This window comes from Lithobates pipiens, unplaced genomic scaffold, assembly GCF_037356315.1.
Source record: "Lithobates pipiens isolate NorthernLeopardFrog02 unplaced genomic scaffold, aLitPip1_a1.2 Scaffold_22, whole genome shotgun sequence".
In the NCBI taxonomy this organism is placed as follows: Eukaryota; Metazoa; Chordata; class Amphibia; order Anura; family Ranidae; genus Lithobates; species Lithobates pipiens.
The window spans coordinates 88,749,892-88,894,070 of record NW_027507784.1 but is presented as its reverse complement, the minus strand read 5'-3'; the positions used below and the strand labels follow the sequence as shown (position 1 = coordinate 88,894,070).

General features: G+C 45.0%; 3 protein-coding genes across 5 annotated transcripts in view; 2 read left to right on the top strand and 1 right to left on the bottom strand.

Annotated features, from left to right (window-relative positions):
* The first annotated feature begins 30,321 nt into the window (after positions 1-30,321).
* ANKZF1 (ankyrin repeat and zinc finger peptidyl tRNA hydrolase 1) lies at positions 30,322-86,580 on the top strand. Of its 2 annotated transcripts, none has more exons than XM_077447857.1 (16): positions 30,322-30,403; positions 36,172-36,299; positions 39,667-39,761; positions 41,211-41,313; positions 41,412-41,599; positions 41,675-41,790; positions 43,586-43,739; positions 53,423-53,642; positions 56,475-56,561; positions 60,354-60,500; positions 62,551-62,670; positions 64,114-64,384; positions 66,088-66,199; positions 71,207-71,374; positions 82,463-82,536; positions 85,675-86,580. In XM_077447857.1, exons 1-16 carry the CDS (start codon positions 30,396-30,398, stop codon positions 85,799-85,801), a joined length of 2,118 nt encoding a protein of 705 aa, XP_077303983.1. In that variant the 5' UTR covers positions 30,322-30,395; the 3' UTR covers positions 85,802-86,580. The 2 variants fall into 2 exon arrangements, with proteins under 2 accessions (XP_077303983.1, XP_077303984.1); XM_077447858.1 differs by lacking the exon at positions 30,322-30,403 and adding an exon at positions 32,345-33,049.
* Positions 86,581-88,719: 2,139 nt separating this feature from the next.
* On the bottom strand, positions 88,720-134,373 carry GLB1L (galactosidase beta 1 like). Of its 2 annotated transcripts, XM_077447860.1 has the most exons (17): positions 134,355-134,373; positions 134,084-134,199; positions 128,787-128,956; positions 126,075-126,225; positions 124,528-124,588; positions 124,330-124,424; positions 113,348-113,528; positions 109,928-109,986; positions 106,282-106,403; positions 106,127-106,167; positions 104,452-104,570; positions 101,065-101,139; positions 96,344-96,433; positions 96,146-96,259; positions 91,278-91,409; positions 90,904-91,128; positions 88,720-89,377 (listed from the first exon to the last, which is right to left on the bottom strand). In XM_077447860.1, the coding sequence occupies exons 2-17, from the start codon at positions 134,132-134,134 to the stop codon at positions 89,174-89,176; spliced, it is 1,890 nt and encodes a 629-aa protein (XP_077303986.1). In that variant the 5' UTR covers positions 134,135-134,199; positions 134,355-134,373; the 3' UTR covers positions 88,720-89,173. The 2 variants fall into 2 exon arrangements, with proteins under 2 accessions (XP_077303986.1, XP_077303985.1); XM_077447859.1 differs by lacking the exon at positions 134,355-134,373 and having other exon boundaries at positions 134,084-134,348.
* Positions 134,374-138,380: 4,007 nt separating this feature from the next.
* Positions 138,381-144,179, top strand: part of STK16 (serine/threonine kinase 16) — a 46,119-nt gene continuing 40,320 nt past the window's right edge. The window contains exons 1-2 of the mRNA XM_077447856.1: positions 138,381-138,527; positions 140,433-140,542. Of these exons, the coding sequence (XP_077303982.1) occupies positions 140,457-140,542 (86 nt within the window). The 5' untranslated portion in view covers positions 138,381-138,527; positions 140,433-140,456. The remainder of the gene's footprint in view (positions 138,528-140,432; positions 140,543-144,179) is intronic.

Below are 144,179 nucleotides of genomic sequence, written 5' to 3'. Positions count from 1 at the left end.
CTGATTTTGCACTTTCCAGCTTTAGTAAATAAACCCCATTTTGTACTTAAAAGTGGGGTATACCTGTACCCAGTGAAGTGACTGGCCTCAAGTGATACACAGAGATGAAACAAAGCCTCCTACATAAATGCTACCTGTTTATCTGTTGTCTTCTCTTCTCTACATCTGTTTTAAAAGCTTTTATGAAAGTTAAAAAAGGGGGGTTGAGAGCTATAGTTACACTCTGCAGACCTCAGTGAGGAGAGTTCTGAGAGCTGATTGGAGGGAAGGGACACACCCCCTTCACACAGCACACAGGAACAGAGCTAAGGTTGTCAATCAGCTGGAGCTCCCTCCTCTGTCACCATTTTTCTCTTGGTGTCAGGAAAACTTGTCAGAAGTGATTCATGCTAATAACAGCAGAACAAAGTGAAAGCCAGAAATTACACTTAGTGCTCTTAACTGAGACAAGTACACACTATAGAGGAATATACTTTGTTCATATTTCATGTCTAAGGTTTGAAACCACTTTATTAAAGTTTTTGTAATTAATTGAACACCTTTACCGTTAGTAACAGCTGCAAGATTTTGCCATAAGAGACAGCGGTCCTACCTATACAGAAGAGGTGTCTGGCTGGAGGCCTTCACTTGTATAGCTGTCTACCCAGGGGCGGACTGACCATTCGGCCACTCTGGCACCGCCCGAGGGCCCCATGCCACTAGGGGGCCCCATCAGGGTTGCCAGCCTCAGTAAAACCAGGAACAGTATTTAAAAGCTGTGTTTTTTTTTTCTTTACATCTGTCTCTGAAATGTCCCTTACCGACATCCTTTTGGTCTAAAAATCCTGAGATTATAGCTGCCCCACCTCTCCAGTACCTTCTCAGCCAATAGAAACATGTCTGTGTATACTGTGTGTGTTTGCGTATACTGTGTGGCTCCATAATCTCCTATTGCCCGGGGGCCCCATGAGTTGTCAGTCCGCCCCTGTGTCTACCTATTAACATTGCATCTACTTAAGGGTGTTCTGGCCCCAACCCTCTCTCCCACAGTTCTTTTTAAGAGACAATAAATCTCTTTGCATTCAAGTAGTGTCTGGCACCCATCAATCCATCTTGCATTACACCCACCATGCCTTGTAACCCACTCTACACAGGGGGATGTCAGCTGCCCCTGACTCTGGAGGTCACCATTAGGCCTAGAGAGGCCCGGGGCTCTCTAGGCCTAATGGTGACCTCCAGAGTCAGGGGCAGCTGACATCCCCCTGTGTAGAGTGGGTTACAAGGCATGGTGGGTGTAATGCAAGATGGATTGATGGGTGCCAGACACTACTTGAATGCAAAGAGATTTATTGTCTCTTAAAAAGAACTGTGGGAGAGAGGGTTGGGGCCAGAACACCCTTAAGTAGATGCAATGTTAATAGGTAGACACAGGGGCGGACTGACAACTCATGGGGCCCCCGGGCAATAGGAGATTATGGAGCCACACAGTATACGCAAACACACACAGTATACACAGACATGTTTCTATTGGCTGAGAAGGTACTGGAGAGGTGGGGCAGCTATAATCTCAGGATTTTTAGACCAAAAGGATGTCGGTAAGGGACATTTCAGAGACAGATGTAAAGAAAAAAAAAACACAGCTTTTAAATACTGTTCCTGGTTTTACTGAGGCTGGCAACCCTGATGGGGCCCCCTAGTGGCATGGGGCCCTCGGGCGGTGCCAGAGTGGCCGAATGGTCAGTCCGCCCCTGGGTAGACAGCTATACAAGTGAAGGCCTCCAGCCAGACACCTCTTCTGTATAGGTAGGACCGCTGTCTCTTATGGCAAAATCTTGCAGCTGTTACTAACGGTAAAGGTGTTCAATTATCTGCAACACAAACAGTTCTCTTTACCCCACACTTACGGCGGGTCTTCGCTCAACGAGCTCCCAGTCTCTCTCATTAGACTTCAGATCTAATAGTCACTGGATCCCCTGAGCTCTTTTACTGTAGCGCTCAATATCTTCCTCATCTCGTGCGTCACCCCCGCTTCACCGCTGGGTCCCTGGCTCGGCACTCACAGACACTCCTCAAGCTTCACCCTCGCTGACACGTTAGGTCCCTGGCTTGGTACTTCACAAGCGTCACCTTTGCTGTCCCACTGGGTACCTGACTTGGCACTTGCTGATGCTTTCCCACTTCTTCACCGTCCCCAGTTGGCGAGAATTCTGCTCTGATACTGGCCTCAGCTTACTCACTGTGGTCTCCGGTAACAAGGTGGTTGGTCCCTTATTGGCGACAGCTTCCCCTTTACCTTCGACCACGACTGGTTCTCCGGCAGGCGGAACCATTACTTCTGGTTGGACTACAAGACCGTAGTCCTCCCAACCCTGAACTACTTCTGGATAGGCTCTCAGATAGCCTAGCAGTCAGATGTCTCCGGGATAGGCCTAAGGTTTCTGGCCTAGCAGCCCGAGGCAATACGACACACACCCACCCAGACAGCCATCCGGGTGGCACAGAACCCCGATCACCTGACTCCACCCAAATAAATAGGTTCTCCCAGCAGGCCAAGGGACCCAAGAAAATCCCTGCCTATTGGCTGAGACACCCCATTCCTTCCTAATCTGTCCTTGCAATGCCCTCACCTTATCTAATACCTCCAGATACCCGGCCATCTAGTGTCAGAAGAGAGAAGTGCAGCAATTCCAGAATTAGGGTGAAATCAATTGACCTCCTAACAATTGGCCAAGGCAACTATCATTTGGCAAATAAATTTAATAGCAACCCTACCTAAACATCAGGGTGCTACATCAACTTACTTTGTGAAGTATCCCATACATTTCCTTCATGGAATTCTGTGACACGTAGTCACTATTTCCTGGGAGTAGCACTGCTGTGTCACACATTTCACAGATCCCGCCTTCTGATCTACAGAGGAGCTGAGAGGAGGAGTTTCAAGAGGCGGAGTCAGTACAGGAATCTCTGTTTGCAGGCAGCAAGGTACCATGGGATATGTAGTCCTTAGAAATTGAGGAGGAGCTGGAAAGCATGCTGGGAATCCAGGAAGTTGTGGAAAGAGACGGCCAACAGACAGGCAGGGCTAACTTGAAAGGAGATTTTTCAAGTGATCTTATATTGGATTGCCAAATATAACCATTGTTTGTACTGTTATTACAATGGTGATGTTATTAAATGAATATGTTACGGTGTGACCATAGAACTCCTTTAACTGTAGATTTCTGATCAGTGCAGTGGAAGATGCAAGGACACTGGATTCCTGGTAGGATCAACAGGTATTTTGCTGTATTTGCATTGCAAATACATTGCTTGCATAGCCCTTGTCCTATCTAATGTCACCAGATACCCAGCCACCTAGTGACAGAAGAGAGAAGTGCAGCAATTCCGGAAAGGGTGAAATCAGTTGACCTCCTAACAATTGGCCAAGGCAACTATCACTTGGAAAATAAATTTAATAGCAACCCTACCTAAACATCAGGGTGCTACATCAACTTACTTTGTGAAGTTTCCCACACATTTCCTTCCAGGAATTCTGTGACACGTAGTCACTATTCCCTGTGAGTAGCACTGCTGTGTCACACATTTCACAGAGCCTGCCTTCTGATCTATAGAGGAGCCGAGAGGAGGAGTTTCAGGAGGCAGAGTTAGTGCAGGAATCACTGTTTGCAGGCAGCAAGGTACCATGGGATATGTAGTCCTTAGAAATTGAGGATTAGCTGGGAATCCAGAAAGCTGTGGAAAGAGACGGCCAGCAGACAGGCAGGGCTAACATGAATGGAGATTTTTCAAGTGATCTTATATTGGATTGCCAAATATAACCATTGTTTGTACTGTTATTACAATGTTGATGTTATAAAATGAATGTGTACTCCTTTAACTGTAGATTTCTGATCAGTGCAGTGGAAGATGCAAGGAGACCAGATTCCTGGCAGGATCAACAGCTATTTTGCTGTATTTGCAGAAAATTATGCAGCTGGCACATCTAAGGTCTGCTATACTGTAATATATTACATTTTTGTTCTTGGGTTTACCTTCAGAAAGGCCTCAATACAAGGGTGACCAGACGTCCCCTGTTTTCGGGGACAGTCCCCGGACTGAGGACACTGTCCACGGAGCATGTCTGTCCCTGGATTTGTCCCCGGATTCCAGGGCAGCTGCTGAGACAGAGAGGGGGGCGGTCTGCCCCAGGTAACATACACTGGGGGTGGGTCAGACCACATCTCCCGCTGTGTCAGCTTTAATTTGAATCACAGGGTGACCGCCATCACATAAAGTCCCACCTCCTAGTTAGGCTCCTTTGACAGACACCACACTTGTCCAAAGCCGGGACATGTGCTGTCTATCATAGGTAGGAGCCGATCCAGGAGGCAGGACTCGTGTGAGGGCGGGTGCCCGGCAATTCAAATTAAAGCTGACGCCGGCCTGTGTGATGATCCGGCCGGCTCTCCTCTCTGATCCCCTGCACAGGTGAGGCTGAATTCCTGGACACAGGTGAGGCTGCATTCCTGAGCACAGAGGAGGCTGCATGGATGGGCACAGATGAGGGTGCATTCCTGGGCACTGGTGAGCCTGTATAGATGGGCACTGGTGAGGCTGCATAGATGGGCACTCATGAGACTGCATTGCTGAGCATTGGTGAGGGTGCATTGCTGGGCACTGGTGAGGCTGCATAGATGGGCACTGGTGAGGCTGCATAGATGGCCACAGCTGAGCCCATTATTCTTTATGTAGCACACTGCTGAGCCCATTATTCTTTATGTAGTGCACTCCTGAGCCCTGCATTCTTTATGTAGCGCACTGTTGAGCCTGTTGTTCTTTATGTAGCGCACTGTTGAGCCGTTATTCTTTATGTAGCACACTCCTGAGCCCTGCATTCTTCATGTAGCACACTCCTGAGCCCTGCATTCTTTATGTAGTGCGCTCATGAGCCCGCATTCTTTATGAAGCACACTCCTGAGCCCTGCATTCTTTATGTAGCGCACTCCTGAGCCCTGCATTCTTTATTTAGCGCACTTCTGAGCCCTGCATTCTTTATGTAGCACACTCCTGAGCCCTGCATTCTTTATGTAGCACAATCCTGAGCCCTGCATTCTTTATGTAGCGCACTGTTGAGCCTGTTATTTTTTATGTAGCGCACTATTGAGCCGTTATTCTTTATGTAGCACACTCCTGAGCCCTGCATTCTTTATGTAGCGCACTCCTGAGCCCTGTATTCTTTATGTAGCGCACTCCTGAGCCCTGCATTCTTTATGTAGCACACTCCTGAGCCCTGCATTCTTTATGTAGCACACTCCTGAGCCCCGCATTCTTCATTTAGCACACTCCTGAGCCCTGCATTCTTTATGTAGCGCACTCCTGAGCCCTGCATTCTTTATGTAGCACATTCCTGAGCAATGCATTTCATTATGTAGCGCACTCCTGAGCCCTCCATTCTTTATGTAGCACACTCCTGAGCCCTGCATTCTTTATGTAGCACACTCCTCAGCCCTGCATTCTTTATGTAGTACACTCCCGAGCCCTGCATTCTTCATGTAGCACACTCCTGAGCCCTGCATTCTTTATGTAGTGCACTCTTGAGCCCTGCATGCTTTATGTAGCGCACTCCTGAGCCCTGCATTCTTTATGTAGCATGCTCCTTAACCTTGCATTCTTTATGTAGCATGCTCTTTAGCCCTGCATTCTTTATGCAACGCACTCCTGAACTTATTGCCAATAAAAAAAATATGTCCCCGGATTTAATTTAAAAAATCTGGTCACCTTACTCAATACTGACTCTAGGCTGTCCTGTGCCATCAATTATTACACTGATATGATATTTCTGTAATATGGGGAGGGGGGTTGAATCCTCTCTCCCCCTTCCACCATTCATTTGACAATAGCGGTGTGATCTCAGCGCCTTTGGTACGCAGAAATAATCCCGTTATTATTTGCCACCCCCCCCCCCCCCCCGCTGTCGCCCCTGTTTTGCTGTTCCTGGTAAATAATTCTCGGATGTCCCTTCTTCCACCTTCAGCCTCTAATTAAATATCCTCTGTGTAAATGAAACTAATCGCACAAAGTACATTTTCATTCCTCCTTTATTGATCGTTACCATCCCCGAGGGATCACCTGACCCCCCCCATCCCTCCCCAATTAATGGAATTAAATTCTTTGCTTGACCTCCCCTGTGCGGGCGCGTAGACTGCAGCGGTGGAGCTCAGAGAAGAAGGAAAACCTGGCAGTTCTTAAAGTACACCTGTCACCGCTCAATACATTGATGCCAAGGGGTTTGTAGTGAAATGTTTTCACCCACGATTCACAGAACTTTCACCCCGGATTCACACATTGTTCCAGTTCAATTGACCTCTTTGTGCCGAGGGCACCCAAATACGCGGCTTCTGGGCGAGCGAGCATTGGCGCAGAGTGGCTGCAAATTTGCGTGCAATAGTGCCAATAGAGCTGTGCCAAGAGTGCGTCTGCTAGCAGCTAACACAGAGCTTGCAATTGGGAGCGTTCTGATCATGTGACTGCTGTGACAGCCAATCACGGCGGTCACATGACCATAAGCCCCTTCTCCCGGCATTCTAAACCCTTTAAAGTGCCGACAGGCCCTGGTTCTAAGGGGTTAAAAAAACATGATTCCTGAAGCGTGCACATCTTGTGTGAAAAAATTATTGGGGCGATACACATTTATGCACAGCAGGAATGCAAGAATTAACATGCACATTACTGCAACACACATTATATGCGTTGATTTTATAGCATTTAAATAGCACCCTATGCATAGTGACACAACAGAGTGCATTGCACTGATTTTTGGGATAGTGTCAGAAGCCCATTGATTTCAATGGACCACCCTAATGTAGCGCATGTGACATGTGACATGACGCACCGCACTAATGTAAATGGGGGCCAGCACCAGAAACTCTGCCCGAGATGCTTTGTCCAATGGGGCGTCATTAAGGGGTCCTCAGGACGTCAAACGGCTGGGAGATCCTGGGTCGAGAATGGCTTTTCATGTGAATTCACTGGATTTTTCTTTACCTTGATTTGATCCAAATCTAATAAAGATACTACACTATTGGAGATCATTCTTGGCTCTTGGTGAGCTTTTTTTGTTGGAGCATATCAGAAGGTGCCATTGGAAGTAGGCTGCTGGATTGACTCCCGGGGGTAGACATGTGCAGAATGAAAAAGTTTGTTTCGTTTCGATTCGTTATTTACATAAATTTGTTTCGTTAAATTCGTTTAATCCGTTTTTTGGAATTCGTTTCTGTTATTCGAATCAATTCTTATGCAGTGCACACATGATCGAAATTTTGGTCAGAAAAAGCTCTGATGGTTTTCCCGACAGGATTTCGCTCAAGCTGTCCTGCATACACACGGGCACACCAAATTCCGACCGTCAAGAACGCGGTGACATACAACACGTACAACGGGACTAGAAAAAGGAAGTTTAATAGCCAGTAGCCAATAGCTTCCGTCTCGTAGTTGAATCTGAGCATACGTGAGTTTTTGCACATCGGAAATTGCATACACACAAACACATTTTCGGATAGGAGCGTTTTCCGACCGGAAAATTGAGAACATGCTCTCAATCTTTTGCTGGGACGAAATTCACATGTGTGCGGGAGCCACCGGTAACCGCACAGTCTAACTGAAGCAATGGCACGTATGTGCCGCTGCTTCAGTTTGCTCCAGTGCGCATGTGCCGATGATGTTGGCACATGCAAATACAGGTGATATCTCCTAAACCGTCCTTATATAAGCTTACCTGTATCAAAAAGTGTGTTGTAAGGGTTTAAAACCACTTTAATCTGAATAATATGTGATGGATCAGAACACAAAAGTCTATGTTGTTGAAGTAAAATTTTAAAAATATATACATAAAACTATTTTTCAGAAATAAAAAATTGATAATTGGCATGTGCGTATGTATTCACCCCCCTTTGTTATGAAGCCCATAAAAAGCTCTGCTGCAACCAATTACCTTCAGAAGTCACTTAATTAGTGAAATGATGTCCACCTGTGTGCAATCTAAGTGTCAGATGATCTGTCATTACATATACACACCTTTGTGAAAGGCCCCAGAGGCTGCAACACCTAAGCAAGAGGCACCACTAACCAAACACTACCATGAAGACCAAGGAACTCTCCAAACAAGTAAGGGACAATGTTGTTGAGAAGTACAAGTCAGGGTTAGGTTATAAAAAAATATCCAAATCTTTGATGATCCCTAGGAGCACCATCAAATCTATTATAACCAAATGGAAAGAACATGGCACACCAGAAAACCTGGCAAGAAACTGCCACACGCCAAAACTCACGGAGCGGGCAAGGAGGGCATTAATCAGAGAGGCAGCACAGAGACCTAAGGTAAACCTGGAGGAGCTGCAGAGTTCCACAGCAGAGACTGGAGTATCTGTACATAAGACGACAATAAGCCGTACGCTTCATAGTGTTGGGCTTTATGGCAGAGTGGCCAGAAGAAAGACATTACTTTCAGCAAAAAATAAAATGTCACATTTTGAGTTTGCGAAAAAGGCATGTGGGAGACTCCCAAAATGTATGGAGGAAGGTGCTCTGGTCTGATGAGACTAAAATTTAACTTTTTGGCCATCAAAGAAAACGCTATGTCTGGTGCAACCCCAACACATCACATCACCCAAAGAACACCATCTCCACTGTGAAACATGGTGGTGGCAGCATCATGCTGTGGGGATGTCTTTCAGCAGTCAGGACTGGGCAACTGGTCAGAGTTGAGGGAAAGACGGATGGTGCTAAATACAGGGATATTCTTGAGCAAAACCTGTACCATTCTGTGTGTGATTTGAGGCTAGGACGGAGGTTCACCTTCCAACAGGACAATGACCCCAAACACACTGCTAAAGCAACACTTGAGTGGTTTAAGGTGAAACATGTAGATGTGTTGGAATGGCCTAGTCAAAGCACAGACCTCAATCCAATAGATAATCTGTAATCAGATTTAAAGATTGCTGTTCACAAGAGCAAACCATCCAACTTGAAGGAGCTGAAGCAGTTTTGCAAGGAGGAATGGGCAAAAATCCCAGTGGTAAGATGTGGCAAGACTCATTGAGACATTATCCAAAGCGACTTGGAGCTGTGATAGCTGCAAAAGGCGGCTCTACAAAGTATTGACTTTGGGGGGGGGGGGGGGGGGGTGAATACTTTTGCAAGGCACTGTATATAAACTATTATTTTCAAAGAGAAAGCAATATAGACAGCGGCTGTATTTCTCTTAAATACCTCCTGTTAATTCATGTTTAGTCTCATTGTCCTTATTTGCTTTGTGGTGTCATGAAATAAATATAGACATGCCAACCTGCTAGCAGCCAGAGGGTTAACCGCCCTTCCACAATCATTATACAATGTTTCTCTGGCACCATGATCTCCCTCCTAATACATACACAAACCTAATAAATATAAAGAGTCCATTACTCACAGCCTCTCGGGCCCATTACCATGATTGGACTATCAGTAATGGCTGAGGACATATATCATGGCTATTTATTAAGGTAAATGTTGGAGAGATGTGTCTGAGCACTGCATCTAATTCACAGCCCTGCGCCTTCTGTAATGGACATTGTTCCCAGATTCATGAGGATCCATAGATGATACAAGTTCACCTATTCTCCTACGTGGTTCTCTTGGACGCTTATTCTTTCCCTGTTACAAGTAGGGTGACCACGTGTCCCGGATTGTCCGGGAAAGTCCCGCATCTTGGAGGTCTGTCCCAGGTCCCGGGCACCTTCATTCCGGGACACTGTATTGTCCTGGAATAATGTAGCCATTCACGATTCTGTGGCCATGTCTTTCTGTCTCCTCTTCCGGTGTCCTATCATATAGAGTCCCCCATTGGATAGTGTCTGCTGTGTACTGTGCTTGCGCAGTACACAGCACACACAGATTCCGAAAACAGCCGAAGAATCGCCGTGAGTCCAGGTTCTAGCCCCACCATCCAAGTGGACATGGAGTTGGAATATAAAAGAGCCGAGCGCAGCGAGGCCGAGACCGAAGCGTGGCGAGGGAAGGGAGCCTGCGAGGGGCCCTCTAATATCGCCGGCCCTATGTCCACTTGGATGGTGGGGCTACCACCTCGACTCACGGCGCAGGCGCCGTTCATCTTCGTAGATTTTCCGAAGCTTCCTCTGCTCCGTGCTGCGCATGCGCAGTGCGGGGCGGACAGTATCCGATGCCAGGACACTATATGGCAGAACACCGGCTCTCCCGCCCAACCAACGATTTCATCCTATCAGCACAGAGCAAGTGGACGGGATGAACTGGAGATCTGCGCAGACAGCGGGATTGGCGGAGTATTTTCGGGTAGTAGTAAGGTTGGATGGAGGTGTAGGCCGGGGATAGCGGTGCTGGCTCCCTGTCAGACACGCACTGCTCGTCTCTGGTGACTGAAATGGGGGTGGGGCGCTGCCTGTGTCTGTGTCCCCAAGTCCCTCCCCTGCTTCCCAGTCCTTGAGTCCCTCCTTCTCGGTGCTCGCTCACCCCCAGCTGCTCCCTCCCTGATCGTCTCCCCCAGCTCTGATCAAGGTCCCTCAGACTGTCCAGGCTGTCAGTGTCCAGGGCCCTCTACTCCTCCATTGAACCCTGTGTGGAAGCCCTCTATTCTTCCTGTACCTCCCATCTACCCTGCACCCCTCAACCCTCCACAGAACCCTGCCACCAACCCATAGTACTCTGCACCCCTCCACAGAACCCTGCCCCCAACTCATAGTACCCTGCACCCCTCCACAGAACCCTGCCCCCAACCCATAGTACCTTGCACCCCTCCACAGAACACTGCCCCCAAACCATAGTACCTTGCACCCTTCCACAGAACCCTGCCCCCCAACCCATAGTACCCTGCACTCCTCAACAGAACACTACCCCCAACCCATAGTACCCTGCACTCCTCCACTGAACCCTGCCCCCAACCCATAGTACCCTGCACCCCTTCACAGAACCCTGCCCCCAACCCATAGTACCCTGCACCCCTCCACAGAACCCTGCCCCCAACCCATAGTACCCTGCACCCCTCCACAGAACCCTGTCCCCAACCCATAGTACCCTGCACCCCTCCACAGAACCCTGTCCCCAACCCATAGTACCCTGCACCCCTCCACAGAACCTTGCCCCCAACCCATAGTACCCTGCACCTCTCCACAGAACCTTGCCCCAACCCATAGGGCTTTCACACTGGAGCGGTGCGCTTGAAGGACGGAAAAAAAACTCCTGCAAACAGCATCTTTGGAGCGGTGAAGGAGCGGTGTATTTGCAGCTCCTAAACCGCTCCTGCCCATTGAAATCAATGGGGCAGCGCGGCTATATCGCAGGCAAAGCGTCGCTGCAGTGCGTTTTAACCCTTTTTCGGCCGCTAACAGAGGTTAAAACCGCCTCGCTATTGGCCGAATAGCGCCTCTAAAAATGACTGCTAAAAAAAGCGGCGCTTTACCGCCGACGCACCTCCCGCCCCAACGTGAAAGGGGCCTTACACGGTGGGTGGTCGCTAAACAGTAAAACCTGATTGCATTACTGATGATGTACTCTACTTTATCCATAATGCTATTTATTGTGTTGGCTTGACTAGTTTTGTTTTGTTTACCCGGGAATTTATCTGGCCACTATCACTTTTCCTCGATTGGCTGGATGTGGTGTGCTGACCTGATTTCCCTTGGGGGGCATGTGACCCCGGGGTGGGGGGGGGACAGGGGGGCTGGTTGCCCCGGATCACGCCTTCTCCCCCCATTTGGAATCCGGCCGTGTCTCTGACAGTGCGCATGTACAGGATCCATTGCAGGGGAAGGGGAACTGACCTGGTGATGTCACACGCCAGGGGGGTATTTATTGTGTGACAGATAGGACTCCCCTCTGCTGTGATTGGTGTCAGGGGGGATGCTGGACCTTCACTCAGGTGGGTACATTTTGTGACCATTAGGTGCTCTCTGTATTTGACTATGTATGTGCCCTCCATTGTTTCTACTCCTTCTGTTACCTTTGTGGGAGGGAGTGACTTCCAAACCGCCAATCACTTCTGTCAGCCTGCTGTAACCAATGGCTGCTGTTTATTTCCCTTTGTTCATACCTACTTCCCTGTTGGGATCTGTAGTCCCTCTATGTAACTGAGACTATCCCTATGTAGTGGGTTGTGGTATATACCTGTATATGCTTGATGGTGACCTCGTCATTACTATGTTTATGGCTGGTTATATTTTTAGGACAATCATTGCATCTTTATGGCCTCATAGCCAGGCACTTCCTACACTTTGGGAACAATCACGGCGATTGATCCGCCCCTTCTGAGGGGGTCACCTGTTTTTACCCCCCTCCCTCACTTCATATTAGAAACCTAGAAAAGTAACGGCAGAAAAAGATTTATTCAGATACTTTTGCATCTGAGTAATCCCTGCTAGTTCAACTCACAAAGAGAAATGGAATGAGCTGATTGGACAATCGATTGGAGTTGCGTGCATCTGAAAGAACGACTTATGTTATGATTTAGAGATTCTGATGAATCCAACCCAAACACAATATGTAGGAATCATCTTATTTCACTTTTATACATTCCTGTATTTATTGCAATATGTTTACATTTCATATGTACTTCTTTTTTTTAATAATAATTAAAAATGTTAATGCAAAATAAAAATGAAATGGATCCGAATCAATTTTTGATTTATTCGGAATTGTTGTTACGTTATTTTTGATGCACGTTATTTCTAACATTAATAAAAGTCCCGAACTATCACATCATGTCCTCCGATTGAAACAAATGATTATGAATGCATTTGTTGTTTCATTCAAATTTGGATTTGTTGAGATTTGTTACTAATGAGATTCGGAGATTCTGATATATATTCGATTAACGAAAATTTGGTCCAAATTTAGATTCGTAACTAAATGAAAACGCACATGTCTAGACTGCATCATTGATGTCATTTTTTATTTTGTGACACTTGAAAAACCAAGAAACCAGCAGGATTATAGAGGAACTCCATTGTGGATTGCTTGTGTCATCTATGGTTAGAATGTTAAGGATTACTAATTATTATAATTAGTAGCTAGTCGCTTCCCCCGGGAACCATTAGGTCCCAGGTTGATTATTGCCTATACTCCTCTATGTGCCACCCGTAGTTATTAGGCTAATGAAAAGTGAGTGGGCAGGGCTGGGCATCTGTGATGGCTTTGCTCAGATACCTGTCCCTCTTCACTAATGTCTTCCCACCCTCCATTCACGGGGCTGAAAGCCGACACACTCCCAAATACATCTGTTACTGCTTTAACTACAATAGGCCGCTCATCCATCATTGTTACCAATTGCCTCTGTAGACACATTAACACCTATCAATACCAATAGAGGATCCTTCACATGAGAAGCCTGGCTGGCTGCCTCCCAGAGACCGCAGGCTCCATTTACATAGTGATTTTTAAATGTCTTAGAGGTCACTGTTGAGTGACTGAGGTCAATAGGGCAGGCCAAAATGTGGGACCTTCGGTCGTATTTCTCCCAGTTGTCCATTGGCCTAATTAGTCATATTTATGGCTAAATGGCTTCATGGGTTCCTCGGTCATAATAAAATGGTAAGCCTTGGCTGTCACTTTACTAGCTGCCAAAATTCCCATATTTCTCAGTACAAAACAAGCAGTACCCAACGGAGGCCTACATAGAGTATCTGCCACCCAGGCAGGCCATTTCTTTAACACCCTCCACCCCTTTTATGTAGCGAAATTATTTTAGGTAATCATTTTGAGATTAAACAAAAGTAATACTATTGATGGTTTAGAGGAGCAACCTGGAGTGCGCTTTTTTATGGTGATCTAGTATGATGATGGTGGGTGGTTAGTGAGACCGGGGCTCAGTAAACGCTTCAGTCTCGTATACCCGATCTGAATTTTCCAATGGGTGATAACAGGCTGTTGGCGGAAAATCTGACCGTGTGTACGGTCCATTGGACAATTGTTGTCAGGTTTTCCGCGGACAAATGTTGGATAGCAAGTTTTTAAAATTTACCGCAGACAAATGTCTGTTGTCGGATTTTCCGAGCGTGTGTACACAAGTCCATCGGACAAAAGTCCAAAGTACAAACACACATGCTCGGAAGCAAGGACGAGCCGGAAGCGGCCGGTCTTGTAAACTAGCGTTCGTAATGGAGAATTAACATTGGTGACGCGGCAAATTATGAAATCTGGAAATGCAGCGCACAATTCTCTTCTTATTTAATGGGATAATAATGAAGCTGCTTTGCTGGTGATACTGATAGAGTTATTGCAAACGAAGTTTCAAAGACTTTTTTTTCTAATGATATCAAGAATAATATTATTAAGTTTTTTGTTTTTGTTTTCTTTTATTTGGGCAAGTTACCACAACACCATTATCCGTAGTTTTTAAGATCAAAGATACCTATGATCAAATGTCCCTTGTCAATTTTACATTGTATTTTTTTAAATTTAACTGCCTACTCCCAAATTGTCTTTTTAAGTAAAACACACAGCCAAGTATTATTCTACACAATTTTTTTATTGTGCATTAAAAAAAGAATATAAAATTAGACATGATATCTGCCAATAGAACTTAACTAAAAAGTGCATTCTATGCATCTAAAAATATAGAAAATATACCAAATCAAAATATTATTCAACCAAAAAAATTATGTCAAAGCAATAACTCCAAGGGCAATAATAAATAACACGTCATCTCCTCCGATTCCGGAACATGGCTGGTTGACGAACGGCCGTTCAGAAACTGCAGAGAAACAGAACTGAAAAGCACGAAACACCACTCACCAAACTTCTACCAACACGAAATTAGCAGAAGAAGCCCAAAGGGTGGCACTACAGAGCTGAAAAACAACATAGTATGTCACCATGTTTGTATTTGTTGGCCGACAATTCCTTGCCGTTTGTATGCTAGACAAGTTAGGGCCAATGCCCTTCGGACAAGAGTCCATGGTTTTGTTGGCCAACAAACCAATCGTGTGTACAAGGCTTACCAAAACCATCCATGACCCAAGAGTAAAAAAAAGATTATACCAATTCAATAAATGTATATGAATAAAAAAAAATTGTGTTTGGTGGTCAATGAGAAGAAGGCTCTGCCATGAGTAGTCATGTATGTTGACAATGTGACGTGTGACGGCTATATAGACACACTCACATGCATGTGTGCTTGAGCTTTTAGGTGCACACCCTAATGCAATAAGCTGTGCACACCTATGAGCCAGGGTCTTAAATAGACTCTGTCTGATCCAAGATGGCTGCCAGGGTCACATGCTCTGTCATTATCCAAACAGATTGCTACCCCAGTGACACAGGTAACCATAGAGGAACCGTGTACTTCCTTCCTTCTTCTTCCTCTTCATTGTTCCTGTGGTTGAGCGCCATCTTCTTGGGAAAAAGCAGACTGCACCTGTCTACAAGTAGCAGGAAAAGGCACCCTAACAGTGAGGTCAGAAGGAGGAAAAATATAGAGGGGTTTGAAGTGCGCTAGGAGATCTAGAAGGGGCTTGAAGGCCTTTCATGGGGCTGGGTGTCATTGAGGGAATGGGGGTTCTGTATGAGGTTAGGGAACCCTGCAGTAGATGCGGTGGCCCTGTTGGAAATGATGCTTCTGGAAGAGGCTAAGGGCAACTGTGGGGGGCGGGATCTCTGGAGGTCTCTCCAGGGGACTACCTGAGAAGATCCAAGTCTCCTAGTGCTGCCTCTGGTGAGTGATATTACCTCCAGAACTATGCCGGTGTTCTGCCGAGAACACGGATAGTGTCCATCGGATAGTGTCCGCCCCGTACTCCGCAGGCTCAGCGCTTGAGCAGTACGGAGGACAAGGAGACGCCGTAAGTCTCCGAAGATGAATGGCGCCTGCGTACTTAATAGTACCTTGTGCCCTGAGTCCAGGTTCAAGCCCCACCATGCAAGTGGACATACGGTAGTTGATGTTAAACAGCACTTAGTAAGAGGGCCCCTCGCGGGCTTGCTTAGCTCACCGCGCTTCGGGCACGGCCTCGCTTCGCTCTCCAGTTTTTTATTCTAATGCCGCGTACACAAGGACGGAATTCCGGCCAGAAAAAGACCGATGAGAGCTTTTCATCGAAAAATGCGACTGCCTGTATGCTCCGGAATTTAGCTGTCCGAATTTCCGCCAGCCAAAAATTGATAGCATGTTCTCAATTTTCCCGACGGAAAAACGTTCTATCGGAAATTCCGATTGTGTGTATGCAATTCCGACACACCAAAAATCACGCATGGTCAGATTCAACTACGAGACAGAAGCTATTGGCTACTGGCTATTGAACTTCCTTTTTCTAGTCCCGTCATACGTCTTGTACGTCACCGCGTTATAAACGATCATAATTTGGTGTGACCGTGTGTAGGCAAGACAGCTTGAGCTAAATTTCATCGGAATTCCGTCGGGGAAACCATCAGAGCTTTTTCCGACGAGAATTCCGATCGTGTGTATGCGCCATTACTCTATGTCCACTTGGATGGGGGGGCTTGAACCACTTGGGGTTCATCTTCGGAGACCTTCTGCGTCTCCTTGTCCTCCGTATTGGGCAAGCACAGTACAGGTCGGACACTATCCGACGGGGGACAGTATTTGACAAGACACCGGCACCACAGGAGGTCAATCCACCCAACAGTGCCGAAGAGGCACCTTGTTAGTTGAAGACCCCCCTGGTACCCCATTGGTTCTTAAACCAGACGGTTTAGTGTATACACACACACAAGCCTATTTATATATATATATATATATATATATATATATATATTACAGTATTTGACAAACGTTCAATATTTGGAGGTGACCACATTCATACACATATTAAAGATAAATGAAAAGTTCAAAAATCCCCATCATGATAGAAACGAGAGGATTCTGGGAGGTGACTGCCTTGTCAATGCCACAGACAGATGCTGAAAGGGCACCGTGGGTTCACTGCCCTCCCACCGAGTTTTCATGTCACTTTATAGTGATGCAAATGCAGCAGATTAATGGCAAAGCCTTCCAAGTGCGTCCCACCGCCCACCACCAGCCATCTATCAGTGATGGGATGAGGAGCTGGAAATCAGGTCACACCCAAAGCTGCACGAGACAGGAAAGTGACAAATTGTGACAGATTGTGTTGTGCTGTAATGAGAAAATCAGTTCTGTGTAATCCTTCGGAACTGTTTAAATAAAGAGCGTGTATGTCTCTTTAAGTGTTTTCAATTAGCTATGAAGCTGGTTTCACATCTGTGCATTGCTGTAGCGTCCATTACAGCAAGTTATCACAATGCGCGGTGACGCGCGGTTGGCAATGCCATTCATATGAAAAGACACTGCAACGCACCACAGCGTGTTGTGTTGCACAAAAAAAATTTACACATCCAGGATATTTTTGTATTGTGGAGCAATACCACACATATGGTAACATACCCCAACCCACTGGAGCAGCATAAAGGGTACTTGCTGAGAACATATGCCATTGCTGTGCTCTTCATTAAAAATGCTAGTTGCCTGGCTGTCGTGCTGATCCAAAGGCTAATTTAGATTCACAGAGCTATGTAGAGCACCTTGGTGGCCCCTCCATAAAATCAATTATTATTATTATTTTTATTATACAGGATTTATAAAGTGCCAACGCAGCGCTTTACAATATAAAAGGGAGACAGTGCAGTAACAATAATGTAGCACCCTGATGTTTAGGCAATGTTGCTATTAAATTTATTTGCCAAGTGATAGTTGCCTTGGCCAATTGTTAGGGGGTCAATTGATTTCACCTTAAAGAGGAAGTAAACCCTGATGGGTTTACTTCCTCTTTGTCTCCCTGCAAAGGTAAAGCATAATGGACCACTATGCATCGCATAGTAGTCCATTATGTGTCACTTACCTGACACAGGAGCCATTAAAGTCACCGCTGTCCCCTGTAGTTCCGAGCGTCCATCTTCTTGGTGGGTCTCGCTGCTCCGGCACTGTGATTCGCCGGAGTAGCGATGAAGTCACTCCCACGCATGCGCACGGGAGCCGACACTCGCGGCATATCGCCGCGATCTGCAGCTTACCCAGTGTGCCTGTGCGCCGCTGTCTACGGCGCATGTGCCGTAGACAGCGGTGGCTGTCTTCAGGTAAATATCTCCTAAACCGTGTAGGTTTAGGAGATATTTCTTGGACCTACAGGTAAGCCTTAATCTAGGTTTACCTGTAGGTCAAAGTGGTTTGTAAGGGTTTACAACCACTTTAAAGGGGTTGTAAAGGTTCATTTTTTATTTTCTAAATAGGTTCCTTTAAGCTAGTGCATTGTTGGTTCACTTACCTTTTCCTTTGATTTCCCTTCTAAATGTTTTTTTTTTTCTTTGTTTTCTTTGTCTGAATTTATCACTTCCTGTTCCTCCTCAGCAAGCTGTTCAGTAAGCTGTTCTGGCTGACTAAACACCGCTCGGATGATGGTGTGAAGGTTACGGAGGAGAAACAGGAAGTGAGAAATTCAGACAAAGAAAAAAAACATTTAGAAGGGAAATCGAAGGAAAAGGTACGTGAACCAACAATGCACTAGCTTAACGTAACCTATTTAGAAAATAAAAAACAAAGCTTTACAACCCCTTTAATTCTGGAATTGCTGCACTTCTCTCTTCTGTCGCTAGGTGGCCGGGTATCTAGTGACATTAGATAAGACGAGGGCATTGCAAGGACAGATTAGGAATGAATAGGGTGTCTCAGCCATTGGGCAGGGATTTCCTTGGTCCCTTGGCCTGCTGGGAGAACCTATTTATTTGGGTGGTTAGGGGTCTGTGCCACCTGGACGGCTGTCTGGGTGGACGTGTGTCGTATTGCCCCGGGCTGCTAGGCCAGAATCCTAAGGCCTATCCCGGGGACATCTGGCTGTTAGGCTATCTGAGAACCTATCCAGAAGTAGTGCAGGGTTGGGACTGCGGCCTTGTAGTCCAACCAGATGTAATAGTTCCGCCGGCCGGGGGAACCAGTTGTGGTCAGAGGTGGATGGGAAACTGTTGCCACAAAGAGGCCCTCCACCCTACTACCAGAGACCATTGTGAGTAAGCTGAGGGCAATACCAGGGCAATACCAGAGCAGACTTCTTGCCAACCAGGGATGGTGTAGAAGTGGGAAAGTGCCAAGTCAGTGACCCAGAGGGACAGCAGAGGTGACGCTTGTGGCGTACCAAGCCAGGGACTTAGCGTATCAGCAAAGGTGAAGCTTAAAGAGTATCTGTGAGTGCCAAGCCAGGGACCCAGCAGTGAAGCGGGGGCGACACTTGAGGAAGATACTAAAAGCTACAGTGAAAGAGCTCAGGGAATCAAGTGACTATTGGATCGGGGGTCTAGTGAGAGAGACTGGGAGCTCGTTGAGTGAAGACCCAGAGTGAGCGAGTGTAGGGTAAGGAGAACTGTTCGTGTTGCAGATAGTTGAATACATTTACCGTTATTTACCGCTACAAGATTGTTGACATAGGAGACAGCGTCCTACCTATACAGAAGTGGTGTCCGGCTGGAGGCTTTCACCTGTATAGCTATCTACCCATAGAAGTCTGCTAATTATCTTTGCATCTACCTAAGGGTGTCCTGGCCCTAACCCTCTCTCCCACAGTTCTGTTTAAGAGACAATAAATCGCTTTGCATTTAAAAAGTGTCTGGCGCCCACCTGTTCATCTTGCATTACACCCACCATGCCTTCTAAGCCACTCCACACTGATGAATGTCAGCTGTCCCTAACTCTGGAGGTCACTATTGGGCTTCAGGGGCCCTGGGACTTTGCTACAATAAAATAAAATACAAGAGGGTTAAAAAGCGGCCTGCCCATAGGAGCTTGCAATCTAATAGGAAATTAAAATGGAAAGATTTTATTTAAAAATGTTATTAGCATGTTAAGGGAGGGGGAGCCAGGGAAGGCAAAATAGAAGCAGATGAGACAACAACTTTAAAGCAAAACTTCAGTCAAAAGGGGAAGTTCCGCTTGTTTGCACCGCCCCCCCCCCCCCCCTTCACTGACACATTTGGCACCATTTTTTGGGGAGCGGATACCTGGTTTTGACAGGTACCCAGTCCTGATTGGTGTGGTGATCTGAGTGAAAGTTACTCCCCTCCTTCCCCCACAGCCTTTTGAGACACATCACAGGTCCCAGAAAACTCCGGGACCATTCACAAAGTGCAGCGAGGCTCACGTATGCGCAGTAGGAAATCGGCTTCTCTGCCGGTTTCCCTTACTTAAAATGCCACCTGAGGCCAGCTGAAGAATCGGGTGAGGATATCGCTGGATCCCTGGACAGGTAAGTGTCCCTAATTAAAAGCTACTGCAACATTTTTTTGGGGGGAGACTGGAACTCCACTTTAAGCATTCGGCCTTATTCAGATGAGCGCTGGTACCCATACTCATACTCGGCCCCCAGCTGCGTGCAAACAGCCTATGGAAGTGGATGCAAACACAGCAGCTGCACAGGTACAGTTGCATGTCAAAATTTGACAGACGTGCAGGAGGAGGTGCATGGAACCAAAGAACTTGTCACAAATTTATGCCATTGGCCGCCCTATGTGATAGAAATAAAGTTACATAAAATAAACCCCCACCCTACACACAAAAGCATGCAGCTGGTGGAGCTACATATGAACACGACAACTGCACTACCCCTGTTATATATTACTATTGCATTAGTGAAATCAATTATTCTAGGACCATTATTCGCTAAACTGATGACCTGTAATGCCGCGTACACACGACCGGACTTTTCGAGGGACTAGGTCCAACGGACTTTCGGCAGAGTTCTGACGGAGTTCTGACGGACTTTCCGAACGAACGGACTTGACCACACACAATCACACCAAAGTCCGACGGATTAGAACGTGATGACGTACGACCGGACTAGAATAAGGAAGTTCATAGCCAGTAACCAATAGCTGCCCTAGCGTCGGTTTTTGTCCGTCGGACTAGCATACACACGAGCGGAATTCTCGGTAGGAACTGGGTCCGGCGGAGTTCCGGCGGAAAAATTTGAAACCTATTCCATTACTAAAGTCTGTCAGATTTTTGCAAATCAAAAGTCCGCTGCAGTGCACACACGATCGAATGGTCCGCCGGAATCGTTCCGTCGGACCTTTGATGACGAAAAGTCTGGTCGTGTGTACGCGGCATAAGAGCTTTTTAGGCTGTGTTCACACCGCTGCAAGGATTGGCTCACAACAGGAGTCTGGTGCGTCCCCCCGTTCACCAGTCCAGGTCCGATTTCAGGCTGAATTTTTGGCTGAATTCCGACCTGAAATGGACCAGAAGATGCACAGGACTGCTGTGCAATTCACACCGGAGCCGCTCTGGAGATGTGTGAGCCGGCTCCATAGAGAGCCGGTCACACTCTCCTGACATGCAAATTGGATGCAGAGAAATCCACATCCAATTCGTAACAGTGTGAACCCAGCCTAAAGCCTCACCTATTGATAATTTGTGGTACCAAAATTTGTCACCATTTCACAGGCACCTGCAATTTTAAGGTTTGACATGTTGGGTATCTATTTACTTGACAAAACCTCATCTTTTGTGTTTGTGTTGTGTTTGTGTGCCCCAAAATTTATCAATACAGGCGATCCCCGGGTTACAAACAAGATCAAAAATAAAAATAAATACTGCACTAAACCTAAATCTACATTAGTACAACAAAAAATTGCTGCAGCTCAGTTTTACAAGATACACATAAACACAATAAGATAACAAAAGAAAAAAGCCGCGCACATACATAAATATTGTAAATAAAATTAAATATAAACACCTATGAGTGATTAATTGATTGCAATCGTAGTGAAAAAAAGTTGATCTACCCCTCTAATACATCAAACATACCATAATTTATAAAAAGAATTCTAAATAACAAGTGTTAATAATGAAATTCGAAAAATCCCAGTGAAGTGATAAAAAAGTCCAATAAATGAAAAATAGTCCAGTGAAAACTTAATAAATACCTAAATGTCATAAGAATTCATGGAAAAATAAAAAATATTAGATTAATAGTAGCAATAAAAATAAAATGTAAAAAATATATATTAGTGATAATAATAAAAAATTGGTGATAATATGAGTGTAATAATAATGTAAAAATAAAAAATAAAATAAAAAATAAAAAATACAAAGTATTCAATCTTCTGTGCAACCAAAACACACCAAGAATCGTGACAACCACCACACAAAATATGCGATTTCATGCCCATAGTCAATCTCCACAGCACCTCCTCAGACCATGATCACAGTAGACTCCCTTATTGAATGAAACAGGCCGGGACCGTCAACAGCAGCACATGAAGCAGAAAGGCAGTACTCGGGATTCCAGGGAAATGGAAAGAAGACTCACCATAGCATAATTCCGTATAACAAATTTAATAAAAGTAAAGAAATACACTTACATAGAAAGCAGTAAAAACGCCCATAAAAATTGCCAGCCGGCATGCAATCGCCTGTCCAACCTACGCTGTATCGCGATGACGTCAGCATGTCTGCCACCAGACGTACGTTTCATCGTAAAAATACGTATTTGTGGGGACCTTATACAAACAAGATCAGGTCTGTAGGTTTGTTCTTAAGTTGAATCTGTTTTCAACTCGGAACAGGTACATTTTTTAAAGTGATTGTAAAGGTTTGCATTTTTTTTTTTTTAATAACAAACATATCATACTTACTGAAATGGATATTTGATGATAGGCAACTCCTATCCTCATATTGATTAGTGGTTCCAAATTAATAACTACTGCAGTAGGGAACAGACACAAAAGATACGCTCAGCATCTTTCAAAATAACCGTTCCCCTTTATTATGGCGCATGTGAAGGTTTTTATACACATGATTACGTAGGTATCACATTAATATTACAATTGTAAGTTTATGGTAACAAGGGGCGTTACATAGGCAGGCTAATTCTAATCAGGACTTGAAAGAATGCAAAACATGTACTGAAAACATTGTTAGTGCCGTGTGCACAGTGAGGGCATCGTGCAATACATATAAAATAGAATACAATTATATACAGAACCTACAAATTTCCATTAGACTTACCTCCACTGTGCAATTTGTTTTGCACAGAGTGACACCGAACAGCGAGTTCTGGGGTCCCTCGGCGGCTCTCGCGCATCCTCCTCTTATCAGATAACCACCTAGGACAGTGATGGTGAACCTTGGCACCCCAGATGTTTTGGAACTACATTTCCCATGATGTTCACGCACTGTGCAGTGTAGTGGAGCATCATGGGAAATGTAGTTCCAAAACATCTGGGGTGCCAAGGTTCACCATCACTGACCTAGGAGAAGTGCCCTCCCTTGCGTGCTATAATAAATATCCAATGTAAAGTAGTGAGTGTACAGCTTGTATAACAGTGTAAATTTGCTGTCCACTCAAAATAACTCAACACACAGCTATTAATGTCTAAACCGCTGCCAACAAAACAGTACACTCCTAAGTGAAAATGTCCAAATTGGGGCCAAAGTGTCAATTTTTTGTGGCCACCATTATTTTTCAGCACCTTCCATTTGAAGATGCCCCACAGATGCCCAATAGGGATTTGGTCTGGAGACATGCTTGGCAAGTCCATCACCTTTACCCTCAGCTTCTTTAGCAAGGCAGTGTTCATCTTGGAGATGTGTTTGGGGTCGTTATCATGTTGGAATACTGCCCTGTGGCCCAGTCTCTGGAGGGAGGGGATCATGCTCTGCTTCAGTATGTCACAGTACATGTTGGCATTCATGGTTCCCTCAATGATCTGTAGCCCCCCAGTGCCGGCAGCACTCATGCAGCCCCAGACCATGACACTCCCACCACCATGCTTGACTGTAGGCAAGACACACTTGTCTTTGTACTCCTCACCTGGTTGCCCCCACACACGCTTCACACCATCTGAACCAAATAAGTTTATCTTGGTCTCATCAGACCACAGTACATGGTTCCAGTAATCCATGTCCTTAGTCTGCTTGTCTTCAGCAAACTGTTTGCGGGCTTTATTGTGCATCATCTTTAGAAGAGGCTTCCTTCTGAGGTGACAGCCATGCAGACCAATTTGATGCAGTGTGCTGCGTATGGTCTGAGCACTGACAGGCTGACCCCCCCCCCCCCCCCCCACCCCTTCAACCTTTGCAGCAATGCTGACAGCACTCATATGTCTATTTCCCAAAGACAACCTCTGGATATGATGCTGAGCACGTGCACTCAACTTCTCTGGTCGACCATGGCAAAGCCTGTTCTGAGTGGAGCCTGTCCTGTTAAACCGCTGTATGGTCTTGGCCACCGTGCTGCAGCTCAGCTTCAGGGTCTTGGCAATCTTCTTATAGCCTAGGCCATGTTTATATTTTTCAGATCCTCAGAGAGTTCTTTGCCATAAAGTGGCATATTGTGCTTCTAGTGTTAACACCAAATTTAACACACCTGCTCCCCATTAACACCTGGCACCTTGTAACACCAATGGGCCACATGACACCGGGGAGGGAAAATGGCTAAATGGGCCCAATTTGGACATTTTCACTTAGGGGTATACTCACTTTTTATGCTACAAATGGGGTCAGTGGCGCTACCTATAATATGGGCATATATATATTAATTTATACCTTGAATGTTTCCACTAGAGTTTTTTTTTGTAGTAGTGTAACCTATTATAGGGGAGTTTGGAAATATCAAATGTGTAGTGATATTAAGGAAAAACTGTGTACGCAAAATATATGCGTGTGCTATAATATATGTTAGTGCATATGATATCCAAATATCCCAAAGATAATATATCAGTTCCAATAAAAACTGACCAGATAATCAGGGGATCAATCAATCATCAAATAAACTCAAGTGAAAATTTAACTAATATACAATATAACCAAGCTGTACAGTAACTAGCGTGCAAACGCACGTAAAAAATAGATAGAAATTAAAAATAATAATATTGTCCGTGACACCTTAATAGTGCTCAAAGAAGCAAGATTATCTAAAAAAATCTAATAAAAACAAGCTACTTTACAGACATACCTCATCTCTTAGGGAAGTGTGCAATTCAGATATTACCCAGTAAAACCCCTCAAACTGGATATTTGCTGGGAAATATACAAACATATTTATAAATGAGTACACCAGGTATATACATGTATACACAAACCATCAAAAAATCCATAAATTAGTTATAATACGATAAATACGATAAATAGAGCAAGCTTCAAGGTTTCACTATCCCGTATAAATTACAATTATCAAATCATATTTACATTCAGCAATCAATAAGCGCACACATATACGCTTCATACCAGGCAAGCTGCGCTGCAAATATGCTCTAATGCGATCTATCGAGAAGCTGTGCAATTCAGATATTACCCAGTAAAGCTCCCCAAAACTGGCTATTCAACTGGGAAATGTACAGCCATATACGTAAATAAACCAGGTATACACATGTATACACACAAGAACTAGAAAATAAAAGTTAATAGCTTAGTTGGAATAAAAAGATAAATATAAGCGTAATTGATAATATACCAAAGAGGAATGTATTCCATATGATATGTTCTGACTAGTGTCCCCCCTTCTTCTATGCAAGGATCCATAAGTGGTAAAATTGAATTATGGCCCTAATGAGGAAACCCACCATTCAGCCTCACATATTCCAATAGGCTGATATAGGGGGAAAAGAGAATGATACAGGGGTGCATAATCCATACACCACCTTATCTATAAACATGGTGGCAACAAAAATATGTAAAAAAAGAGCGTGTATATGTCTCCATTAGGGGTTATCCCCGGATATCCTCTAGGCCAGTGATGGCGAACCTTGGCACCCCAGATGTTTTGGAACTACATTTCCCATGATCCTCATGCACTCTGAAGTGTATTTGAGCATCATGGGAAATGTAGTTCCAAAACATCTGGGGTGCCAAGGTTCGCCATCACTGCTCTAGGCTATATATACTCTCATATACCCTGAAAGCCCCTTTTACAACACTACAAATGACAGAATAGATGAGCAAAATAAATTAAATAAAGCAAAACGGGGAGGGGGTGGAAGGGGGCGGTGTGCGGGAACTGGAAGGCTTTGTTCTAAAGTAAGTATTTCATAATGAGCTGGTATGCGATGCATACTAGCTCATTATGCCTTTGTCTTACAAAGTTTTTTTTTTTTCTTTCTATTTTTTTTTTCTTCAAGAGTTTACAACCTCTTTAACCACTTGCCGACCGCTGCATGTACATTTACGTCGGTAGAATGGCGCGGCTGGGCAAATGGGCGTACAGGTACGCCCCTTTGAATTTGTCGCCATGACCCTGCCGCAAGCTCCGTGAGATGAATTGCGGGTACCGCAGACTCAATGTCTGCAGGGATTGTCTCACGGAGCTGAAGAACGGGGAAATGCTAATGTAAATAAGCATCTCCCCATTCTGCCTAGTGACACTGTCACTGATCAATAGCTCTCTGTAATCGGGAGCTATGATCAGTGATGTGCCACACGTAACCCCGCCCCTCCCCCCCACAGTTAGAATCACTCCCTAGGACACACTTAACCCCTTCTTAGTCAGCTAGTGGTTAACCCCTTCACTGCCAGTGTAATTTTTACAGTAATCAGTGCAATTTTAGCACTGATTGCTGTAAAAATTACAATGGTCCCAAAAATGTGTTAAAAATGTCTGATGTGTCCGTCATAATGTCGCAGTCATGATATAAATCGCAGATCGCCGCCATTACTAGTGAAAAAGAAATTATTAATAAAAATGCCATAAAACGAACCCCTATTTTGTAGACGCTATAACTTTCGCGCAAACCAATCAATAAATGCTTATTGCGATTTTTTTTACCAAAAATATGTAGAAGAATACGTATCGGCTTAACCACTTGCTTACTGGGCACTTAAACCCCCCTCAGTCCCAGACCAATTTTCAGCTTTCAGCGCTGATGCACTTTGAATGACAATTGCGCGGGCATACAACACTGTACCCAAATGAAATTTTTATCATTTTTTTCCCACAAATAGAGCTTTCTTTTGGTGGTATTTAGTTACAGCTCGGAGTTTTATTTTTTGCTAAACAAACAAAAAAAGATGCAAAAAATAAAAAAATAAAAATCATGTTTTAATAGTTTGTTATAAAATTTTGCAAACGGGTCATTTTTCTCCTTCATTGAAGTGCGCTGATAAGGCGGCACTGATAGGCTGCATTGGTGGGCACTAATGGGCTGCATTGGTGGGCACTGATAGGCTGCATTGGTGGGCACTGATAGGCTGCACTGGTGGGCACTGATAGGCATAGTTAAGGCGGCACTAATAGGCACAGATAAGGCGGCACCGATGGGCACAGATAAGGCGGCACTGATGGGCAAAGATGGGCACAGATAAGATGGCACGGATGGGTGGCACGGATAAGTGGCTCGGATGGGTGGTACGGATGGGCACTGAAAGGTACCACAGATAGATGGGACTGATGGGCACTGATAGGTGGCACTGATAGGTGGCTCTGATAGGTGGCACTGCTGGGCACTGATGGGCGGCACTGCTGGGCACTGATGGGCGGCACTGCTGGGCACTGATGGGCGGCACTGGGGTGCAGCACCTTTGAGGCAGATTGGGTGGCACTGTGGGTGGCACTGTGGGTGGCACTGTGGGTGGCACTGTGGGGTGGCACTGTGGGGTGGCACTGTGGGTGGCACTGTGGGCATTATGGGCACAGACGGGGGGCACTTACTTTTACTTTGTTAAACTTCAGGATGGCACTGCGGGAGGCAGGTGGGCACTGGCAGGTGGCATGTGGTGACTTTCATTGCTGGCCGTGATCGGGACTGATGTCCCGATCACGGCCGCCGGTGATCGGCTTTTTTTTTTTCTCCTCGCGCTGTCAGCGCGAGGAGGAATAATAGCCGATTACCGGCTCCGTTCTATCACATGATCAGCTGTCATTGGCTGACAGCTGATCACGTGATAAGGGGTCGGGATCGACCCCTTACACGGATCGGTGATCAGGCGAGTCTCACGGACTCGCCGAACACAGAGCGCGCCGCGCGCGCCCCTCAGGGGGCGCGCAGGCCGCTCGTAACCGGGACGACGTCAATAGACGTAGTCCCGGAAATCTAGGTCCGCGCTAATGCCGTCATTCGGCAATAGCGCGGTACCCAAGTGGTTAAACTGAGGAAAAAATTTTTTTTTTTTGATATTTTTGGGGGATATTTATTATAGCAAAAAGTAAAAAAGAATGTGTTTTTTCAAAATTGTCGCTCTATTTTTGTTTATAGCGCAAAAAAATAAAAACTGCAGAGGTGATCAAATACCACCAAAAGAAAGCTCTATTTGTGGGGGAAAAAAGTTATGCAGAACAGTTTTATTGGCTGCATGCAGCTCCCCCATGTGGCCACATGCTAACTTGTCAGTGAAGATGCTGGACCTTGTCAGTGTGCAGGGAATCTGCTGCCGGGGACACACAGGGAGGACTGAATAGCTGCCAAGTGTTGCAGAGGGTTTCAATTTAATTGCAAGAAATAACAGTTGATTTGTTGGCTGTCACTGTGATCATGCAGTGGTCAGTAAGTATCTGGATCTACTCATCAGTAGGGATGAGCTCAGGCGTGTTTGCACACCCCACGTGCAGAGCCCGCCAGGAAGTCGGCGCAGCGCTGCGCTAATCACAGGCAGTGAGACATTTCCCTATCTCTGCAGCCGCGCATCGGGGCAACGTCTCACTGCCTGTGATTAGCGCAGCGCTGCGCCGACTTCCTGGCGGGCTCTGCACGTGGGGTGTGCAAACACGCCTGAGCTCATCCCTACTGATGAGTAGATCCAGATACTTACTGACCACTGCATGATCACAGTGACAGCCAACAAATCAAACACGCCGGAGCTCATCCTTAAGCCTTGTACACACGGTCGGAGAATCCGTCGGAATGTGTCCTATCGGACCGTGTCGTCGGATAATCCGACTGTGTGTGGTATGCATCGGACTGATTCCGTCCGAATCTCCGTCGGACCCAATTTTCCAACATGTTGGAAATATTTCCCGACCAACTGGGCCGGTCGGACCTAATCCGATCATGTGTAGAGCATTTTGATCGGACCAAGTGCCACGCATGCTCAGATCAAATTCCTACATCAAAGCTATTGGCTACTAGCCTGAACGTAGTCCCATCGTAACGAAATTACGTCATCACGTTCTGAAAGATCGGATTTTTCGCCAACTTTGTCCAACCGTGTGTATGCAACAGTTTCGGACAAGATCTGACGGACAAAATCCGACGGATTTGGTTGGCAAAATCTCCGACCGTGTGTACAAGGGCTAACTCATCAGTATGACTGCAGCGTATGTGACCAATATCTGTGAAAGCTGCATTTATTGCACAGCAAGTAGGCCAATCACATGCCCTTTTGTGGCCAATAGAAACGCAGCTATATTGTCAGTGAAGTTTGTTGAAACCTAACCATGTGGGTTCACCTGAGTAACCACTTGCTGACCTAACTGGCATCATGACTGATGTATAATACTGGGGTTATAGCTGCAGTGAGATGCCATAACCCCGTTGTTTTCTGGTGGTTCTCTGGCTTACCTGGCTGATCGTGAAGGCCGAGAACAGATCCGACGCTGGCAGTGTCTGGTCACAGAGATGAACAGAGTAAAGGTGTTCACGGCCAATGTAAACAAGGCCATTTTATTTTTATTTTTTAAGCATTAGATCAATGTTTTTTTTATTTTCTCAATCTAAAAATCTACAACGCTGTTTGGCCCCTCCTCTGTCCCCCTGCAGCCTTCTGAGGCACACACAGAATAATGTGGGACCATTCACAAAGCGCAGTGCTCCCTTCAGTCAAGATGCCGGCACCTGCCCCCGGAGCCAATTGGAGAATCAGCTTGGGTGCTGACATCACTGGATCCTTGGACAGGTAAGTGTCTCTAATTAAACGTCAGCAGCTACAGTATTTGCTAGTAGGACCAGTAGGGCCAATAGGAGAAAGGAGCGGAGCCTCACGCATGCTCGCCTGCGTGAATCCGTAAGGCTACACTGCTGGGTACCCTTACCTGCAATGGCGGCGGCAGCACCCAACAGCTGATGAAAACGTAAGCTGCCGTGCCAACATCGCTGGACTCCAGGACAGGTAATCCTATTATTAAAAGCCAGAAGCTGCAGTACGTGTAGCTGCTGGCTTTTAATTTTTAATTTTTTTGGGCAAAACACTGCTTTAATAAATTGGGAGGCATGCTAATCTGAGGAAACACCGGTGTCACATTCGGCTACTTATCACATTTGGCCACCCGCTGGACTGCGCGTGTGCGACGCCGCTGTGGACAGTGGAGCTACAGCCATTCATTGTTTGTTACAATAAAGTTCAATAAAAAAAAAAGAGTGGAGTGGAGGCCACATGCTTCCTGTTAAACATAGAGCTCCACTTTGCAGCCAGACCTCCTTGTGAAAGGCTGGGCGGAAGTGAGGTCATATGCGGAAGTAAAGGGACGGCTGGATCTCACGTGAGCAGCATGGAGGGGTGAGAGTGCCTGTCATGTCTCTCTGCTGTATTATGTTATTTATATATTGTGTGCTCCTCATCTACAATACAGGAGGATTGGGAGGGGCGGGGTCTTCTGTAGGGTTGTGAGATGGGACCTGCCATATGCTACACAGGGAGAGGGAGAATGTTCATTGTTCTCTATTCTCTATTGAAGTGTAGCTGACATGACACAACCCCTCCTTCTGGAATACTAGTTGGCTGCTGATCCTCCTGCTTCAGTGCTGTTTTACCTGGAACAGTTATGACAGATGGAATCAGAACTCTATGTACATACATGTTCTATGTCTGTGGCTCAGAAATCACCGCAGCCAATGGATCAGTACCACAGCCAGGGAGCAGTCCGAACCCACCTGAACTATCCCACCAAGAAGCTGTCAAAGACGACAGCCAATCACAAGTGCCAGAGGCATTCCCTGGCCCACAGCTAGAGATGGGCTCGGGCGTGTTTGAAAACCCACTTGCCCGATCCCGCCGGAAGGCTGACACTGTACACCTCTAATCACAGGCACTGAGACTAGGGTTGCCACCTGTCCGGGGATTCAACCGGACTGTTCGGGTTTGGAATCATGTGTCCAGGTTTCAGCCTGAAACCCGGCCACATTATTCAGACCAGACTGGCCTCCCAGCAGGGCTGCTGGCTGCATGTGTCTAAATCGAGAGTGTCTGTTACTCTTTCACGCTGCCCAAAGCCAGCACTAACAATTCCCCTCCACACACAGACAGGAGAGGAGAGAGGGCTCGATCTGCTCCTTTTCCTCCCGCCCCTACCCCTCTGTGTCTGCCCATGCTCCTCAGAAAAAAAGTGGGGGTTGGAAATTTGAAGTTAAGCATCTGGATGAGAGGTGCTGACTGCCAAGGGATGAGTGAGCTCACCATCCATCCCTGTCTGTGACTGCCTCTGAGAACACTAAGGTAAATCGGGGTTCTCAGAGCACCCCTTCCATCAGAGTTCCCCTTTAAAGCAGAGGCCACAGTGTTCCCCCGTATGTCAGTTTTCAGTGTTCCCCCTTAAATCAGGGTTTCCAGAGCATCCCTTATGTTACATTAGATCCCATAAATCAGAGTCTGCAGAGTTCTCCCTTACAGTGAAAGGGAACTCTGTGAGTTCAGATGTAAAAGGGGAACTCTGTGGATTTAGATTTAAAGGGGACTCATGATTAGAAATGTTAATTGCAAAATATATGTATAGTTTTATACCATAAAATAAATTGCTATGTGACGCTAAAGTGTTCGGGTTTGACTTGAAGGAAAGGTGGCAACTCTACCTAGTCTCAGGGTTGCCACCTTTCCTTCAAGTCAAACCCGAACACTTTAGCGGCACACAGCAATTTTTTTTCCTGATCTGTGGACCAGGAAATGTGTCACTGCCTGTGATTAGAGGTGTACGGTGGTCCCCTGGTGGGATCGGGCACGAGGGATTTTCGAACATCCCCCAAGCCCATTCCTACCCACAGTTACACATCCACTCACCGGCCACTTTATTGGGTACACCTATTCAATTGCTTGGTAACACAAATTTCTAATCAGTCAATCACATGGCAGCAAGGATTCGCTCTGGCGTGTTGGCAACCCCCCATGTACCCCTAGCCCGCCAGGAAGCAGACACTGCGCAGCTGCAGAGACCGGGAAATGTCTCACTGCCTGTGATTAGCGCTACATAGTGTTGGCTTCCTGGTGGGATTGCCAACACGCCAGAACCCATCCTTACATGGCAGCAACTCAATGCATTTAAGCAACTAAACGTGGTGAAGACAACTTGCTGAAATTCAAACCAAGCATCAGAATGGGGAAGAAATGGGATTTAAGTGACTTTGAATGTGGCATGGTTGGCGTTGCCAGACGGGCTGGTCTCAGTATTTCAAAAACTTGCTGATCTACTGGAATTTTCACGCACAACCATCCCTCGGGTTTACAGAGAATGGTCCGAAAAAGAGAAAATATCCAGTGAGCGACAGTTGTGTGGAAGTAAATGCCATGTTGATGTCAAAGAAGACTGAGCAGACTGGTTCCAGATGATAGAAAGCCAACAGTAACTCAAATAACCACTCGTTACATCCAAGGTATGCAGAATACCATCTCTGAATGCACAACACATCGAACCTTGAAGCAGATGTACTACAGCAGCAGAAGCTGTCAGCTAAGGAAAGGAAACTGAGGCTACAATTCGCACAGGATCACTAAAATTGGACAATAGAAGATTGGAAAAACGTTAGTACCAATTGAGCATCATTTAAACCCCACGGCCTCCCTGAGTATTGTTGCTGACCATGTCCATCCCTTCATGACTACAATGTCCCCATCTTCTGATTGCTCCTTCCAGTAGGATAATGCACCATGTCACAAAGCTCCAATCATCTCACCACTGGACAATGAGGTCCCTGTCCTCCAATGGCCTCCACACTTACCAGATCTCATCCGATAGAGCACCTTTGGGATGTGGTGGAATGGGAGATTGACATCATGGATGTGCAGCCGACAAATCTGCAGCAACTGTGTGATGCTATCATGTCACTATGGAGCGAAATCTCTGAGGAATATTTCCAACAGCTTGTTGAGTCTGTGCCACGAAGAATGAAGGGGGTCCAACCCGGTACTAGCAAGGTGTACCTAATAACGTGCCCGGTGAGTGAATACACACCCCTTGCAAATGCAGGACTGTGGAGCGGGGATGCCCCTTATGATTGGTTGTTGGCAGCTTCTTGGTGGGATAGCTCAGGTGGGTTTGGACTGACACTCATCCCTATCAGGCAAATGTACTGATCTTATGCAGCTTAGAACATTCATAAAGCGGATCTTCACTACCCCCTTCCTATTTTCCTCCCTCCCCCTCTTATCTTTATAGTCAGTGTATGCACCAAAATATTCTGGCATGCCTGGAGATCCAGCAATGGGGGGAGATCCCCCCTATTCAAGCGCAGTACACCCAATCTTGCGCAGCTGTAACTCCATAGCTCCCAACTGTCCCTGATTTTGCGGGACTGTAACCTGATTTTGAGCGATTTCCCTCTTTCCTCCTCATTTGTCCCCCTTTTTTGTGGATATGTCCCCTTTAAGGGGCGTGGCAGGGGGGCTTGTCCTATACCCACATACGTTTGCTAGTAGGTGTCCCTCATTCCCATCTCAAAATGTTTATGAGGTATGTACCTCTGATGGTCTTGGGGGTGACAACTGTCTCTTTTGGGTTATGCAGCCACCACAGGATGACACACATGCTCTGTAGATTACGTTGCAGCCTCCTGAGATCCATGACATGGGTATCCCAGAACACTTCAGGCACTGCAAACATGCCCCAACCCCCCCGTAAAATAATGAATGTGAGAGGGGAGGCAGGAGGTGAATGGATGGGGGAAAGTTGATGAAGAGGGTAAAAAGGCAATTATTTTTTTTTGTTCACTTTGGATAGTGTAAGGCTGCTTTCACACTGAGACGCTTTACAGGCTCTACACTGCTAAAAATAGCACCTGTAAAGCGCCCCTCCTCTCACTCCAGTGTGAAAGCTCGAGTGCATTCACACTGGAGCAGTGCGCTGGCAGGACGCCCAAAAAAGTCCTGCAAGCCACATCTTTGAGGCGCTGTAGGAGCGGTGTATACACCACTGCTAAAGTGCCTCTGCCCAATTAAATCAATGGGAAGCGCTGCTTTTAACCCCTTTCCTACCATTAGCGGGGGTTAAAATCGCCCCGTTAGTGGCTAGAAAGGGCCGCAAAAACAACGGGAAAGCACCGCTAAAAATAACAGCACTTTACCGCCAACGCCCCAGTGCCAAAGTAGCCAAAGGGAGTGTTAAAACCGCTATCAATTTTTTTTTCTTCTTCCCATCTGTGTCTCATTAGGGAAATTTCTCTTCACTTCCTATTGACTCAACAAGAAGTGAGAGAATATCTTTCAAATATAAGGAAAATCCTTTCTTAAGCCCCATACACACGGTCGGACTTGTACAAACTTTTCCGTGGACTTTTGTACAAAGTGTGTTGTCCACAAGTTTGTATTGCATACACACGGTCGGACTTTTTGACAACAAACACGAACGTAATGACGTCACAACGTACTGACGCCGCTTCAAAAGAGGACGTTCAATGACTCCAGCGCCACCTTTGGTCAACTTCTGTATTGTAGTCTGATCGTTTGCAATGGTTCTGAGCATGCGTGTTTGTACCTTGTACAAAAGTCCGATGCTTTTGCGTACACACGGTAGGACTTTGCTCCATCGGACTTTTGTTGCCAGAAAGTTTGTCCGTTCGCACAGCCAACAAAAGTCCGATGAAAACAGAAAAAGTTTGTCCGATGGAGCGTACACACAGTCGGATGTTGCTCCAAAACAGCTAATTTGCATGTTTGTTGTCAAAAAGTCCGACCGTGTGTACGGGCCTTTAGTGGTCTCCGGAACTGGTGTCCCCATTGGAAGTTTTCGCCTCTCTACCTGTTTTGGGGGCAACTCAAAATTGTTCCCGGTGATATTGGTGACCGGAACAGTTTGCGAGAGTGAACTTCCCTAACGGGGACACAGACGGCGACTAAAACCTGACAGGGCATTCAAAGCTACCCGATTCTATCCAAATCTATTAAAAAGTTTTGCTTTTATTTACTTTATTAACCATTTCCTGACCGCCCACCACACATATACTGTGGCAGGGCGGCCGGCTGCACAAAACCAACGACGTACCTCTACGGCGGTCCATGCACTAGATACAGTGGGTGCGCGCACCGCGGGAGCTCATCCGCAGGTCTGGCAAACTCGATGTCCGCCGGTCTCCCGCGATCATGGTGAAGAGAGGCAGAATGTAAACGAGGCGGATCCCCGTTCTGACAGGGAAGAGGGAGAGATCAGATGTTCCTAGTGATCAGGAACAGAGATTAATCTCTCTACTCCCAGTCAGTCCGGTCCCCCTGACAGTTAGCATCTCCCAAGGGAACACTTAACCCCTTTGATCACCCCTAGTGTTAACCCGTTCCCTGCCAGTGACATTTATACAGTGACCCGTGCATTTGTATAGCCCTGATCACTGTATTGGTGTCACTGGTCACCAAAAAGTGTCACTTGGGGTGAGATTTGTTCAGTACAATGTTGCAGTCCCTCTAAAAATCACTGATCCCCGCCAAAAACATAAAAAAAGAAAAAAAAAAAAAAAAAAGGTCCCTAAATCTTTCCCCTATTTTGTAGCTGCCATAACTTTTGCACACACCGATCAATATACACTTATTGCGAATAATTTTTTTTACCAAAAATATGAAGCAGAATACTTATTGGTCTAATCTGATGAATACATTTGTTTTGTGTGTATGTATGTGTGTGTGTGTGTATATATATATATATATATATATACACAAAACAAATTTATTCATACATTTTTATTGTTTCTGCTATAATATAGAAAAAAAATTATATATATATATATATATATATATAAAATGTGTGTGTGTATATAGAATTTTTTTATTATTCTATATATTTTTTTGATATGTATTATAGCAGAAAGTAAGAAAAATATTTGTTTTTATTTTTCAAAATTTTCATATTTTTATTCCCAAAATTGTCAGTCTTTTTAGTTAATAGCACAAATAATAAAAACCAAAGAGGTAATCAAAAAATGGGGGGGGGGGGGAAAGGGCATTTTGGGTACAGCGTCGCACAACCGCACAAAAATGGCCTGGTCATGAAGGGGGTAAATCCTTCCCGGGGCTGAAGTGGTTAATTGATGACATGCTTTCTTCTTCTTACGCTCTTCTCTTAACAACGTTGGCAGGTCCCCCGGATCACAGACCTTGTGCCTCTTTGACCTGAACCCAGAAAGTGATTTGTTCTCAGAACTTTTCCTGAATAATAATAAAAATGCAAAAGAGGGATTTGCAGAAGATAAACAGAAACTCCCAGGTAAGAATCTACACTCTGCTTTATAATTCTCTGCGTCTCAATAGGGAGAGAGGCTGAAAACCAGGGACAGACCTGTGTATGGCGGTAACTGAAAAAAGAACTGTCTGTGTTAGCAAGAACTATACTGTTCAAGGTATCTGTTTTTTTGCATTCGATAGAATGAATAGCAGGAAAAAACAACAACTTTTTCTTACAGTCTACAGGACAGTCTGGTGAAAATGCAGATCCTTTCTTTTCTCTTCTGGCGGAGAGAAGCTCACCCCCCCCCCCCCCTCCAGACTGAGCAGCACTTATGTAATGCCGGGAACGGCGGTGAAGACCTTAAATCTGCTTATATTTTGTCTTCTCTGCATCCTAATTCCCCTGATATGCTAATGAAATAAAAAAAAAAAAAAACTATTAACCTTTTTAATACATTATTTTGGACCCAGTGATGTCATTGCTGGGTTTCTGTGCTTCTCTATGCAAAGCAGGCAGATTATGGCTGGTAGAAGGGGCTGTACATGGCTTCCTGAAAGTGTCACAGCCCCCCTGCCTCAGTACGCCTCTCAAGAACCCTAAGGCTGCATTCACACCTGAGCGCCTCAAAGTCGTGCGTTTTTTACAGCGATTTTGTTAAGGTCACCAATGTAAAAAGGCAGAAAAACACCTGTAATCTGCCCCAAAGAAGCTCATGTTCTCCTTTTTTTTTTTTTTTTTTTTTGAGCTGAGGGCATTTTTTAGGCTTTTTGCTTCAGATGAAAAAATGCTTGGATGTGAACAGGTGCCATTGAAATGAATGGGATTTTGCTTGTTGGGTGTTTTTCAGATGTTATTTTATATGCGTTTTACGAGCTTTTTCATGAGCTGAAAACCCTCAGGTGTGAATGCAGCCCTAGACCTTATGCAAGCAGTGGGCTGGCTCTTGGGTGGAGTTATGCAAATGTCAAGATGCCTTGATGGGTGGATTTTGGATCTGGAGAAGTGGGAGTTCCCAGGCGGGCTGCTTTTGATGGATACCGCCCTAGGTAACGCCCACATAAGAGGCTAAAGCCTCGTACGCACGATCGGACTTTCGGCAGGGAATTGTGTGATGACAGGCTGTTTGTCTAAAATCTGACCGTCGGTACGCTCCATCGGACGATTGTTGTCCAACTTTCGGCCAACAAATGTTGGATGGCAGGCAAGTAAACGGTCTGTTGTCAGATTTTCTGATGGTCTGTACACAAGTCTGTCACACAAAAGTTCAAAGTACAAACATGCATGCTCGGAATTAATGCTCATCAAACACGACATTAGCAGAAGGTGCCCAACGTGTGGCGCTCAAGAGCTGAAATTCCACATAGTAAGTCACTACGTTCGTGTTTGTTGGCCGACAACTGTGTGCCATTAGTATGCAAGACGAAATCCAGGCACACGCCCTTCGGACAAATAGTCTGACGCTCTGTTGGCCAACAATCCGATCGAGTGTAGGAGGCTTTAGACCCTTTTCACACTGAGGCGGTTTTCAGCCACTTTAGCGCTGGAAATTGCCTCTGCTAAGCGCCTGAAAACCGCCTCCCATTCATTCAAGTGTGACTTTTCACATTGGGGCGGTGCGCTTGCGGGACATTCTGAAAAGTCCTGCAAGCAGCATCTTTGAGGCAGTTTGGGAGCACTGTATACAGCGCTCCCAAAACGCCCTTCCCGTCGGAATGAATGGGCAGCGCTTCCAAAGCGCCGCAAAATGGGAGCTTTTAACCCCTCCTTTGGGGTTAAAAGTGACCCGCTAGCGGCTGAAAAGCACAATTAAAACAGAAATAAAGCGCTACTAAAGCAAGTGGCGCTTTACCGCTAATGCAAAGCCGCCCCAGTGTGAAAGGACTCTAAGGCTGACCATAGATTATACCATTTTCTTGTACGATTTTCTATTCGATTTACCAAAACCATCTAATATGAGGTCACAGCACAGCACTTTCCATTTGAATGCAACCAGGCAGGCCCTCGCACTACATAGTTGAAGGTAAATCTAAAGAAAATAGAATAAGAAAAGTGTATAATGCATGGCCTGTTTAAGTCTCCATGATTGAAAAAACTTAAAGCCATTGATCGAAAGTGGTGGGCCTAAGACAGTCAGGTTAGGGGAGGAAAGGGCTAGAAGATGCTGGACCTCCTCCTGCCAGGATATGAAGCAGGTTCTATCTGATATGCAACATCTTCTACCGCACATTGTGAGAAGCTCACAGTGTGCAGGGAAATCAGAGTAAGCCATTTCAGTCCAGGAGAGGAGTCTGTACAACTGTGCAAGACTGAAGGGAAGGCCGGAGGTCAGCTCAAAGTTATGTCATGTCTTGCATACCTAGTTTTTTTTTTTTTTTTTTTTTTTTTTTTTTTTACAACATGTACCATTGGGCGACTATGTGGCAGATGAGGTTTAAGGTTGATAAATGTAAAGTTATGCACTTGGGGGCTAAGAATATGCATGCATCATACATTCTAGGGGGAGTACAACTGGAGGGGATCCGTAGTGGAGAAGGATCTGGGAGTTTTGGTAGATCAGAAGCTCAATAATAGCATGCAATGCCAAGCTGCGGTTTCCAAAGCGAGCAAAGTCCTTGTATTAGGAGAGGTATGGACTCCAGAGAGAGAGATATAATTTTGCCCCCCTGTACAATTCATTAGTAAGACCTCATCTGGAATATGCAGTTCAGTTTTGGGCACCAGTTCTCAAAAAGGATATCGGGGAACTGGAGAAAGTGTAGAGAAGGGCAACCAAACTGATAAGAGGCATGGAGGAACTCAGCTATGAGGAAAGATTAGAGGAACTGAATTTATTCCCTCTTTATAAGAGGAGATTAAGGGGGGGGGGGATATGATTAACATGTACAAATATATAAGGGGTCCATATAGTGAACTTGGTGTTGAGTTATTCACTTTACGCTCATCACAGAGGACAAGGGGGCACTCTTTACGTCTAGAGGAAAAGAGATTTCATCTCCAAATACGGAAAGGTTTCTTCACAGTAAGAGCTGTGTAATGTGGAAAAATGTGGAATAGACTCCCTGCAGAGGTGGTTCTGGCCAGCTCAGTGGATTGCTTTTAAGAAGGGCCTGGATTATTTCCTAAATGTACATAATATAACTGGGTACTGACATTTATATGTAAAGTTGATCCGGGGAAAATCTGATTTGCCTCTCGGGGATAAGGAAGGAATTTTTTCCACTGCCTTAGCAAATTGGATTATGCTCTTCTGGGGTTTTTCTCTGGATCAACTGTGGGTATAAAATTGGGTATATGGGATTGTATGATATTATTATATTCTTATTTTTCTTGTGGTTGAACTAGATGGACTTGTGTCTTTTTTCAACCTGACTCACTATGTAACTATGTAGTTATCATTTTCTTTTAGAAAATTCTGAAAGCAGAGGGTCCAGCATCCTGGAAATTTCAAATCGGATGAGCTGCACTACTTGTCAGTCCACGTTTGACAGCAGAGAGGAACAGGTAACTGTTATTGGGATTCCTTTCAGACACGTGTATGGCTCTGTGTTTAATTCCTTTCTCTAGAGAGCTGTTTGATACAGTTGAGCTCAACTATCACCCTAGAAGAGGCGCTCAACTATCACCCTAGAAGAGGTGCCCAACTATCACCCCATCTAGAAGAGGCGTACTCTGCTGCCTATCCAATTCGATTTTTATTTTTTTTCCCTCTCCATACTGAATGATAATTTTCCTACTCTACAAGTGGTCCGGCCACAACCTGGAGTATGCTGTCCAGTTCTGGGCTCCAGTCCTCAGGAAGGATGCGCTGGAACTGGAGTTCAGAGAATGGGCAACAAAGTTAATAAAAGGAATGAACGATCTCAGCTATGAGGAACGACTACAAGCATTAAACTCCTTCTCTCTGGACAAGAGATGATTGAGAGGGGATATAAAAGCGGTGTGCAGATACTGTACCCTGGCATAGAGAAAAATCTTTTCAGTGGGAGGGAGTTTAACCATGATAGTTCATTGAGAACTACAACCCGACAGCCGCAAAGGTTGTCGGGGCTTGTAGTTCACTCATACACAGAGCTCTGCGAATGAATGATGTAGCAGTGTGGATGGAGACTCGCCTGGCCTTGCTGGTTTCAAAAAGTGACAGTTAGTACAGGGAACATCTCCCCGTACTGCTGTCACGGGCAGAGGACAACGAGGAGCCACTGCAGCAGTGAGAACATGTTACAGTGGTGATCTGGTGCAGCTGTGCATAGTAACCAATCGACTTCCAGGTTTTATTGACAAAGCTTAATTGAACAAGCTGAATGAAGTTAGACGCTGATTAGTTACTGTGCACAGCTGCACCAGATTCATGTGCACCGGTTTTAGTAAATCTCCCCCTATAGCTTTGCATTGTAATAAAAAGCTGGAACGCACAAGCATTTTACAGCAGTGCAAAGTCTTGGTATCTAATGAGCAAATATCACTGCGCCCGTATTCATATAAATTTACAAACGATACATAGGATTGAGATTTGTACACACTGAAAAGATTATTTCCATCAAGCTCAACTCTTTTACATGCGTATTTAAAAGACTATGGAGGAAATTTTATCAAAACGGGAGCAGACATAATCTGGAGGAACTGTCCATGGCAAACAATCAGCTTCTATCCTTCGCTTGTTTCGTTAAACTTTGAAAATAATAGAAACTGGTTGCCATGTACAACTGCCCCAGATTCTGTCTGTTCACATTTCAAATTGTATTTTCCCCCCAAAAAGGGAAAGTGCCGCTTGTTTGCATCCCCCACATGTAAAGCACACTGCAATATTGTTGTTCTGTACTAGGTGTATTGTACTCTCTAAGTGAACTGTGTGCCTTTTATGGTTCTTTGTATGTTTGTCATCTCTTTATTTTTGAGATAAAAACTTTTCTGTTAAAAATAAATTCCTCTCTGTATATTTCCTTTTTAAAGAAAGAGCATTACACTTTGGACTGGCATCGCTTTAATCTGAAACGGAGAATCAAGGGGGCAGGCGTTCTGAGCGAGGAAGACTTCCAGAACAAGACGCAGGAAGGTGAGAGGAATGACGGACATGACAAGGGGCAGGTGGATGGGATACAGGTAAAAGGTAACAAGGAGTGTGGCAAGAAATCTGATTTTGCTCTCTTGCAGGGGACGTGTCCAGTATTTCTGGCTCGGATTCGGAGAGCTCAGATGAAGAGGATTCAAGAACGTCCCTCGAGTCCAGTTTAGAGTCCTCTCTGGACTTGGGTCATCCAAACCGCTCCCAAAGGGTCCTGTTCAGAAATGGTCAGGGGAAACTGCTGTCAGTGTACCGCTGTGTACTGGGGGTAACAAAGGTAAATTCACAATGACTGCCGCACATGGACAGCTAAACACTATTCGGTTATTAAAGGCAATCTGTGTAATTTCAGGACATGGAAGTGAGCCCAGAACAACTACTGAGCTGTGTAAAGTGTCTGCAGGACCAACCAACAGTGGTGATTCTTATGGCTGGAGGAGGACATTTTGCTGGCACAGTATTTAAGGGGTAAGGATATCTATACACACTTTCTTTCCCCTCATTGTATTGCCTTTTAAAGTGGCAGAAAGTATAATTTAATTGTATTTTTGCCAAAATATGTATCACCACCCACGCCAAGGGTCCTCATGTCTGGCTAGTCTTACATGGCTGAATATGTGCAGTTAAAGCGGAGTTCCACTCAAAAGTGGAACTTCTGCTTTAAAGAGGAAGTAAACCCTTATGGGTTTACTTCCTCTTTGTTTCCCTGCAAAGGCAAAGCCTAATGGGCTACTGTGCATTGCATAGTAGCCCATTATGTATCACTTACCTGACACAGGATCCTGCGATGCCCCCGATTTTTCCTCACCGGCTGGAAGCGTCCATCTTTCTTTTGGGGTCACGGACTCCGGCTCTGTGACTGGCCAGAGTCGCGTGACATCACTCCCGCATGTGCGCCGCCAGTCACGGCATGTAGTTTAATGAAAACGGTACGCCGTGACCCTTCTAAAGTGCGCGTGCACCGAGTACATGGGCGCATGCGAGGAAGGACTCCTTGCACGGGGAGTTGTAAATATCTCCCAAACCATGTAGGTTTAGGAGATATTTGCACCACCTACAGGTAAGCCTTAATCTAGTCTTACCTGTAGGTTAAAGTGTGTTGTAAGGGTTTACAACCACTTTAAGGACTCCTTACCCCCTCACATACCACATTTCACAGCCGGGTACCCACTCTTATGATGCTGGCAGCAGAGAGAACCGAGGGTTCGGGCGGCTGCATCGCTGGACCGTGGGGCAAGTGAGTGTGTTTTGTTAAATGTCAGCAGCTACACTGAACAGAACTCCGCATTAAGTTGCATACGAACAGTTGTATCTTGGCTGGATTAGTAGGGACCGGCTGAGATTCGAACCATGTATGGCCAGATTGATTGTACCCAAGTTGATCAATCAATCAACTTTGGTACAACCAGCACTTTGGATATTTTATGTGATTATTGCCAGTGGCTATAGTTGCCAGCAATAATCACTGTGTGTTCTGCCAGCTGTGATGGCCCCCCTGCTGGTGAGAACACAATAGCTTAGCGAGAGGGATTCCCCCCTATCAACACTGATTGATTGTGTTGATGGGGGAATTGATCAGTTTTCTTTCCTGCAACCCATCTATGGCCGGCTTTATTTTGCTGCATTCAGAGGGGATTAAATGCCACCTCTGGACACAATAACACTCTCATACAAACTGGATGATTGCCTGCAGCCAAAACCCAGCAGAAATGCCGACCCTGGATGCACACTAGGTGCGTCCAGGGTCAGTATTCACATGTAACCACTTGGATGAGTGGATACATGCAAACAGCACCAGTGATTTGAACTATACCAGGGTTATGCAATTAGCGGACCTCCAGCTGTTGCAGAACTACAAGTCCCATGAGGCATAGCAAGACTGACAGCCACAAGCATGGCACCCAGAGGCAGAGGCATGATGGGACTTTAGGTTTGCAATAGCTGGATGTCCGCTAATTGCATATCCCTGAACTATACCATTCATTTAACAGGTGGGCCGGTATGTATTAAAAACGTTTCACTTTCTTCCCACCATAGCACAGTGTTGCACTATACACCAGCAATTCTGTATGTGAATCTGCTCCGCCCTCTCAGGTTGTAATGTGAGGCCAGCTTTGGTTAGATGTGCCTATATTGTTCTCCCTTCCTTCTTCTTTCTTCTTCTTCTTCTTCTTTTTTTTTTTTTTTTTTTTTTTTTTTTTTTTTATTAATCACCTTGTGGTTTTTTTTTTTTTTTTTTTTTTTTTGTCTTGCTATTATACAGGAAGGAGGTGTTCAAACACAAGACCTTCCATCGGTACACAGTGCGAGCAAAAAGGGGAACTTCTCAATCTCTGCATGATTCCCAGAACCGCAGTCACATGGCCAAGTCTGCCGGGGCATCTCTGAGACGATACAACCAGGCTGCACTAATGGCGGTGAGGAGTATACTTTGTGCAGGTGTGATACAATTTACAAGGTTATGTTAAAAGGTTATTCCCTCCCTAGCTCCCTATATGTCTTGGATGCTACAACATTGAGCTCTCCCTGCCGTAATTCCCGACTTTGGTCCTTTCCCTCTGGCAGTTTTGGTTGTTCCGGCCCACCCTTGTGTGCCCAGATCCTCCTGTGACATTCCTCAGAGTATTAAAAAAATAAAGAAACAATCCAGCAGGGGTAGTGGGAGCATCTGAAAATGGGCAAAGCCGCTGTGCAGGGATTTCACCAATACTGTCCCCAAGAAATAGAAGAAACTTTAACTTTACAGCTTCTACCAAATGCTGAAATATCAGTTTTGTCTCAATTGGCCCTTTTAATGCTGAACTCCAACCATTTTTTTATTTTTTTTAATGGCATGCATTAAAAAAAAAACAAAAAAAACTCACCTTTTTATTTTGATGCTGTCCACTTAAAAAAAAAAAAAAAAAAAAAATAAGACCTTTGGTCAACTTCTGTATTGTAGGTAGAGGGGGTGTGGCTTGAAGATGGCGGAGTAGGAGACACACGCTCGTACAGGCTCCTGCCCTCCACCAGGTCCCGCAGGAATGCTACGGACACAGCACAGCGCGCCTAGTCCTCCCCACTCTCTCTAAACAAGGCGGTACAGAGAGCGTATGATGCTACGGACATAGGCTATCGATCCCCCCTCTTCAAACAGCGTGTTCTAGCAAGGGACACAGAGCAAGTATAGCAAGTTACACAAAGCAGGCGTTTACCCAGGGGATGAGGAAGAAGGAGAAGGGGGGACAAAAGCCGAAGGAACAGCCGGAGATAGAACGCTTCTTTCCCCATACGAGAGCGGCGGTATCCAGGAAACAATCAGCGGGACCACGTGACTCAATGGGAGGTGGAGACAAGTCGAGAGAGGGTGCTTCGGCGTCCTCCGGAATAGAAACGAACGAGTTGCAGGAACGAAGAAGATCTACGCCCCAGCTACAGACGGGTAAGACGAAGGGACCACAGAGAGAGGAGGTGAGGGAGGAAAATGAGAGCCCCCAGGAATACCAGGGAGATGCACAGCTACCTATGGGAAATCCAGAACTTAGAGCGCTGTTTCAAGCGCTTCCCACACGTGCAGATATTGAAACAATGGTGTCTAGGTTTGAGGATACACTCAGACGGGAGATGAAGTTGGTTCAAACCGAAGTGCAGCACCTATCAGACAGGCTACTAAGGGAGGAAGATCAGAGGGTATCCCTGGAGAAGCGCGTACACCAGCTGGAGCAGGTACAGACTTTACATGTTCTATGTGTTTCTAATATGCAGTTGCAAATAGAGGAAATGGAAGATCGCAGTCGCCGTCAGAATCTGAGATTCAGGGGGATCCCTGAGACAGTAGGTCGGGACGCACTGCAGCTTACGGTACAAACTATCTGTCAACAATTGCAAGCTCTTGCTCTCCCCCAGGATTGGGAGTTTGAGAGAGTGCACAGAGCCCTAGGACCCCCGTCAACAAATATAAATAGACCGAGAGATGTTATATGCAAGTTCTTGCGTTTCTCCCAGAAAGAGTTAATAAGTCGCAAAGCATGGGAGGCAGGTGATATAGAGCATGATGGAGCAAAGGTGAAAGTACTGCCCGACTTATCTCGGGCTACCCTGCAGCGAAGGGCAATGATGCGCCCACTCTTGGACAGAATTAAACATACAGGAGGGGCATATAAGTGGGGATACCCTATAGCGTTGACTGTAAGAAAAGATGCGATGACTTTTAGTCTGCGACACCCGGCAGAACTCCCGGATCTGTTCTCCTTTTTAGGAACAGAAGCCCTAGAGGTTCCGAACTGGCTCCAATCAATAACAGGACCCCTGAAAAAACAAAGACCTTTCGAAGGGGGGATGGACTTAAACCCCCAGAGAAGAGGAGAAACTAGATAGCAATTTTCAGCGGAACAATTGGGTGGGGGGGGGGGGGGGTGGGGGTGAGACTTTGTCTGGGTCCAACTTTTTTGGATTCTTTTTGAAAAATATTTACCCCTGATTGGCACCCCCTCTCTTCTCAGAAGAACGGATTGGAGGTTCCCCTCCCCCTTTTCTCTTTTTTTTTTTTTTTTTTTTTTTTGGGGTTTCCTCAGGGTCTCCCCTGTCCCCTGAAGGATAATTGGTTGAGGGTCCCCTCCTTTTTTTGTCCCCCCCTTTTTTTTTTTTTTTTCTCTCTTCAGAAGGGGAGGGAGGGGGGGGGTTAGATGTGAATGGGAAGATAGAGGTTGGGAAATTTTCCCTTTTTTTCTTTGCTGTTGTTTTGTAGTTGCACATTAGGTTTCTCTCTGGTTGGATGGGGTAAAGAAAGGCATAGGTTTTTTTTTTTATTTTGATAAATGTCTTTTTTTGGTGTGTAGAGAAGAAAGAGAAGTTTGGCGGAAACACCCAAAGGGGTGCTCTCCGCCTACTCCTCTCTAAAGGAGTTAATAGGAGGGGGGGGGAAATATTCAGTATAAATATATAAAATATAAAATAGAAAATATAATTTCACTTAATTATTATTATTATTTTTTTTTTTTCTTACAGTCTTTCTATGAGAACACACAAGAACACATTGGGGTAGTACTAGGAGTAATGATGGGTAGATTGGCACTAATGAGTAAAGATGATACGCAAATCTGTGAAGCGCTTCGTATTTTCTGATTGAGGGGGGGGTAAAGGTATAAAATTTATAAAGGGGGGTAGGGCAAGGGAAGAGGGGGGGAAGAGGAGAAAAAGGGGAAAAGGAAATATAATATGGATATGTATGAATTATATAAATATGTATATATGATAATTTGTATAAGGCATGAATGAGGTTAACCCCTTCAGAAAACTCCTCCATTAAATTCCAACCTATCGCAGAAGGATCTAAGAACTCCCTTTTTTCCTCTTTTTGGTTTTTTTTTTTTTCTCTCCTTTTTCTCTCTCTCTTTTCGTCTCTTTTTTTTGGTGCTCCCAGGGGCTTGGGTATTTAGTTATTATACTGTTGGTTATATTGTCTATGAGAAAAGAAAAATGAAACACAAGAAAAGATAAGGTAACAACACAAGTAGGACAGGAGGAATGGGGAAGGGTAAGAAAGTAGGGGTAAGGGGGGGAGGGGTAGGGGAAAGGGGGGAAGAAAGGGAAAGAAAAAAAAGGGTAAAGAGAAAGGGGAAATAATTTGGGCACTTATTAAAGTGGGAGGATAGTGGTGTGTAAGAGAAATAGTGGGAGGAGGGGGGAAGAGGAGGGGGGGAGTAGTAAAGTAGAAGATAGCGAGGGGGGGGAGGAGGTACGGGGTAAAGGCACTTTAATTCACACTGTCACTGTGAGGGTGAAGTGGGTAGGTTAGGTAGGTGGGGTAGGTATATAGGATGGGGAAGACCCTGTGGAGTAACTAAATAGAAGGAATAGGAGTTAGAGGTAATAAGAGGAGTGAAGTTAATGAAAGAGAAGTAGTGAGAAGGAAGTAAAACTCTAGGGGGAAAGGGAAGGGAGGGGGGGAGGGAGAGGGAAGAGAAGGGAAGGTCGGAGGGGAGGTTTGGGGGAGGGGAGGGGCGGTGGAGAGAGAGGAAAGGGAGGTCAGGAAACGAGAAGAGGGAAGGGGAAAGATGGGAAGAGGAGGAGGGGAAGAAGAGAGGAGGAAGGAAGGAGAGAGAAAAAGGGGGAAAGGGACTAGAGGAATAGAAGAGAGAGGAGGAGGAAGGATGGGGATGAGAGAATAGGGGACTACGATAGTAAAGGACGGGAATGCCTCCTAATATGGAAATAAAAAGTGCTGTGTAGCTGAAGAAAGTTAAGGGGTTGAGAAAGAGGGGGACGGGAGGGAGGGTATAGGAGCAGAGCACTCTGGCCGATTCAAGTCAACCCCCCAAATAGGTCTGCACCCACGCGAACCGTATAATTGGAGGTTCAGAACGGGGGTGCCTCCCCTAGGGGTTGATAGGAAAGGAGGGGGGTTAGATTCAGATTAGAAAAGATCGGGGTTTTTTCTTCTTTTTTTTTTTTTTTTTTTTTTTTTTTTTTTTTGCACACTACTGCCTTCTTATATCCTTTTGAAAGATGGAGGAGATAAGGGTAACTTCCATAAATGCAAAAGGATTAAATGTACCGGAGAAACGAAAGATACTCCTTAATGAACTAAAACGATCCAATACGGACGTGGCGTTCATACAAGAAACACACTTCAAAAGGAGTGACCTTCCGTATCTCCAGAATAGATTTTTCCCATGTGTATACCATGTACATAATCAAGTATCGAAGTCGAAGGGAGTGTCCATCTTAATTTCGAACCGAATACCCTGGGCTCTCCTGGATATGCGGAAAGATGTAGATGGACGCTTCCTTTTTATAAAGGGACAAATAGGGGGGGTAAAAGTAACGTTAGCTACTATTTATGCGCCAAATGTACATCAGGATAATTTTATAAATAAAACTCTGACAAAATTAATGGAATTTGCAGAAGGAAAAGTGATCTTAGGTGGAGATTTGAATATACCATTAAACCCTAGGGAAGACACATCAACGGGAGTCTCATCAGTCCCTAAGGGGGTCAGGGGGAAGATAATGCGGAAGTTGCAAGAGATGCATCTAGTGGATGTATGGAGGCTGCTACACGAAGGAGAGAGAGATTATACATTTTTTTCAAATCCACATCAACTCTACTCCCGCATCGATCTCTTTCTGATACCCCATTATTTACTGCCAGCAGTACAGAAAGTAGAGATAGGAAATATAACGTGGTCAGATCACGCACCAGTGACACTACAGATATCCATGTCATGCCCGGCCCTATCCAAGGGGCGCCAATGGCGGTTAAACAAAAGTCTGTTGCAGATTCCCGAAATACGGGAAGATGTAGGGAAAGAAATGGAAATGTACTTCCAGATAAATGACGCCCAGGGGAGTGATCCGGGCATGATATGGGAGGCACATAAGGCGGTAATGAGAGGAGTGCTGATTAAACATGGCTCTCGATTAAAGAAAATAAGAGAAGAACAGATGGTAAAATTAGCAGATGAAATTCAGAAGTTGGAGACTCTCCACAAGAATATACAAACTACATCTATAGGAAATGAGTTGGCACATCTGAGGAGACAGTTGACCGATCTCCTCCGATGTAAAGCGAAGGCGGCAATACAGTTTGGTAGGAAAATTACGTATGAACTAGGGGATAAGTGCAGCAAAGCATTAGCAGGGAAACTTAAAGAAAAGGGGAAGATGGTTTATGTCCCTCATATTAAAGGGGAAAATGGACGTCTGATCTCCCGTCCCAGTGAGATAGCTGAAAGATTTGGAGAATACTATTCTGGGCTATACAATTTATCACTACCCCGAGTACCCCAGGCTAAAATGGAGGAGTATCTATCAGCAGCAGGCCTATGTAGGCTCTCTTCCATGGAACGTAGTAGACTGGAAGCCCCTATAACGACAGAGGAGTTAAATGCAGTAATGAAAACAGTTAAACAAGGGAAAGCACCGGGGCCCGATGGATTTTCAATCCAGTACTACAAGAGTTTCCTCCCAATCTTAGGTTCGCATATGCTAAAGGCCTTTAATGCAATTGGCCAAGCTGCGACCCTCCCACAGGATGCACTTAGAGCACATATCTCGGTAATCCCAAAGGAAGGGAAGGACCCTGCGGACTGTGGGAGTTACCGACCTATCTCATTGTTAAACTGTGATCTGAAGCTTTTCACCGAACTGTTGTCTTCTCGCCTCCAACCATTATTAAATCAACTGGTACATCGAGACCAAGTAGGGTTTATCCCTACTAGGGAGGCGAGAGACAACACTGTTAAGGTACTCAACCTGGTCCACTATGCCAATCAAACTAGAACGCCCTCTATTTTTTTAAGTACAGACGCTGAAAAAGCATTTGATAGGGTGAACTGGAGGTTTATGTTCGAAGTATTGAGGCATATGGGACTAGGTGAGCATATGATAAGGTGGATATCTGGAATATACTCCTCTCCGCAGGCCGTGGTTAAAGTCAATGGGGTACTCTCAGAACCGATTAAAATCTCAAATGGGACACGGCAGGGGTGCCCACTTTCCCCTATGCTGTTCGCTCTCTCGATAGAACCGTTATTGAATAAAATTAGGCTAAACGCAGATATTAAAGGTCTACAAGTTGGAGATAGGAGCTATAAAATCTCTGCTTATGCAGATGATCTGCTGTTCTCTCTGGTTAGTCCACATATCTCACTGCCAAATTTAATGAAGGAAATAGATGAGTATGGTGCAGTGGCAAATTTTAAAATCAATTATTCAAAGTCAGAGGCGATGGGGGTAGCCCTCCCCTGGGAAAAACAACAAATGTTACAACCCAACTTTAAATTTAAATGGGTAGGGACAGCCCTGAAATACCTGGGCACACAGATCCCAGTAAAAATAGAAGAGACATTTAAGTTGAATTTCCCCCCGCTTCTTAAGGCAGTTAAAATATTGTTAGAGAAATGGCAACAGGGACGTCATTCATGGTTTGGCCGCTGCAACTCTATTAAAATGAGTATCCTGCCAAAATTTTTATATCTACTACAGGCCCTACCAATAGAAATCCCATCTGCTTTTTTTCGTGAAATAGACACAGTGTTTACGAAATTTATTTGGGCAGGTAAACGACCGAGGATCAGTAGAAGCCGGATGACTATGCTAAAAAGAGATGGAGGCTTAGCAGTACCAGATTTACTTAAATACTATAAGGCAGTGCATATTGGGAGGATTATCGACTGGTGCCGACATACAGAATTTAAGATTTGGATAGAACTAGAACAAGAAATGTGTATAGTACCTCTCCGAAGAGCGATTTGGTGCTATACAAATCTACCAGACTCTATGAAAAAGCATCCGCTTATAGGCCCAACATTACAAATAGGATTTAGAATTAGTCAGAACCCTAAATTCTCGTCAGCGCATTCCCCATTAGTTCCGGTGCTAGGTAACCCCAGTTTTAAACCAGGAATGGAGAGGAGAGACTTTAAGAACCTGCGGGAAAAGGGGTATATGCAGGTATCACATTTTCTACAATCTAATGCCTGGCCAACAGTGACTACTTTGACTCAACAAGGGGGCCAATTTGAAGTGAAGGTGTGGCAGGCAATGCAGCTTCGGCACTTTTTTGAGTCATTAGGTCCAGCAATAAACTATAAACAAGATCTAACTAGATTTGAAATATACTGTGAAGAGAAGGAACCTCTGTCTCGAACGATATCAAAGATATATACATTGCTTATAGCCCCCCCAGATAATTATGAGATGCCATGCTTTGTAAAGTGGGAAAGGGACTTGGATAGGACATTCTCATTAGATCAACGTCAGAGGATGATATACCTCTCGTTAAACACATCAATCTGTACTGGAATTCAGGAATTGAATTACAAACTGTTGACGAGGTGGTATTATACCCCATCGAAGCTCCAGAGGTTTTCCCCTGGAGCATCAGATCAATGTTGGAGGTGCAACGGGGGACGGGGGACTTTACTACATATTTTCTGGACATGTCCCAGGATCAAACAGTATTGGAAAGACGTGCAAAAAATTATGCAAAAATTTACAGAATATCCAATAACGGAGGACCCGGCTTTTTTCTTGTTGCACCTCTCACATATCCCAATAAGAAAATATAAGGGCTCGGTATTGTGTCACATGGTTAATGAGGCTAAGGGTTGCATTGCTCGTTCCTGGAAAGACTCTAAACCACCAACAATAACAATGTGGTTAAATAAAGTGAGGAAGGTGGGGGCTGTGGAAGATTTAATATACTCGGCCCAAGACAGAAGCGAGCAATATGCTAGGATATGGGCGGGATGGAATATTTTCCTCTCTTCAGAAGAGGGAAAGAAACTGCTGGGGAATAGGGAAAGATAAGGAGATCACCATGTAGTGGGAATAAGTAAATCATATGGGCTGGAAGCAGAAGGGGTGTTCTTTTTTATTTTTTTTTTTTTTTCCGGAGGGTGGGAGGGAAGGGGGGGAAAAAAAAAACTAAAATAAAAGGAGGGAAAGTGGAATACGTAAAAACAGTAGAGATAAATAAGAAATGGGCTCTCAGTTATGTAAACCAGGGAAATTGTATTTTTGGTAGAGATTAAAAGGGACTGAGCACCGACGAATGTTTGTATGTATTTATGAAAATGTATGTAACTGGACTATGTAACCTCCTTGAAGTTTAAATAAAGAATATAAAAAAAAATAAATAAATAAATAAACTCCTCTTCTAGGTTGAATGAAGGCCAATGTCATTCAACTCACCTCCTGGAAGTCCAAGCTGTCATGGGCCCGCCCCCTGGAGGGAAGGTATCCCCTCAGCCTTGGATCACGGTGCTGCAGCACATAGCGTGGCTATGAGCAGCATTTTGTGTCACAGTAAGGACCGGCCACGCTACAGCTGGCGCAGAAGATGAAGAACTTGTGATGTCACCGCACTGACCAGAAGTCACCTGAAATTAAAGCAATACTCCAGGAATTGCACACAAAAAAAGTGAGTGATATGCTCATCAAGTCTAGTTGTAGAGGAATCTGCTCTAACACGGGTCTCACTTCTCAATGCAGCAGTACTGCGAACAGTCCCCTGAAACTCCTTCTCTGAGGTGTTGCGCCTGGGGGTTGCACGCTGACCTCCTCTCATACAATGCAGGACCAATAGCCCTGTGTTGTACATGAGGATACCAAGGCTTGCCCAACTGGGTGTCATAGAGAAGAGTGCTGGAGCCTGTTTGAGCAAGGAATAAGGTAAGTACTACATCTTGTTCTACCATCCATAGACTTAATGAGCATTTACCCTTTTAGTCTTGGGGTTGCAAGAGTCTTTTCTTGTATCATTTGTGGAGTTCAGCTTTAAGGTGGTAGTAAAGTCAGCGTCGTGAATAGTTGCTGACAGGCAGAGTATGTATCGGTCTCTTCTGTCATACAGACTTCCTCCTGCCGCATGCGCAGCTCAGTCAACATTTACGGCCCCCTGTGCTGTTGCTATGTGACTCCTGGTTGCATGCGCGGGAGTGATGTCATCGCGACCCAGTCATTCAAGCGACTGAGGGCGCAGAAACCAGAAGAATGGCCGAGTGAAGATGGAAGCACCTAGAACCAGCCGGATCAATTGCAACAGAGCTGGAGGGCTCGGCTTTGACAGGTAAGTGTGCTGTAACATACTAGTATGCTGAGCATACTAGTACATTATAGCATAACCCACCTAGGGACCCCAAAAAGAAAGTGCAAGTAAAGTCTGCTGTAGTTTCTTAAGGTACTGTGTATATATATATATATATATATATATATATCTATCTGGAGAATTAAAAAATAAAAAAAGGGCTTTTTTTTAATTTTTTTTTTTTTCTCTAAGCCCTTGTTCACACTGGAGCAACTTTGTCATGCAATTTCACCTGTCAAATCGCATGACCAGTCACACGCTATTGTCAGAAATGGCCCTGTTCAAATCACTGACTTTGCAAAGAATGAGGGCTCAACGCTCCCCCAGTAAGATATTTTACAAAAGATCTACAGTATGAAAACAATATCTTTTATATTAAAATTCTTTTGTTTAACCCAGTTATCACAATTGCCATTCTTTTCTTACCTCATACTATAATCTAGAGAGCCATAGCGGGATTTCTCATAATTCAGTGATGATTTATGTCAGCAATGGTTGTTCAGTACATTATTTTGTTTTCTTCACCAGGACATAAACCAATTGTTGCAGAGTTGGACAGAACACATTGCTGAGGCTCGTGGAATCTTCCTGCGTGCTCCACGCTCTGATAAGACTCTTTTCTTGGGGCGGAACTCCCCAATCCCAAAGAAGGACCCACGGGTTCATGGCATTCCCTTCAGCACTAGGAGAGCCACCTTCCGAGAGGTGCAGCGTGTACACTCACAGCTCTTTACTCTGCAGGTACACGGTAAGTGCAAGGGGAAGAGATAACTAGACATCATTTATTATGCAGAGATTGCCTACTGAATAGAGGATAGGGCGAGGAAGCATGAGAGGTCCTTTGTGTGTGTGTGTGTATTAGAGCTGCACGCTTAATTGTTAAAAAATCGCAATCTCGATTCTACCCTCTCACGATCTCTATGCAGAATTACCAGATTCATTCACTTAACAAGTGTAGAGAGTTCTATGCTCACTCAGCTGGCAAAAGAAAAAAAAAAACAGGCAGTCTGCCAAGTTTTTCATAATTCTCAGTACTAGTAGAGAACTAGAAACATTGTAACTTTTCTTCCTTAGATGAAAGGGATGACCTTAGGTGTGTAATTGAAGGAAGTTTACCCACTTAAAGTCTAAAGCTTTTTCTGACACTAGTTTCTTATAAAGTAAAAAAAAAAAAATATATATATATATATATATATATATTGTAAGGGATCTTCCCGGGGTAGGGTGTGTTTGGACACAGTTCACAGCAGACTTGGAATTTATAAAGCAGATCTTGGCGTTTATTCGTGGTACAAACAGTCCAGCAAACAAAATATACAGCAACACCGTGCTTTCTAAGTACAACAAAAATAAAAGACCTAGCCCGGCTGGGCGCTTACTAACAGGTTCTGCTCACCTATCTGACACTTACAAACACAGCGTCTTTCGCCTGGATGTCGCAGGGTGAGTTTTAGCTCCAGCAGTGGCTGTGCTTGCAGCTTCCTTCAACACACAGATTGTTCATCCCCTGGCTGAGAGCCATCACCTGCAGACCCTACAGAGCCTTTAGCTTCCCAGGCTAATTAGGATCAAAGCTCACCTGATCCCAAACCCAGAACTGGATCGGGGGATGTGGAATGACAGGTCCCTCTACCAAACCTACCTGCCATTCCATATAAACCCAGGCCCAGCAAAATTAAATAACAATTCAGCAGCATATCGCTGCTGAGAAACTGATCCATCCTGGATTTTACCATCTCACACTGTGTAGCAACCTAGGTGAGATGTACACCCCCTCGATCACTTCTCCAGTGACATGTCTACAATATATATATATATATATATATATATATATATATATATATATATATATATATATATATATATATATATATAAATTTCTTAGCATAGATCCTAGGGAATAAAATGGCAATTGTTGACATTTTTTTGTCACACAGTATTTATGCAGCGGTCTTTCCAATGCAATTTTTGTGGAAAAAATACACTTCAATTAATAAAAAAAAAAAAAAAAAACTAAACAGTAAAGTTAGCCCAATTTTTTTTTTTTGTATAATGTGAAAGATGTTACGCTTCAAGAATCGTGATCTTTATTCTAAGCAAATATATTGTGATTCTCATTTTAGCCAGAATCATGCAGCTCGTGTGTGTATATAATATATATAATGTGTGTGCGTTCCTGATTATTCTGCCATGGCAGATGTGCCTGGCTCTTTCTCAATTACTATTAGGCATTGGTTCATTTTTGATGAAGTTGATACATTTGCTACAATCTTGTGCAACCTTTTTAGCAATTGCCTACAACTGACCTGATGAGAAACCAGTTTAATTGGTTCCCAGTTAGCAGGATCAGGCATCCTAGCTATTAGGCTCGGTTCACACAGGGGCAACACGACTTTTGGAGGCAACTTGGACGTGACGTGACTTGACGTGACGTGACTTGGACGCGACTTACAACACTACTCCAGGCCAGGCGACTTGCCGTGGCCAATCAGAGAATGAGCTCTCAGGGGGGAACTCCTTTTGAGAGCTGATAATTCTCTGAGACTCGCCTCTGTATAGACAGAGATCCGACTTGGAGGCGACCTCCATTGAAATCAATGGGTACCAGTCGTCTACAAGTCGGATTGAAGTAGTACAGGAACCTTTTCTGAAGTCGGAGCGACTTCAGTAGCGTGCATTAAGACGGCTCTCATTCACTTACATTGATTTCTACATGTTGTGCGACCTGAGGTGACTTGAAGTCGGATCTGAGTCGCCCCTGTGTGAACCGGCACTTAGTAAAGACTGTGATTTGAGAGCCAGCAGCTGTGCAAAGTGTTGACTCTGGTCTCCCGAAGGGTGGCACAGGGCACCTTTCTGGGGAACGTTGATAAACAGATTGCGAGCAAGAAGTATTTAGTCTAGTGGCAGTCGCTTTATCCTCCTCCTCCCCATTCCCGTTTTTTTTTTTTTTTTTTGTTTTTTTTTTTTGCAAGATTAAATAAGGATTAACTATATCATCTAGTCACAAGATATTTGTGTGCTTCATATCATTTTAAAAGAGTTGAAAAGTGTCATGTTTTTTCTCCTTAATGCATTCTATGCATTAAGGTGAAAAATCTTCTGTGCTGCAGCTGCCCCCCCCCCCCCTCATAGTCCCCCCCCCCTTTTTCTTACCTGAAACCGATTTGTTCCAGCGAAAAGCACAAGCCCAGCAGCTTCAGCGTTGTCTCTATCCATATTAGATAGATAGCAGCGGGAGCCATTGGCCCCCGCTGCTGTCAATCAAATCCAGGGGGCGGGGCTGGGGCTGAGTCCTGCTGTCTATGCCGATGGACGCAGCAGCACTCAGGAGCGTGCCCGCACACGTGTGTCCCCATGGAATGCAGCTCCCCATGGGGGTACCCAATGAAGAGGAGAGGCCAGGAGTGCCGCCGGGGGGGACCCCAGAAAAAGCGGATCGGGGCCGCTCCTGTGCAAAACCCTTGCACAGAAGAGGTAAGTATAACATGTTTGTTTTAGAAAAAAAAACAAAAAAATCTTTAAAATCACTTTAAGTATCGCAATGTGTTATCACGCCTTTTATACTCTTTGTGCACAGACAGGGAAATACCAATCGTTGGAATACGGGAGAAACCTGTCAGATCCAGAAAACCGAAATGGACAGAAAACCAGGAGGAGACAACCGGTAATAACGGCAGTGATACATTTTAACGGCATGGTATATTACAGCTCTTGTTTTATCCAGTACAATTATAAGATCACGTTACATTCTAAAAATACATCTATTAAAAAAACAAATCCAGAAACTTTAATGTGGAAAGTTGTTGTTTTTTTTTTTTTTTTTTAAGATTTTTCCCACCGTCCAAAAAAATTGCTGTTGTAAACCAAGAAAAACTTGTCACAAGTCACTCTTGCTAATAGCAGAGGGTCAAAGTAGGGGATAGAAATGACAGGGGTTGATTTACTAAAGACAAAGAGACTGTGCATTTTGCAAAGTGCAGTTGCTCCAGAGCTTATTACATTTAGGTAAATATTCACTTTGCAGCAAATACTAAATCACATGCAAGTGAAAAAACAGCATTTTTGTTTGCATGTGATTGGATGATGGAAGTCAGCAGAGCTTCTTTTCATTGACTAAGCTCTGGAGCAACTGCACTTGAAGAGTGCACAGTCTATTTGCCTTTAGTAAATCAACCCTTTAGTGCTCTTAATTGACACAAGTGCACACTACAGAGGGATATGCTTTGTTCATATTGCACGTCTGAGGTTTACAACCACTTTAATACATAATTAAATGCATTTTAAAGGATAAGTTCACCTTTTGTAAAAAATAATAAATGCACATCTTTTTTGCAGGTAAAAAAATGTGCATGTATTATTTTACCAGGAGCCTGCAAAGCATTGCACCCATGATCAGCAGATTGCAGGTGCATTGCAGGACTCCTGCAGACTGTTGGTGTAAGCTGTCTGTTTGTAACTCATACGGGCAAGCAGTTACATAATGGCAGGAACTCAACACGATCCTGGTAGTTTAGAACCAACAACCACAAAGGATGTCAGTACTTGTAGTTCTCCCATTCCCACAGAACTTTGTGAATGAATGATGTGGCCGGGCGAGAAGATCATGTTTTTTTATTGTGATAGCGAGTTCGGGGAGAAAATCCCCATCACAAGACGCGGTTGGCCAGACAGCGGCTGCAGCAGTGGGAACATGTTGAATGTTCTACCCTAAAAAACATCTGGAACATGCTCCCCAAGGTGAACTATCCTTTAAATACAGGCAGTGTAGGCACCTGAATGTGACCTAGTATCGGCCTCTGTACAGCAGAACTGGAGTGTGGGATGAGGGAGACAATTTATTAATCTCCTGATCAGAACTTGATGAGTTCATCACAGTGCTGCTTCTCCTTTCACTGTCTAGTCACAGATTGAGGGTGAGTCTAGGATGATCTGAGCTCAAACAAATTTGCAAATACATGTGTAAGCTGCAGCAGCCACGTCACAGCACCCTGGTATATTACAGTCCTAACTCAATAATTTTGAGAGTCACCTGAGTTGGAGCACTTGTATAATAATGGATAGATTAAGGCCAGGTATGCCTGGAGGAAGCCCTTCTTTCCTTAAAGGAATAGGGAGGTAATGGACACTCTGCAATAACACAATGGGAGCGAAGGCATACAGTGTGTCTGGACTCTCAAATTGATAGTGTTGGAACTGCGCTACATTGGGGTGCCATAACATAGCCGCTGCAGCTCATGCAATTATTTCTAAATGTGTGCAAACTAAACCCCTTGGTTTTTAAGGTGAAGTGTTATGCCCTGTACACACTAGCGGATTTTCCATTGGAAAAAACTTGGATGGTTTTTCCGAGGGAATTCCGCTCAAGCTGTCTTGCATACACACGGTCACACAAATGTTCTCTGAACTTTCGACCGTCAAGAACGCGGTGATGTACAACACTACGACGAGCCGAGGAAATGAAGTTCAATGCTTCCGAGCATGCGTCGAATTGTTTCCGAGCATGCGTAGGAATTTTGCATATCGGAAAGCTCACATTGGACTTTTGCTGGGGGAATTTCCGATCGTGTGTACGGAGCATTAGACAAGGTCAATTCGGTTTGTTGCAGGCTGGCTGGTAAGTGAGCTGGGAATTTTTTTTTTTTTTTTTTTTTTGACATGCGTCACTCTTCCAAATGCTCCCTGCCTTCCCTACCAATGTGCTATTGCTGGATGTCCAGTCCCTATACCCTTTTAAGGAGTGGTGAGCTCCCTCCAGGCATACCTGCCCTTTAATATATGCATTATTATATATGTACTCCAACTTACTCTCAAAATGATAGAACTGCAGTACACTGGGGTGCCATGACGTGGCCACTACAGCTTACGCATATATTTGCAAACATGTGCAACTAAATCCCTTTTTAATGTGAACTGTTAGACGAGACAATTTGGTTTGTTGCAGGCTGGCTGGTAAGTGAGCTGAGAATTTTTGTAGTTTTTTTTTTTTTTTACTATGTAGTCTAGCAGTACAGTCTCATCAGGAACCCTCCGCACCCTGTGATTGGACAGTAAGTAGCTGCACATTGATAAAGTCATCCTTTTCGCTCTCCTGTAATGCCCCCGTACACACGGTCGGATTTTCCGACGGAAAATGTTCAATGTGAGCTTGTTGGAAATTCCGATCGTGTGTACACAATTCCGATGCACAAAGTTCCACGCAGTCTCGGAATCGAGCAGAAGAAAACTGGCTATTGAAATTCATTTTACTCGGCTCGTCGTACGTGTTGTACGTCACCGTGTTCTTGACGTTCGGAATTTCTGACAAGATTTGCGTAACCGTGTGTATGCAAGACAAGTTTGAGCCAACGTCCGTCTGAAAAAATCCCATGGATTTTGTTGTCGGAATGTCCGATCGTGTGTAAGGGGCATTAGAATGTTCACTGATTTAAGCTAGCAATAGATGGATTGAAAATCATCTAGTTCAGCAAGGACCAGCCAAATTTTCTATTCATCTCCAGCTGTCCATCCTCTTATGATGGAAATTTTTAATTTTATCGGCTGCAGCTCCGGTCTGTATTTTGACCGCGGAGGAGTCACCACTATCAGAATACAATATTACAGCGCGGAGGATTCTTCCATCCACCCCACTTCTGTGAATGGGAGATTCCAATTTTATTTTTATTTTTTTTCAGATCAGCCCACTGGATGATCAAAAAATAAACTGTCACCGTATGGCCAGTCTTAGAATGACAATATCACATGGAGCAATAGGTTCCTGGTTGTCTGAGTGTGTTCTGCAGAGGGTTACAGGAAACTGGTTTTAGGTCAGAATCAGCTACTTGTGTTATATGCAAAAACGCACATCACTTTTGTGTGGTCACTAAGATGGGGATGAGAAGAATCTCTGCAACAGAGACCAGACAACAATAAAAGCACTTTATTTAGTAGAATGGGGTAAGGTTCAAGCCTCTGTCAAGTTTGTATTAATGTGTTCCCATTAAGGACATTCTTTCCCACTTCCTGTGTGGTCATCAGAACAGGAAGTAAGGGCAGATCTCCCCTTAAAGAGACACAGACTGCATCAGAAACTGACAGGAATTCTATCCTTTCATCCATTAAAAAAAAACAAAAAAAACTCGAACATGAAATGACTGTTAAAGTAATGTACTGTATTTGTCATAATGTATAATTAACCACTTCAGCCCCGGAAGCATTTACCCCCTTTCTGACCAGAACACTTTTTTGCGATTCAGCACTGCGTCACTTTAACTGATCGAGCCCGCGGGCCTGCTCACAGAGCTCGCGGCAGGCGCACGTGCACATCGGGAAATTAAAAGTAACGTACGGGTATGTTACTTTGCCCAGCCGTGCCATTCTGCCGAAGTATATGTGCTGACAGCAGTCGGCAAGTGGTTAACATGTAGTCCTCCTTTTTTTTATACTCATTATGATGCTCTGTGCTATATGTTATCATTAGATGCTCCCGAGCAGTCGGAAGAAGATGATGATCCGGTGCTGGATGAATATGTGGAAGAAGAGGTGACCATCAGCACGCTGGATCTCAGAGAATACGAGGTGCAGCCGAAAAGAAAAAGGAAAAAGAAGAAGAAAAACGACCCCTCAGGTGACTGATTGCCACTCGGAGAAAATACCACAAACCTTCTGTTATGTCCCCTTAGTAAATGTTCCATAATGTGCTGCCTCGCATCTCCACACCCTATAAATCCAGGAGATGAATATTTAGGTGTATGAGCCTCAGTGGTCACATGCCTGATGAAGGGGACCTGTGAGGCTCCGAAACTTCGCTTTCGTAGCTATGATGTGATGGCTGAATAAAGCTTTGGGCCTGTTCTGGAGGTCCTTGATGTGCTGGTGATGTACTTCTCACTTTGCATGTCTTCGGTTTCCTGCCGGTGGTCACTGCAACACCCACTTGCTTTTACAGCCACCTTCAGGAACGTGGTGCGTTGGGAATATTGTGCTTGAGCTCCAGTAGTGTCTTTGCTGTCTAGAAGGGCTGGAGACCTCATTTTTCTCTACCGCCATCTAGTGATAGAGAAATAAGCTGTAATACTTACCTTAACCCTCCTATTGATGCATTGGACTCTTGCCATCTCCACATACACTGCAGGACTGCTGGTCCTGAATTGTATGTGACATCAGAGTGCAACCAACAGATTTTTTCTGTTGCCTGGAGTGGTGCTTTAAATAATTCAACTAGGTCTTGTCCATCTCCCAGCCTATGACTGGTCAGTGAAAAGAGAAGCAGCAGACTGATGAGCTCATCTCTGTCGCTCTGCCCTCTCTCTGTCATGTTTCTTGTTGACACATGAGCACTGCCGCACACCTAATTTGCTCTTTGTGCCACTCATTCCTCTTCCAGTCTGAACTTTGCTGTACAGGGACTTGCAAGAGGCTGATACCAGGTCAATGTAGGGTACTTACACAGCTTGTATTTTAACAAGTATATGTAATGATATATTAATAAATGCAGAGCTGCATAAAAATGTGTATATTTCTACCGGGGGTTCAATTAGCAGCAAATATATAGATGTGTATTGTATCACGTTCTCTGCAATTGATAACTAGATCTATAATTGCCTTTCTGTTGTCAGTGAGTTTTCACAGTGTTACAATATGTAGAGTTTAATGGAACAGAACTAAAATTCCCCCTTGTTATAGCCAAAAGCAAAAAAGATGAAATGGGTAGTAATAAGGGCCATAAAAATATTCACATGAATCAAACAGTATATATGTGTGTGTGTGTGTGTGTGTATATATATATATATATATATATATATATATATATATATGTATATATATATGTATATGTGTGTGTGTATATATGTATATATATAATTTTTTTTTTTTTTTTTTTGCAAAAAAGTTTTTTTCTTTCCAATAATTTTTATTGAAACTTCAGCAAAGGTAAAAAAAACAACCGACACATAGACAACAAATACTACACATAGTTTGCACACCGCAGTACAACATTTCTTAACAAGATGACATGGCATTTATTCCGTAAGAACTACTTCACACAGCCCCCAGCTAGCTACCTCCAGCCCGTGTTACTTCTTCAGGGTGCAGTTTAGAAGTTTACTCATAAATGACATTGCATTACTACACATGGCTGAATGGGTCTTAAAAAAAGAGGGGGTGAGGGGGGGGGGTGTTTGGGAAGAGAGAATGCATAAAGAAAGCCATTGTTTTCCATGTGCCATGTTAACACCACAACACTGGTATCATTGTGTGTCATTTCTATGCAGAAAAAAAAAACTTGCTTGATATCATTTTGTGGTGTGTACAAGCCATATAGAAAACAACCGTTTTTTTTTTCTTTGTGGTCTTGCAGATAATTCATGTTGCAAATTTCTGTGCAGAAAAAAAATTCACATGACTGCAATGTTCTGGTGTGAACAGGGCACATAGAAAACAATGGCTTTCTTTGTGTCCTTGCAGAGGCCTACATAATAATAAATACACATGTCTTTGCACATGGTGTGAATAAGACCAAAATATTCTATGCAAGACAAATCTGTAAAAAAAAAATTCCATCATTGTGTTTGTTTGTTTTTTGCATGCATGATGTGAACAAGGCCAACATAGCATGTTAATTGTAGTATACAAAATCTATGTAATGGTGCTAACATATAATGTGCTTTCTCCCATAGAGTCTGCGGCTGCTCAGGATGGGGGTGGATTAGGGTCTATATCTCAGGAGCAAACTGAAAATTCCACTGATAATTACGAAGAGTTGACCAGTCAGGAGCCACTACGATCGGCATTGGAAGGTAAGAACATAAAACTTCCTAATGAGACCCGAAAATTAAAAGATCAGTACATGTTGGTCATACATGCAGGCGGAGCCCCAAACAGCTGTGCCAGTTTCAAATATAACATTTTTTGTGGGGGTGAAGAACCACTGCATGCTGTCGGCAGTGGGGGGGGGGGGGGGGTGCTTGTGCTTGGCACAATGGTACATGTTACACTCCAATATGAGTGTAACATAATATAGTTGTCAAACTTGATGGCACCACACCACATGACACTGTGTCCTCCTGTTTTGTAGTGACATACAGTAAAACATGCATTACTGCACTGGTGTGAGTAGGTCTGAAAGCGGAATTCCGGGAATTTAGTTCTTTCTGTAAAAATAATGGAACACTATGAGTTTAGTCCAGCAAGGTGCATGACACCTGGGCTTAGCTCTATTATTTATATCAGTATTAGTACCGAAAGACAGCTACTGCGGATACTCCGGAGTTCTTTTATTTATTTATTTTTCTTGCGCCAATCAACAAAAAAAAGACCCACAATTTTGACAAAAGAAAACGATCACAGACATGTGTACACTGAAAGAAAATGTAGATAGTAGTTAAAACTACATACTTTACATATTCTAGTAAAATACATATTACTCTAGTATTCTACTATACTCACAGGGGCCTTTCAGGATGAATTGGCAAAGTCTTTGTATGAATGTGTCAGTCAATGTCCGTCCTCCTAGAGGGTTTGTGTACAGGAGATTTGTATTTCTTTATCCAAGGCCGCATTTCCAACTTACTTTTAAGAATCAGTTTCTTAGAATACTTTCAGAAAGATCATGTACAGATGTGCGCAGGTGATCACGGACATGTGTGTGCAGATGATCATTGGGACTTATGATTTTACTGTTACATATGTGGGGGACAGGTGTTTTTACTGTGTGGGACGTGTTTTGGGGACGTGTGTTAACTTTGTGTGTTTACATTGTGTGGTGAGACTAGGTTGGTGATCGGTGAGTAAAAAGCTGTAAAAAAACAGCACATACTCACTGATCACCAGCCGGCTGCAGAGATCCACTCTCCTCTCCTCACCGACGACTTCTGTGTGAGGAGAGGAGAGCCGATCGCCTAGCCACCAGCTCTGTAATTACATCACATGACGGCTGTGATTGGACATGACCATCATGGGATCAGGAGGGCCAATCACAGAGCCCTCCTGCCGATCTGAGATGCGCCGTGTCCGAGTGATATGAGCGCATCGGGATCACGCCGATGCGCGGGATCCCTCTCCTTCTGTAGGACGTTCCTGAACATCCACTCAGGAGAGAATGTCCACCCGGGCCGTATATATACAGTGGCCGGGTGGGAAGTAGTTAAAAAGGACTTTGCATTCTCATTACAGCAGCCTTTAAAGCTGGCAATAGCCGAGTCTAATTGGTTTCTATATGCATGCTGTTGTGTTTACACAAGGTGATGAGCTGAGCAGGGTGCGGAATGCCTTGTTCACCTGCTGCAAGACGGGAGATTCTGAGACCGCTAAACGGATCCTGCAGGATCTCACCCCTGACTTTTCCTCTTCCTCGCCCCCTCTGACCAGATCTCCAGCCTGTGAGGTGGTGAGCAGACTGGTGAACGAGCGTCTTCCATTGGAGCAGCGCACACTCCTACACGTAGCTGGGGCAGCAGGACACGGAGAAGTGGCTTGTCTGCTTATGAATGCTGGCTGGGACCCGGCCCTCAGGTAACATCTCATGGCCACCCTCAGAATTATTTATTAAATCTGTTTGGTGCATTTAGTAAACTAGTGCAAAAGTAGAAACCTATAAAAAAATAAAAATTCCCATCTTATACTTGTTTACCTTTTAAAGTGGACCTTTCCGTTAAATTCACATCAGTATGCATCTCTGTATGCTGATGGGAAATCATCTAACACTCATTATTTAAAGCTCAGGGCAGATAAAAAAAAAAATCCTTCCTGGCTGTGAGGCTGTGCTTGATTTGTCTAAAGCTGGCCATAGAATGTTCAAATCTTGGCTAGTTCAGCAGAGACTGGCCCAAATTCAAACCATGTATGGGCAGGCAGATTGTATGAAAGCTGATCGATCCATTGACTTGGGTACAACCATCCTGTCAGATTTTTCATGCGATTATTGCCAGCGACTATATAGCCACTAGCAATAATCGCTGTGTGCCCCCCCCCCCCCCCCCCCCCCTGCTGGGAGAACACAATAGCTCAGTGGGAGGAATTCCCCCATCAACACTGACTGTTTGTTTTTTTTGTTTTTTTGTTTTGTTTTTTTCTGTGGCATCTTTCGCCGGGGGCAAAAACTGTTTTTCTTTCCTGATCCTCTGCTCCCCCAAAGTCCCAACTGTCCCCCACTAACCGAATGTCAGATGACATCGGCCGACTCAATCCAAAACTGTCTGACATTTGGTCCGTGTGCATGGCAGGCAGTCCGACAGAAGCTGGCCATTCGCCGACCTATGTCAAATGTGCATGCTGGAAAAGCAGCAGCTGACTGGAGTGTTCTGGCGGGGGGCGTCCCCTGTCACAACACAATAGAACAGCAGGGGAGAGTGTTGTACTAACATCAGATTATTAGTACAGTGACTCAGACCAGAGCTGTCAGATGTTTTTCGTTCAACCCACTGTTTATTGGAGTCATGATAGGCCTTTTTCAGAAATGGCTTATAGGCAGACATAGGAGATAGTTGGACAGATTGGGGTAAGGAGTTCCAGAGGATTCAAGGGGCTCTGGGAGGAGTCCCAGAGGTAAGCATGAGAGAAGGTGAAAGGGAGCTAAAGAGCAGAAGGTCTTTGGAGGAGCAGAGAGGACAGTTTGGTTGGTATTTTGAGACTAAGTTAGGCTGCTTTCACACTGGGGCGGTATTCAGGCGTTACAGCGCTAAAAATAGCGCCTGTGTAACGCCTGAAAAAAACCGGCCCCTTTAACTCCAGTGTGAAAGCCGGAGGGCTTTCACACTGGAGCGATGCACTGGCAGGACGGTGAAAAAAGTCCTGCTAGCCGCATCTTTGCAGCGGTGAAGGAGCGGTGTATTCACCGCTCCTATACCGCTCCTACCCATTGAAATCAATGGGACACCGCGGCAATACCGCCGGCAAAGCGCCGCTACAGCGCCGCTTTGCGGGCGGGTTTAACCCCTTTTCGGCCGCTAGCGGGGGTTAAAACACCCCGCTAGCGCCCGCACACCGCCGCTAGAACGACGGTAAAGCGCCGCTAAAAATAGCGGCGCTTTACCGCCGACGCTGCTCCCGCCCCAGTGTGAAAGCAGCCTTAGTGATGTAGCTCAGGGCAGAGTTGTGGAAGTCTTTGTGGGTTTCTGTTAACTTACAAAGGATTATAATGACTATTTTCAGCATTGCAATAATTTTGTCTGTCGTATTTTTATTGCCAGTGATCTATTTGTAATTGTTTCTTCTAGGGACTCTGCCGCACAGACGCCATATTCCTTGTGTGCTGATAAACGCACCAGGAACGCCTTCCGCAAATATCGGGAGGATAACCCAGACAAATACAACTACAGCAAATCTCAGGTGTGTGTCAGAGTATTTGTAAAGTGTTTCCCTGTCTTCTCAGCGTGATTGGGGGGGGGTCACAGCTGGGAAATTGAAATAAATTTTTTTAGATATAAGTTTTTATTTATTTATTTTGCCTCCAAGTGTCTTTGCTGCTCTGTCAGGTTTTTTTTTTTTTTTTTTTTTTTTATCAAGTATAAACTTTATTGAGCATAATATTCAATACGGAGCTTACATATATTAAACAGGGTGCAACAGGCACCTAACAACGGAGAAAAAAGTCTGACATCTCACATCTACAGCTGAGATGGTCCCAGTCATTGTCATTTGCTTCTAACCATAGCATTTCAGGTTCATAACAGGTGTAGGTAATAGTTGGGTTTGGGAACTCACCGCGCCAACATGGCGGAGAACAGAGGCAGCATCATGTAGTGTAGTTGGTGTATCCTACTGTCCGAGGGAGAGTGGAAGGTCAGGGACATAAAGTGTGGCCTATGCCCAGTTTCCAGAAGGGGGACTCCTCCTAGTCTACACAGGTAGAGGAATCGTCTACATATCTGTCACAGATTTTATTGTACTTGCCTGGGCATCCTCGGTGGAGGTATAAGACTTTTTTATATGGGAGGTTGATGCTCACTGCCCTTTTCCATTGCTGGATAGTAGGGGAGGCAGCTCTGAGCCACAGTTGGGCTATCTGCATACGAACTGTGAAAAGGGTTTCCTGTAAAAAAAAAAGGTGGTTAAGTATTTCTCTTCCTCCTGGAATGGGGAGGAGGCCAAGTATATACTGGCGTGGGCAGAGTGACAGGGGGGAACCCTTGCGGTCGTGTAGGAATTTTTTTGATTTGTGTCCAGTATTGCTGAAGGGGTGGGCAGGACCATATTAGGGGGTAGAAAGTGCTGTCAGGATTGCCACACCTGGGGCAGGCTGAGCCGGCATTCAGCTTATATTTTGAGAGGCGTGAAGGGGTGATGCATGATCTGTGAAGGATGTAGAGGTGCGTGAGCCAGTCTGATAGTTTAGTGGACACTTTTTTACCGGACTCTAGTATTTCCCCCCATTCATCATCTTCCAGTTCTCCCAGGTCGGGGGAAATTGAAAGGAATTGAGTTTCTTGGGATCCCTTCCCAGGACCATGTCTGCCAGGGTTACTGTCTCCAGCCTGGGAATAAAGGCACTGAACTGAGATTGGAGGGAATGTCGTACCTGAAGGTGTAACGTAAAAGCATATGATTGAGGAGGGCGAACTCTTTGAGGGCTTGAAATGATCTCATCGTGCTAGCTGATATGACCTGGGAAAGGTATATGATGCTTTTGGCAATCCATGTGTTGTGGTCAGGGATAGTCATCAGTTCAGGTAGTTGGGGGTTGTCCCAGAGTGGTGTGTGAGCATGTGGGGGGGGGGGGGGGGGGAGCTTCAGTAGTGTCCAGCACCAGTTGCCAGATTTTGCAGTGATGGGTCAACATATGTCGTCTGTCACCTAGGCGGGGGAGACCCTGATGATTACAAAAAAGTATCTGGAAAGGGTGACCACCACAGGTAGCTTCATTCAACTGAATCGAAAGCCTTAGCAGCAACTAGACCAACCACCACCCGGGAGCAACGTTGTCATGAGTGGCTTGGAGATTCATGAAGAGTCTCCGGAGGTTGAATGCAGTATTGTTATTCAGCATGAATCCAGTTTGGTCGGCTTGTATGAGTATCACTTTATTGAGTCTTAGGACGAGGATCTTTGCCAGGATTTTGACATCTAATTGTAAGAGAGAAATGGGGCGGTACGATGGGTGGGTCTGTTAGTCTAGAGTGTAAGCGTAACTGGACAGAGTTGGAGGTCAATGGGTCTGCCAAGAAAACCTGCTCAAGAGAGCTTAGTTTTTCCTCTGCTTGATGTAGGATAAGCTTAGAGGAGGCCTTGTGTCTATTTCTGCATATGGAAAGTATCATGAGGACATGCAGTTTGAATGCCTCCCACACTATCCCCACTGAAGCTGACCCCGCATTGGATTGGAAATAATGGGTCCATTCTCGTTGGATACTCTCCAAGTCCGTGAGGACGTTGAGCCAAAACAGGTTCAGCCTCCAGATGCGGATCGAAGGAGTGGAGGGCAGGTGTAGGGTAGCCCAGTATGTTGAGTGGTCTGAGAGGATCCTGACACCGAATCCCACATCAAGGAGGTCCAGGATCAGAGTGGGGGGACAGCATAATTATATCTATGTGAGACATTGCGGCTTGTGAGGGAGGGAAGCAGGAATAGGCGGTAGTGTTAGGGTACTTATGCCTCTGTCATGGCGAATTCCAGAAGGACCCTGCCAAACCTAGTAGAAGTGGGTTGGGTTGATGTTGGGGTGGGCGAATGGAGCCTGTCAAGGAGAGGGTTGATGACCATGTTAAAGTCCCCTAACCATATGGCGGGCACTTTGGGGTGCTGGGTCATGAATGTCACTCCCTCCCTCAGAGCTGTAAACTGAAATGGTGGGGGGATGTAAAATGCTAAGAGCAGAACCTCAAATCCACCAAAGGTGGCGTGAAGGAAGAGGAACCAGCCCTGTTGATCCAACTGTAGGCTATGGAGTTTGAACTGTACCAACTTGGCAATGAGGATAGCAACACCTCTAGAGGCATTGGTGTAGGGGGCCTGGTAAACCGACCCCACCCAAGGCTTCTTGAGTGCCATCTGCATTTGACCCTTATGAGTCTCTACTAGAACAGAAACATCTGCACGCATGGCTTTGAGGTGGGAGAGGACAGCCAATCGCTTAAGTTTGGCTCTCAGTCCCTGCACATTCCACGTTACTATCTTAAGGGACGCCATAGTCATGATAGTACTGACTGGGAATACAGTCGGATCAACAAGGGGCGGCCTGTGTCCACTCCCACACATAATATAATTTCTGTATACAGTATCATATTGTGGAATAAGGGTCCCGGTGTTTGGTATATGATGGCGCTCTGCGAGTGGGACATAAAGGGCAGCATAGAAGTCACGACAAGCCAGCAGGGCATCGTGATGGTGAGGAGGCGACCAGGGGAAAACAGCAGCAGATAATCAGACTTGTATAGCAGTGTAAGACATGTCAGATAATACAATGAGCAAGTAAACAGTAACATCAAAAAAATAACTTTGCAGCTCTGGACCAGCGTGGCAGTTCAAACTTGTGACAGCTCTCCACTGCTATGGGGGTTGCTGCTGGCCAGCGAAACAAAACTTGATGTAGCAGTGATTTGCATCTGCGTTGATGAGAGTGGGGGGAAAGTGCATGGGGAATGGAGGTCCAGATGCATTCTCGCCTGTCCCTGGGGGCGAACAAAAGTTCGGAAATGCACAACGGTGCTATGTGGGATAGCATATGGATCAGGGATATGCAATTAGCGGACCTCCAGATGTTGCAAAACTACAAGTCCCCCATAATGCTCTGCCTCTGGGTGTCATGCTTGTGGCTGTCAAAGTCTTGCTATGCCTCGTGGGACTTGTAGTTCTGCAACAGCTGGAGATCTGCTAATTGCATATCCCTGATATAGATGCTAAGGGGGTGCAGGTACATTGTTCGAGAGTGGCTGCATGGATGCGTTTGGGGGACAGTGCCTATCAGGGGGACTGGGGTGAAGATGGTGGTGTCCTGTAATGGTGGGATGTCATCTTCTACTTGCCCGACCCTGCACTCCGTTTCGGTCACCCTCTCCCTCAGCTTATGGATGTCCTGACGGATGAGGGAAATGTCCACTTTGACCTCCTCTATTTTGGACGTGAGGGTCGTCTGGCATAAGGAGAAGGCATTGAGGATGCGGTAGTGTCTCCGAAGGGTGGACCTTCCTCCCCCGAGGCAGGCGCGGCACCATCTTCCTCCGCTGTGTCTCGTTTGTCATTTCGGTATTGATTAAGTTTCGCCAAAGCTCATGGTTATCTTTTTATGTTAGGTCTGGTATGGATTTTGAGGGGAACCCCCATGCCCAAATTTTGTACAGTAGTGGCATGGGGTCCCCCTAAAATCCATGCCAGACCCTTGTCCGAGCATGCAGCCTAGCAGGCCAAAAAGGGGGGGGGGTGAGCAAGCGGGCCCCCCCTCCTGAACCCTACCAGGCCACATGCCCTCAACATGGGGTGGAAGGGGTGTGCTTGGAGCAATGGCCTCTTTCCCATAACCCTGGCCAGTGGTTGGGGGGGTCTGCAGGCAGGGGGCTTATCAGAATCTGGGGCCCGCAGAGCAGATCCTGCCCCCCCCCAAAACACGTGAATGAGTATGAGGTAGTACCTCTACTCTACCCATTTACTAAAAAAGTGAGTCAAGACCCAAACAAGTTTTTGACAATTCCTTTATTAAAAATTGAAAACAATATCCCAGGTGTACATCCATCAACCATGATGCCCACTGCCACCGCCAGACCCGGAAAAATAAATAAATAAGGGTCTGGTATAGATTTGGGGGGGGGGCAACGCCATTTTTTTCCCGGGCCCCTTAACCAGCCAATGTTAAAGATACCTGTGGCCGCCAGCTCCTAAAATTTGCATCTGTACAGCTGCATAGGAAATTCGCAGTGAAAACAGAGGGGAAATTCCCACTGGACATACCGTATGTGAAGGTAGCCTTAGAGTAGGGAATGGTAAAGACTCTGTCCAGTTGGGGAGATTTTTCCTTTACTTCCTGTCCCAGAAGCACAATGAGATCTAAGAGGCGATATCACCAAAGTATGCATTAGATCATTTCTCTTCACCTCCTGTTCTTGTGACAACTCACACGTTTCAGATTTTTCATCACTTCACCAGGACCAATCATCGAGAGGGTGACACTACTTAGTTGGTACACACACTGCAATAAAAAGGGTCTATCCTTCTGTATTCTATAACAATATTCTACAAAAAAAAGCGTTGGCTTTACATACGCTTTAATGACCCAGCTGGTCTCCTTACCCCCATCATTTTCGGTAGCAGGGCAGAAGGGTTTTTTCCCTCCAGTTTATTTTGACTCTTTTAGCCCTTCAATAATACGTGTCCTTGAACATTTTTTTTTTTTTTGGTGGACTCAGATCCCAGGACCCATATCAGAGGAGGCGGAGGCTCGCCGGGCTGAAAAGAAGAAAGCTCAGAAATCCCAGAGAAAGCAGAAGGAGAAGGAGGAGAAGGAAGAGAGGCTGAGGAGGGAGGCCGAGGAGGCTGAGAAGAAAAGATTTGCAGCAATGAGTGACCGGGAGAAGGTGAGACCTTTCAGAGTTGATTTTCACTGATTCTTTTTCATCGTTCCATCTTAAAGGGTCATACACACGATCAGATTTCCGTCAGACAAATCCGTGAAATTTTGTGCAAAGGGCGTTGGCCGTGAACTTGTTCTGCATACAGACGGCAGAACTTTTTCAGCCAACATTCACAAAACGACATGGTTTTTCTGCTCTTTAGCACCACCCTTTGGGAAACTTCCGTTTAATGTTGTCTTATGGTTAGCATTACTTCTGAGCATGCATGTTTGTACCTTGGATTTTATTCCGATGGACTTGTGTACACACAATGGGATAATCCAATGGCACACATTTGTTGGAAAATTTGAGAACATGACCATCTGACATTTGTTGTCGGAAACTCCGACAACAATTGTCTGATGGAGCATAGAAACAGTCGGATTATCCGACAAACTAATACAAAGGAAAAACACCGTGCTAATTAAATAGTTAATTCGCAAAACAGCGAAACTGCAATATTCCTGTGACACACAGCCAAGCTGCTAGCACACAAACAAACCAAGTTTAAACTAAAATGTATAAATAAGTGCAGCGCTTAAAGACACCTATATCAAATAAGTTAAAGTATGCATTTAAAAGTGAAAAAACAAATGATATTGACAGAAAAGTCCACTAAAATCCAAAAGAGGTATAGACAGTCTCAGTCAATCTCCATGGACCTCAAAGTGGTATGTCTGGGACTTCTGAAGTTGTCAGATGGCATTCATAGAAGAATAACTCGCAACCTTCTCAGACCTCAGAACCTCTTGAGAACAGATAGTAAGAAGATTAAAGAAGGTAGGTACTCTTACCAGATGAGTTGAACACATCCACCTTATAGTAGTGTGTCATACAAGCTTATGGGGGGGGGGGGGGCTCCAACAGCACACCCTGATGCAACCAGCCGGATGGTGTTTCACCTCGGAATTCCTTGAAGTCTCCAGTTGGAAGAGGTAGATGAAGTTTCTGAGCCGTGGATCACTATAAGACTTGGCACCAGAAATCTCATAAGGATTCACCATAGGGGGGACAAAGCATAAAAAACGCCTCGCAGGGTGAAATACAACCAATGATGTTTTTTTGAAAATATTTAAATTAAACTAGAACTAATAGTACATAAAAATCACGTGATACATAAGAAATTAGCAATATGGGGAGCAGAAAAATGCAGGCCCTATGCGTTTCGACTTCTAAGTCGTCTACAGGGGCATCTTGTTTTTATGTATCACGTGATTTTTATGGACTATTAGTTCTATTTTAATTTGAATATTTTCAATAAACCATCATTATTTGTATTTCACCATGTGAGGCGTTTTTTATGCTTTGTCCCCCCTATGGGGAATCCTTATGAGATTTCTGGTGCCAAGTCTTATAGCGATCCACGGCTCGGAAACTTCATCTACCTCTTCCAACTGGAGACTACAAGGAATTCCGAGGTGAAACGCCATCCGGCTGGTTGCATCAGGGTGTGCTGTTGGAGCCCCCCATAAGCTCGTATGACACACTACTATAAGGTGGATGTGTCCAACTCATCTGGTTAGAGTACCTACCTTCTTTAATCTTCTTACAATCTGTTCTCAAGAGGTTCTGAGGTCTGAGAAGGTTGCGAGTTATTTTTCTATGAATGCCATCTGACAACTTCAGAAGTCCCAGACATACCACTTTGAGGTCCATGGAGATTGACTTTGAGACTGTCTATACCTCTTTTGGATTTTAGTGGACTTTTCTGTCAATATCATTTGTTTTTTCACTTTAAATGCATACTTTCACTTATTTGATATAGGTGTCTTTAAGCGCTGCACTTACTTATACATTTTGGATTATCCGACAAAAACCCTGCCATCACACAATTTATTGTCGGAAAATCCGATCGTGTGTGAATGAATGAATGAAATACTTGTATAGCGCACAATGCGAACTGAATCGCCTCTAGGCGCTGTGGCGAGCTTTGATCATCTGCTAAAAGAGGAAGGTCTTGAGTTTTTTCCTAAAAGCCAGGTGATTTTCTTCCTGGCGGATGTTGATTGGTAGAGCATTCCATAGCCGAGGCCCTTGGACAGCGAATCTCCGATCACCCTTGGATTTATACCGGGCTTTGGGCACGAGGAGGAGGTTTTTGTTGGCTGATCGAAGACTGTGGTTTGGTGTGTAATGATTGAATGTATGTGTGTACAGGGCCTTTAGAATAGGGTAAGCATTTTGAACATCAAAACTGTTTTGATGTTTTGCAATGGAATCCTTTGTCTGTGCTGTTTTAAAGTGATTGTAAAGGCTGAAGGTTTTTTACCTTCATGCATTTTATGCTTGAAGGTAAAAACCTTCAGTATGCTGTTCAGCACTCCCCCCATACTTGCCCGATCCTGATCCAGTGATGTGCAGGAGAGCAACTGCTGTCTGGGGGGGGTCTGCCTCCTCATAGGCTGGAACACAACAGCAGGAGCCATTGGCTCCCATGGTTGTTAGTCACAGCCAGAGAGAAGGAAGCAAAAGGCAGAGCTGAGTCCGGTTCTGTGTGTCCTATGGCTGCTCAGAGTGGGGCTTGGGAGTAAGCAATCAAGTGGCTTGCTCTGGGGGCACTGTTCAAAGAGGAGGAGCCAGGAGCATTGGCAGGGGACCCGTGAGGAGGAGCTTCTGGGCAAAATCATTACGCAGTGCAGGTAAGTATAACATGTTTGTTATTTAAAAAAATTTATAAAAATCCTGCCTTTTTAATATCACTTTTACATCACACCAAATGGTGGAAGAGTCTAAGTTGCTTAAATTATTTATAATATGATACCATTAAACAGCCAAAGGAGGTCATAATTGTAGATGTGTTTATTTTTTTTAATGCATTCCCTGCATTAACCCTTTCATGACTAAGCCTATTTTTGGCATTTGGTGTTTACAAGTTAAAATCCATGTTTTTTGCTAGAAAATTACTTGGAACCCCCAAACATTATATATATTTTTTTAGCAGAGACTCTAGAGAATAAAACAGCGATTGTTGCAATATTTTACATGGTATTTGCGCAGCGGTGTTTTAAACGCAACTTTTTGGGAAAAGGGACACTCATGAATTTAAAGAAAACGAAACAGTAAAATTAGCCAAATTTTTTTGCATAATGTGAAAGATAACGTTACGCCGAGTAAATAGATACCAAACATGTCACACTTTATAATTGCACGCACTCGAGGATTGACGACAAAGTACGGTACCTAAAAATCTCAATAGGCGACGCTTTAATTTTTTTTTACGGTTAGCGTTACAGAGGAGGTCTAGTGCTAGAATTATTGCTCTCGCTCTGACGATCGCGGCGATACCTCACATGTGCGATTTGAACACCGTTTACATATGCGAGCGCGACTTCCGTATGCGTTTTCTTTGCTTCGCGGGGATGGCGGGCGCTTTAAAAAAAATTATTTTATTTTTTATTTTATTCATTTGAAAATGAATAAATTGTTTTAAAAAATAAATAAAAATTTGATCACTTTTATTGCTGTCACAAGGAATGTAAACATCCCTTGTGACAGTAATAGGTGGTGACAGGTACTCTTTATGGAGGGATTGGGGGTCTACAAGACCCCCCACCCCTCCTTTACACTTTAAAGTATTCAGATCGCAGATGGTGATTCTGAATACCGTATATCTTTTTAAAACCGGCGCCATTGGCAGCCGAGTAAACGGGAAATTACGTCACTTCCGTGTTTACTATGAGGAGACTGGAACGCTTACGGCTTCGTTCCAGTTCCTCCCCAGCAGCCGGAGGCGTCGGATTGCGAATCGGGAGCACCGGTAACGGCGGCGGGAGGGGGGGACGTCTTTTAGCCGCTTCGGTTGTTATGGCTGGAAAGCCAATCGCCCGCTGTAAAAAAACGGTACCAGGATGATGCCTGCAGGTGCGGGCATCATCCCGGTATATCCCCCGGAAGACGAGTACGCACATCTGCGTACGCTCGGCGGGAATGGGGTTAAAGTGGTGTTGCACATAAAAAAAAAAAAAAAAATCATCAAAATTCCTAAAAAAAATAATTTTTTTTTTAAACTTACCTCTAAATGCCTGTTGCTAGGGGGTCCCTCGTAGTCTGCTTCCTTCAGTGCCTGGGCTGGTGACATCACTTCCCCTCTGTGCAGGAAGGGCTCAGCTCTGCCTCCTCCCTCCTGTCAGTCATCATGCGCAGAGGGTGCCCACAGTTAGAATGCCGGCGCCACCGAGCTGAGGGGGGAACTAGCGGGGCTTCGTTCCCCCGCATCGCTGGACCCTGGGACAGGAAAGTGTCTGATTTATTAAAAGACAGCAGCTGCGGGGGCGTGGCCTGGAGCGGCATGAGATAGGACGCATGTGAGCTGAGCTCCGCCGGCCGCATATCCTTAACATCTATCCTGAGACGCAGATTGCTTTTTTTTTCTCCGCTCTGATCGCTCCGCTGACCGGACTACCGCGGGGCACATGTCGCCGAAGAAGCGGAACAGCGCAGCGGCCGCCAGACTGTCACAATTCAGGCATGAAGGACCAGGCCCCGCAGACCAAGATGGCGCCGCCATACAGGGGGAGGAGGACACGCGGAGCGCAGACACGAACAGGCTCCTCGATGCCATTACGGCCTGCCAGGAAGCGGTAACGAACTGCCAGACTAACCTCACAGCCAGGATTGAGGAGGTAAAGGTAGATATATCGCTGGTTCGGCAAGACTTCCAGAAGCTTAGGGAGAGGGTCACTGAAGTTGAAACCCGCTTGAGTAATGTAGAAGACTCCCTCCCCCCCCTGCAGATCTCCTCAGAGGCCATGCAGCACCAAGTACATCAAATCCTTCAGAAGCAGGATGACATTGAGAACAGGATTCGCAGATGTAACCTGCGTTTCATAGGCCTACCTGAGGGGGTGGAGGGCAGAGACCCCCCAACTTATTTGGAAAAGTTACTTGTCGATACATATGGAAGGGACTCATTCTCCCCCATGTTCACGGTGGAACGCGCACACAGGCTGTCAGGCAAGCCTCCCCCCCCGGGGGTGCCTCCCCGCACTTTTATTGCTAAATTCCTAAATTTTAGGGATAGAGACACCATTCTTCGGCTCGGCAGGGAGAAGGGGAATATCCCTTTTGAAAACAAAACCGTAGCAGTTTTCCCTGATTTCTCCTCTGAAGTTCAGAAAAAACGCAAAAGTTTTATGGAAGTGAAAAGACGCCTGCGCATCAAGAATATAAAGTATGCCATGTTATTTCCTGCTCGTTTGCGTGTGGAAGGCGCGGACCGGGCCCACTTTTTTGAGGATCCTGAGACAGTGCTATCGTGGCTGGAGCGCCGGGATGCTGGCAGATGAGTATATGTGCACAGCTGAAAATGCACCCCCTTTTTTTTTTTTTTTCTCCCACCTACACACTTCTGACTGTATTTGTTTCCCTGGATTGGGGCCGTGTCTATCCACCTTCTTACTACCTATGCCATGGCCTGTCAGTTCTTTTTACTAGACACACTATTTCCAGACCTATAATGTTGTGATGCTGACTGTATCCGTTTTGTTTCATGCGACTTAACATTCTCATTGGCGCGCACGCATGGCTGGACCGGACGTGTTGTGATGGGGCCCCTGTCCGCCTAAACACACCTTTCACAGGATAATACTGCTGCCTAAGAGAATGGGGGCAGGGCCCCCCACCCCGTATGGGCTGGAACTCCTGACTTTGATCTGGTGTCCTATGCAGGATGGTATTGGGGCGGTTTTAGTTGCCTTGCCTGACGGCTTGGATGGAAGAAGACCCTGGCTTCCTGCGGAGCCCTGTGTTATCTCACTGTGTACTAAGGCTACCCTTATCAATGTCTGTGTTGAAACTTTAACTTTGGTTCTTTTACTACTTATTATAGAAATGTATTTTTCTGCGCCCTCCTGGCCGGCGGAGGGGACCAACTAACCAGCAAGCTCACTATGCTCTGTGAGCACAGTCCTATAGTGTCACATGATACAGCGAAGTTTCGCCCAAAGTTTTACTGTGCACCTCTCGGAGTGGAATGACCAGCATAACGCCCTGTTTTTCCCTTCTTTTGTTTCTATGGGTGATTCCCAGTTGCGGTGTTGTTCCTTTCCGAGTTGGACATTGTTTATGCCCTGTTGGCAGTTTGGGGTCAATGCCCGCACTAATTGGGGCCAGTGCAGGGCGGGGAGGGGGGATGTATGGTTTTTATGGGATAAACGAGTTTTTTTTGAGTTTTACTATGATTGTCTTCTATGGTACAATGTATGTCTGGCAGGGGGGGTGGGGCCCTCCTTTATTCCGGGGGGGCGGGTCTTGGTTGCTCTGTCCTTGTGGGTTGATCTGTCTCCTGGAGTCTCACCGTTGATTGATAAGCACCCATGGCCGCACTGAAATTTCTTACATGGAACGTGAGGGGATTGGGGGACCCTATTAAACGGTCAACTGTTTTCGGGCAGCTCAAAAAGATGAAAGCAGATGTGGTGGCCTTAGTGGAAACACATGCTGAGGGTTCTATGCTTAGGGCGTTCCGACGTCCTTGGATAGGCTGGGGATACCATTCTGTTCATACCACCCACTCCCGGGTTGTCTCCCTTCTGATAGCTAAACACACACACTTTGAGCTCCAGGATTCGGTCATTGACCCCTTGGGTAGATTTGTATTTCTTAAGGCAAAACTGCATGGGGATATGTTTCTTATAATGGCTTTTTATGTGCCCCCACCATTCCAGTTTGGTGTGCTGTCTGAGGGATTTAATTATATGGCTCTTCACCCCGCTGCCTCCGTGGTGTGGATGGGGAACTTTAATAATGTGTTAGACAGGTCCCTGGATAGGATGGCGGACCCCTCTCGAGGCACCCCGAGCCCCTCTCTGACCAGATTTGCCAGACTTCTCCGCGATTTCCACCTGATGGACTCGTGGCGAACTAAGCATCCAACACAACGCGTTTTCACATGTTTCTCTGCTACTCATCACTCTATGTCCCGTATAGACCTTATACTCTTCTCTACATCCCTCCTGTCTAGACTTGCTGACGTGGGCCTACACCCCAGATCGCTCTCTGACCACTGCCCCTACTGGGCGACGCTCTCCATACGGCATACCCACCCCCTGACGACTTGGCGCCTTAAGCCCTTCTGGCTAACTCTCCTTCCTGACGATGGGGACCTTGAATCGGGATGGCAGGCTTTTTTTGAGACTAATGAGGGCTCGGCCAGACCGTATGTAGTTTGGGAGGCTTTTAAACTTCATGCTAGAATGACCTTGCAGGCCCAAATTAACCGGGTAAAGCGATCTTCTGCTGCTAATGTAGCTGAGGCAACACATGCTCTTCAGACAATTGAACAGGATTTTATGCGTGACCCTTCGGCAGAAAAGGCAGATAGTCTTAGGCTATGCTCTAGAACACTTGACCTATTGCTCTATGAAAAATCTAAACAGAAGCAGTTCTTTCTCAGGCAGAGGTCGTTTGAGCATGGTGAGCGAGCGGGGAGGCTATTGGCTTATTTAGTTCATGGCGAGGAGAGACCTCCTGTGGTGATCTCCCTCCGCTCGCCACAGGGTGCACTTGAGACTGATCCTATACGGGTCACGCAGATGTTTCGCGACTTCTTTATCTCTCTGTACACCTCTACTGCCTTGGCCGATCCCTCCCTGATGGAATCTTTCTTGAATGGACTGCAGTTTCCCCAATTGACTGAGGAACAGGTCTCTGGGTTGGAGGCACCTCTGACTCGGGACGAAATAATTTCAGCTATTGCTACATTCCCGTCGTCCAAGGCCCCGGGCTCAGATGGCTTACCGATAGAATTTTACTCTACTTACATAGAATTACTGGCCCCTAAGCTGCTAGCAATCTATGAGTCCATATTTCAGCACGCCGAACTTCCAATGTCTATGACGGAGGCGACTATTGTGTTAATCCCTAAACCTGGAAAGGACCCGCACCTCCCGGAATCTTATCGCCCTATTTCCCTCTTGCAGGTAGATGTTAAGATACTTGCTAAGATTCTTGCCATCCGACTCAATAAAGTAATCCTCTCGCTGATCCATGCGGATCAAGCGGGATTCATGCCCAGTAGAAACACGTCGTTTAACCTCCGCAGACTGTTTATCAATCTCCAGACCCCCCATGACGATCCTGGTTCTAGGATAATAGTCGCCTTGGACACCGCCAAGGCTTTTGATTCTGTTGAGTGGGGATATCTATGGACTTGTTTGGCTCGGTACGGTATAGGGCCTAAATTTATTAGGTGGATCCAACTGCTTTATCAGAACCCGGTGGCAAAGGTCTTGGCGAATGGATGGCCCTCGGGGCAGTTTCCTCTGTCTAGAGGGACTAGACAGGGGTGCCCCCTGTCGCCCTTGCTATATGCTTTGGCGGCGGAGCCATTGGCTATCGCAATCCGTGACCACGTGGGCATAGTGGGTTTGTGTAGGGGTGGGATGGTGGAGAAGATCAGCACTTATGCTGATGATACCCTACTGTACCTGAACGACTCGACTCAATCACTCCCCCTTGCTTTGACACTGATAGAGGACTTTGGCAAGTTTTCGGGTCTTAAAATTAACTGGGACAAGTCACAGATTTTGCCCCTGGACAGTTTCCCGCCCCCCAGAGACAGAGCTCTGCTTCCTTTGCAGAGGGTGGACACGCTTAAGTATCTTGGCATTATGACTTCCAGATCCCCGTCAGATTATATTAAACTTAACATAACTCCTTTGCTTGACCTGATTAAACAAAAGACGCAGCTTTGGGCACGCCTTCCCTTGGGGGTCATGGGGCGTACAAATCTGATCAAGATGGTTCTCCTTCGTAAAATTTTGTACATGCTTTGGCACTCCCCCGTCTATCTGGCTCTTAAACATTTTAAGGTGATAGAGGCCCTCTTGAAACCCTTTGTGTGGGGTAACAGTAGGCACAAACTAGCATGGCAAAAGTTACACCTACCCACTGACCTAGCGGGACTGGCAATGCCGGACTTTAATATCTATTATATAGCTTCTCAGTTGTCGCAAATGTTCCATATAGATAAAACAGACAAAGACAGGTTTTTGCACTTCTTGTGCCCGTCATGGATCGGGCCTACCTCAGACCCGATGGTGGCGATTGTTGGGGGGCCGGGGGGGGGGGAGTCTGCCACATCTCTTCTTTACCATTACAGGAGGGTGTGGCGAATTGCCTCTCTGAAGTTGTGCCTTCCGTCCCTGCATGAATACACCCCCATATGGCATAATTGGTGCCTTCCAGAATTCAGACGGATAGTGGATAGTGGATTATGGTGCGGGAAGGGCATGTTTTACATGTCTCACATGCTTACTGATGGCAAGCTGAAACCCTTCTCTGCCCTACAGGCAGAATACGGGCTCCCGAATCACTTTTATTACAGATATTTGCAGATTCGACATGCCTACCATGCCCAATTCCCCATGGGTGACCCATCTGTACCCCCTAATCCATTGATGGTGGCAATTAAAAACCCAGACCCCAAAAAATTAATTTCACAATTTTACGCTATGTTATCACTCCCTTCCATGACTGTAGCTGCTTTCTCCCTTAAGAATCGGTGGGTGGGGGAGTTGGGGCCTATCACCGATGATGAATGGAGTGATGCGCTGGAAACCTGTAAATTAGTTTCGCCCAAACTTTCTGACAGGTTAACTCAAATTTTTATAACGCACAAAGCGTACCTCACGCCGCTTACGGTCTCCAGGTACAGGCGCGCGTGCCCTGGCACTTGCCCTATGTGTGCGTGTGCGTCTGGCACCTTTTTTCATCTTCTCTGGGAATGTCCTAAAATTCAAGCGTATTGGTCTCAGGTGGTGAGGTTTCTCCATGATACGATGGGCTCCCCAATTACATTTCAGCCGAAGCTGTGTCTCTTGGGTATTTTCCCAGACACGGCTGTGAACAAATACACTAAAATATTTTTACATGAAACCCTATTCTCTGCTAGGAAAATGATTGCTAGAGTTTGGATGAGATCTGACCCTCCCACGGTCTCCCAATGGATTGGGGACATCAATGGTGTCTTGCCTTTTAAGAAACTTATATACCTCCACAGGGGATGCCCTTCCAAATATGAGAAGATCTGGGACAGGTGGCTTAAAAACCCTGCAACATGCATAACTTAATCTGCCCCTTGCGGAGTACTGTTTGGTACTATTTGATGAGACTTAGCAGAAGCGTTGAGTATGGGCGGGTGGGGACGGGAAGGGGAAGGGGAGGGGTGGGTGGATTTCTGGAGGAGATGATCTGGATCCGGTAACCATTCCATACCATGTACTGACTTGACGATCTATGTGAAACGCGTATATACATTGTGTGTGATGAGTGTACCTGTGCACATTATATGATTCAATGTAGACCGCATTTGTTTTTCTGTATGTACCGTACCTCCTTTTTTTTCAATAAAAAGAACTCATGTTTATAAAAGACAGCAGCTGCAGTATTTGTAGCTGCTGACTTTTAATTTTTATTTTTTTTAAGGGGAACTCCTCTTTAAGGTAAAAATGTCCTGGTAATTATATCGCAGCCAGCTTGATATGGGGGCACTTGCAAAAGAGGAGCGGCCCCTTAGTGCCTCCTCTGGGGACCCCACCAGTGCGCCCGCTCCTCTTTTGCAAGTGCCCCCATATCAAGCTGGCTGCGATATAATTACCAGGACATTTTATATATAATTATTTTTTTTGTTTCGTAAAAATAATCTTACCTTTTTATAACCAATTTTAGTGGATTTTTTAACCAGGCTGAATTGTGTTAAATGCAGCTACTAATATTGGGGAAACATTCATGAATATCTTACAAGTTAAGAAATCGAAAATAAATCAGTCTGGTGATTCCTAGCCCTGATGAAGGGGGAAGCGTGTTGGCCCCCAAAACGCATTAGTGGCTTTGATTATATTGTGAATTGTTAATGACTTGAACTCTTGCATCATTTAGTTTGGTGCTTTTGGTTGTCTTTTTGAATCACATGACTATCTACTGAAGGGGATTCTTGCTTCGTTGAATGATTTGTTCTGTTCTATTGAAATAATATGTATTAAAGGTCCAGAACTTCTAGGATTTGTCTTTTTGGAGTTTTCAGTCTTTGACATCCTTCTGTTTTCTTTACAGAGAGCTCTGGCTGCAGAACGTAGATTGGCTGCTCAGCTCAGCCTGAGCAAAGAGACCGCTGGGGGTTATGGGAGGTAAGGATTGTTGACACCTAGCTGAGACTATAAGAGGAGGGGTTCTAGCTTGAGCCCGGGTTCACACTGTAGCGATGCGGGAACCAGCGTGATTCCAGCGCCGGTTCCCACATCACATCTCTCCCACAGGCAGTTCACACTGCCCTCTGCAAACTGCTGCGGGTGTCAATACATTGTAAATGACACCCCCTGATCGATTCACAGATCGCAGTGCGAACTGTGTATTCGGACAGACATCGGATTGCATGGATGAGAACACCCATGCCATCCGATTCCAGTGCAGGGGGAAATAAAGTCCCTGCACCTTCCTTCCTTCCTTCTTTTTTTTTTTCCTGCAAATCCAATGCAAGTTCAACCATAAAACTGTATGGCTCTCATCGCATAAACATTGCATGTAATTGGCACCTGCGTTGTGGCTGCAAATCACATGCGATGTCTGTGATCGCTATAGTGTGAACCTGTGCTGATTTGCGTATCATTTTATTGACGCATGCTATCATTTTTTTTTTTTTACTTTTTTCTATGTATTGTTTGTAATTATATGTACATGGAGGCAGCCATCTTTGCTCCTCCTTTACCCCTGGCTCTTTCCTGCTGTGTAGTGCTAGTTTCTCGTTACCGCTCATTGTCACAATACAAATCTATCAAGTCTGCTGACTCAGTGAATAACCCCCAGAGAGTCCTTTATTTTCAAAGATTGGGTGTGCAAAATCTGGTGCAGCTCTGCATAGAAACCAATCAGCTTCCAAGCTTTATTGTTAAAGCTTAAAGGGGTTGTAAAGGTTTGTTTTTTATTTTCTAAATGGGTTCCTTTAAGCTAGTGCATTGTTGGTTCACTTACCTTTTCCTTCTAAAATGTTTTTTTTTTCTTTTTTTTTTCTTTGTCTGAATTTCTCACTTCCTGTTCCTCCTCAGTAAGCTGTTCTGGCTGACTAAACACCGCTCGGATGATGGTGTGAAGTTTACTGAGGAGAAACAGAAAGTGAAAAATTCAGACAAAGAAACATTTAGAAGGGAAATTGAAGGAAAAGGTAAGTGAACCAACAATGCACTAGCTTAAAGGAACCTATTTAAAAAATAAAAAACAAAGCTTTACAACACCTTTAATTGAAGAAGCTGAAGTTAGAAGGTGATTGGCTACCATGCACATCTGCACCAGATTTTGCACTCTTCTTTTTGTGTGCTCCATTTTTAGTTGGGCTGCATTCACACTTCAGTGTTTGAATCTGCCTGCGATTTGAAAGCGTCGATGTGTGAATGGCAAATCGCGGGACTCGCATTTGAGATGGCATTAATTTGAATAACCCCCTCAAATCGCAGTGCGGGTCTGCCACGAGATAAATTGTGCTGCAATCATGGTGACCCGCATTGCGGGAAGCATGCCACCCCAAAAGTAGCACCTGAACTTTTTTTTTGGGAGACATGCTTCCTGCGATTGCAGCAAGATTTATCGCGCGACAGTCGTGGCAGACCCGCACCATGATATGAGTTGTCATTGAAATGAATGGCATCTCAAATGCGAGTCCCGCGATTTGTCATTCTGCCCATCATTCAAAATGCTGACATGTGAATGCAGCCTAAATCTCCATCATCGGTGCTTCTGATATCTTATGTCAACCATTCTGCAACAATTGTAGTTTTAGATTCTCCATCAGCAAGATCTCTCTCTGCCATAATTCTGATTTTGTTCCTGCACACCTGGGAGATTTGCGTGTTCTCTTCAACCTTTCTGTTCCTGCTCCTCCTGTTACATTCTCCATAATATATAAATATTAAAACTAAAGAACGAAATCCCACAGGGAGAGTAAGAGCCCCTCATAATGACCACAGTAAGTGTGCAGACCAGTGAACCCAACAATCCGTAGCTCCCCACCAAATTCTCGGAAAAATATAAGAAACTGTCCAGATGTTTAAACTCTTCAGCATCTGTCAAAAATTGAAACCTCATTATTTTGGTGGACCGATCCTCTTGTGTTAGAATACAGAAACCCAGAGGAGCGATTGCAGAAAAAGACGCAAATGGTCCATTCAGCCTGCTGCTTCTTTTTTTTCTTTTGCTGGGATAGACTAAAGCCCCACACACACTATCAAATTTTCTGCAGATTTTTTTTCTTCCTTCAGATTTACCAAAACCATGTAGTGCAAGGGCCTGCCTGATTGCATACACATTGAAACACTTAAGGTTTGACCTCATATTATATGGTTTTGGTAAATCTGAAGGAAAAAATCAGCAGAAGTGTGTATGGGGCTTTTGGTTATGTCAAACCTCTTTTATTGAAGCACATATGCTGCCTTATGGAAGGTCCTTATTCGTGGGGCCACATATATGTTTTTCCTGAAAGTGTGCTGCACAGACTGAGCTGTCACAGTTACGGAGTCTCCTACTAATGATCAGGAGCTGGGTGGGCCGTTCCTGATCACTGTGATTAGCTATCAGTGATCAGTCGCTGTATAACCTGCCCTGGTGTGTTGTGTTTTTTTTTTTTTTTCTTTATTATTATTTATTTTATTTTTCCTCCTGTTGAATGAAGAAAAAGATACATTGTATACTTACAATGTATCATATAATGTGCCTTTTATCTTTTTTCCCTTACTAGAGAAGAAAAATGTAAACAGATAAAGATAAAATAGCTAAATGAAGGTTTCATCTAGGTTAGTGTCAAAGGTCATACTCAAAACCAGGGTCAGTGTATTTTAGATGGGTTTAAAAAAAAAAAAAAAAAAAAAGCATTTTTTACTTTACTGTTGGTGTTCATATGTTTTACGTAGGATAATGCAGGTTTTTGTAGGATATTGTAGGTAGGGTGTTGATTCTGGGCCCTACTACAGGTAAAAACAACAAACCTGTGTTTTAAGGTTTGCTTTATTGTACCTTTTTGTCCTTTTTTTTTTTTTTCTTCAACAGAATATACTACCACTTTAATTGCTGAGTGAACACGGAAATGTGAAATCTTTATCTACAGTTCATAGTATTAACAGAATATGAATTTCATGAGTACCTTTTACCACTGTACTTGTCTCTGAGAATTCAGTTCTGCGATGTTCTATAATGGTTTTTATGGTATCACACTAGGATATACATTCTAGCTTCCAGCATGCACCTGACCTTTTGATTTATTTTTATTTTTTTCTTTGCAGGAGATGCTGGCTATGCGGAGAGTCTCTTTTAGGAAAAGTGCCTTTTGAATACCTCGATTTCTCCTTCTGTTCTACTCGCTGTTTACAGGAACATCGCCGGAGCCAGTCCAGCAAATCTCAGAAGTAACTACTCGTCATCTACCAAGGAGAGATGGTGTGTCCATGAACTGTGAGATACAACACAGGATCACTGCTGCAGCCAGTACTTACCTCATCCCTAAAGATGGATCTTGTTAGGACCATCAACAGAGGACCCAAAGTCTTTATACAGTTCATAATTTGTATATTGCCCAACAACTGTAGGAGATTTTAGTGCTCAGACCAATCAAAATAACTGCTTATGAATTTTATGAAGGAACTCTATTATGAGAAATCCTCTAGGCACGGCTTGTATTAAGAACACAGCAACTCTTTCCAATAGAAAAGAAAAACTCTTAATAAGGACCCTGTAAACATACATGTACATATACACATACATAGAAATTGGATCCCTGTGTGGTCACTCCTCCTCATGTCATTACTACTATGCTGAAGGAGTCTTCCATTCCTGGATTCAAATCACGGGGGCAGGTACAACAAGATTTTCTAAGTAAAAAAAAAAAAAAAAAAAAAAATCAATGAATAAGAATATTGGAAGTGCTGTCAGCTTAAGAAACAAAGATTTCCTTTTATATCAGACCTCTGGAGCACTCGAGGAACTTTGTGACCTTCCCGTGCTAATAGCGATGTCCTGAAAGTAAGAGTATGGGTGCACAGTGCCATGTGGGGGACCACAAGAGAAGTCCTGGCACTGCAGGGGTTCCAAATGCCTGGACTTTGAGACCGTTGAATTTCTACGTGTAGAATTTCTTGTTATCCATCACAATTTTAGCCAACAGCAGCTACTGAATAAATATTTATTACATATTTTGAGAGATTTTATTTTTTTTATCCTTTACTGAGCTATCGGATGATCCTACTAAAGCCACTTAGGGTGACATCCTTCTGTGGTTGTTACCTTGTGGGCAATATGGATTTCCACCAAAATATTATTTTGGAGGATTAGTTGAGCTTTGGCACGCTTTTTTTGTTAAATTAAACATGCTGTGAAAAACCGCCATCCCCCCCCATGCACCTACCTTTTTTTTTTTTATCACCACTAATGGAGCATAAAGTGGAATCCCTCTGAACGCTAGGCTAAGGACGGTCTACCCACCGCCCATATCTGAGACACCTACCCAAAGGTATGGGGCATTTTCTTGTCTTTTAGCAGCTCAACGAAGCACGGTGGACAAATGCAAGGGGAAGTATGTGCAGCTGAGGAACATTTTCAAAAAAAGAGAAAGAAAAAGAAAAATGCGATGCCTGTACAAAAAACAGCTCCCACTGCAAATTCTCGCCCTATCTCCACCATTGTACCCCACAGACTCGCCAATCTGGGATCTAGCACTGATTCTTTTCTAGGGCTAAATTATTCCAGCGCTTTAGGAACCCACCCCCTGGGGTTAAATGATCAAACACACCACAGGATCATGGAAGATCGCTGCAGGGATTGGTGCAGTGTCATTATGCAGTGCCATTTTCTGCAAAATGAATGTAATCTGCCTAAAATAACCTGTGATGTAGCCAGACAGAAGACACATGAAAGAATGATATACCAAAAAAAAAGAGGGAGCTCGAAATTGGTGGTGGGGGGACTGGGGGAACTGGAGTTGGGTTTTAAGTAAACCTGTTGCTGTACCATATATAGTTTTTATTTTTGCAATTACCGCACACACAAAAATAAGTTGGTTTTAAATTCAATAATAAGCATTAAATTTTAAATCAAACTAGTTTAAGGAACTGAATTTTTCTTTCTGTGTTCTTCCTTTCACAGCAGCACTTATAATGCACAAGGAAAGCCCTGAGAGGCTGGGTTCACATTGCAGCGGTGATGAGAATCGGATGTGATTCCCACCGCACTGCAGTGCAAATCACATCCGATCTCTGTGCGATGCGAGTTCAGCCATACAGATATTATGGCATCGCATTCCGGCCCAAACTCACACATGGCTCTTTTTTTGGTCCGCAGCAGAATCCGATCGCATGGGTGTTCACACCATGCGATCCGATTCCTGTCAGAGTTTGCAGATTGCACTGCGATATGCAAACTGATCTGGGGGTGTCATTAACGTTTCACTGACACTCCCAGCCGTTCGCCTAGGGCAGTGTGAACTGCCCCCGGGAGGCATGCGATGCGGGAAAACGCAGCGGATTCGCAGCGTTCCTGCATCGTTGCAATGTGAACCCAGCTGCAATGCACTTGTGCTGACTGAGGGGACGACAGAACAGAGTGATTACCTTATTAGAATGCTGCTGCTCCACACTGGGCAGATTCTTTGTTTTGTTTTTTAATGAGTGATCCTGACCAACTTATACTGGTGCTGCATTTGAGGTCCAGATTGAAGTCTATTTGGTCTGGGTACTGGGATTACTAAACTGACTGCACAGATTTACAAAATCCTGTGGCAGATAAATCGGTTGATTTGCCAGCTTGCCTTAAGTTTAGCTTTATTCTTTGGCTACAGCCATTAAATATTGGTATTGTACTTGCAGATCAACTTTTTTTTTTTTTAAATGTATTCTTTCCAACTCAGTACATATACATACAAGCTTGTCATATTTGATTTGTGCCGTGTGTGGATTTAGTGTTGTTGGTGTCCTATTTATTAGTTTGTCATTATCAGCCCTTTTCTTCTGCATAAAAATGTAAGCTTATTCAGACACCAGTTTGTGACACCCCCACAAAGGCAGAACATACAGACTCCATTCATAATGAATTGGGGGGGGGGGGGGGGGGGGAGAGAGAGAGAGAATCAAAACCAAGACCCCAGTGGATAACCAGCATGTTGCCATGTATATGTACTGCATAAATAATCTTGTGGAAGCCCCCCACCCTAACAATAGGCAGCTGGAATGTTAGTCTTATGGTGAACATATATGTACATTAAAAGCTGTTGCTCAATACAGCTGGGGATCACAAGATTTACAAGTTCTTTAAGGATACAATATCTGCCTTACACAGAGTCGTTTAGAATATAATTAATTTTATTATTTACATGATCATTGCCCGCCATTAGCAGAGATGGTTGTTGGCACTGTGCACCTCTGGGTCAAATCTGATCAACCTGTGGCCTTTAAACTCTTAGCAAACAAGTCCTAGCAATACCAAAGCTGCAGCCTGTTTGGACTTGTAGTCCTCTGGATCCCAGAGGACCACAGCTTGCCCATTTCTGGTTCTACCAGGCTTAACACTTTTTGATTATGAACCAGAAACTTTTTATATCTTATAACCGAATTGGCAGAACAGCATAGACCATCCCAGGATATTTCTTTCCCTGGCCACAGATCTTGGCTGTCCAACTATGAACAAAAACGCCTTGAAGCAAGGGTTCAGACTTTGATGTGACGTTATAATAAAATTATATTTTGTGCTGTTGAAGATTGACGATGAACCTCAGTAGATGGGAATGGCAGAATCTCATCTTCCTGGTAAAGTGCCGTTCAGGATGGGTCGGTCCAGAAAGATGGCCGTGGGCCAGTCTGGAGCATGTTCTAGTTCCAGTATGGTGATGCGATTCGGTTGCGACAGGCTCAGAATATTGCTGGGTACATACAGGGTAATCTGTGGCCCTCGAGCAGGCCAGTATCTCCCAATGTTGAAGCCGTTTATCCAAACCTGGCCCTGCAGGAAAAATAATAAGCCAATGAGAATACAACATACAAACAATAAGTGGATTTCTAGCATGGGCATAACAATAGATAACGGTACCATGATTGGCCTTGTAGTAAATTGGACATAGAAAACAAGCTTAAAGCGGGAGTCCACCGGGACTCCGCGTGTTTTTTTTTTTTTTAAAAGCCAGCAGCTACAAATACTGCAGCTGCTGACTTTTAAATAGTGACACTTACCTGTCCAGCGCGCCCGCGATGTCGGCACCCGAAGCCGATCGCTCGCTCGTCTGTCAGGTCCTGCCGCCGCCATCTTGGGTATGGGAATCAGGAAATGGAGCCTTTCGGCTTCATTTCCCGGTTCCCTACTGCGCATGCGCGAGCCGCGCGGCGCAATCAGGACGGTCCCCGCTGCCTCTGGGAGCTGTGTGTTTCCCAGCAGGCAGCGGGGCACTTGCTGAAGGGGGCGGGCGCTTGCGGAAAGGGGCGTAACGTACGCCCCTTTCCGCAGAGAGCTAGCCCGGAAGTGGGTGCAGTTACCTGGATTATCCAGGTAACTGCACCCCCCTCCCCCCTGAAAGGTGCCGATTGTGGCGCCGGAGGGGGGGGGGGGGGATTCCGATGAGCGGAGGTCCATTTTAGGGTGGACCTCCGCTTTAAACCCCTTAACTGCATAGTGCGTTAAGATGCATTGTAGTGCATCGCTTTACTAAAAGTGGTCCCCTTTTTTTGCGTTTTGGCACGTTTTGACAACCCAATCACATTAAAGCAAATCTTTCACTAAATTTCACATCAGAATGCAGCTCTGCCTAATTATGTGAAATCGCCCAACTGTCCTTTGTTTAACAAAATATTTTTTCTTTTTTTTTTTTTACCTTTTTGTGTGTTCCAAATTTCTGGCGTGCCCAGGGCCTCACAGATATCCCCGAGGATGCCTACAGCACCAGTACCTTCCATGGAGATCTCATTCCTAAACTGAGATCTTGCAAATCTTTAGGAACAAGACTCTTTTTGGAGTCTATTGCATGTGCAAGATGAACCACATCATGTGCTACATCTTTGGCATGTACCTACATCTAAACATCCCCGCACAACAAAAAAAAAAAAAGCTTGCACTGATTTCATCTATGCAGCTCGTCAAGATGTTGAAGTGCTTTACTGTGTATCGCTGTGAGCATCGGGTGTCGTTTGGAATGAATGGCACCACATCACACAAGCATGCATAATGTTCATTGACATAACATGCAAATTGCTGCAAAGCAACAGTGTGAATCTGCTCTGTTATGTCAGACTTGAAAAATATACAGGGCCATCATATGCATACTAATTCTCTGCTGAGGGTGAACTGTAAGTTGTACTTTTACTACATTTTTCGTTTTTTTTTTTTGCGCTATGCTCTATGTTTTGTCTTTGGATATGGAAAATTAATAGAATTTTCTATGCTGCACAGTTCTCTTTCCCTAAACCGCAGGAGTGATCTACAGTATATTTAGCAAAAAGATCATATTTCTGATCAGAGGCTGTTTTTTTTTTTTTCACCTTTGTCCATTTGGGAAGTTTTAGGAACGTGTCCCCCACTGCACTGATTTGAAACGTTCCGCTGTAGAAGGTCGGACCACTTCTGTTCTGCAAATTTGCATTCATCCAAATGTGATTATCTGAGACGTGCGGCCAGCCTGCTGCGATCGGGCCATCTATATCGAGCGAGTACACCACCCAATGTCTGAGGATGTCTCCCCCCAGAGTCAGGTTTCCCACCAAACCCTAGAACGAAAAAATAAAAAAAATAAAAATAAACGTTGATGCGCCATAAAAAATACATGGACTGCTATCCACACACGGCTATTAAAAAGGACAATAAATGTGCTTCCTTTTCAGTCGAGTGTTCAGGAAAGTGATGTCATTCTCTTTACCTTGAATTCATTCACATCTGCCCCAAAATTGATCCTCCCCATATTTTCCACCAGAACATCCAGCCACTCTCCTGCAATCCCCGTCACATTAACATCCCTGAGGCTGTCTCTCTCCAGTACACCACAGAATCGCTATGAAAAGAAAAGTGAATACAAGTTTACATGAGAAATCTGGGCAATAAAAAATAAACTATTTTCCATCTTGCTGGTGCAAATAAACAGGGTTATGTTCTCTTACTGCTTGCTCATTGGTCTACACAGCAAACCTTATGTATGGGGCAGTTGCATATCCCCTATTGGCTCTAATCCTCTACTAGGCACTAGCTAATCTAGTTTACATTAGTGACTAAAGACACTTCTTAGATCTGGTTTTTACTACTTAACTGACCGCTCCAATATCATGCAATCACAAACACAGGATACATAGTGCTCTCCGTTTTAAAATGTATTAAAATAACCCTGCTAAAAAGACACTTGCAGGTTAATTGAATAAAACTTGCATATATACAATTCAAATGCATCCAGTTGCTCACTACTGCGGCTGTGTGACATCACAGGCTCGGCCCCTCACCTACATTAGGAGGGGAGGAGCCAAGCCTGTGACATCACGGAGCCACGGTGGTGAGCGAGCGCACGCATTTAAATTGTATATATTTGAGTTATATTCCATTATCTTGTAAGTATCTATTTTAGCAGGGTTTTTTTTAATACATTTTAAAACGGAGAGCACTATGTAGCCTGTGTTTGTGATTGCGTGATGTTGGAGCGGTATCCCTAAAAGTGGAAGAGAGTTAAAGGAGCGGCGAACTGTGTAAGAGAGATCAATTCTTTACCCACTGGAATCACTCTGGAGGTTGTTGACGCTAGAGAGGGCTGACGTTGAACAGCTGATCGATTGTGGATGTGGGAGATCGTAGAAGAGGGGGAGTAAAGATTTATATCCGAGTCTGCCTGACTCATTGTTGATGTGAGCAGGTATAACTGGTGATGGTGTGCACAACCAAGCATTGTCTATAGAGCAGCACGATGGTGAATGATATCAACGGATGTTCACAGCAATCAAGAAGTCGCACACATCTATTCACTTCTGAACTTTATTTAATGGGGGATTGTGATGACCGTATTGTGTTATTGATGCACGTTTGCACATCTTATTGATACTAGATTTACTTTATCATGATAGTAGCGCTGCAGATATATACATTTACTTTTTTGTATAGTGGGGTGAATTCACTAATGCCGCGTACACACGATCGGATTTTTTGTGGGAAAAATCTTGGATGTTTTTTTTCCGACGGAATGCCGCTCAAGCTTGGTTTGCATACACACGGTCACACAAAAGTTCTCTGAACTTTCGACTGCCAAGAACACGGTGAAATGCAACACTAGAACGAGCCAAGAAAATGAAGTTCAATGCTTCCGAGCATAGGTAGGAATTTTGCACGTCGGAATTGCTACAGACGATCGGAATTTCTGATCAGAATAAACAAAACACCTATACTCACCTAGGTGAAAGCGGCATCAATCCAATGCTGTATCTTTCCCTCGTCAGCTCAAAGACTGAGAATGGGGTGATCATAGACCACTGATCACTCGGTTCTCAGGCTTCAGTGAGCAGAGAGTCGGGGACTAACTGCTCTGCCTCTCCAGAATTTAATGGAGCACTGGGCTGTGGAGGGGCCGGGAGAAGCTGCCTCAGGTTCTCAGGAGCTTGCTGGGAGAGCTACCAGTCCAGGCATCTGGGTGGATCCTTACCATATAGTCCGAACCTTTTCAGAGCTTGGACCGACTGTCATGTCAGTCAATAGCGGCCCTTATGTCGCCGTTAGCTGAAAAAGGGGTCACAGGAGTGCAGTTTCCCCAGAAGTACAGCCAACATAACTTTTGGCTATACTTCTCCTTTTTATTGCTAGTGATACTTCAATCAGGAGCGGAGGATGGATTGTTTGGCTTTGGCCAGTGGGAGTAGAAAATGCCCAAACATCAATGAGAGTAAACAATGGCCCATCATTGCTTTTAGTGGGAGGAATAGTGCCCCATCATTGGTGTCAGTGGGAGAAATGGTTAAGGATAATTTGTGTCAGTGGAAGGAATAGTGCCATAAAGGCAGGCAAAGGGCCACAGTTTGGAGACCACTGGTATAGTGCATTGGAGTGTGTTTCACAATGTATGGCACCACAAAGCACTGCAGGCATACCCTAAAATTGAATGTATATCTAAAGCCAAATTTATTTTTTCATTTTCAAGAGATAATCTCTCCAAAATCCCCTCAAACAGTTTTCACTGGAACTGTTCTGATGACTCCAAATAATTGTGGATTTCCCATCACATTCTGTCCCACTGGATCAGGGGGGTCTCTAAACTTTAAACAAAGTACCAGTTTACAGTCTTTTACAAGAGGGCCGGACTGTGGCCATTGGGAAAAATTGTCCTGGCGTCAATGGAAATGCCCCGTTGTTGAGGTCAGTAACAGGAATTATCCCTCATTGTTGGTGTCAGTGGGAGGAATAGTGTCTTGCATCTGTAAGAAGAAAAGTGTCCCAAGGGCCTGATAAAAGCAGGCATAGGGCCGCAGTTTGGAGACTGCATTAGATAATGCTAAATCAAAAAAATGCATCTCACACAGAGTGGTGCTGTGGATACACAGAAATACAACAAGTGCCACGTCCCAATTAATATTTTACAAAAAAGACAAAAGGTGGGGCTTCTGGACTTTTTAGGCACCATGTATACAATAACAATCATAGAATAAAGATAAAAAAAACATTTTATTAAGAACATATTATTTTCTCATTGTACTAGACAACAGAGATTGCTAAAAGAGCATCTAATCACAGCAGGACCATAATATATATATAATATCCTCCATAATATACAGACTATACTGCCATTTCACCTTTTCACTTTTGAAAATAGATAGTAAACATTTAATACATAATCTTCAGAAATATGATTATTCTACTTGCGGTATTAAGTGTACTGCTTGAGAAGGAGAAAGCTCTACATGTTTCGCGTGTTTTAACACGCTTCTTCTGGAGCGAGAGGTTTGTGTGACTAGTAAACAAAGAAACAAAAAAATTATTATTAATCATACAAAAATATTAGATTATACAACATCATATCCCTAACAGAATAGGAACTAAACAACATAAGTCAACATGTGATGTAATGCAGATTAATAAAAGGAATGGGGATCACACTGTCAAAACCAGGGGGAGGGCAGCAGCGTATATATAGGTCACCATGGGGACATGTAAAACATAATAACTAGATTTCAATAGTAACAAGAGGTAAAAAAAGACAAAAAAACTCACTCAAAAAAAGTGGGTTCAAAACGAGGGACCCCAAAAGGCTGGTTCCCAATCCTATAGAAGACTGCTGCAGTTTCAATGTTCAAGTGGTTGATAGCACCTAAACGCACGCATCAATGCCTCCAGTTCAGGGGAAAGGTTTTTTTATTTTATCTTGTTTTACTTTTTGGTCACGATATCCTAAGCGTAAGAGAGCCACCAATTATTTAGTAGGTTACAAGGGCAATCATAATAGAAAAAAATATGCTATATTAGGAGCACTCACCACACCATAAAGTATGGCCTCTCCTGCAAACATCTAGTGTTTGTAAGTCTGAAATCAGGAGACTGTATAAATCAGTAGTTGTCTCAAACCGTGTGGAACATCCGATTCAGACAAGAAAGTTTCCCTGTGTAGTTGCACCAGAGCCAGATAATCTGTAACAGTGGTGTAATAAGGTTAAAAACTTGGAGGCTCTCTCCAGGTATTAAAGAAAAAAATAGAGATGTGGCCAGATTCTTACCTCTGCAGTCCTCTAAAGGTTTCAGCCTAGTGTTTGTTTCCCAGATCAGCTGTGCAAAGTAAGTGCAGAGCATGCTGGTTAATAAACTGTTTTAATTATCTCATCATTCCACAGCTGTGCCGAGCTTTTCACAAGGCTTGCTGGTAAGAATACATGCCCCACCTTGTGGTCAACAATCGAATCTCATTCGACGTGACGTCATTCAAGTCGGCCGAATGGACACTCCCCCTGGTTTTGACAGTGTGATCCCCATTCCTGTTATTAAAGTGGGGTACCCCTTAAAAAAAAAAAAAATTAAAAGTCAGCAGCTACAAATACTGCAGCTGCTGGCTTTTAATAATCGGACACTTACCTGCCCCAGGGTCCAGCGATGCGGGGGAACGAAGCCCCCCCCTCGTTCTCCGCTCGCGGCGCCGTCATGCATACTGTGGGCACCCGGCTGTGGCTTCACAGCCGGGCAACCACTGTGCATGCGCGAGCGGCGCGGGGCACCGTGATACGCCGTACAGTCACCTGGGACACGTGACAGGTCCCAGATGAATGTGCGGCGCAAGGGGAAGTGATGTCACCAGCCCGGGCAATGAAGAAGGCAGACTACGAGGGACCCCCTAGCAACCGGTATTTAGAGGTGAGTAAAAAAATTTTTTTTTTGCCAATTATTTTTTTTTTATTTTTTTTATTAATTTTAAGCAGCTTTTCATTTTTTGGTGGCAACACCACTTTAATCTGCATTACATCATATGTTGACTTATGTTGTTTAGTTCCTATTCTGTTAGGGATATGATGTTGTATAATCTAATATTTTTGTATGATTAATTAACCACTTGAGACCCGCGCTATAGCCGAATGGCGGCTACAGCGCGGATCTCCTTTGCCGGGACTACGTCTATTGACGTCGGACCAATGTAAGTATGCAATAAATGTCATACCTGGCATCCAACTTTAAAATGTACTGGTAAGCACCAGTACAGATATAAAATTATCTGTTATTTCACTTAAAATGTTCTGTAGCATTGATCTATAAATACATTTTAACACAGTGACGACTTATTACCCCTCCAACTGAAATGTACGCTCGGTCATGGACGCCATTAACTTGCGATGAGAGAGGCGTGAGGATCGGTATGTCTGAGGGTAGGCTGGTCCTATACCATACAAATCCAAAAACCTGAGACAGGACAGAGGACACATTTAGTTGAGTTTAGCTAAGATTATTTATTATATATACACTCAGCAGAAATGCAGACCTTACCTGTTTCATATCCTCAAAGGTAATTGGGTATTGGGTCACAAAGGGGTCACCTCTTGAGAAAACCTCTAAAAGATCCACAAGATCACCAATCTGTGTATAGAAAAAGACCAATAAGGATACCAGTGTAAAAAAAACAACAACATAGCCATACGCGATTACTAGAAGAAAACTCAACTGGATGAGAAAATGCATCAGATTTCATTAAATAATTAACATTTGTTGGGTGATAGTAGACCACCACAGAAGAACGATATGTACTATATTTTCCAATCTTTATTATAGGGTCAAGAGATTAATCAATAGGCTTTGACATTCTGAAAAATGACAAAACTGAGCCCGGTTTTAAAAGATAATTCTACCATTCTCTCCAAGAAAGTGCCCTTCCTAAAGGATAGAGTAGCCCCAAGCCTGGTAGAGAAACCTAAACAACCCAGACTGTTTAAAGGGCTGTGAGGCTTATTCCCTTGTAGAAGATGTGGGATGTGAAAATGCACTAGTTCTAACACATCTGGGGCCTCTTCTTTAAACTTCAAGTCACTGTGCATTCTTATATTATTTGTGAATTTATAACTTACTCCACACAGAATCTTGTTTATTTACTGCAGTGCCCTTGTGCCCTGCAGTACATTGGAAGGACTGCAAGAGCACATTGCAAATGTTAACAAGGAGCTCAAGGGTCAAAGCCTTTCTAGGTATTATGCCCTAGTGCATAAGGACCCTGAAAAATCTTAAAGCAGAGTTCCACCCAAAAGTGGAACTTCTGCTTTAAGCACTCCTCGCCCCCTTACATGCCACATTTGCATGTAATTTTTTTTGTGGGGGGGGGGGGGGGCGGAAGCGGGTACCTAGTTTTGACATGTAACCAGCCCCGACTTCCACTCGGGCTGCCTTGGCGACTCCTCCTCTCCCCCTTCCTCCCTGCAATCTTCTGGGACCTGTGACATGTCCCAGAAGATTGCCTGGCCACTGAGAAGGCACAGCGCGACTCATGTATGCGCAGTGCCCACACTTGCAATGCTGGCACCACTGGAGAGGAGAAGGAGAGGAGCGAGGCTTTGCCCGGGCACATCGCTGGAGTGTGGGACAGGTAAGTGTGTGCTTATTAAAAGTCAGCAGCTACACGTTTTGTAGCTGCTGACTTTTAATAAACTTAAAAACTACTGGAACTCTGCTTTATGTTGTTGGCAATTCATAAATTCACCCCCCACTAGAGGGTAATGTTTGGAGGGAGATTTCATAGATGGAGACAAAGTGGATATATTTGAATAGTTTTGCCGTGTACACATGGTCGGAATTTCCGGCAGAAAAAGTCAGACGGAATAATTTCATCAAATATTCCGATCGTGTGTGGGCTTCATCTGACTTTTTTTTTCTGACGAACCTAGAAATAGAACATGTTGTAAATCTTTCCGATGGAATCAATACCTATCAGGAAAATCATTCGTCTGTATGCTATTCCGAAGGACCAAAAATGACGCAAGGGCAGCTATTGGCTACTGGCTATTTAACTTCCCTTTTCTAGTCCCGTCGTACGTCATTGCGTTCTAAAAGAACGGACTTTGGTGTGATTGTGTGTCGGAAAGACCTTCAGAGTTTATTCCGACGGGAAAGCCAGTCATGTGTACACGGCACTAGACTATGTTCACACCAGCAAATAGGGTCAGTGAAAATAGTAGCAGCAGAATAATAGCGATTCCTGCTGCAGTTCTCAGCAGCTAGGTGCGGCCCACCAGCCCCATACTATAATGACATGACAGGTCAGACAAAGTGCATCCAGCAACAATTGCCGCAGGTAATCGCTGGCTATTCAGAGAGCAGCAAATGGATGTGGCCGCCTGCAACCCGTCATTATAGTGGGCAAGGCCGGCGGCTGCAGCTAGCTGTTGAGAGCCGCAAAAGGAACTGCCACTACAATTCGTACTGGCTTTAATCGCTGGTGTGAACGGAGCCTGAAAAGTCCTTTTTGGATAAAATACAGAATGGGACATAAAATTGTTTCATTCATAATAGCTAAAAAGGTATAATCTGTTTGTAAAGGTGCAAGCCATCCTCTATAAGTTTCTGGTTCTTTTAATGAATTTTAATTATTATTTTTTTTAGATATACACAGGGATTGAGATGGTCTGATTGGGACCCCCCCAATTCTATGCCCCCATTGGGAAGCCCCCCCCCCATTCTATGTATTAAGATAAAAAAAAAAAAAAAAAAACTGTGTGTGGCAACCTCCCCAGCACCCCTAATCACTTATCTGAGCCCCTTCTCTCTGCAGCAAGTGTCTTAACTGTCCTAGACACTCCTCCTGATTGGCTGAGACACAACAGCTGCGCCATTGACTCCCGTGACTATCAGTCGGCCAATCAGGGGAGAGAGGGGGTGGGGCCAGGTCAGGGCTCCGTGTCTGCATGGAGCTCTGACTCAGCTTGGGTACCCCCTGTAGCAAACTGTTGGCTGTGGGGCCACTCACCAGTGGGAGGGGCCAGGAGAGCAAAAGAGGGATCTGAGAAGAGGAGGATCCAGGCTGCTCTGTGCAAATCCAACTGCACAGAGGAGGTAAGTATAAACATGTTTGTTATTTTTTTTTTAATTAACCTTTACAATCACTAACTTGAAATGTGGTGCAGACTAACTCTTATTCGCCCACTAGAGGGAGCTCTGACAGAGATAAAGGCCTTTAATAAATACGTTTATTTAAACAAATTAATTTTGTAGTGTTATTGGTCTTTTTTTTTCTTTTTTTTTTTTTTTTTTTTTGCAGCTATTCCCGCTGCTGATTTAAAAAGGGCAAGTTTCCGCCAGGAGTGCCCCCTGTCGCCATTATTATACATATTCACTATGGAACATCTTGCCAAGGCCATTCGGCACAACTCTAATATCAAAGGTCTTTGTATTGGCCAACGTCATTATAAATTATCCCTTCTTATATATGTTACGAAGCCGCACATATCTATGCCAGTTATTGTTGAGGCATTTCACAGAGTTTGGTTAGCAACTTCAAAGTAAATTACGATAAAACGGAGGCAATTAACATTTCCCTACCCAAACCTACTTTATCCCGGCTTCAATCTTCATTTGGATTTAAATGGCAGCAAAAGGCTATCAAGTATCTTGGCACCCAAATTCCTACCTCTTTGTCTACCCTGGCAGATCAATTATACGTGCCTAAAAGGAATGATGCGAACGTGCTTGGAATCTTATGATACACCAAACATCTCCTGGTTTGGCCAAATAAACATTGCCAAAATAGACATTCTGCCTAAAGTTTTATACATTTTTTCAGGCGATTCCTACCCCCACCCCCCTCCTCGTGGTTTCTTCCAATCAATCAAGAAGGCTATTCGTGACTTCATATGGCGACATAAGAAACCTAGGATTGGCTTTAGTATTTTAGCTTTACCTAAGAAAAGAGGGGGCGTTATATAAATATAATAAAATAAATAATTATAACAAATAATAATATAATAATAATAAAAATTATTCAATAATGTAATCAAATCAAAAACACTGAAATGTGCTGATTTGCAGAATTGTCGCTGTCATTACTTTAAGTGTTTGATGACAAATTTCCCCACAAATCGCTATCGCTCAATTCTGTGAGTGATTCTAATTTATTATCTCTGTTTTCTAGCTGGTCTATAACCACTTTTGATGTAAAGGGACGGTTTTGGTTGCTATGGACGATCTCCATATTCCAGGCAGAAAGAACAGTATTTATAATATAAATCTGCATGCAGGACACTGGACAAACCACTAGGGACAAAGGGGATGTGTAATTTGTACTTTTTGAATTTGGCGCCGAACTCCATCCCTGTGCGTCGCAACGCTGGCAGGGAACGGAGCTCTGCGCTGTCACAAATCGAGCGAGACACGGCGGCACGCTGATCACAGCGGGTAGACATCGCTGGATCCAGCGATGCGATCCCGAGTCTGGCTCGGGAATACCGCTTATGGTAATTAAATCTCACCCCGAGCCAGACTCGGAATACCACCAGGGAGCTTAAGAAATGTTTGAAACTTAATAAAACAGATTCAACATTAAAAAAGGGCAAGTTTATTTTTGTTGAGCCAGCAACTGGGGTGGTTTGCTTCCTAAAGGACATTGTCTGGGTGTTTACAACTGGCTTTGGTGTTGGCTGATCAGGTGTTCCTGTCACCTGACGACATCAAACACATCACACGGAGCAAATGATGAAACGCATCGGGACGAGCAAATGATTTGACAACATGATTGCAGGCCGAGCATGGTGGCTGTGCGTCCATATTTTGTGCTTGTGCGTTTTTATGCTTGTAAAAAAAAAAAAAAAAAAAAAAAAAGGAGGATTCTTTTTCTAAAACTGTATTACGTTATGTGGGGCCTTTTCTTTTAATCTGGTCATGACCTACTCACTGACCTCTTATACTTTAGGGGTCTTGTCATCTTGGTAAGAAGCCTGTGGTTTGTGGAGGAGAATGTCACTGACTGCCCTATTTGTCGCGGTTGTGACATTGCTTCATATGTTACATCGGCAGATGCCGGATTTTTATACAGTGTCTTTTTTATACTTTATATAAACTTTTACATTTCACATGAACTTTTATCTATATGGAGTTGTAATTTTTATTATTGTTTGTACTTTTATTGCGTGAATAAAATACACTAAATGTCTGTGATTTATATTTTGATCATGTATTTTTAATTACAGCTCCCATCATAGCCATATATTTATCTAAATCGGGGTACTTACCTTATTCAAAGAGACTAAACCATAGTAATATTTAGGAGTGGGGGGAGGAAAGGGTCCTTCTGGCACTGACTGGAACTGTAAAATATTAGAATTACAATTATGTTAAGAACAGTAATTGTGTTTGTAAGAATCCGATGCACTACCACCACTAAAAATACATCCAAAGAAAAAAAAACCCAAAAAAACAAGATTGTTTGTTGCTGCTGAACACTGAGTTCCCACATCCAATATTGTACAGATATATAACAAAAGTACATTGCAACCTCACAAAACTTTCCTCATCAGATGCACATCCATATATTGTATATATTGGTGTGAAAATTTTCTATTTGTTTATTTTTGTGTTTCTCACATTTACCAATCCCAATTGAGTTCTGACCTCAATCCGATAGAACACTTTTGGGATGAATTGGAGTGCAGGCGGCAAGCCAAGAGGTACCCCCATTACATTAGAGCCCCCACCCCTTCACGTCAGAGGTACCCCCATTACATTAGAGCCCCCACCCCTTCACATCAGAGGTACCCTCATTACATTAGAGCCCCCACCCCTTCACATCAGAGGTACCCTCATTACATTAGAGCATGCCCTTTACGTCCGAGGTCCCCCATTACATTAGATGTCCACCCAATATATTAGAGCACGCCCTTCATGTCACAGTTACCCAATTACATCAGAGGCCTCCTTATGTCTCCCCCCTTACATTAAAGCACACCCTTCACGTCAGAGGTCTCCCATCACATCAAAGGCCCCCTTTATATCATACCCATCACATTACAGCCCCCCCCCCCCCCCCCCCATCACATTAGAGCATGCCCTTCATGTCAGAGGTCCCCCATCACATCAGTGGCCCCCTTTATAATCAGAGGTCCTCCTTCACATTAGAGGTCCCCCCATTACATTAGAGTATGCCTTTCACGTCAGTGGTCCCCCCCATTACATCAAAGATTCCCCATCACATCAGAGGTCCCCCCATTACATTAGAGGGTGCGCTTCATGTCAGAGGTCACTTGTCACATCAGTGGCCCCCTTTATATCAGAGGTCCTCCTTCACATTAGAGGTCCCCCCATTACATGAGAGCATGCCCTTCACATCAGAGGTCCCTCCATTACATCAAAGATTTTCCATCACATCAGGGGTTCCCCCATTACATTAGAGCATGCCCTTAATGTCAGAGGTCCCTCATCACATTAGATGTCCCCCCATTATATTAGAGCACGCCCTTCGTGTCACAGTTACCCCATCACATCAGAAGTCCCCCCATTATATTAGAGCATGCCCTTCACATCAGAGGTCCCCCCATCACACCAGAGCATGCCCTTCATGTCAGAGGTCCCCCATCACATTAGATGTCTCCCCATTATTTTAGAGCATGCCCTTCATGTCAAAGTTACCCCATCACATCAGAGGCCCCCTTACATTAAAGCAGATCCTTCACGTCAGAGGTCTCCCATCACATCAAAGGACCCCTTTATATCAGAGGTCCCCCATCACATTACAGTTCCCCCCATTACATTAGAGTACGTCAGAGGTCTCCCATTACATCAGCCCCCGGCTTTATGTCATAGGTTCCCCCATCACATCCTTCACATCAGAGGCCCCTATTATAATCAGAGGTACCCCATCACATCAGAATTACCCGTTCAAGTCAGAGTAATCTCAATCAAATCAGAACCCTTACCCTATATATCAGTGGCCCTCCTATACATGAGAGCCCCTTATCACATCAGGCCCCAACCCCATCACAGACTCCCCCAATTACACAGACTCCCCCATCACATTTCCCATGGGTTTTATTTGACAGCCAGCACAGCATCTCATGGGAACCCAGATGGCCTCCTGGTTGAGAAACACTGCTCTAATTCAATAACACGGAAAATGTATGCAGCAAATGAAGTCAGGACACCTTATCTGTATACATGTTTATAGAGTGCATTTATCCTTTTTTCACCCTGACCAAACCTAACCCTCCCTGTCCAATCCATTGATGCACACTTCAATGGGGGGGGGGGGGGGGGCGGTTGAAAGTCTTAGCTGTCCATGCCACGCCTGCTAATTATAGCCTCAGACTTCTATGGTGCTGTGCCCAGAGGCCAGAGATTAATGGAGACGGTCCCATAGCACCATATGCTCTTCCTCTAAACAGGATGCTTCTGCTATCTGGCCATTCCTTTTTGGGCAGAAGCTTAAAGGGTTAGTTCACCTTTAATGGGCATTTTACCATCCCCAGTACATTTTATTACTTGCCACTTTTCTGCTAGTCAAATAGTTGCTCCTGTCCCCTTCCATGCATGTTAACTATGCTCAAGCTGCCCATAAAAACACATTAGACTCTTCTCCATCCTGTCATAACGACATGACAGGCCAACATTAGAAGTGTGCCCCAACAGTGCTCTGGCTCGATCAAACACCATGCATGCACTGTGCATTCTCTCAGCTAGTGCAGATGGGGTGCACTGTTTGAGTATGCCAGAGCACTTCTAACATCCAGGGGGATCAGCTACTTAAGGACAAGGTGCGAATGAACAACAGGTATAGAGGAAGAAAGGAGCAACTATTTGAACAGCAATGGGATGATATGTAATGTGATGAAAATGCTGAAATGCATAGGGGATTTTTTTTTTGTCCATTAAAAGTGAACAGACCCATTAGCCCACAGGATCGTGAGGCCGCGTACACACGCGCGGACTGTTCACCCAACTTTGTCCGTCCAACAGTTTCGGCAAACAGTCCGCTCAAAATTAGCATGGACGGACATGCCCACACACGACGAACGAACAGTTTGCTGAAACCGTGCGCGATGACGTGAACGGCACGTACGACGGGACGAAAAATACGACGTCCTATACACTGCATTATAACTTTCGGCGTGTAAATCCTTTCTGAGCATGCGCGCAACTTTGTTTGACGAACAAGCCTACACACGAGCGGACTGTTCGCTGAAACAAGGTTTCAGCGGACAGTTTTTCGGAAATTCCGAAAAACCTTGTCCGTCAAACTGTCCGCTGAAACTGTCCGCTGAAAGCCCACACACGAGCGGACTGTCCGCCCAAACACTGTTCAGCGGACAAAGTTGGGCGAACAGTCCGCCCGTGTGTACGCGGCCTGAGAGGATCATGTATGCCTGTCCAACCATTGACTAATGTCTATAGTCAGTTTGGAAAGCAACCAGTAGACATCAAACACTGGCATGGCACAAAGCTATGCAAGCTAAGCTTTTACAAAGTGACTTTACCTTGAAAGCAATGTTTATAAACACAGTGCAAGTTAAAAACTTTTAATAACCCATAACTGCCAATAAGAAATCAGCTTTGATACTGTACTGTTTAATGGCTGTTAGAGAACACATTGAATAGGTTATAGTGCATCAGTGCAGGAAGAGGGTTACCTTGCTAATCACAGAGCGGATTGCCAGTAATTTATCGGTTGGGTCTCCCGCCTCTGTCAGAGGTGCGTCATAATCGTAGCTTGTTGTAATCGGCTTGTACGTATACTTGAAGTCGGCGCCTATGAATAAAAACAAGGTTAAAAATTGTACAAATTTAAAAGGCGTCTCTCAGCAATTCCAGCAAAATGATCCCATGAATGGCAGAGATTCTCCACCATAACGATGGGTACTTCTAGCAGGTTCATTAGCCCTCAGCTTGTTAAAAGCATTGCAAACCTTCCTACCTGCATCTATTGTTTTTCACCTGCATTGATCATGTCGTTTCATGGCGTCATTTGTTGCCCTGTAAACACAGCCTATAGTACAGAAAATCTTCACATTCCTGGGTCAGAAGCTTCTGTTTGTGTATAAACATGAGGTATGCCCCATGCCACTGCACAGGCTAATGCATGACCTCTGTCTGTAGTCTAAGAACTGATACTTCCTGTGAAGAAACTACTAATCCCACAATCCCTGGGTCTCTAAGTCTAGCATACTGCAGGTGAGAGCTGCACGGTAATTAGAGCTGACACAGACACAAATAGGCAGAGCAATGAAGGGAAGAGACGTGTTTCATCACACTGGTACTCCCACATTTGTGATGCAACACAGAGGAAACGGAGAGGCATGTATTGGATGCTGTGTGACCCAGAACAAGAAATTGCTTGTCCCTTTAGCGAATAGGGACAAGCTGAGTGAATGAATATATGAACATAATGGAATTGATCTGCTGTGACACTACAAACTGCAGCCACAACATGTAAGCCCATTGTTACAAGGTAAGGCAAACAAAAACACAGGGAACTAAACTACACAAATACCAAGTTATAGCTACAAAAACGTTTGAAAGTGTACAATGCCTTTAAAGTCCACCTTCAGACAATGTTTTTGTAATTCTGGATAGAGTCAGTGTCACGGTCAGGGCTCGGAGACCAGTAGCTATAGCAGTCAAGAGATTCCCACCGACCAGCAGGATAAATACACAAAGCAGATCAACCTGGTAGATGATGCAGGCTCAGGTTCTAAGCACTAGCTGGTATTCACCAGAGCGCCTGATGGTGGAGATGGGTTTTGCTACCTGTCAGTACCAGGTCGCAATCCTTAGGATCGCCCCACCAGGAGGTGAGCAAGGCTGGGGTCTGGTTGCAGATGTAGCAGGTAGGGATCGAACAGAAGTGTAGTCAGCAACAAGCCAAAGGTCCGTTGCAGGTTGGGAGCAAGCGTAAGCTTAGTCAAGGAACAAGCCAAGGTCAGTAGTGAAGATAAAGTATATGGCAGGAGTGTAAGGAGCAGGATAATGACTGGAGAAAAGCACAATAATCTGGCAAACAGGAAGTGCAAGGACACGGCTTAAATAGGAAGTTCATGGGAGAAGCAAGGAATTAAAAGGTTTACAAGAAACAAGATTGTCCTAGGGTTCAGACAGGATGTTTTCCAGCATCCCAGGTGGCTCAGCAAGCAAAGCTATTGCCAACACACAACAGAGGTTGTTGGTTCAACTTCTAGTAACAGTAGGGAAGAACTAGAACCCCAGTGTTGTATTTCTTTGCCATTTTGTACCTCTGTAAGATTTTCCCTTACCTTCTAACCCACTGCTACCATCAGAGCTTACATTTTAAATAAAACCATCTCTTACCATTCCAGTAGCCAAAGTTGGTGCCTCCTTCAAACATATACCTGCATAGGAAGTACATAAAACAGGTTAGGTCAGATGTCACCGCTGTCCACCCCCACCAGTCATCCCATTAACAGGTGACTATGGCTCATAATTCGTCCCAGTCTAGAGCTCACATATTGACGTTGGCTCCAGTTTCCAGAATGTCTTCTAGACCTTGGCTCACTTGTTCAGCTGAGCTGCTAGCGTGTTTCTCCCCCCAGTAGTCCAACCACCCAGTGTAATACTCAGAATTGACCTGCAACACAAAAAAGCATGGAAGAGTATGTCAGAGGTCCCGTCACATTAATTTTCTATCGCCTTTTCTTCTGCCAGTACCGGAAGTGACGTCATGATGCCACTTCCGGCCTCCTCCCAGGGTCATAGAGATGGCCAGGGACCATCCAGTCCACGGCCAGCTCTATGGTAATCCACCAACGCCACCTGATTGCACAGGAGAGCCCAGAAAGGCACCAGATGGATGGCGTGGGGGGGGGGGGGGTGTCTCCTGCTGCTGCCTATAAAAGCAATCCAGTGGCTGACTAGCTGCAAGGATGGCTTTTAAATTAGAGGGAATCGCTGGCTGAAAACAAAGATATATGAACGACGCCTGTAGGGCGGGAAATGGTTAAAAGGCCTTCTCTGTGTATATCTTTCTCTGCTGGTATAATTTGATATAAATACAATTTTGGAGTTTGATCGATGTGTGTACTTTGAGGGGTAGAGCACCACTATAGTCATCCTATCCTTTTTGCTCTCCTCTTAGACAGTTACCCTTTGTGCTTTACTTTGGGATGTGGTGCTAGATTAAATCTGTGGTACTCCTTTTATACTTTTTGATATTAGACGGAGCTGACCATAGGGATTACTCTATTAGAGAAATTACAGCCAAAATGTGTGCAGCATGTGTTTGACATTTATTAACAGAGCCCTTAATCATGATGCCAAACACACAAAAAAATTTAGATTTTGGATTCATATACACTTTAATTTCCTAACATAGGTCCCAAAAAGGAAATAAATTATGTGAATGACTGTTAATGGCAAATCCTCCTCTTTACCATCCTTCTACTTCCTCTATGTGAGCACTGTATTACAATCAAGGGCTGTCTACATACAGCCCATATGAACTTTAGTGGCATCCCAGTCTTAGTCCGTAGGGTTCAATATTGAGTTGGCCCACCCTTTGCAGCTATAACAGCTTCAACTCTTCTGGGAAGGCTGTCCACAAGGTTTAGGAGTGTGTCTATGGGAATGTTTGACCATTCTTCCAGAAGAGCATCTGTGAGGTCAGGCACTGATGTTGGATGAGAAGGCCTGGCTCGCAGTCTCCGCTCTAATTCATCCCAAAGGTGTTCTATCGGGTTGAGGTCAGGACTTTGTGCAGGCCAGTCAAGTTCCTCCACCCCAAACACACTCATCCATGTCTTTATGGACCTTGCCTTGTGCACTGGTCCAAATCATATAGCGGAGGGGGGGTTATGGTGTGGGGTTGCTTTTCAGGGGTTGAGCTTGGCCCCTTCGTTTCAGTGATGGGAATTCTTATGTGCGATCCATTTCGTACGTATCAAAAATTCGTACGAATTTCCAGAAATTCGTACATTCGCTACGAATCTGAAATACAAATTTTTATGCATATGAATTCCGTACGAAATACAAAATTTAATTTACCAATTTCAGATCCAAATTCATAACAAAAATTCGTCATTGTTACGAAAAGTTAACAAACCTAAAAGTTAAAACCCAGGAACTCAGTACAGGGATGGTGGGAACCCTATGGGGAATTTCCAAATTAACAGAATTGTGACTGGTGTTTTGTTCACCAATCAGAGGAAGTCGGCACAGCACAGGGATGGTGGGAACCCCTCATAATGGGCACAGCGGGTGTACACTCAGACCCGGGAACTCAGCACAGGGATGGTGGGCACCCCTCATAATGGGCACAGCGGGTGTACAGACCTGGGAACTCACAGGGATGGTGGGAACCCCTCAATGATAAATTCCTCATCAACGAACATTTGTAATTGCTACGAAATGTTAACAAACCTAAAAGATAAAAACTCAGGAAGTCAGCACAGCACAAGGATGGTGGGCACCCCTCATAATGATAAATTCATCATAACAAACTTTCGTTATTTTAACTAAAAGTTTACTAATATAATTAAAATTCGTATTTCGTACGAATCCGAATTAAATTTTGTACACAAATTACGAAATACTTTTTTTTTTCGTACGAAACTAAACAGAACAAAACGAAACAAAATTTTTTGATGGCGCCCATGTCTAAACTCTTAAGGCGTCAGCATACCAAGACATTTTGGACAATTTCATGCTCCCAACTTTGTGGGAACAGTTTGGGGATGGCCCCTTCCTGTTCCAACATGACTGCACACCAGTGCACAAAGCAAGGTCCATAAAGACATGGATGAGCGAGTTTGAGGTGGAGGAACTTGACTGGCCTGCACAGAGTTCTGACCTCAACCTGATAGAACACCCTTGAGATGAATTAACCACTTCAATACAGGGCACTTTCGCCCCCTTCCTTCCCAGCCCAATTTTCAGCTTTCAGCGCTCTAGCGCTTTCAGTGACAATTGCGCGGTCATGCTACACTGTACCCAAATGAAATTTTTATCATTTTGTTCGCACAAATAGAGCTTTATTTTGGTGGTATTTATTCACGACTCCGTTTTTTATTTTTTGCGATATAAGCGCAAAAAAGCGGAAATTTGGGAAAAAAAAACTATTTTCTTTTTTCTACTTCAATAAAAATCCAATAAAATCAAATTTTGTCATAAATTTAAGCCAAAATGTATTCTGCTACATGTTTTTGGTAAAAAAAAATCCGTTAAGTGTATAATAATTGGTTTGTGTGATCACGGACATATGTACGCAAATGATCATGTACATATGTGTGCAGGTGATCACGTACATATGTGTGCAGATAATCATTGGGACATGTGATTTTAGTGGGACATATGTGGGGGACATGTTTTTATTATTAGGGACATGTGTTTTTATTATTTGGGGACATGTATGTTTTGGGGACATGTGTGGGGACATTGTGTTTATACTGTGTGATGTGTTTACTGTGTGGTGTGTTTACTGTGTACACTAGACTGGTGATCAGTGAGTAAAAGGCTGTAAAAAGCAGCCCATACTCACTGATCAGCAGCCGGCTGCAGCGATCTGCTCTCCTCTCCACAGCGATGACTTCTGTGTGAGGAGAGGAGGAGCCGATTGCCTAGCAACCGGCTGTTTGTTTACATCACATGACGGCCGTGATTGGACACGGCCGTCATGTGATCAGGAGGGCCAATCACAGAGCCCTCCTGCCGATCTGAGATGCGCCGTGTCCGGGTGACACGGGCGCATCGGGATCGCGCCGCTGCGCGGGCGCGCGCGATCCCGCTACTCCTGAATGACGTTCCTGAACGTCATATCAGGAGTAGGCGGCTCCCACCCGGCCGTATATGTGCATTGGCCGGGTGGGAAGTGGTTAAAGCAGAGACTACGAGACAGGCCTTCTCATCTACATAACAAATGCACTTCTGGAAGAATGGTCAAACATTCCCATAGACACGCTCCTAAACCTTGTGGACGGCCTTCCTAGAAGAGTTGAAGCTGTTATAGCTGCAAAGGGTGGGCCAACTCAATTTTGAACCCTACGGACTAAGACTGGGATGCCTTTAAAGTTCATGTTTGTGTATAAAGGCAGGCGTCCCAATACTTTTGCCAATATAGTGTATGGTCCTTTTATATGTTATAAGGGGATGACACATTACCAGGGGTCCTCTGGGCTGCACTTTTCGCAGTAATTCAAAGGCTTTTGTAGCATTGTCCGCTGAAACAAAACATAAAAAGACATTCGGTATTAGGAATCATTACAGACCTGTTCTATTTACAGTCTTTCCTTCTGCATTTTGCATGTTACACAATTTCATTACTAATGAGTCATATCAGTCATGAGTTGGGACAGTCACTTCCCCAGGCAAACATCCATATTCTGGTTCCTATTACAGACTGGTTTCGTACAAGTCCCCTACGGCACATCTTCTGTTCTCTTATGTTTTAGGCTGCATTCGCTGTATAGCATTTTGTGAATGCTCCCAAAACACGTAAAAAAAGTGGATTGCGTTTGCGGTTCCATTCATTATTAATGGCACAACAAATGCAGCAAGCGAACACGCATTTTCCATGCAAAAAAAAAAAAAAGGTACATGAACTAATTTGCATAGGTAGCCCATTGAAGCTAACTGGCTGCCCTGTGATGCGTGTAGCGCAACAACATGCAAAAAAAAATACATCTGTGATGCCTGATGTTGCTCATTATAGTGTGAATGGGTCCCTAAGGCTACCCTCTAAAGCAGTGACCACCCAAAGACGTAACACGTAAGGATAGAGCAAATACGGTGACATCATCACGTCTGCCAGCTTGACTCAGATGAGAGAGAGAGCAGCGGCTCTTTAGTACTTGCCGTTTCCAATCTTCATACCAGATAGCAAGTATAATTTACCCCAAATTTGTGGCAGTGTTGTAAGTCTGTTACCTTGCTGCACATTTTCACTGGTAAGTTGTACACTTGCAGAGCACTTGAAGCACAAGTTCTAGTTGACACTTCCAATTTGTAGCAAACTTGCGTGGCAAGTCTCTAGCAAGTGCAAAGTTGCAGTGGTGAGTCTACAGCAAGAGCTCTGCAAGTCATAGTGACCCCTGTGGTGGGATGACTAATGTTTTCAAAGAAAGTTGCTCTGCCTCACCCCAAAGCACCTTGTCCCCTTGTTGATGGGGACAAGGGCCTCATGGGTTGTGGGGGTCTTATCAGAATCTTCAAACCCCCTTTAATAAGGGGGTCCCCAGATCCTGCCTCACCCTATGTGAATGAGTATGGGGTACACTCATTCACCAAAAAAAGTGTCACATAGAAAAAAAAAACAATTTTTGACAATTGCTTTATCCAAAATCCAAAAATAACGTCCCTTGATATAGATCCATCATCAATCACGCCACCAGCCGGACCGCCTCACATGAAAAAAAAAAAGCTCCACACTCGAAGGCCAACTGCCGCTCCTCCACCTAACAGTTTTTAAACAGGTAAGGGGTGGGCTACCCATGACATCACCGGTGGCCCCACCGCTTACCTATTTAAGAATTGTCAGACAGAAGAGAGTGCAGTCGCGGGCAGCGTTATTGACATTGGATCTACATCGGGGGACATTATTTTTGGATTTTTAATAAAGGAATTGTCAAAAATTGTGTTTGTGTTTTTTTTTTCCTACTCCCCATACTCACATTGGGTGGGGGGCAGGATTTGGGAACCCCCTTGTTAAAAGGGGGCTTCCATATTCTGATAACCCCCCTGCCTGCAGACCCCCACAACCACAGCCCAGGGTTGTAAGAAAGCAGCTATGTTGATAGAGACAAGGTGCTCTGGGCAGGGGGGAGCTGTGCCCATCTACTCCAAATCAACCCCCCCCCCCCGTGTTGACAGCATGCGACTGGGTATGATTTAGAAGAGGGGCGTGTGCGCTCGTCCCCTCCCTTTTCTTACCTGCATGCTCAGATAAGGGTCTGGTATGGATTTGGGAGGGGGGGACCCCACGTCAGTCTTTTTTTTTTTTTTTTGGCATGGGGTTGCACTCCAAGTCCATACCAGGCCCTTCGGGTCAGATCTGGGGGGGGGGGGCGACTCCATGCTGTTTTATTTTTCACTAATTTTTTTGCCGCCATTTCTTCGTTTTTTTATTTTATTTTACATTCTGCTGTCAACGGGGAAAGCTGATGACCTATCAGTTGTTAGGGATGCAGCGGCTGGCTTCCTGGCCCGCTCCTTAGCAACCAGCTATATACAGTTAAAAAACAAAACACAAAACGCATCAAAAACACAAGATTTGAGTTTCTGGTGTGACTCCATTGAAGTCTATTACACGCAAAATGCAATCTGCTGTGGGGAAAAAAAAAGTCCATGACCCTTTCCAAAAACACACTGGCTGAAAAATTCACAGATGTGAACGTGTACCATAGGAAACCCTGTTAAATGGACTGTAGTGCGTTTCTGCAAAACGCAATAGAGAGTAATGTCACCAGCACACCAGGATCTCCAAAACTTTAATCAGCGATCACATAATTACAGCAAAAGGCGATGTTTTCGGAGCCACTCAGGACCCCTTCATCAGGCATGTGACATATGTCTGATGAAGGGGTCCTGCGTGGCTCCAAAATGTCGCCTTTTGCCGTAATTATGTGATCGCTGATTAAAGTTTTGGACCCATTTTTTGGAGTGGTGGTGACATTACTCTCTATGCCCTTGTACACGCGGTCGGAGATTCCGACGGAATGTGTCCGATCGGAGCGTTTTGTCGGATATTCCGACTGTGTGTGGTCTGCATCAGACTGTTTCCATCGGAATATCCGTCGGACCAAATTTTCCGACTTGCCGGAAATATTTTCCGAAAAAATGCTCCGATCGGACATACTCCAATCATGTGTAGAGAATTCCGATCGGACAAAGTGCCACGCATGCTCAGATCAAATTCCTACATCAAAGCTACTGGCTACTAGCCTGAACGTAGTCCCGTTGTAACGAAATAACGTCATCACGTTCTGAGCGATCGGATTTTCCGAGAACTTCATCCGACCGTGTGTATGCAACAGTTTCGGACAAGATCCGTTGGACAAAATCCGACGGACAGAATCCGACGGGTTCGGTTGTCGGAATCTCCGACCGTGTGTACAAGGGCTATGACTATTTACGGTTCCAGCCGGTGGTTGCTTCAGCACCCAATTATAAATACAGCCATTTCTGCAGGAAGGTGTGCGTTGGGAATATTGCTTTGGAAGTTCTGTAAAATGCAAAACTCACCAAAAAGCGCATAGGTGTGCGGGAAGGACCGTCCAATCACATGACCACTATAATTGGTGGTGGTCACATGATTGGAAGTCGGTCCCACCAGTTTCAAATCAATACTAGAATCGGTCACTGTGCTGGGAGAATGTAGTGGGCGCGTTCCTAGCACAGAAACATTGCCCGTTCATAGACGCATGTGTGCAGCTTATGGCGGTTAAGCCCACCATCTTTTGCCGCCGCACATATAAGTAACGTAGGCAGCAACAAGTTGGAGAGGGCTGACTGTCTTGCAGTAGGAATAGTCGCATTAGCTGCCCGAACTCAGCGCGATTAAAAATGGAGACGTCTGCTACTGACCTGGTCCAAAGTCCACAGTGGCAAAGAGCCCCTGCAGGGTCCCGCACCTGAGCTCTTTGTTGGTGTTGCCATCGGTTGTGAACAGAACGACATCATCGCCCAGGTAGATTTGGAAGATGGTCAGCAGATGGCGCAGGTAGCTGTAATCACAGGCATGAAAGCTGCCGTACTCGTTCTCCACCTGCAGGAGATGACATAAAAACTGTTGTTAAAGCAGAGTTCCACCCATAACTAAAAAATGTCATTACTGTGCACAAATAATATAATAAATGACATTTGGAGAATTTTTTTTTTTGTGCCTTTTCATTCCTGTTGCTATGTCGTCCCCTCAAATCTTCCCCTTCCTCACCACGGCTCTTGACGTCACTTCCCTTGACGCTACTGCTCCTGGGAGATGTGTGTTATCATTTCCCAGGAGTCAGTAGGCAGCGCCGAGGACTTCGTTGCCATCACAACGGGGTGGGCACTTCTGCCGCCCGTTGTAATGGCAACCTGAGAAGTTGACGGCGCTGCAATACTATGAAAATGTGCATGCGTGAGAACGGGCGGTGCATGCTGGTCATTCAGCTGCACCGTACCCCGGTTGATAGCACATCATTGCTCTGGGCCGGCTTCCTGATGGTGACAATAGAAAACCATGCCTGAATAATGTGTTTCACACAGCCGCTTGTAGTCTTCACCAGGAGTGCATGTGACAACACAGGAGCACAATTTGGAGACAGTTGTCACCCCATATCAGGAAGTACCTGATGTAAGTCTGTCATGGCAGGTTCAATACTTAAATGAACTCTGCAAGTTTAAAAAGATTGAGTTCTAGAATAACATAAATGCCCTGTCCATACTTCAGCGTTTTTGAGCTTCGTGCTACAAGCTACAAAACGCTCAAAAAGCAAAAACCAATCGTTTTCAATGGCCCCTGTTCCCATTGGAGCATCCTGATGCTTGTAGAAAAATGCCCGTCACTCAAAAAAGTACATGAGCTAGTTTTAAAAAGGCAGATTTGAGCATTTTTTTTATACCCATAGACTTCAATGGAAACAAGTAAAAACCGCAACATGAGCTTTTTTTTTTTTTTTTTTTTTTTTTTTAAGGGTTTTGTTTGCGTGCTTTATGCTCAAACAGCAGCTCTCTGCTCCTTTTTCAGCAGCACTCTATACCTTTTAGTTGAAAAACGCCTGACAGAAGCTGCAAAAACGTGCATTCTGCTCCGAAAAATGTGATACTTAGGTGTGAATGTAACATGTGAAAGCTAATAGGAGTTTAGATCTACTTTAAAGCGGAGTTCCACCCATTTAAAAGTCTGCAGCTGCAAAAAGTGTATCTCCTGACTTTTAATAAACAGACACTCACCTGGCCTCGCTCCTCTCCCTCTTCACAGCCGGCCACGCACTGTGCATGCGTGAGCCGCGCTGTGTGTTATGAATGGCCGGGCAATCTTCTGGGACCTGTGACGTGTCCCAGAAGATTGCAGGGAGGGAGGGGAGAGGAGAACTTCCACTTGACCCCACAGCGCCAGGAGAGGAAGTGGAGCTTGGGTACCTGTGAAAACTAGGTACCCCCTCCTAAAAAATAAAAAAAATAAAAAAAAAAAGAAGACTAGCCAAATATGGCATGTCAGGGGGTCACAAGTACTTAAAGCGGTAATCCGCTTTAAGGCTGCATTCACACCTGGGCATTTTCAATTGTGGGCAGAATCACTGCGATTCTGCTCATGATTTTAAAACGCTCTGATAAAATAACAAAAATCGCACAATGCGCATTTCAGATGCCATACATTTTAATGGAAAGTAAAAATGCAGGTCAGTCCTGCCACGATAAATGGCACAGCGATCGTGGCATCGCATGAAGCTTTTCGCCCCAAAAAAGGCTTTAGGCAATGTGGTTTGCCGCAATTGCATTGCGATTTATCACGTGGCAGAACCTCACTGCATTTTTAGGTACCATTAAAATGCATGGTATCTTAAATGCTCGTTGTGCGATTTGTCATTTTAGCAGAGCGTTTTGAAATTGCTGGCAGAATCCCAGCGATTCAAAATGCCCCAATGTAAATGCAGCCTAACTGACTGCTGGCCAGTGTGTGTGTGTAATATATATATATATATATATATATATATATATATATATATATATATATATATATATATATATATATATATATATATATATATATATATATATATATATATATATATATATATATATATATATATATATATGCACCAATACCATTTTTTTTTTATAATGCGTATGGTACTTTTTTTTTTTTTTTTTTTTTTTAGTACTCGCCGATACCTACCGCAAATGTTTTGTTTTAACTTCAGCTGTCAGTAATGGTACAAAGTATTGAGAAAGTTATTTTGCAAATGAAATGTGAAGCGTGTAAATATATAAATATATATGTGTAAAAATATTCACTAATAAAGCAAACAAAAAAAAAAAAGTTTTAATTGTTTATCGTTTATAAAATAGACGTACAAAAATAAAAAAATAAAATAAAAGCAGGGAAATAATAATTAAATGGAGAATAGGGAGTTAATTAAGGCTGATTAGAGTAAATTAAGGGTTATTAAGAGGTTAAACAGAGGAACATTTGTTCATCCCTTTGATCTGCAGATGAAGAAACAGAAATATACAAAAAGAAACAATGTTACTTTTTATTTTAGTGTTTCAGGGCTGAGCAATGTTGTTAATAAACATTGCTGGCTGCTTTTTTTGTGACAGCTCCAATTACTGGACTTCTTTAACACTGGGGGGGGCCCACTGACAGCTCAAAGAGCCGAGCCTGAAAGTATCGGTGCATTTGCATGAGTACTGATACTTGTGCAAGTACTTGGTATCGGTGCAACCCTAATTATATATATATATATATATATATATATATACACATATACACATATACACACACACACATCCTGGACTGGAAGAACCAGGTTATACCAGGATCTCTTGGCTGCAGTTCCACATTTTTTTTTCCTTTTCTTTCTTTTTTAAATCATGATGAAGAAAGAATCTGGAACAAACAGTAATATGCACAAATGGCTCAATTCATGAAGCTTTTACATAAGGGTAGGGATTAGTGATGGACGAACTTCCGACGGGACGTTTCGCGAACGCGAAACGCGAACGGACACAAACGTTCGCGAAAACGACCGTTCGCCGCGGGCTCCATTGACTTCAATGGGAGGCGAATTTCGCAAACCTTTAGGTCGAATTTGCGGCCACGGGGTAATTATTAGGGGGTAGCACGTAGTCCCACCACCTGGACAATAGCATAATACATGTATGAGGTGAATTTGGGATCGATAACTACAAGCATTTTTTTTTTATTTGGGAAATTGTTCTGACAATTCAGGACTATGGAGCTAATGAAGGCAATGGAGGAGAGGGAAGGTCAGGGACCAGGGTAGGCAAACAAGAGGGTGCAGGAGATACAGAGCACTGACAGCAGCACCGTAATACAGAGCACTGACATCAGCACCGTGACATACAGCGCTGACAGCAGCTCCGTGACATACAGCGCTGACAGCAGCTCCGTGACATACAGCGCTGACAGCAGCTCCGTGACATACAGCGCTGACAGCAGCTCCGTGACATACAGCGCTGACAGCAGCTCCGTGACATACAGCGCTGACAGCAGCACCGTGACATACAGCGCTGACAGCAGCTCCGTGACATACAGCGCTGACAGCAGCTCCGTGACATACAGCGCTGACAGCAGCTCCGTGACATACAGCGCTGACAGCAGCTCCGTGACATACAGCGCTGACAGCAGCTCCGTGACATACAGCGCTGACAGCAGCTCCGTGACATACAGCGCTGACAGCAGCTCCGTGACATACAGCGCTGACAGCAGCTCCGTGACATACAGCGCTGACAGCAGCTCCGTGACATACAGCGCTGACAGCAGCTCCGTGACATACAGCGCTGACAGCAGCTCCGTGACATACAGCGCTGACAGCAGCTCCGTGACATACAGCGCTGACAGCAGCACCGTAAGCAGCCCCAGGAGGAAGTCAGCACAGCACAGGGATGGTGTGATCCCCTCATAATAAGAACCCCCAGGAGGAAGTCAGCACAGCACAGGGATGGTGGGAGCCCCTCATAATAAGAACACCCAGGAGGAAGTCAGCACAGCACAGGGATGGTGGGAACCCCTCATAATAAGCAGCCCCAGTAGAAATATGACACCGCTCAACCTCTTCAAAGAGGAGGGTAGGGGCATATAGTACGGTGTGCTTTTTTGGGTCAGGGAAGTGAGCCAAATGAATTAAGAAGGTCTGTGTGCTTGATTCCAAAAATTGTTTATAGACATATACATGGTCTACTGATCACATGTGTTGAATTCCTCCGAGATCCATGCCTCATTCATTTTTAGAAATGTGAGGTAGTTAACACTGTGGTGAGCTAGGCGAGTACGCTTATCGGTCACAATCCCCCCTGCTGCGCTGAACGTCCTTTCGGACAGGACACTGGATGAGGGGCAAGCCAACAGTTCGATTGCAAATTGGGCAAGCTCTGGCCAGAGGTCAAGCCTGCCCACCCAGTAGTCTAGGGGTTCATCACTCCTCAGAGCGTCCACATCGGCCGTTAACCCAATGTAGTCGGACACCTGACGGTCTAGGCGTTCCCTGATGCTGGATCCGGATGACACCTGTCGATGGGTCGGCTGAAAGAATGACCTCATATCCGAAGTCACCAACACATCTTCAAACCGGCCTCTTCTTGCAGGCGCTGTTGGATTGGTACCCGCAAATCCTTCTCTGGGAGTGGGAATTGCTCCTCTGCCAGCGCACGCAAAAGCAGAATGCAGCATTTCTCGAAGCAAGGCCTGGAAGTGCTGCATTCTGACAGCCCTCTGCGACGGCGGTAACATTTCCGCCATTTTGTGTTTGTACCGGGGGTCTAAGTACGTTGCCACCCAGTACTGGTCCTTGACCCTCATGCTTTTTATACGGGGGTCCCTATTAAAACACTGGAGCATGAAGGCCCCCATTTGCACTAAAGTGGAAGCGGTGTGGTGGCCTGGCTCCTGCTCATCATCCAGGATAATGTCGTCCTCTTCATTCTCCTCTCCCCATCCTCGCACAACAGGGATCCCAGAAAGGTTTAAAGCATGCTCTTCTTGCTCCTGCTCATCCGCCCCGGCACCATCCTCCTCTGACTCCTCATCAGACTCCTGTTGTTGACTTGTCTCAGATAGAGTAGCCCCCCCTGGGAATTCATCCAGCATTGCGACTTCCTCATCTTCCCGCTCCTGCTCCTCCACAGCCTGATCAATGACACGACGCAATGCACGCTCCAGAAAGAAGGCATAAGGTACCATGTCACTGATGGCGCCATGGCTGCGACTGACCAGTTTGGTGATCTCCTCAAATGGCCGCAGAAGTCTGCATGTGTCGCGCATGAGCAGCCACTGGCGCGGTGAAAAAAAACCCAGCTCCCCAGAACCGTTTCTTTCGCAGAGTTCATACAGGTAGACGTTAACTGCACGTTTCTGCTGGAGCAGCCTATCAAGCATATAGAAGGTTGAGTTCCATCGCGTCGGGCAATCACAAATAAGACGTCTGACCGGCAGATGGTGTCGCCGCTGAATGTCAGCAAGGCGAGCCATGGCCGTGTAAGATCTTCTGAAATGGGCCGAGATTTTCCTTGCCTGCCGCAAGATGTCCTGGACCCCAGGGTATTTGACAAGGAATCGCTGCACGACCAAGTTTAAGACGTGTGCCATGCACGGCACGTGCGTGATTTTGCCCTGTTTCAATGCGCTAAGCAGATTGGCACCGTTGTCACACACCACTTTACCAACTGTCAAATTGAGCGGTGTTAGCCACTCATCTGCCTGTGAACGCAAAGCTGAAAGGAGTGCCGGGCCAGTGTGGCTCTTTGCTTCCAGGCACAACAGACGCAGCACGGCATGGCAACGTCTCACCTGGCATGTGGAATAGGTTCTGGGGAGCTTGGGCGGTGCAGTGGAAGAGACGCTAGCAGCGGAAAAGGAGGAGGCAGCTGAGGAGGAGAGGGAGGAGGATGGAGTAGGAGGAGGAGAAGAAGAGTCAGGCCTGCATGCAATCCGTGGCGGTAAAACCAAATCTACACGGGTGCCACGGGTTACATGCTTGACGGCCGTCAGAAGGTTCACCCAGTGGGCAGTAAAACTGATATACCTTCCCTGCCCGTGTTTGCTAGACCACGTGTCTGTGGTCAGATGTATCTTGGCACCGACACTGTGTGCCAGAGATACATTCACTTGCCGCTGAACATGGCCATATAGCTCTGGGATGCCCTTCTCTGAGAAATACTTCCTTCCTGGGACCTTCCATTGTGGTGTTCCAATGGCCACAAATTTGCGAAAGGCCTCCGAGTCCACCAGTTTATATGGCAGTAGTTGGCGGGCTATGAGTTCTGACAAGCCAGCCGCCAACCGTTGGGCAAGAGGGTTATCCGGCGTCATCATTTTTTTACGCTCAAACATTAGGCCCACGGAAGCCTGCCTTTTTGCAGAAAAATGTGAGCTTGGCGTGATGGAAGGTGGAGTGGAGGACAATTGTGAGGAGAGAGGAGAAGGAGAAGTAGAAGACGAGGCTGGACGGTGAGAGCCTGCAGTGTGGCTTTGTGTGTTCCGTTGCTCCCACTGGGCTCGGTGATGGCTGCTCATGTGCCTTCTTAAGGCGGTCGTCCCTAGGTGAGTATTGGGCTTACCGCGACTAACGCGTTGACTGCAAAGATTGCAGATGGCAACGCTATTGTCAGCAGCGGACACGTTAAAAAAAGCCCACACTGCGGAGCCATGTGCCGGTGTCCTGGGAGCGCCAGATGTGACCGTACATGGTCGATGACTCGCTCCTGATACATTTGCAGTCTGCTTTGTCCCTGCTGTGCAATGTAAGTCATTGCTGCTTCTCCTCCCTATCTGCTGGTCCATATCTCCCTCTGAACTCCCCTCCTCTTCCTCTCTTGTGGGCACCCACGTGACATCACTAGACACGTCATCATCAACGTCACCTTCCCCACCGCTATAAGTAGAGTAGGCAGCAACACCGGGGACCAACCTCCTCCTTGGGCTGATCTGGGTACTGGCGTCAGACTGCTGAGTAGCGCTTGTTGCTACCTCCTCTTCCTGATCCAATACCAAGAGTGGCTGCGCATCAGAAATGTCCTCTTGATATGGATCGGAAAATAATTCCAGTGACTCAAGCGGAAGGTATGTGGTGGTGGTGGTGGTGGTCGTGTTGTTGGTGGTAGTGTCTTTGGGGGTGCACATAGCAGAGAGTGAAGAAGAGGGTGCAGATCGAGAGGATGAGGAGGGTGCAGAAGAGTAAGGCTGAGCGAGCCACTCAACCAAGTCTGGTGCATCCTTTAAAGTAATTGAACGCACCTTCTGCAACTTCCCACTTTGGCTCAAGCCTGTTGCTCCTGCCCTACCCCTACCACCCCTGCGGAAGGGCCTGCCTCTTCCTCTGCATGTCATTTTTTAAATGACCCTGTGACAAAACTCTTAGTCCCTATACCGCTGAAGGACTGCTGCAGTATAGGTGAGCGGTCAGCAGTGGTGCACGTCAACCCTATCTATTGTGGACCTATAGCGGTCCTTACAGAACAGCAGACTGTACCGCACTCAAGCCTATGTACCGTAGCACCCTATACCAAGTTACCAGTCCTTATAAGAACTTTTGTGGACCAAGCAGGTTGTGTATTAGTGTTTAGCAGACTGTACGTCAGTCCCTATACCGCTGAAGGACTGCTGCAGTATAGGGCAGCGGTCAGCAGTGGTGCACGTCAACCCTATCTATTGTGGACCGATAGCGGTCCTTACAGAACAGCAGACTGTACCGCACTCAAGCCTATGTACCGTAGCACCCTATACCAAGTTACCAGTCCTTATAAGAACTTTTGTGGACCAAGCAGGTTGTGTATTAGTGTTTAGCAGACTGTACGTCAGTCCCTATACCGCTGAAGGACTGCTGCAGTATAGGGCAGCGGTCAGCAGTGGTGCACGTCAACCCTATCTATTGTGGACCGATAGCGGTCCTTACAGAACAGCAGACTGTACCGCACTCAAGCCTATGTACCGTAGCACCCTATACCAAGTTACCAGTCCTTATAAGAACTTTTGTGGACCAAGCAGGTTGTGTATTAGTGTTTAGCAGACTGTACGTCAGTCCCTATACCGCTGAAGGACTGCTGCAGTATAGGGCAGCGGTCAGCAGTGGTGCACGTCAACCCTATCTATTGTGGACCGATAGCGGTCCTTACAGAACAGCAGACTGTACCGCACTCAAGCCTATGTACCGTAGCACCCTATACCAAGTTACCAGTCCTTATAAGAACTTTTGTGGAACAAGCAGGTTGTGTGTTAGTGATTAGCAGACTGTACGTCAGTCCCTATACCGCTGAAGGACTGCTGCAGTATAGGTGAGCGGTCAGCAGTGGTGCACGTCAACCCTATCTATTGTGGACCGATAGCGGTCCTTACAGAACAGCAGACTGTACCGCACTCAAGCCTATGTACCGTAGCACCCTATACCAAGTTACCAGTCCTTATAAGAACTTTTGTGGACCAAGCAGGTTGTGTATTAGTGTTTAGCAGACTGTACGTCAGTCCCTATACCGCTGAAGGACTGCTGCAGTATAGGGCAGCGGTCAGCAGTAGTGCACGGCAACCCTATGTATTGTGGACCGATAGCGGTCCTTACAGAACAGCAGACTGTAACGCACTCAGGCCTATGTACCGTAGCACCCTATACCAAGTTACCAGTCCTTATAAGAACTTTTGTGGACCAAGCAGGTTGTGTGTTAGTGATTAGCAGACTGTACGTCAGTCCCTATACCAATGAAGGACTGCTGCAGTATAGGGCAGCGGTCAGCAGTAGTGCACGGCAACCCTATGTATTGTGGACCGATAGCGGTCCTTACAGAACAGCAGACTGTAACGCACTCAGGCCTATGTACCGTAGCACCCTATACCAAGTTACCAGTCCTTATAAGAACTTTTGTGGACCAAGCAGGTTGTGTGTTAGTGATTAGCAGACTGTACGTCAGTCCCTATACCAATGAAGGACTGCTGCAGTATAGGGCAGCGGTCAGCAGTAGTGCACGGCAACCCTATGTATTGTGGACCGATAGCGGTCCTTACAGAACAGCAGACTGTACTGCACTCAGGCCTATGTACCGTAGCACCCTATACCAAGTTACCAGTCCTTATAAAAACTTTTGTGGACCAAGCAGGTTGTGTGTTAGTGTTTAGCAGACTGTGCGTCAGTCCCTATACCGCTGAAGGACTGCTGCAGTATAGGGCAGCGGTCAGCAGTAGTGCACGGCAACCCTATGTATTGTGGACCGATAGCGGTCCTTACAGAACAGCAGACTGTAACGCACTCAGGCCTATGTACCGTAGCACCCTATACCAAGTTACCAGTCCTTATAAGAACTTTTGTGGACCAAGCAGGTTGTGTGTTAGTGATTAGCAGACTGTACGTCAGTCCCTATACCAATGAAGGACTGCTGCAGTATAGGGCAGCGGTCAGCAGTAGTGCACGGCAACCCTATGTATTGTGGACCGATAGCGGTCCTTACAGAACAGCAGACTGTACTGCACTCAGGCCTATGTACCGTAGCACCCTATACCAAGTTACCAGTCCTTATAAGAACTTTTGTGGACCAAGCAGGTTGTGTGTTAGTGATTAGCAGACTGTACGTCAGTCCCTATACCAATGAAGGACTGCTGCAGTATAGGGCAGCGGTCAGCAGTAGTGCACGGCAACCCTATGTATTGTGGACCGATAGCGGTCCTTACAGAACAGCAGACTGTACTGCACTCAGGCCTATGTACCGTAGCACCCTATACCAAGTTACCAGTCCTTATAAGAACTTTTGTGGACCAAGCAGGTTGTGTATTAGTGTTTAGCAGACTGTGCGTCAGTCCCTATACCGCTGAAGGACTGCTGCAGTATAGGGCAGCGGTCAGCAGTAGTGCACGGCAACCCTATGTATTGTGGACCGATAGCGGTCCTTACAGAACAGCAGACTGTACCGCACCCAAGCCTATGTACCGTAGCACCCTAGACAGACCAAGTTACCAGTCCTGATAAAGAGCTTTGTGGAACAAGTGAGTTGTGAATGATTAGCAGACTGCAGCAGAAGGGCAGCAGTCAAGTATAATATTCTTTCTATATTTGGAAGAAAGAATATTATACGTGTACAAGCCTATTACCGTACCACTGATACCAGTCCTGAAAAGAACCTTTGTGGAACTAATAGTAACAGCAAGTCTTTAAAATTATCCTCACTGCCTGACACACTGCTTCCTGCCTGTCCCTATACAAATTGGCAAAAAAGAGTAGGCTGGAACGATTAGCTGGAACAGCTCTTTTGTGGACCTGATAGTAACAGCTAATGATGATGATGATGATGATGATGAAGAAAGACTAATCTGGCTGAGCTGTCCCTAAAATAGCAGCATACAGCGCTCTGTCCCTTTATCTAAACTGACAAAAGAAACTCAGGCTGCTGACCTAACACCTATACCAGTCCTGAAAAGAACTTTTGTGTACCAAATAGCTAGCGTTTTCTCTGTCCCTACTCCACACAGGATCCTTTCCCTACAGTGACAGAAGAAAGAATGTAAAATGGCCACCGGATCGGGTGTATTTATAGGTTAGGGGGAATGTCCAAGTGTCCATGAGCTGTCATGTCTCAATTGGTTGTCCTGTAACACATGATAAACGTGTCACGAAAGGTTAAAGTTCTTGTATACATTAAACACGTAAGTCCGCCGGGGCGAACGACGGAAAAAGGCGTTCGAACCCGCGGACGGCGAAAGTCGGAAATTCGCCGCGAAACGACCGCCGGGCGAACCGTTCGGCCATCACTAGTAGGGATCTTGTTTTTAACTATGTGACAGTTATTTTAAAATTGTATTGGACTCAGCTTAAAATAACTGTCCCTTTTATCATGAATATCATTATCCACATTTTAAATGTCACCTGGACACTGATGATGTTTCCTCCATTGCAGTACAGGCGTGGCTGGATTTTGGGGAGCAGGACGGATAGCCAGGAATCCACAGCATTTAAGTAATCTAAAATTACAGTCCATGATAAAAGGAGTGAATACAGCGAATCTGGATTACTCAAATCTGTTTGAATGCATGAAAGAACAGCTCCTGTACAGCAGTTGCTTACCTGGATCTGAGGTCCGCAGAGCTATGTCTTTCTTATTCAGGAGCCAGGCAGGGAGCCCCCCCTAATACAGAAGACAGCATTGAAGAAATGTAATTACTATGGACTAAGGCCTATGCATTTTTAGTGCTTTTTGTATTTTGCAGATTTGCACTGCAGTCTATTTAACATGATTTCCTATGGGACACGTTTTGTAGTGCACTGGAGTGTGATGACGTGGCCACTGCAAATTTACAAATGTATTTGCAAAAGTGTGCAAACTAAACCCCTTGGTTTTAAAGCGGAGGTTCACACAAAAATTGAACCTCCACTTTTCGGAACCCTCCCCCCCTTCGGTGTCACATCTGACACCTTTCGGGGGAGGGGGGTGCAGATACCTGTCTAAGACAGTATTTGCACTCACTTCCAGGCATAGACTCTAACGGGAGTCTATGCCACTTCCTGTCCCGCCACGCTGTCTGCTGGGACACACACGGGTCCCAGAGACAGCGCGGACCATTCTCATTGTGCTGCGCGACTCGAGCATGCGCAGTAGGGAACTGGGAAGTGAAGCCGCAACTCTTCACTTCCTGATTCCCTCACCGAGAATGGTGCTGACAGCAGCCGAGAGCTGAGCGATTGCTTGGCTTTGGCTGCCGACTTCGCTGGACCCTGGGAAAGGTAAGTGTCCATTTATTAAAAGTCAGCAGCTGCAGTATTTGTAGCTGCTGGCTTTTAATATTTATTTTTTTAGGCGGACTCCCTTTTTAACGTGAACTGTTAGCCCTTGTACACACGGTCGGACATTCCGACCACAAAATCCGTCTGATTTTTTCTGACGGAATTTGTCCGAAACTGGTGTTGCATACACACGGTCGGACAAAGTTTTTGGAAAATCCGATTGTTCAGAAAGTGATGATGTTAGTTCGTTACGATGGGACTACGTTCAGGCTAGTAGCCAATAGCTTTGGTCTCGTAATTTGATCTGAGCATGCGTGGGACTTTGTCCGATCGGAATTCTCTACAAACGATCGGACAAAGTCCCATCTGATCATGTTGTCGGAAAATTTTATATCCAGCTCTCAAACTTTGTTGGTCGGACATTCCGACGGAAAAAGTCAGATGGAGCCCACACACGGTCGGATTATCCGACAACATGGTCCGATCGGACATTTTCCGTCGGAATGTCCGACCGTGTGTACAAGGGCTAAGACAGAATAATTTGGTTTGTTGCAGGCTGGCTGGAAAGTGAGATGGGAATTTTTCTTTGTAGTTTTTTTTTTACATGCATCGCACTTCCATGTGCTCCTAGCTGCAAAGGCCAGTTACAGTATTGGTTGGGGTGGTTGCCATTTGTTTGCACAGGCGGAGAGAAAATGCTTGACCCAAAGCTTCCAGATTTTATCAAAACTGATCACTCTATCCAGTAATTTTGCACGCAGCCTTTTTGTAGATCAAACTCTCCTTGATTTTGCTTTTACATTTAGGAAGGCTGTTTTTTTATTTATTTATTTTTTTAAGTGTTCAGCACGGCTTGAGAGAGCTACACTATGCCTAGGGGGGCCCCTTACCATATCCCACTCCGCACAGATGTAAGGTCCGGGCCTCAGGATGACGAGCAGGCCGAGTTCTGCAGTCAGGTTCAGGAAACGCTCCAGGTCACGATCTCCATCAAAATTAAACATCCCGGGCTGAGGTTCATGGAAATTCCAGGGAACATACCTAGAAAGAGATGATATTTTATATGTATACTTATGTGTCATTTGATTCCACCAGTGCTGCAATTCCAGTTATAAGCAGATGCTGGAGAGTTAAATTATCTACCAGAAATCTTTTTTTAAATCGCGTAGATTTTTATTGAATTTTATTTTTTTTATACAATTTTAGGCTGGGTTCACACTGCTGCGGGGGGAGATCCGGATGTGATTCGCACCGCAAATCACATCCGATCTCCGTAGCGATGCGAGTTCAGCCATACAGATAGTATGGCTGAATTCACATCTCTCCCGCAGCAAACTCGCACGGGACCCTTTTTTTGGTCCGCAACAGAATCGGATCGCATGGGGGTTCACACCATGCGATCCGATTCCTGTGCGAGTCGGCAGATCGCACTGCGATATGCAGACGGATCTGGGGGGTGTCATTAACATTTCACTGACACTCCCAGCCGTTCGCATAGGGCAGTGTGAACTGCCGGCGGGAGGCATGCGATGCGGGAAAACGCTGCGGATTCGCGGCGTTCCCGCATCGCTGTGGTGTGAACCCGGCCTTAAAAAGGACACAATAAAAAAAAAAAAAAAGCAAGCACAAAGAGAGCTTCCTGCAATCCTCATCCCCCTACCACCTCCAAAAAGGGAAAGGAGGAAAAGTACAGATAAAACATGGAGGCTCCGATATTGGTACAGACATAACTCCATAAAATGTAAATAGGAATGGCATTATCTTCATCAATCAAATGGCACAAGAACATAAATACGTCAATATTTGTTCTCGAACAAGAGTCCAACTGAGTAGTAGCCTAGAGTATAGCACCCTCGCAAATAACAAACATTATGGGGTTGATTTACTAAAGGCAAAAAGACTGTGCACTTTGCAAGCGCAGTTGCTCCAGAGCTTATTCATGAGGGGAAGCTCTGCTGACTTCTATCATCCAATCATGTGCAAGCAAAAATGGTGCTTTTTTCCCCCCTTGCATGTGATTGGGTATTCTTTACAAAGTGAAGCTTTACCTCATTTACTAAGCTCTGGAGACAACTGCACTTGCAGAGGTGCACAGCAAGTTTGCTTTTAGTAAATGTGTCGCAAATGTAGGGTGCTTCTAGGTGCATTCAACTTGTGCATGTGACATCAGTTTTGGGTGCTTTTGATATCATTCACAGTTCATGCCAGGGTTCCTGCTTCAAGCTGCTTTTGTATTGATATTGACTTGTATGGGTATAAAAGCATCTCCGATACCAAAAACAGCCCTTTGATACAGATCCTTAATATGATACTTATTTCAAATGCTCAACAGGTCTTCTGAGCTCTGGGTATTCGTCCCTGAATGCATCGGACCCTAATTGCGAGTACCGTTTGGCCCCTTCCAGCCTCAGACTTCCCCTAGACCAGGGATATGCAATTAGCGGACCTCCAGCTGTTGCAGAACTACAAGTCTCATGAGGCATATAGCAAGACTCTGAGAGCCAAAAGAATGACACCCCGAGGCAGAGGCATGATGGGAATTGTAGTTTTGAACAGCTGGAGGTCCGCTTATTGCATATCCCTGCCCTAGACCATGAGTGTCCAACTTGTGGACCAAGATGGCCATGAAAAGAACAGATGTGTTTCGGAGGGGAGGGGGGCACACTCCCTTCCTCAGAGCTTAGCCTAGTTCTGAGGAAGAGGCGTGCGCCCCCGAAACGCATCAGCTTGCCAGCATAGTGGGGTGTTGTTGGAGTACAGATATCCTGCACTGTATGGCATCTTGTGGTTTACACGCCCTCCCGTTTTAACTTTTGTGAGTATCCATTTATACCATTTTTTTTTTATCTGTCAATACATTTTTAGTAATGCGCTGGGTCAGGGATGGCAAACCTTGGCACCCCGGATGTTTTGAAATACATTTCCCATGATGTTCATGCATTTCCCATGATGCTCATGCACTTCCCATGATGCTCATGCTCCTGCATTTCCCATGATGCTCATGCATTTCCCATGATGCTCATGCACTTCCCATGATGCTCATGCACTTCCCATGATGCTCATGCACTTCCCATGATGCTCATGCTCCTGCGTTTCCCATGATGCTCATGCGTTTCCCATGATGCTCATGCGTTTCCCATGATGCTCATGCATTTCCCATGATGCTCATGCGTTTCCCATGATGCTCATGCGTTTCCCATGATGCTCATGCTCCTGCAGTTCTTTTTTTATCTGTCAATACATTTTTAGTAATGCGCTGGGTCAGGGATGGCAAACCTTGGCACCCCAGATGTTGTGGGACTGCATCATGGGAAATGTTGTTTCAAAACATCTGGGGTGCCAAGGTTCGCCATCCCTGCACTAGGTGCTCGCGGCTTCCTGTCTGTTCTTTTGTAGCTTCACATTGGATTCCCCAATCTGAGGAGGACTGCATCTGCCAAGCATTTTGGGTCTGTTGTCTTATAGTCCTATCCAGCTATGGAAGACCTTCTTGCGGCGGATGTGACTGCTTTTCTTTGCATAGTAAGAAATGGAAAGTAACAAAAAGAATTGTGAAAACCCACGGATGAACCTCAGTGTGGTCAGAAGAGAAATCCGCTTACACCTGAACGGCATTGAGTCCGGTCATGTACATCTTCAGCAGGCGGTCCTTCCAGTAGACGGGTGGCACTCGGAAGTAGTGGATGCTCCCCGAAATGTATCGGAAACACTTGCCATCTTTCAGGAAGCAGTCTCGGACATAGTCGATGGTGAATGACGGGTCACCTCGGACCTGGAGAAAACAAAAAGGATATTGTGCCGGTATCTTCATCAACATGCAGGTGTTACGTCTGTTACGGCAAAACACTAACCGCACACAATGCACCTCACAGAGCTAAAAAGAGAACAAGAACTTCCTCAAGTGATGGGATATTTCTAAACTATCAGGTGTGAAGGAAATGCACCGTATGTCACATTGTTTCCAAACAGTATACAGTATTAAGCGCCAAAGTATATATTATGTTGCGGGTTCAAATGCAGCTGCAAGGAAGTATGGTATGAATTAAAGTTTAACCACCTCAATACTGGACACTTTTACCCCCTTTCCTGCCCAGGCCAATTTTCAGCTTTCAGCGCTGTCACAATTTGAATGACAATTGCGTGGTCATGCAGCACTGTACCCAAGCTAAATTTTTTTATTAGTGTTTTCACACAAATAGGGCTTTCTTTTGGTCCTGTTTAATCACCACTGGGGTTTTTTTTTATTTATTTTTTTTGCTAAAAAAATAAAATAAATAAATAAAATAAAAAAAAACAGAAAATTTGGAAAAACAAAAAAAAAAAAACCTTTTTCTTAGTTTCAGTCAGAAAAAATTGTAAAGAAGTAATTTTCTCCTGCGCTGATGTGCCGGCACTGCAGGGCACCGATGAGACAGCACTAAGGGCCACTGATAGGTGGCACTTATGGGCAGTGATAGGCGCTACTGATAGGAGGCACTTATGGGTGGCACTGATGGACAGGCACCGGCTTGCATCACGAAAGGGCACAAATTGGCATCACTAAAGGGCACAAATTGGCATCACTAAAGGGCACAGAGTGGCAGCACTAAAGGGCACAGAGTGGCAGCACTAAAGGGCACAGAGTGGCAGCACTAAAGGGCACAGAGTGGCAGCACTGGTGGGCACTGTTGGGGCTGCACAGATAAGCAGTGCCCTGATTATCTTTACAGTCTCCCCTGCAAGGAGATGCCGCTGATTGGCTCAGTGTGAGGCGAGGAGAGCCGATTACCGGCACTTCCGTGTTTACATTTGATCGTCTGTGATTGGACACAGCCGATCACATGGGTAAAGAGCCACGTCATCATCTCTTTACTGAGATCGGGGGTTGCGCCGTGTCCCAGGGACAAAGTGCGCCACTGCACTTGTGTGCCTGCGAGACTGGGGCGACATCATATGACTTAGTCCCAGAACAAGAGAGGATCCTGCCTGCAGTCTATACGGCGGAGGTGGTTAAAGTGGAACTAAACAAGGCCTTTTTTTTTTTTTTCCATTTCGGATAGAGTAAGGGAGGGTCAGTTTTCTTCTTCTTTTTGCCATCTGTTTACCATTGGGGAGAATTCCCTTCATTTCCTGTCCCATAGCCGAAAGAAACGAATCCCTGGTTGTCACCAGAACTAGCTTCCCCATTGGAAGACCCCCCTCTACTCCTGTTCTGGTGACAAATAAAACTTTTGGACAAATAAAAAGGGTGAATCTCCTTAAGAGTGGCACCGACAGCAATTCAAAAAAAAAAAAAAAAAAAAAAAACCTGACAGGTGTTCTAATCCCTCTCCACCAAAGTTTTGCCCTTAGTTTTACCTTAACCACTTGATGACCATCCTATAGCGGCTTTACTGCTACAGGGCACCAGCTGTGCTCTGGAATATATATATTATGATCCTGCAGGGGGCGTGCCACTTCTGCTGTGAATATTCACAACAGAAGCCGATCTGTGGGTGACGGGGCACTCAATGTCCTCTGGCAACCGCCGATCGTCGGTAAGCTACACAGAATGGGGATCTGCCTACATAAACAAGGCAGATCACCGTTCTGACAGGGGGAGAAGGGATGGATTCTGTGTTCCTGCAAAGCATGGACTGGACGTGGACTTGAATCCATCTCTTCCACTAGTAAAAACAGCACACATAGTAAACACAAACACTGGTTAAGCACACAGTTAACTCTTTGATCGCCCCTGATGTTAACCTCTTCCCTGCCAGTGTCATTAGTACAGTGACAGTGTATACTTTTTAGTATTGATCACTGTATTAGTGTCCCTGGTTCCCAAAAGAGGTGTCAAAAGTGTCAGTTAGTGTCTGATTGTCCACCAAATCATTGCAGTCCCACTATAAGTCGCTGATTGCCGCCAGTACTACTATAAAATAAATAACTAAAAACTCCAGCATCTATCCCATCGTTTATAGACGTGATAACATTTGAGTAAACAAACCAATATACGCTTAATGGGATTTTTATTACCAGAAATATGTAGCAGAATACATATTGGTCTAAATTGATGAAGAAATTTGATCTTTTACATTTTTTTTTTTTTATTGACTAGGTTTTATAGCAGAAAGTAAAAAAATAGATTTTTTTTTAAACGTTTTTTTAAAAAACACAGAAGTGATAAAATACCACCAAAAGAAAGCTCTATGTGTGGGAAAAATATGACATAAATTGTATTTGGGTACAGCGTCACATGTGCAATTATGAGTTAAAGTAACACAGTGCCATATTGCAAAAAATGGCCTGGTCACTGATAGGTGGCACGGATGGGCACTGATAGGCGGCACTGATAGGCGGCATTGTATTGTATTGTTTTGTACTGATGGATGTCAATCAGTGCCAAACAATAGTGCATGCCAGTGATGCCCATTGTGGGCACTGATTGGCATCCATTGTGGGCACTGATTGGCATCCATTGTGGGCACTGATTGGCATCCATTGTGGTCTAGGGTGGTATACCTGGTGCTGGGCATCCCTGGTAGTCTGGTGGCGCCCTTGGTGGTCCAGAGTGGGCATCCTCGGGGGGGCTGCATTGATAATCGATCAGCACAGACCCCCTCTGTCAGAGGAGCAGCCGATCGGCTCTCCTCTACTCGCGTCTGACAGATGCAAGTGAGAAAAAGCCGATCAACGACTCTTCCTATTTACACTGTGATCAGCCGTGATTGGACATGGCTGATCACGTGGTAAAGAGTCTCCGTCGGAGACTCTTTACCGAGATTGTAGTTGCGGGGGGGCAGACTGACACCCCGCAACAACGATCGCTGCAATGTGTGCCCCCGACGGCGCGCCGTGTTTCAAAATCCGGAGGACATCATATGACGCCCAGTCAGGATTTTGAAACCACTTTGCCACCATCATTCGCCTATAGGGCGGGCGGCAAGTGGTTTAATAAAATCTGTTTTCAATACATACCTTATTTTGGACCCAGTGGTGCCAACACTGGGTCTCTGTGTTTCTCTATGCAATGCAAGCAGATCATGGCTGGTGAGCGAGACTGGCAGGGTGCTGTACAGAGCCTCCTGAGAACATCACAGCACCCTTCCCCAGTACTCCTCTCCGGAAGCCCTCAGCCCTGATGCAAGCAGTGGGCAGACACTTGGGATACGTAAGAAATGAGACGGGGCTCTATATGACTTCCTGCAGCTTCTAATGCACATTGTGAGAAGCTCACAGTGTGCGGTGAAATCAGAGGAAGTCATTTCAGTGCAGGAGAGGTTCCGGTAAAACTTTGCAAGACTGAAGGGAAGGCCGGAGGTCAGATTCCCGTTGTGTTATATATAACCACCGAGCGTCGGTCTGTGGATTTTGGACTGAAAAACAAGATTCAGAAAATCTTATTTTATTCTGCTGCAAACTACCCTGAAGGTCCCAGGCTCCATTCACAACTAAGCGATTTGAATCGCAGAGATTCTGCCCACGATTCCAAATCACGGGACACGTTTGCGATGCCAATTGCCGCGCGATAAATCGAGCTGCAAATCGCGGCAAATCGCAATGCTTGCCCCTTTTTTGGAGCGACAAGCTACATATGTTGCGATTTTGCTACAATTGCAGTGAAACAATTGCGGCAAAGTTGCACCAGGATTGGGGTGCCATTAACCCTTGCACAGATCTATAATCCCACAATTAGGGATGAGCTCAGGCGTGTTCGCATGGAACACGTGCAGAGCCCGCCAGGAAGTTAGTGCAGCGCTGCGCTAATCACAGGCAGTGAGACATTGCCCCGATGTGTGGCTGCAGAGATCGGGAAATGTCTCACTGCCTGTGATTAGCGCAGTGCTGCGTCGACTTCCTGGCGGGCTTCCATGTGAACACGCCTGAGCTCATCCCTACCCACAAATCTTGTGATATTAAGCCCTGGTTCACATTGATCCAATTTGGCGGCGCCAATTGGGGAGCAGCACCGATTCCCAAAAGCAGTTTCTGTACTACTTTTGGTTATTTCAGGGTGCGATTTCCATTGACATCCGTGCAGAAACCCCACACAGATGTCTCTGAAATCAGTCACTGAAGTCGAGACTGACATGCGGTAATAAAATTGCGCAAGTTCATTCCCGCAGTCAGTGTGAACCAGGGCTGAATCCACTACTTAAAGAGGAAGTAAACCCTGATGGGTGTTACTTCCTCTTTGATTCCCTGCAAAGGTAAAGCATAATGGACTACTATGCATCGCATAGTAGTCCATTATGTGTCACTTACCTGACACAGGAGCCAGCGAAGTCACCGCTGTCCCCTGTAGTCCGCCGCATCCATCTTCTCGGTGGGTCTTGCCACTCCGCCGCTGTCATTCAACAAAGCTGCGATGACGTCACTCCTGCGCATGCGCACAGGAATCGCCACTTGCGGCATATCGCCGTTGACAGCGGCGCGCTCAGTGCGCATGCGCCGTAGACAGCGGTGCCTGTCTTTCGGCAAATATCTCCTAAACCGTGTAGGTTTAGGAGATATTTCTTGGACCTACAGGTAAGCCTTAATCTAGGCTTACCTGTAGGTCAAAGTGGTTTGTAAGGGTTTACAACAACTTTAAAAACCTAGACCAGATGCGACTCGCAAGTTCCTGCACTATTTTATTTTTTGTGTGATTTCACATGCGACTTGCATAGACATCTGTGCATGAAGTTGCACAGATGTCTATGCTGTCTATGCAAGTCGCATGTGAAATTTCACGAAAAATAAAAAAATAAAATAGTGCAGGAACCTTTTTTTTTTTTTCAAGTCGGAGTCACACTGATTTGAATAATTCCATTGCTGACAATAGGCACGACAAGTCACACCGGTGTGAACGGGGGGGGTTTAAACCTGGAAGCTGATTGGTTACTATGCACAGCTGCACCAGCTTTAGTAAATCTGCCCCCATGGGGTGTGTACGTACCTGCTCACATAGGCAGGCGGCCAGCAGCAGGCAGAGGATAGCGGCTCCCATGGGTGCTCCCCACAGATCTCAGTTAATTCATACTCTTCCTCTCTCTGATGTTTCCTTGAACTTTCCTGGAACACAAAATCACAATCATGTGACTCTTGGTGCTTCGCCTCCGGGGTCCTAAATCCTGGCTGTGAGGAGGGAAAAGCAGATGTGATGTCCTGCAGATAATAGAAGAGAATGAAGAGAAGCACACATGGAGATCACAGCACAAGACACAAACCTGCTGAGCTACAGGCTTTTCCATCATGTGGGCCCATAGGGCGAGTCACGTGACATCACCTATTTCCACTAAGAACAGCTACATACATTCTCTCCTAGCTGGGCAACGGCAAAAAGCAAACCTATGATAACTGACATTCAAAAAAGTAAAAAAAATAAAAAAAACATATAAATAAAAAAAAATGGGGCAAATTCAATAGACCATTCTGTCACTTTTCTGCCATCACTCTTCTATTATTATTAATTATTATTATTATTATTATTATTATTATGCTGAATTTACAACTTGGGGGCAGACCACTTCAATACTGGGCATTTTCACCCCCTTCCTGCCCAGGCCAATTTTCAGCTTCCAACGCTGTCGCATTTTGAATGACAATTGCACGGTCATGCAACACTGTACCCAAAATAAATTTTTTATCATTTTTTTTTCCTGCAAATAGAGCTTTCTTTTTGTGGCATTTGATCACCTCTGCGTTTTTTATTTCTTGCGCTATAAACAAAAAACAAGTGACAAGTTTTAAAAAAACACAATATTGTTTACTTTTGGCTATAATAAATATCCCAATTTAAAAAAAAAATGTTTTCTTCAGTTTAGGCCGATAAGTATTATTCTACATATTTTTGGTAAAAAAAAAAAAAATCCCCGCTATAAGTGTATATTGATTGGTTTTAGCAAACGTTATAGTGTCTATAAAATAGGGGATATATTTATGCCATATTTTTTTTTTTTTTTTTTTTACTAGTAATGGCGGAGATCTGCGATTTTTATCGTGACTGTGACATTGCGGTGGACACATTGGACACTTTTGACACTATTTTGGGACCATTCACATTTATACAGCAATCAGTGCTATAAAAATACACTGATTACTGTGTAAATTTCACTGGCAGGGAAGGGGTTGACACTAGGGGGCAATCAAGGGGTTAAATGTGTTATCTAGGGAGTGATTCTAACTGTAGGTGGCGATCAAGGGGTTAAATGTGTTACCTCGGGAGTGATTCTAACTGTAGGGGGAGATCGAGGGGTTAAATGTGTTACCTAGGGAGTGATTCTAACTGTAGGGGGCGATCAAGGGGTTAAATATGTTACCTAGGGAGTGTTTCTAACTGTAGGGGGAGGGGACTCACAAGGGGAGGAGACCGATCGGTGTTCCTCTGTACTGGGAACACACCATCGGTCTCCTCTCCCCTGACAGGGTGTGGATCTGTGTGTTTAGCTGAGGAAGCTGAGGACATCATATGACGCCCACCCAGGATGGGAGATCCCTCCTGCAGATGTCACATGACTATGGGCAGGATGTATCACATGACATTTAAAAGTCAGTAGCTGCTGACTCTTAATAAATCAGACACTCACCTGTCCCACGGTCCAGCCATGCAGGCGCACGAAGCCTCGCTCCTCTCACTGTGCATGCGTGAGCCGTACTGCGCGTTGCAATTGGCCAGGTAATCTTATGGGACCTGTGACGTGTCCCAGAAGATTGCACGGAGGGAGGGGGGAGAGGTGATCTTCCTTCGGGCGCCGTGGCGCCAGGGAGGAAGTGGGAGGTGGGTGCCTGTAAGAACAGAGGAACCGCTACTCCCCCAAAAAAATGACACGCCAAATGTGGCATGTCAGGTGGGTCACCATCACTTAAAGTGAAAGTTCAATTTTTGGGTGAAACTCTGCTTTAAGGCTACACTAAAACAGCGCTTATTTTTTTGCGGTGCTTTAGAGGTGTATTAGTGGAGCTTTTGTGGCACTTTTCGGGCACTAGCGGGCGTTTATTTTTTTTAAGGTCACGTGACAAGGTGACCTTAAAAAAAAATAAAGGAAAAAAGACCCGTTACGCGTCACTTTGCAAGCGAAGCCCGCTCATTTCAATAGGCGGGGGAGTTTTTGGAGCGCTATTTATAGCGCTCTACACCTGCCCCAAGGATGCTGCTCGCAGAACTTTTTTTTTACCGTATATATATATATATATATATATATATATATATATAATATATGTATTTTTTTTTTTGCAAAGATTCTGGAGAATAAAATGGCGGTCGTTGCAATATTTTATGTCACACTGTATATGGGCAGTGGTCTTTCAAATGCAATTTTTTGGGGAAAAAATATACTTGTTTATACACGTATGTTTATAAACATATACTATGTTTCATGAAAATGTATTTCTTCCAAAAAAATTGCTTTTGAAAGACAGCTGCCCATATACAGTGTGACATAAAATATTGCAACCATCGCCATTTTATTCTCTAGGGTCTCTGCTTAAAAAAATACATATAATGTCCTGATTCCCTACTAAGCATGCGCAAGTCGCGCTGTACGCTGTCCCTGCTGTCTTCTGGGACCTGTGTGTCTCCCAGAAGACTGCGGGGGGGGGGGGAAGGGGCGGAGGAGGGGCCGGACATGGCATAGATATCCGCGGATACTGCGGTTATGCCCGGAATTGGAAGCAAATACCTGGATCCCCGGTATCCCCGTGTTCGGCCGGCGGTCGGTTACAAGAAAAAAGTAGTCTCTGTGTCGGAAATGTCGCCTATGGAAATTTTTAAGGATAAAAGTTTGTCACCATTCCACAAGCGGGTGCAATTTTTAAGAACATGTGACATGTTGGGTATCAATTTACTCGGCGTAACATTATCTTTCACAATATAAAAAAAATTACTTTACTGTTGTCTTATTTTTTAATTAAAAAAAAGTGTATTTAAAAAAAAAAAGTGTGCTTGTAAGGCCGCGTACACACGGGCGGACTGTTCGCCCAACTTTGTCCGCTGAACAGTGTTTGGGCGGACAGTCCGCTCGTGTGTGGGCTTTCAGCGGACAGTTTCAGCGGACAGTTGGACGGACAAGGTTTTTCGGAATTTCCGAAAAACTGTCCGCTGAAACCTTGTTTCAGCGAACAGCCCGCTCGTGTGTAGGCTTGTTCGTCAAACAAAGTTGCGTGCATGCTCAGAAAGGATTTTCACGCTGAAAGCTATAATGCAGTGTATAGGACGTCGTATTTTTCGTCCCGTCGTACGTGCTGTTCACGTCATCGCGCACGGTTTCAGCAAACTGTTCGTTCGTCGTGTGTGGGCATGTCCGTCCATGCTAATTTTGAGCGGACTGTTTGCTGAAACTGTTGGACGGACTATGCCGCTGTCATTCGGCGAAGCCGCAATGACGTCACTCCCGCGCATGCTCACGGGAGCCTCCACTCGCGGCATATCGCCGTTGACCGCGGCGCGCTCAGTGCACCTGCGCGCCGCTGTCTATGGCACATGCGCCGTAGACAGCGGTGCCTGTCTTTCAGCAAATATCTCCTAAACCGTGTAGGTTTAGGAGATATTTCTTGGACCTACAGGTAAGCCTTAATCTAGGCTTACCTGTAGGTCAAAGTGTGTTGTAAGGGTTTACAACCACTTTAAGTGGTTAATAGCAAAATATATGTATAGTTTATACTATAAAAAAAAAAAAAATTGCCGTTCGCCGCTAAAGTGTTCGGGTATGAATTGAAGAAAAGTTGGCAACCCTAGGGTGATCATGGGGCAGTAAAACCATGGCCCAACTACCTGTTTTTACCACCACCCATGTCAAAGAGGCCTTACAGCAAAAGTTTGTAATGCATATAGAAGAATTTGAATAATATATCAATTTCTGGAAAGCTCATTGTTGACAAGGTCTCCTCCTCATCCGACTTCATTCCTCTCCCGCTGGTGTGGTATATGTCAGGATGGAGAGCGGAGGAAGGGACCAGTAAATATGTCATTTACCGACCTCTTCCTTCTCTGAATTGGACACAATCACTTTTCACCACATCTCTGATAATAATACTAAATATCAGGTTTATTTTCCCTCCTCTGTGGGTTGATCTGTCCTGCTCTCAATATAATAACGATATTAATAATAATAATAATAATAATACATATTAGTAATGATGTTATTTCTCCCTCAGAGCTGAGCTCTGCTGGCAGCCCTTCTATTAGGTAGAATACAGCTCAGCCATCAACTATCTCATAACCAATCACTGCAGGTAGCCCGGCCAGCATCCGGCCTAGGTAACCTAGCAACCCGGGTCACGTGTACCTCGGAGCGGCGCATTCTCGTGACGTCAATGGAACGCGCGGCCAGCTGATTGATCTGTGCTATGATGGTTCCGGGTTAGGTTGGGAGCTGCTGTGCTGGCATCACCCGGAGGAGCCGGTATGGAGTCTGCATTTAGTTTCTACCTGTCCGTAGTGTATTGGCATTCCTGCTTGTAGGGTTCAGTGTGTCTCCATTCATTGTACCTGGTGATATCAGAAACATTGCTATCCTGGGAAGACCCTGAGTAGGATGTATTATTATTATTATTAGTAATAATAATCAGGTTTTCTGCATTGCAACGAGGGGAGGGAGGATTCGTAGTATGCAATCAGTAGGTTGCAGGGGGAGCTATCATAGTATGTGATCAGCAGAGCGCTATGTACAGATTGCATGCAGGGGGGGCACTCTTATAGTATGTACTCAGCAGAGTGCTATGTACAGGTTGCATGCAGGGGGGTGATCAGCACAGTGCTATGTACAGATTGCATGCAGGGGGGCACTCTCATAGTATGTGATCAGCACAGTGCTATGTACAGATTGCATGCAGGGGGGGGCGGCGCTCATAGTATGTGATCAGCACAGTGCTATGTACAGATTGCATGCAGGGGGGCGCTCTCATAGTATGTGATCAGCACAGTGCTATGTACAGATTGCATGCAGGGGGACGCTCTCATAGTATGTGATCAGCACAGTGCTATGTACAGATTGCATGCGGGGGGGGGCGCTCTCATAGTATGTGATCAGCACAGTGCTATGTACAGATTGCATGCGGGGGGGGGGGGGGGGGCACTCTCATAGTATGTGATCAGCACAGTGCTATGTACAGATTGCATGCAGGGGGGGGGGGGGCGCTCTCATAGTATGTGATCAGCACAGTGCTATGTACAGATTGCATGCAGGGGGGGGGGGGCGCTCTCATAGTATGTGATCAGCACAGTGCTATGTACAGATTGCATGCAGGGGGGGGGGGGCGCTCTCATAGTATGTGATCAGCACAGTGCTATGTACAGATTGCATGCAGGGGGGGGGGCGCTCTCATAGTATGTGATCAGCACAGTGCTATGTACAGATTGCATGCAGGGGGGGCACTCTCATAGTATGTGATCAACAAAACATGATTACAGGCTGTGGGAGGGCGCTCTTATAGTATGTGATAAGCAGTGTGCTTTGTACAGGCTGTGGGAGGGCGCTCTCATAATATGTGATCAGCCGAGCACTATGTACAGGCTGCAGGGGGCACTCTCCTAGTATGTGATCAGCAGAGAGCTATGTACAGGCGGCAGGGGGTCGCTCTCATAGTATTCTATGTTCAGTTTGGAAGATTTCCCTTTACTTCCTGTCCTGTAGACAGGGGTAGGGTAATTTGCTAAAACCAGAGAATGCTAAATCTGGTGCAGCTCTGCATAGAAACCAATCCACTTCCAGAGGCTAGAAGCTGATTGGCTACCACGCAGAGCTGCACCAAATTTTGTACTCTCCAGTTTTAGTAAATCAACCCCACAGGGGCAAAAATTCACTGTGCACTTGGCAGTGCAGTCGCTGTAAATCTGAGGGGAAGTTCTGCTGATTTTTATCATCCAATCATGTGCAAGCTAAAATGCTGTTTATTTTTTTTTTTTTCCTTGCATGTCCCCCTCGGATCTACAGCAACTTTACTTCCAAGTGGATTTGCCTTTAGTATATAACCCCCATAGTGTCATAAAACAAAATACATTTTTTAGGGATGCACTTATATATCGGCTGCCCGAAAAGAGGGTTATCTGCGTTTTGCTGATAGAGAAAAAAAAAAAAAAGGTGCCGATAACGTCCAAAAATAAATTCATATTGTTTTAAATTTATGATATAAATTAAAGTCAAATATAATAAACTGTTTATTTTGGTTTGGGCCGAGTGCAGCCTGAAGTTTCAAGTTCCTGATTTTCATTTCGGTGCACCACTAGAAATTCTACATGATTGATTATTTTTCCCAAAGTGATTTCGAGTTTCTCCACATCTAATCTTCTTTTTATTTTTCCTTTTTAGTGAGCGAAGAATGTGCGGGCAGCAATGGGTGCTACTCTCTGTATCTGTTCTCGGGGGGTCATAACCATCGAAAACAAGCGTTACCTGTTTGTAGAGAAGCTGGGGGAGGGGTGAGTAATAATCTGTATTTGCAGAAAACAAAGAGGTGGCAAAAAAAGCATGATCTATTGATGGGCTGCTGTGACAAAATATATTCATTCACAAAAAGGAGCTAATTTAACCAAGAAATATATTTAAGGCAAGCCTGTGTGTGTTTTTTTTTTTTTTGTCATGTAGCCCAAATAAATAGTTTACTTACATTGATTCTCAAGGTATTATAAAAAAAAAAAATAACGAACATGTTATACGCATCTGCTCTGACCAACAGTTTTGCACAGAGCATCCCCAATCCCCTTCTTTTTGTGTTCACCTGTCGGCAGTCCTGGCTCCTCCCCCTTGCTGAGTGCCCCCAATAGCAAGTCTCTTGCTATGGGGGCACTCGAGCCACGCTTCTGTGAATGGACATTGTTGTGACCGTGGTTCAGCCCCGTCCCCCGCTTTCTCCTCCTTCCTTTTTTTTTTTTTCTCACTGGCTGTGATTGACAGCAGCAGGAGCTAATGACTCCTGCTGCTGTCTGAGCAAATGAGGGACTCGAGAGAGCTTGCTGCTCTTATGCACATCACTGGATCGAGTTTGGGCTTAGGTAAGTATAAGGGAGGAGCAGCACCCAGAAGGCTTTTTTTACCTTAATGCAAAAAATGCATTAATGTAAAAAAAAAACATTCTGCATTTATAACCACTTTAACTGGCGCACTTAGCAGCGTGTTAGATTTTACAAGTTCTTCACTCCCCTGCTGCTCCATTCAGCCACCAGGAACAAGGTGAACAAGCACAACGTAAGCTGTCGCTGAGGGTTCTCTCTCTCTCCTCTTTCCTATGTGACAATGCTGGGTACCTGACTAGCCAATCACCAGCTTTGTTGCGTCAGGAAAAAGGAGCATGAGTCGCATGTTCCCCTGTGTCTTCCAGTTAAATTTCTTTCTAAAGCAGCCACAGCCTGAGTAGCCAAAGCCTGTCCTCTGCCAGCATTCTGTAGAAAATGACTGTTCTCTGTTTGCAAGCAGTGGTCTCTCTGCAAAGATCCAACTTCTAACGAGTATGAACTATAGCTCTGCAATCAGAAAAGCTCATCCTCTGTGCTAACTGGAGAGCTCTGACTCAGCAGGTGGCATGTCAGACCTCTGCAAAGAGACCATTGATTTCCCACAGAGAGCAAGGGTCCTTATCTGCAGCATGCTGGCAGGAGACGGGCCTTTTCTACTCAAGCTGATTTTTTTTATTTTTTTTGTTCCCTTGTTACCAGCCGGAGCTGGCTCTTTAAAGAAATCTTAACGCTGGAGGAGCTTCCTGGGTTTCTAGACCATGAGAGCATTGTAATTGGTTGTCACAGTGGTCATGTGATCGGGAGCCCACCTTTCTGGCTTTCAGTTGTAAACCATGCCCAGTAGCTGTTGGTAACAGCGCAGTCTAGCACAGAATGATGCTGCTGGTTGTACACAGATACACTATATAATCAAATGTATTGGGACGCCTGCCTTTACACACACATGAACTTTAATGGCATCCCAGCCTTAGTCCATAGGGTTGAATATGGAGTTGGCCCACCCTTTAGAGCTATAACAGCTTCAACTCTTCTGGGAAGGCTGTCCACAATCTATGGCATGGGTCTTCAAACTATGGCCCTCCAGTTGTTCAGGAACTACAATTCCCATCATGCCTAGTCATGTCTGTGAATGTCAGAGTTTTACAATGCCTCATGGGATGTGTAGTTTCACAACAGCTGGAGGGCCGTAGTTTGAGGATCCCTGGTCTATGGGAATGTTTGACCATTCTTCCAGAAGAGCATTTATGAGGTCAGGCACTGATGATAGACAAGAAGGCCTGGCTTGCAATCTCTGCTCTAATTCATTCCAAAGGTGTTCTGTCTGGTTGAAGTCAGGACTCTGTGCAGGCCAGTCAACTTCCTCCACCCCAAACTCGCTCATTCATATCTTTATGGACTTTGCTTTGTGCACTGGATTGCAGTCATGTTGGAACAGGAAGGGGCCATCCCCAAACTGTTCACACAAAGTTGGGAGCATGAAATTGTCCAAAATGTCTTGGAAAGCCGATGCCTTATGAGTTCCCTTCACTAGAACTAAGGGGACAAGCCCAACCCCTGGAAAAAAAATCCGCCCTCCACCAAATAATTTGCACCAGTGCACAAAGCAATGTCCATAAAGACATGGATGAGTGAGTTTGGGGTGGAGGAACTTGATTGGCCTGCACAGAGTCCTGACCTCAACCCAATAGAAGACTTTTGGGATGAATTAGAGTGGAGACTGCGAGCCAGGCCTTCTCGACCCAGATCAGTGCCGGACCTCACAAATGCGCTTCTGGAAGAATGGTCAAACGTTCCCATAGACACACTCCTAAACCTTGTGGACGGCCTTACCAGAAGAGTTGAAGGTGTTATAGCTGCAAAGGGTGGGCCAACTCAATATTGAACCCTACGGACTAAGACTGGGAAGCCATTAAAGTGGAAGTTTACTTCAATTTCTGAATTTTACCTATAGGTAAGCCTATAATGAGGCTTGCCTCCTAGGTAGTGTAAATATCTACTAAACTTGCGCCGTTTAGAAGATATTTACTCTACATGCAGCCAGTGACATCACTGGCGTGTGCATTCTGAAGGAACCGCCACAAGTCCTGTTCCCTCAGAGCCTTGTGCTGTAAACGGGGGCTCCCACGCACGTGGGCGGGAGTGACCTCATCGTGGCTCTGACCAGTCGTAGAACCGGAGTCCGTGAACATGGAAGCAAGATGGGTGAAGATATGAGCTCATATCTCGGCACTGAAAGAGCTTTGTTTTAAGGTAAGTTTAACATAATGTGCTAGTATGCGATGCATACAAGCACGTTATGACATTACCTTGCAGAGTATAAAAAAAACACATCCAGCAGTTTATAACCTCTTTAACTACTTCAATACCTGACTGTCGCTGTTTAAATGACAATTGCGCAGTCATGCAACGCTGTACCCAAACAGAATTTTTATCACTCAAACGGAGCTTTTCTTTTGGTGATATTTGATCACCTCTGCGTTTTTATAGTTTTTGCTAAATAAATAAAAAAAAGACCTAAAATTTTGAAAAAAAAAGTTTTTCTTTTTGTTTCTGTTATAACATTTTCTAAATAAGTATTTTTTTTCTCCTTCACTGATGGGCACTGATGGGGACTCTTGGGTGGAAATGATGGGCACTGATGGGTACTTATGGGTGGCACTGATACGTGGCATTGATAGGCATCACTGGCAGGTATTGGGGATGGGCACTGCTTGGCATCTGCCTGGGCACTGATTGGCATTTCCCTGGTGGTCCAGTGTGGTGGCATCTCTGGTGGTCCTGGGTGGGCATCCTGGGGGGGGCTGTGCTGATAAACAATCAGCACAGACCCCCCCCCCCCCCACCTGTCAGGAGAGCAGCTGATTGGCTCTCCTCTACTCATGTCTGTCAGACACAAGTGAGGAAAGCCGATCAATGGCTCTTCCTGTTTACATTGTGATTGGACACAGCTGATCCCGTGGTAAAGGGCCTCCGTCAGAGGCTCTTTACCGAGATCAGTGTAGCGGTGTGTCAGATTGACACACTGCACCACTGATCGCCACGATGCGTGCGAGAGCAGTCGTTTTGGAGGGCCGTCGTATGACGTCCACCCAGAATGTGAGCT

Excerpts from the sequence above, each read along its gene's own strand:
- ANKZF1 (XM_077447857.1), top strand. Across the intron at positions 36,300-39,666 it reads AGATAAACAGAAACTCCCAG|AAAATTCTGAAAGCAGAGGG; the intron begins GTAAGAATCTAC and ends ATTTTCTTTTAG. Across the intron at positions 43,740-53,422 it reads ACCAGGCTGCACTAATGGCG|GACATAAACCAATTGTTGCA; the intron begins GTGAGGAGTATA and ends TTTCTTCACCAG.
- GLB1L (XM_077447860.1), bottom strand. The coding sequence starts at position 134,134 with ATGGGAGCCGCTATCCTCTGCCTGCTGCTGGCCGCCTGCCTATGTGAG. Across the intron at positions 96,434-101,064 it reads GTTTAGTCTCTTTGAATAAG|ATTGGTGATCTTGTGGATCT; the intron begins GTAAGTACCCCG and ends TTCTATACACAG. Across the intron at positions 96,260-96,343 it reads CCTTTGAGGATATGAAACAG|GTTTTTGGATTTGTATGGTA; the intron begins GTAAGGTCTGCA and ends GTCCTGTCTCAG.